The sequence below is a fragment of the Pogonomyrmex barbatus genome, unplaced genomic scaffold (genome assembly GCF_055798465.1).
Source record: "Pogonomyrmex barbatus isolate J1 unplaced genomic scaffold, ASM5579846v1 scaffold9, whole genome shotgun sequence".
Lineage (NCBI taxonomy): Eukaryota > Metazoa > Arthropoda > Insecta > Hymenoptera > Formicidae > Pogonomyrmex > Pogonomyrmex barbatus.
In genome coordinates this window covers 5,367,993-5,512,171 of record NW_028297193.1, presented here as the reverse complement: position 1 = coordinate 5,512,171, position 144,179 = coordinate 5,367,993, and the positions used below count along the sequence as shown (strand labels likewise).

The following is a 144,179-nucleotide window of genomic DNA, read 5'->3' as shown; positions in this document are numbered from 1 at the left end:
AAAAAATGAACAAGATACGATAAAGAAACGTTAATGTTACACTATTCGGAAATAACTGAAACTGCGTAAACGACTCGGCAATTTAAGATACCTAAATCCTGAAGTTGCGGACGTGTCCTCGTCGAAAAGAGAACAGTGTCCTTCGTCAGACCGAGAGATAGTTCCCAATTTCTTCCACGTGGCAGAGCGGTGGATCAGCGGGGAAAGGGGTTGACTTTTTACTTGACAGTCTTGAAATTTACGAGTCTTACGATATATTCTCTCACTTCGCGCGCTCGTCCTCCGAGAACGACCGGGGGGAGGGAGGGGGGGTTTGAACAACGACGCCAGGTATCCACCCCCGAACTCCCTTCAGTGAGTCCTCGTGGTAGTTTTCTCTTCTCCCATTTTGTCTTCAGTATCTCTTCGTCGAAACCTCGTCCTCCTTCTTGAAAAAATAGCGTAAAATCAAGATCCTTTGGCGGCACGTAACGACTATGATCTCTTATTTTCGCTCGTCCTTCGAATAACGTTGACGTTTTAGTAAGTCCTTTTTCACGAGTCTTCTCCATAAATACATGGAAACACATTCTCGATCGTTAATACGTGATTCATTTTAGCGCGTTTAGATATTTATTAATAATCGATAATTATATCTTTTATAATTTATTTTTAAAATATATAATTGATAAAATATATAATTTATTTAGACGATTATAATTTGATAATTTATTTAAGCAATTATTAACAACTAATAGTTTTTTCATGAGGGTTGATATATGAAATATTGCGCGATATAATGAACAAACTTGACTTATGAATTCTTCATGTAATTTAGAGATTTATTTTTTTAAGAAAAATTATTGAAATGAAACAAAAATTATTTAAAAACATTATGCGCGCGTTTCATTAAGCAACATGTTCGAATAAAATTTATTATTTAAATTTTTATAAAATCTAGATTATTTTTAGATTTTATAAAACTTAAATTATTGTTACATCTCTCAGAGAGTGTATATATATATATATATATATATATATATATATATATACAGATCATTCGCGACAGCTTAATGAATATTCTTTTCGATATTGCTTTTCATTGTAACCACTAATGGTAGCGCTATTGACACAAGGATATTTTCGCAAAAGGTAAATTTCAAATTTAATTAAATTGAAAGAAAGGAATCGATCATTAGCGAATCGGTTTTGGTTTAACCACGCGCTCTGATTTCCACGTGATTACAAACGAGCCGTTAGCAACCCCTAAAGGGAAACCTTCCGTTCACGATTAACCGACTTTCTTACACGCTCACGCGAGAGATACGCCTCTCGTGTTCTCCTTTTCGCGTCTGACTGACAAGGGCGAGATGTAGGAAGCGCATCGAATCTCGTATATTGTATTATACAATGAATGGTGACTGATGGTGTGACGAATGCGCGCGTTCCACGTGGAGGCACGTCAATCTCTCTCGCGCGAAAATCCGGCAGGGTGACACGACATATCCGTCCAAAAACACGACGAGCGTATGAAACCGATAGCTTTCACCCCCCCCCCCCCCCTCGTATCCTCTATTCGACATAATGCGAAAAAATGTAGATAATAAAGAACCAATATTGATCGCGCCGTTACTTTCGAGGGTTATCACATCGGCTACATTAATCCCGTCGTCTCCGTTAATGATTTACCCGAAACGTGACAGCTGCGAATGATCGACGAACGTCGTGAGGGTGAGACGTCTCCCTTAAAATTCGGTGACAGCTGCGCGATAAGAAATAATCTCGAAACGTCTTAAAACTATATTTTTTTTTTTTTTTTTGGATTCAAGATGATGCTGAACGGACGAGCGAACTCTGACGAAATGTTCACACATCTAAATATGTATAGATATATTTATAAATACATACATTCATACATAGATTTCTGCACTCACATGAACAAATTTTCGTGTCGACTTTTTGTGTCACATTTTTTATTCAGCTTAATTCTAAGAACTCAATCTTGTTTCTTTATATAATCTTCTAGTCTAACAATATCAGTTTTGTAAATGCAGACTGTAAAATTTTATATTAAAATTTTATATAAAGCAAATATTGATGCGACTTGATAGTGGCTTTGGACGCCATATTAAAGTACCAAATGTAACAAAGATCTAAATTAAATAAAAATTTTTCTTGTTTTTTGTTTATACGAAATTCATATGCTAGACACGTATTGATGCATAAACTTTAATTGTGGAAAGAAATTTCCAAATCTATAAAATTAATATAAAATTAAACCGATTCAAAGATTATTATATGCTGCTCGATATAGACGAGTTCAGCATCCCTTTAATAATACATGTGACGAATAATGATTGAATAACAAATTGTCTCAAGAATACTCGTTATTTATATATATAAAATATAATTGTCAAAGATAAAAATTGGTATTCAAAAGTACCTGCACTAACATTCTTTTCTTATTATATTTGTTGCATCTTTTTTTATAAGTGGGTGACCTTTGGCTGTTGTGCTGAGTCTATTTTTCTCGATTTTCCTCGGCTTTTTACGCGCGTTTCCATGAGAAATTATAAATCAATCGGAACGCGCAAATGTCAAGACATCGCTTTTCAGAAGCGGCGGAAAAGACGAGCGGGCGATAGTTATGAATGATTTATTCTCAGATCCATCTTATCATGCTTGATTATTATTCAACAATCGTTCTATTGTTCGTATTGTTATTCCTTGATTTCCTCCTTTATTAAATATATTCAATCGTAATAACGAACGCTTCGTGTCTAAAATCTCCGAAGGGAACAGGCGCACCTGTAGCGATGCTTCAATGGATCGTATCAGGTCAATCCATAACTTCATGCATATTTATTGCATATATCACGACTAACGTTCGACGTTAATGGCAATATCAGAATCGATAAGATATCGAAAGTAATTGACAGCGGAAGTGTATACACACACATACACCCCCCCCCCACACACACACACACACACACACACACACACCGATGTGTCGAAGAAAAAAGGGATAATCGTAGTTCTAGTCTAGTTTCACAGTTTCTCAAAAATATTGTGAATTCGCGGGCCGATCTGACGGTGCTTTGCGCCGTCGCATTCCCAATCCCAGGGGGAATGCGGGACGGAGGGGGCGTAAAATCGGAGCGATTTTCGTGCTTTCCCGGATTGGGCGCGCGCTCGCACGCGCCTCGCTCGAGAAAACGCGCTGACTGACGTCGATGCAATTCCCGCCGGTGCAATTTCGTTTCCTCCTTTGTTTAATACGCCACGTACATACATACGTACACACACACACACACACACACATACACACATACACACACATGGCGATGCTTTGTCGCAACGTTAAGGTAACCTGGATCGAGGGAGATTACACTATCGCCCCGTTCGCAGCACGCCTGCGAACATCCCGCCACGGCTTTCCGTCACGTGCGCGAGCAAAAGCCCCGATAATCGTAGTTTCCAGTAGCGAATAATGTAGATGTGCTGAGAAATAATGCGAGAGAAAGAGAGAGAGGGCAAGGGGGTGGAGGAGGAGAGGTGAAGGAATACTGAGCGTATAAAATATGCAGGAATGTCTTTTACATTTTTACAGAGGAACTCGGTGTTCCGTTTCCTCTGTCTCTCTCTCTCTTTCTCTCTCTCTCTCTCTCTCTCTCTCTCTCTCTCTCTCTCTCTCTCTTTCTGCCAGATGATTTTCTCGTTTCCTTTCACTTCTTCGACGCTGCAACGGAAATTATGACTGGTACCAAGTACGCGCGGACAGCCATTGTCAGCCTTTTTTTCTCATTGCGCTTTTCGAGTTTGCATCAGCCGGAAGCTCGTTGACGCGTTGAAAAATATGTCGGGTGAAAAAAACCCTGATAAGTAAAATCATCTCAAAGATGCTCGAATTATCGAGTGCGTAATATAATTTTGAAAATTAAAGACTGGTTGGAGAACGCTTAAAAGAAAAAAAAGATCAACGTTTTGCGCAAATTGTACAGAATTCGTATCATTTTTTATATCACATATCGATATCTCGATATAAAATTTTCGATACGAGATTCAGGACATTCAACAATTATTGTGTGCCTCTTTCGCCTCGTTAACCGAGAGAGAGAAAGAGAGAGAGAGAGAGAGCGACGGTTAACGAATGACGCGCTTAATGAGATCGCCATTCGCTTATTACATCTCGCTCGACACGCAAAAGTAGATCCACTTTAAGAAGAAAGAGAGAAGCTCGGTTTCTCTCTCTCTCTCTCTCTCTCTCTCTCTCTCTCGTTTACCTTCACTCCCGTAGAAATACGCAATTCCGTCGCCGGTGGGTACCACGTTGCGAGTTTATTACGTTTCACGGATCTTTCGACGAGAGAGAGAGGGAGAGAGAGAGAGAAAGACAAAGACTCGAAGGTGCTCGCCTCGAGTTTCCCGCCGTGTTAATCCGGCGCTAAGCGTTATCCGTAATAGATTGGGAGATTGGGACTGTTAGAGGGGTCGTTACAGTTTATACAAGATTCTTTCGTGGCAAAGTTACAGCGGCACGAAAAAAACAGCGCGGCTACGCAACAGCCCGACCGATCGCTTTGTTTCGGAGATGTAATAACGATAAAACAGCTTGCAAAAGTGACCCCATTAAATGGTGAGAGTCACTCACGTCACAATTTCTCGGGAATATGATTTATTCTTCGTTGTATTTAACGAAATTCAAGCGCTGTTTTCTAATTAATAAATAGTTTATTTTCTAAATTGTATAAATCGAATAAAACCATAATATTGAAATATTATCAATAATATCTATTTCGTTTAATGTCAATTTACATAATCATCGTTAATTTTACATGTTATTAAATATTTTTAAAATAAAAGTTATGAGACGCTCATTTAAGTAAGTATCAATAGCAGAAAATAGAAATAGAAATATGAACATAATATTTATTTATTATTATATCTTAAAAAAATGATAAATTAAAGAAAGTTTGAATTAAAAATATATAAATTAATATTTTTCATTATAAATTTATTGTATTTTTATTTATTACATCAAATATATATTACTTTATACTTCGTGTCCATTCGTGTTTGCTCCATTTGACAAATATTTTTGTTTTTCTTCATCGAAGAATATAAATTTCCATTAAACTGTACAGTTATTAATTAAAATCGATGAAGCTTTACCAAAATGAAACATTTACTTTGTAATTACAATTTTTAAATTTCTGTTTTATATGTAAGCGTCTCAAATTAAGAGAAAATATAAGCATAGGTGTGAACCTAGAATTTTTTTTTGAGAAAAGGCTTCACCAATTTGTTAATTTTTTGCGATAATAAATTATTTTTTTAAATATTTTAGAGCTTAGAATATCTCCTCGTTCCTGATTTTGAATGAAAAAAATATTATAATTAAAAAAATATTTTATAAATCATAACTTTAACTTTTTTTTAAATTTCGGGAGAAGTTTGAATCTCCCAACCCTTCCCCATGGAGATAAGATTATGCACTTATAATGTAAAATTTTGTATTTTTAAAATTAAATATCTTCGAAACGTTATAAAAGTCAATGAAAGTTTCTTTAGATGTTATTGATCTATTAATTAATTTCCATATCATATATATATATATATATATATATATATATATATATATATATATATAAAACAATCTTGTTTTATATTTCATCAAACACGAGGATCTCCTTAGAGAAAATTAAAGATATTGTGAACATCAGATGCGTTTTCCTGTAATTTTTATGTAAAATATGTTAAATGCAATTTCACTCGCTAAATAAGATTTTAATTGAGTTTTATTGTCGATTTTTAAGCAGTTTTGTTATTTGATTTGAATTTAAAAGTTCTTATTCTTGAAAATCGTTTCGTATTTTAAAAAAAAATAGGGATTATCTGCATATAAATACATTATATTATAAATATATTTAAAATTTAGATATTTAAGTATATTTATTACATTTCCAAACGCATTCAGATTCGACAGAAGTTAAATGTTATCACGGGTAACAATGTATGTCAATATCAACCCACTAATTTGAAACATAAAACTCACTAATTTGAAACATAAAACCGGAACAGAATGTTTGGCGTACATTTATTATAAAAGGGATGTTACATTTCGGTGTAACGTTAGATATTCAGACTCACGCATGATGATTGTGTATACAAAATTACCGCACTACCGATACATACACGAGGTCAATGTGCTGTTTGCTTCGCATTTCCACCATGATGTTTGAGATGCGAGATGTTTCGCATATTGTGACATTGTTATCCTTAGAAATGTCATCTATTATTAATTAGCGATTACTATTCCGTGTGGCTTAAATTAAATATCGCTCCGTCTGTTGTCGTTTTATTATCTAATACGTGTTTTATAAGAAACTTATTCATTTACTTAAGTACTTTAATATGTAAAATGATAAATATGCACTCATCACATTTTATGTGTAAATTCAATAATCGTACGTGCTTTTACAGGAAGAAATTGTTCGTAAAATCATAAACTTAAAAATAAAATAGAATAAATAAAAATTATATAAATTTTTATAAAATAAAAAAAAAATAAATAAATGCACAGACATTTACAAATAGCTATCTTGAAGTTATTGTTAAAAAATAATTGCACAACGTTGGATAAGAGTTTTTCTGTTTAAATTATTATTTCTTAAAATTTGTTATTTTCTCTAAGATATTTAGTACTTTTTCGTTTATTTTCGTTTACTTTGGTTATTGAAAAGCGTGAATCGAATCGACTGTGTATGTCGCGCGAGGTTCGTGCGAAATCACGGCTCACCCCTCGATTTTATTACGTTCTTGAAATACGTTTGACTTAGTCCTGAGAGCTAAAGAGGCAACTCGTAGGGTGGCGGAGGCGGGAATTCTCAGCACGAAATCACGTCATAGGGTGGTGCAGATTTGCCAGAAACGGTTGCGAGCTTGCTTGCGAGTTCGTTCGAGGCCTAACGCTCTTTCCACGCGATGGTGGATTCCATCGTCGAGGGAGAGGGGGAGGGGAAGGGAGTAAAGTCCTCCAGTGTCGATTCAAAGATACGGACACGAAACCGGGTCAGGGGTCCTCGACGAGGCCACCCCGCGGACATAAATGAGGTTCCTCCTTCCCGATGTGCCCGACGACGGAACTTTGGCGGCCGATTTTGCACGTCGTGTCTGCCACATCAAAGTTTTAATCGGGAGAACAAATTTGCGCGTCGCACGGTAACGCTTTGAAAAAAAAGGTGAGGTTGAACTTCAAAATAGAAACTTCAGCAGCATCTTTCGATATTGATTATGCGATAAAAAGTGACCCTGTATACATAAGTATTATGCATAAAAGAAGTTCGACGTTTTTCTAATACGTGTTAAAGGGAATAGGGTGATGCAACAACTTATTATTATTTAGTATTCGGATCCATATGTAACATTTATATTCGAATATTGGTAATCTTTATTTATGCATTAAGGATTTGTTTATCGAATAATTGGATAATACGTATTCCGATAATCAACACGCACATAATGTATTTAAAAACCTACATTTTTTTCAATTTTCTTAGTTTATTTCTCATTTTTCTTAGACGTTTACGATGATCGCAGCTAAAGAACGAAATGTTTAATTATAACTCGTGAGGGGTAGATGTAATTAAGCGTACGGAAAAAAAGATGGTCAAAGGATAAAAATAATATGCTGACCGGTCTTTGCGACGCCGTATTATATTTCGATTATGATTGCTCCACGGGAAAGTTTAGCAGCTGGTTGGTACTCGAAAAAGAGTGTTAGGCAAACCCCTCTGTGTGAAGGGTCGAGTGGATCTCGACCTGAAGGCTTTTTAAAGCCGCTCGATAACAATTTTTCGCTGTCGGACGATTGCCAGAAGCGCGCTCTCGAAATGTATTTCCTAGAAATGTAGTAGGTTTTAATTTTTAACTATTTTACAATTCTCGCTCGACGTTAATTGAACGTGATATGAAAGAATGAAAACAAATATCTACCTGGAAAAACCTGGGAAACCTGGAATTCTTAGAGATTCTTAAAATTTATTCATATCTCGAAAAATCGGGAAATTTTATTGAATTTTACTGAAAATCAGGGAATTTTTTTTGAACTTGCTTGTTTTAATATTTTGTCTTTGTATTATAATCGAGAGTTTACCGATTGAATTGTTAATGATAACAGTGGATTTATCCACTTTAAATATCGAAACATTTTACGATTAATCCAATATTTAGTATCGATAACGATTTCGTGTTGCATGCATTTTGTTTAATGAAGACGGATATTTATTTTAACAGCTTCATAAAAGTTGAATTTTGTTCAGATTATGCATTATAATTTTTTGTTTGTGATTTTTGAAAATAAAACTTGAAAACTGTAATATAAAATATGCAATATAAAATATTTATTTTTTAGAATCTTTATAATTTCTTTCAAAATTTTGAAATTTAGTTACTGAAACTCGAGTGATTCTTAATTTTACTTCATGATTTATAAACTTTTATAAATGAAAAATATTAAGGATTTTGCACAATAAATATATACTTATTTGTAAGATATATTTAAAAATACTTGTTTCATCTGGAATTTTTAACAAATTGCCTTAAAAATCCTGAGAATTTTCAGGGAATCTTTTTTTCGCGTTTGAGTAGACATCCTGAAGGAAAAAAAGCAGCATATAGAAAGAAGAAAATCAAAATCGGAAGAAGAGATAAAAAATAAATTACAGAGGCTAACGACGTAACGTATCTGTTATTCTCGTAAAGTTACACAATCACGGTAAACTACGTGGTGAACGACAGGCGGAAAGTACAAGCGGTTTTTATTTTATTTAGAGGAAGTACACTTCTGTTGATGAAAATACCGCGTTTAGAACAACACGGTAGAATAAACGTATGAAAAGTGATGTGGCGCGGGATATAACAGTTCCTATAAAATACACCGCGAAGTTGTCGTCGGCATATCCGCCATCTATTCTCGTCCGCGGGGGTTGGGGGGAGGATATCAAGCCGTTTTATCTCGTCGCGGCCAGAGAGAAGAAATGCGCGCGACAGTTACCTTATTATTTATTATTACATAAAAGGTCGCGTGTGCGCCGACAAGCGTGGTGTATTTCACCTCAGATAAAAAAATTTTATTTCTAAACGCGAGAGGAGGAAGAGAGAGAGAGATTTTGTATTCCTATAGTGATTTTCTAGGGTTTCTAGGGTTTTACATTTTGCAATTTAAATTTATTTAGACGTATTGTCATTTAATTTTTTGTTGCCCCCCCCCCCATTTTTTATTCATTTCATTTCTGTTTTTTTTTCTTTTTTTTTTTTAGACATATAATTCGATATTCGTTACATCGAAACGAAGTATCGGAGAGGCTTTCTATTATTGATAGATTATTATTTTCACCTTTTAATTCTTTTATTCGAAGTGAAAGGAAGAAAATTTATGGCTCTCGCAATCTAGCAACATCTTTGCATTTGCCGATTTCGAACAGTTGTAGGATTCGTTGTAAGCTTCAGTGGGAACACGGTTATGTAAATTATATTGGATTACAAAATCGCCATGTGCGCGTAAGCAACTAACGGCAAATCTTTTTTCGATCACCATTTGCGAATAATCGACACAGGTCTTCGCCTCTGATACTTCAATTCGCTCATACGTCCAATCGCAAAAATTTTATTTTCGCAATTCTCATCGTTTTCTGTCAAATATACTTGCGTCAATTAAAATGAAATATTTGTTCCTGTCTCGATAAGGATTATTCGACTCTTTGCACAAAAGAAATTTTTTCTTTTATTGAATTAGACAAAGATAACAAGCTAGCAAATTTTAAATAAAACAGCAATAAAAAGAGTTTGTAAAAAGCATGTAAATAAAACTGCTTATAAAAAGAGTTGATTTTCGAATAGATTAGAAATAAATATCAATTTGCATTAATAAAAGAATTATTTTCATAACTATGAGTATATGCATTATATTTATCTAGGCAATATTTTTTTATAAATTACATAATTAGATAATTTTTTTTTAGAATTTTAAGTAGATAGATGTCGCAGAATAAATTAAATATTTAGTAATTTACTTGAATGGATAAGTAATGAATATTTTAAAGAATCGAATGCAACTTCTATCGTTATAATTTCACATTTTATTCGCGAAGTTTCGCGAGCTAGATTGCTTTACACTTGAGATGAAAAAGGATATGCATTCAAGAAGCGTGGAGTCAAAGATCTTGTCGAAACGCGAGCGTTTCAGGTTGATTCGCTTTCAACAAGTGGTTCGGGCCATTAGTCACTCTGAGAGCTTGCGAATATCGATAGCTCGCGAATATCGATAGCTCGCATTCCGCCGAGAAGCGAACATTTCGTTTGAACCAAGTTACCGCCATTGTTTCTTATATTCGGGGAAACAATTCGCAGATTTTAACTTTTACAGTTACACATGATTTCTTGAAGGGATCCTTTTTCATAAATTACAAGTTGATTTTCTTGCCATGAAAACTTGATTATTTAACTTGAATTTCAAGACTCCAGAGAAACAAATATCTTAATATCTTAAAATTACATTAAATTTATATGAAAGGAAGATTCAATTAACGAAAGGAAAGATTTTATCCATCTGAGTCTTGTTATATTCGTTTATACTTGGCATTTAATTTCCCAACTTGATTCTTACGGATAAATAATTCAGAGATATTGCCGTCCAGTCCTTGAAATAGAGAGATATATCCTTTTTTAATTTTTCTTTTTTGTTGATTAAAAGAATATCCAACGAATCTCGGGCATTTTGCACGGTAGTCTCGACATATATTGCGAGGATTTCCTTGATAAATGCCGCATATCTGCCGGTAGGGCGGGAAAGGGCGTTCCGAGGAAAAAAGAAAAGGGAAAAATAGTATCTGTTTATACATCGCTGATAATAAAACAGTTACCGAAAGCTATTTTATAGTTCGGGGCTCCTTCGACAACTCTAAAAACGCGGGCTTTGACGGAAGCTATCGATCGGCACCGCACGCGCGCAACTCGTTCTCGAGTTTAATTATTTTCACGCGCACGCGAGTCGCACAACTACCTGTTCATTTGTGTTCGGGCGCGCGATGTCAATAGCGATCGCCGTCAGCCTTCGTGGTTGAAAACCATTAATTTTAAAGCCACGTCGGAATTCTTATCGGACGAGCAAGCAAGCAAGCAAGCAAGCAAGCAAGCAAGCAAGCAAGCAAGCAAGCAAGCAAGCAAGCAAGCAAGCAAGCAAGCAAGCAAGCAAGCAAGCGAGCGAGCGAGCCAGCCGCCATCGCTGCCGGGAAGGAGAGTTGGACAAGTATGAAACGAGCAAAACCGGTAGCGTCATTCACAGCCGCGATGCGAACGAACGGCTCGGTTTAGAAGCAGCAGTTACACAATTGTCGGAAAACGAAGCGGCGATTCCGTTTAATAATAGAGGCGCGGAGCCGCCGTGTGCCACTCAATCTTTTCACGTCGCCTGGCTAACTGAAATTATTGCGGAGATACGCTCGGATCAAACAAAGGGACAAAACCTCCGGTAACGAATCCTGTCGAGAGTTTGACGTTTTATTTTTTCTCTTTCGGGAAGTAACCGTTATCGGCGACTATTGTCCGTTTCCAGGACAATCTTAAAGGACGGATAGGAGGACGTGACGTCGAGACGCGACGTCCGATTCCGACCGCGCGTTGCGTAGGAAATAATCGTGAGGTGAAAAATTATCATAAAATGAAATACGATAAAAGAGTACGTCTGTCCATCGAACTTGATGGAAACGGCGCAGTCGCGAGCAAATTTTTCTAAATTGAAATCTCGGAACACGCTCGACGGCGTCCCGAGACAGCATATCCTGGTGCATGTCCTATGCGCATCCGTCACGGTCCGTCGCGTCTCGGTTCGTGATCAACGTGATGCGTGATCGTCGCGTGAGAATTTTTCTCTTCGTAATTCGAATTCGAAATTGCGAGAAATTCGCGCGCGAATCGGCCGATCAGCTAATCTCGCGTTGCGCGCGCGAGGACGGCACATTTGTGATTTAATCCCGAAGGCGCTGCCTTATGGTACGCGTCCTACTGTGCGAAAGAGATATATACCGGTCGACCCCTTCGTGTTTACCGAGTAAACTTGAGCAAAAGCTATCGACAAGCTCGATTACTTAGTTGCATACGAGGTAACGAACGGCGTGATTGCCTTTGCGAAAGTGTATTCGGTGGCGATAAAGTCTTCTCGAAATGAAACGCCGAGTCAACGTCATAAACTTTGATGGAGACTCCAGCCACGTGGAAAAAAGAGTAAATGTAGACAGAAAAAGGAATTCGCGCAGCGAATTGCGAATAATGTGGAATGTACAATGTGATTTTTTTATAAAGATTGATTGAAAGTAAGAATTATGTTATGCGAGAATTAATTTTGCAATTAATTGCTTGTTTAAAAAAAAAGTGTCCTGAATTATTTTAGTTTGTGTAAATTCCCAATTTGAATTTATCTAATTCATTGTTTTAGAATTTTTTTTAAGTCATCTCGAAACTTACCTTTAAATTACGCAGAATATTCCATCCAAGAAAGTTGATTCTGTAAATAAAAGAAAATGAATTATTAGAATATGTTGGAAAAGTATATTAAAAATTATATATTTATTATGAGATTATACGCTATGCATTTATCCTTTTTAGTTCATGTTGTTAAAAAGTTAAATGTTAAAAAAGAAATAAAAAAATTATATTGCATTTCTTCTAAAAGCTTTTGTTTAAACATTCGAATTTTTATATTTTTGCGATAGACATAATTTACAGGGATAAATAAAGAGGCAAATGTCTCATCATTTTGCACTGTGAATCAATAATACTTCATTCAGCAGTAACAAATTATAAAAGAAGAATACCAGTGCTAAAGATAAGAGTAAAGAAAGAGAGAAAGATGTTGCATGAGATCTATATTACATAGTGGGATTACATCTTGGCATCTTGTGGGACTGGACCGTTCATAAAAAAAGCCGGAAAGAAGCGACATTCTTCTAAGCTTCTAAATGAGCTCATGGATCAAGTGGAGAAAGAAACCTCCCCTCCGATTTGCTGGTAAACCAACGTCCTGCTTTATATCTCCGAGAAGAGACAGAAGCGACATTGCGCAGGTTAATTTTCGTGAGTAGCTTCTTCAAAAATGTCTTCAAAACAAATCGAGCGTGAAACGTTGCTTTTTCAGAATTGCACGAAAACGAAATTGAGTACATTGCCATTGTCAGGTGTTATTGTCATGAAATAAATTATTTCTATAGGAATTTACCTTTTTTTGTTTTTTTTTTTCCATTTTTATATATGAATTTTTGTTACTTTTTATTGTTGTGACCCTCAATGCAGGATAGATTTTTTTGCTCGTGTTTTGAATTACGTTTTTTAACAAATTTAAGAGTGATATTTTAAACGAATATTTAATGGATATTATCATTTTCACAATTTTCTAATTAATATAGAATATTAAATATCTTGATAATGAAGCGTTAAATTAAAATTTCAATTAATCGTTTAAATAAATATTGTGTTTCGTTAATTAGCTTGGAATTGTCAGGTCTGTCGCACAATTTATTCTCGAGAAATCTTTTATTAACGATTTATAACAATTATAACAATCTCACGTATATATTTCTGCGTTTTATTATATATTTCTTTTTTTTAATAAGTTTTACGGAAAAAAAATATTTCATGGTTATTTTACAAACGGTATATAAAAAAAACAAATATAAAAATATTTTATATTTGTTTTTTTTTTACATACCGTTTGTAAAAATTTAAGAGGTATGAAATGTATCATAAATTTCGGTATCATAAATCAATAAGTATATAAGAAAATCTCATCAAGTATATATGACGACGTTAATTCGTAATTATGAGCAATCATAGCGGCGTTAATGAAAATGTCTTGCACGAGTAATCTGAAATTTCACAACAGTTTTACGCGAAGGGAGAAACTCGTTTTGAATTGCTCGCTGGGCAAGATCTTATAATTGCGTCCTCGACAATTCAATCTAAATTAGCAGACGTCATAAACATTCCGGGAATCGTTACTGGTAGCTTTGCGTTTACCGGCGAAAATGAGATAAAAACTCTTTCGCCGATAAGAAAAACAGGTAAAAATCTAATAAACAATGTAATTGATATGATATTCCCCTTTGACAGAATAAATTCCGTCGGAAGACTATAAATTATTGTTACATCGAAATCAGTTGCGATATTTCTTCTTCGCAGATCGTACAAATATTTTTCGAGTTGAGAGCACAAGCACGTACTTCTAGTCAAGAGATTCTGATACGAGAGCCCTTTATCCCTTGATGGATAAATCCGCAGAATAGGTCTGCATATCGATATATATACGATTATTAAATCTATATTTATTTCTGAATTTCTATATTTAGTGACACATGTATATTTCTATTGAAATTACACTTTTACGTAGGAGACAAAAAATAAAAAAATAAATATAAAAATATAATAAAAATAAATATATATATATAATAATAATATATATAATAATAATATATATAATAATATATATAAAAATAAAAAAAATATTGTTTATACGATATTTTATAGATGTGTGTAAATATCTTTTTTTATTTATATATATAGTTGAAGTTATATTTTGAATATACGGGCGGAATAGTCGATATTTATCGCAATTCCTGCTCTCCGATGTGTATCATAATTCCATCGTGTATACATATTCCTGAATGCCATCGATTAATCAGCGATAACGTTCAATTAACGCCACACCCTCGCTTCCTCATCACGGTTTTCTCACATCGATTAGTATAGCGACCCTACCTATCAAGTTAACAGAGCGTTAACCTTACATCTCGCTTAAATTATGCTTTTATTTATACTGCATATTATTGCACTGCATATTATTGTTGACGCGAAAAGGTGACACGTGACACACTTGGCCGCTGTCATCAAGCGAAGGACGAGCCATTTTCCAAATATCCCATGTTTGTGCATAAATGTAATCTCTGCTACTTAATACGGTATTTAGTGCGACATGCAGAGTGATCTTATCTTAATCTCTTTTATTACGTGCTTATCACAATCTCTCGCCTTTCCCCGATAACATTGTTAAATTGCCTCTCGCGAGTCAAAGGATTAAGATTATCATCTCTTTGTTTCTCTACTGTGTTATTATATGCAATTTATTAGAAGAATTATAAACGAACGATTTAAGAAGTTTAAGAAATAGTAATTTAAGAAAATTAAAAAATAATAATAAAGTGTTATTAGTGTAAGAATGAGTAAATTTAAACTAATTTTTTATATTAATATTTTTATTATACTAATATTTTTTATGTACTGAGGCTGCGGGGAAAGTTTGGAAGAAATCGCCTCGGTTACTCGATAGTGAAAACTTCATTAATTGTTCGATATTTTTTTTTGTAGAGGAATTCTATTGTGCTTTCACGCTTGATACGTGGAACGAATGTAAATCAATAAGCTTCGTTTATATACATGATTACTAGTGCCATTCTCTTTAACACGCGAGAGAGCGTAGCGCGCATCCCTTTGATTAAAAAAATCCTAACAATTAACCGATAAACAATAAACGACGAAACTCGATTCGGGCACTTGTCCGCGGTGATTTTTTTTTTTTCCCCATGGAAGCTCTCACAGAGGAGAGGGTTAAAAGGCCCCATTGATTTTCTCTCGTGGTCGCTGTTGCCAAGTTCGTACTATAAGTTCGCATCGCGCGAGTTTTCCGTCATTGTGTATTGCACGGCTGACCGACATGTGTCGCGTAAAAGCGAGATGGAGGAAGAGAGAGAGAGAGAGAGAGAGGGGGGGGGATTGAGAACGACGATTCGGAAAAAAAAAAGAGAAAGAGATGTGCGGGGGCTTTCGCGACGATCATCATCAAAGAGGGAGACGGGAATCGTGCGACTTGACGAGGACGACACTTAACGAGGATGATATAGGTGTGGCATTCGACGTATTTCTCGGCTCGTGGCTCGTGTAATTATGTCCTCGACGATGCGAGGCACGCATACTCCATATACCATAGACTGGTAATACGAAAATTTAATGGACCACAGATTGTCACGCCGATTGCGTCGCCGGCGCTTATTCGCGGCGCTCCATAGCGAGCGTGTTTCTGGTTCACTCTCAAAGGCCTTCGATCGGAGCGTCTTATCCGCTTCGATCAAGATCGAGATCCCACTTGGTCAGCGAGGTGCCGCCTTGCTTGTACCGACTATTTGCCCGGCCCGTAATTCAAGGCGGACCAATCCCGCTGATTGCGCTGATGAACATTCGACCCCGACGTCCGACTAATTGAATTCCGCGATCCGAGTTAAAAATCCGTACTGCGCGCTTTACTGCGGAAAAATTTGAAAAGTCGAAGCACACTTTGCGATCTGTAAACTTAAATACGTCGGAACGAAGACTCGCGACTTTGGAAAGGTGCACACGAAAAAAATTAGTCTTAAATCAAGATGAATATTCTCATGTATAAGTAAGAGTATTAGAATCTTTTTATTAAATGTTAGACTGATCGAATTGAATTTGTATTAATGCAAGTATTATTTTTGCTCAACTCAAGATTATATATTTAATAAATATTTTTTATAAGATTATAATAGTCTTCTTGCATATATGTATAATGTATAATCTTGATTTAAGACTAATTTTTTTTTCCGTGCATAATTAAAATACTGTATAATTGTCGATCTTTTGATTAGCAATATTAAAAAAAAAAAAATAACAATTTTAATAAATTGTTATTCTTTTAGAAAAATATTCTTTGTGTACACAATGAAATCATGCATTCTTTTGTTTATATAAACTCTTTTATTAAATTATACGTTATTTATTTTTTTTACAAACAAAAACTTTACAAGATTAATCTTCAAACGTGCAAAAAACAAAACTTCATTTTTTCTTAAACTTCTGACACATTTATAGAGATGTTTAAATAAAAATTAAAAAATTTTGCAAGAATATCCAAACAAATTTCTATTTTAAATATATAGCTTCTTAATTAATAAAAAAATTGTATAAACATGAGAAAATACACACAGCAATTTTTTTAAATAATTCAGCCATGTGTTATAAATAACAGTAAAGAATAGGAAGATTAATATAAAAATATAAAAAAAATATTGTATTTGAATAGCAATTTCTAAACTAAACATTCTGACTTCAAATTGATGATATATCCTTTGGAAACTTTGGCAGGAAAAAAAGCATAAGCAGGAAATCATCGAAATTTTTCCCGGAAGGAGAAGAGTACGCAAGAATCGATATCATCAATTTCGCATGTTTTTTTTTCTCTTTTGAAAAAGAACTTTCTTCATGTATTCAAAGAACGTTACGCCACGTAAGGTCGATACAGGTCTCTTGGAGAATATGTAACGTCTATCTATTTCAATATTCATCCATTCACTTGAGGATTAAAACTTTATAATTACAACTCGGAGCAAGTTTCTGTATGAGAGTAAATTAAAAAGATTTCTAGGAACTAAAGATACATATTGCTCTAATGATCTTATACACAAAAATTTATAATTAACCGCCACAACAAAGCCACAACATTAATGGATATTCCATCTATCTAATGGATCTATCTAATGGATATTCCATCTATCTTGTGATTTCTAAAACAAATATTGTTTTTAAAATTTATTTAAAAAATTCATTTAACATAGATTTCATATCCTGAATAAGATCGGAAAATATAGACATTTCATAACTTTATTTTTTTAATTTTTATTTATTCTTTATTATCTTTTTAATAGCTTAACTTTAATTTTTTAATTGAATTTTTCTGTCAGATATACAATATATTATTTTTTTAATTCACAATATAATATTAATAATACTAATGACAGTATTAGTAATATCAATTAATTGTGTTTCTAATTGTTAGAGTCATTTTAATATTAAGAAATTAAATCTGTTCTATAATAATCGGACTCTCTAATAATCGAACAACAGCGTTATTTACTGTCAAAATAATTTACTGTCAAATAAATAATTAACCACGCGATACTTGAACTTTGACTTTTTCACATCAGATTACTGTTAAAAGTCACTGAGCGATGTTTCTCGATGTCTATTACTAGAAGTCTTACAAGTCTCTGTACAAAAAGATTTATTAAATTAAACGCTGTTTTTTCATTTTAGCGGTTTTTCGATAATTATTAAATCTAATGAAATGTCATATAATACATATTTGATACTTTTTTAAGAAAAATATAAATTATTTAACGAAATTATGGAGTTTTTCATAAAATCGTAGTAAACACGTATTGCGGAAAATATGGAAATGAAATTTACGCAAAGAGTAGGATGAGAATTTAATAGCTTAACTTTAATATAAAATTATTATATATAACTGATAACTCTATATATAAAACTGATTAATACTCCATATATAATAATTATATTTATATATACAATTGTTTACGCAATCACGCAGAATATGGAAATATTAATGACAAATAAATATATTTCGAAAATGTTGATTCTATATGAAATCAAGATGATTACGAGGAACTATTGTTGATATTCCTTTGTCATTTGTTCAAATTGCAGTATATCTTATCTTCTGTATCATGAATTTAACTTTTATTTATCGCACTATTATTCATTTAATTTAAAATTAACTTCTTCTGATAACAGCCTTTTGTTTTATTTTTATTGATGACTCATTTTGTTTTGTTTTTATTATTTTTAACTTTTCATGATATCGCTTATATTAATTGCTCAATTAGCAAATAAATTAAACTTTTGCATAGAAAATGGAAACATATTTTGAAAACTTTATTCATTCACACAAGCTAAATGATATCAAATCACTGTTATGATGATATCATGTTTTGTGTATAATTTGATAATCATTCGCACGTGATTTTGTGTGATAATATTATTCACTTATGTAATGTTAATCATCTAGATCTTTTCGACATTAATTATCTAGATCTTTTTGATCTTTTAGTAAACAAAATCAAATTGTCATCATTATGTACATACTTATTTTTCGGCAAAAAAAGCAATGCAAGTATACACGAAACTTTTCAACAAATTTCCTTTCCTTGAAAAATTTATATTATTGATATATAAACGTAATAAACGCATTTTCTTGATAAAAATGTATTTAATAAAAATACATCAAGTTATAACGATGTTAAATTTTATAACCTACCATATATAAAACCCATCATATATAAATATGTCACAAGTTAAGATTGACGAATTATTTAAATATTACACTAAATATTAATACATTAAGTATTATTAAAATTATTATTATATTATATATAAATTAAATTATTTAATAATATTATTAGAAGATTAATCTGTCATCTGCTTAAAATAATAATTTGCACCGCAATCGTGCTCCATGACAGCAATTGCTCGAAGGCCGGAAATGATGTAAGAAGATTAAATCGCAACGGTGGATTATTTACGAAAACAAATGCTCGTTTTTCCACAAAGGGGGAACAAATGCTCGTTTTTCCTTTTTAATTGATAACGAGACAGTAGGTGCCGCTTCTGCGTGAAAATTAAATTAAATTATTAAATCATATTACAAGTGGGCTGAAAGTGGGAAGAGATACTAAGCGAGAGAAAATTATCCTTACGCTGTCTTGCTTATACGCGGTCCGAAATAAATGCGCTCGTTCTCACGGCAGTAGCCCGCGTAGTTCATAAATGCGAAACAATTCGCGCATTTGGTGGCCAAATACTTTGTCTCGTTTCTCACAGCATCGGCATACCATTCCGCCGCTTTAATGTGGCTGCATCCTAGCGCAGAAGAATACGCTATGTGGAATCGCGCGATAAGCATTAACAGTATGTCCTACTTTATATTCCGCGGTCCGTATTCGCACCATTGTAACGAGCAAATATGTCCGTTTGAATTCCGATTTTAGCGCAAACGCGTCATACGCGTCATCTTACACAAAAATCTAAATTAACGCGTTTTAAAAATAGAAGCATCTCGACACTGGAAAACGCTTTACGCAGATCAACAGTGTTTAATTAACGATAGATATATTTGTAATTATTTTTATATTTTGTATACAATTTTATATATTATATTTATATTATTATATTTACACTTGGTAGTAGTAGATAAAGAAAAAATGAAGAGAGTGAAAAGAAGGAAAAGAAGCAAAAAAAGATGTTAAAAAATAAATAAAATTGAAAACAGAATTTAAAAAAGTACCATCTCGACACTGGAAAACGCTTTACAGATCGTGTTTAATAACGATAGATATATTTGTAATTATTTTTATATTTTGTATACAATTTTATATATATTTTATATATTATATTTATATTATTATATTTACACTTGGTAGTAGTAGATAAAAAAAAAATGAAGAGAGTGAAAAGAAGGAAAAGAAGGAAAAGAGATGTTAAAAAATAAATAAAATTGAAAACAGAATTTAAAAAAGTACCATTTATGCCATATTGCGAATGACAGCAGGCAGGCTGTGGTGCCGATCCAGTATTGGCGTAAATGTTAACAGTGCCTACTTCTTTCATCGTGCCGTATCCACCGCTATCCGTGTAAAAAACTTCCGTGAATTGCGCGACGTTCGAATTAATTTGACAACCGTCGTACAGGTCAGAATAAAAAAAAAGTTCCGCAGGATCTAAACCTATACTCAGATCGATATATGTAATGTATTATGTAAATATTTTATTATATATTTCTATAATAAGTTAGTAGATTAATCCTCCTCGATAATAAAGATTTGATGAAACTTTACCTTTAAACATTTATTCAGCAATAACATTTACACATATGATATTCTTTTTTTATTAGAGTACTGAGAATAATAATTATGAGTAGAGTACTGAGAATAATAATATTAACATTTTTTTCATTCGTATTTAAATATAAATCTCAATTGAAATGTTTATAGATTTAGTTTATTTTATATAGAGATAGAGATAATTCGATAAAATCGTAATTATAAAATAATTGTTTAGACTAAGCAAAACATTTTTCTCTTGCAAATTTTGTGTGAAATGAGCCACAATTTGTTAAGTAGTCTATTAAAATTTGCAGAGAATAAATTTCGAAGAGATTATGACGGTCTTCAAAGAATGATTGAATGAAAAGTAAAATGTTAATATAAGTAAAATCAAAATTGATGTGATAATATTGTTTTATATCATACCTGTGATATGTGAAAAATTAAAATAAGTGTATGTTCCGACGCAACCTACAATGTGAGCACCCATAGAATGCCCAATCAAATGCCAATTTTCTAGTTCGTATCCTCTTCTTTTTAAGATATCAAAACTAGACGCGACTATCTTTCCGATCTCAGGTATTCGATTAGAAACCATTAACATATCTCCTCGTGCTAATCGAGACCAGTCGAGCAATATAATAGCAGAGGTATTTCGCGAACAATAGGCTGAAGAATGTAAAATATTATATCAATCAGTAAAATTTCTTTGTTAATAAAATTAATATGTAATTTATTTTTTCTTCCACATATACAAGTGTGTATATATATATATATATATAGGAATATTTTATTTAAATTACTTTTATAGAGGGATCTTAAAAAGGAATTTATTTAAATTATTTAAATTATTTCAGTACTTATTAACTTTTAACTTTATTATTTATAAAGTAATATACTCCCGCAGGGCTGTCTGATTCTCAGGGATCGAGTTTAGCAAACCTATGAACTTGATATTTATATAAATTATATATTTATATACTTATATACTTATATATTTACGTATAGGTATATGTTTTTGCGAGGGATAAATTCGGTCGCTGAATTCAAGAAATTATTAAATAATGTTATATGTGTAAGAGAATTTATTATTACCTGATATGACGTACGGCGTCGGCAGAGTATTTCTTCCTCCTAAATATCCGTGAGCCAAGACAGTAATACTTTTATTTTTTCTGATTTGATTATGTGCATATTCTATGCAATTCGTATCATGTATGTTGCACTCGTTTGATACTCTGTCCGTGTTATTACTAAAATATTATACAAATCTAATGAAACATTTATTCTATTATCAAAATGTAAAGCATTAATGAATAAAATAAATAATTTTGATTATTGTTGCATATAATTTAGCTTACTTTTTTTTTTTAAATTATATTATTTTCTTAATATTCCGATAACAGTTTTTATTAAAATGTTTTTTTATTTTGCAAACATAGACATACAATATTAAAGCAATATTAAAGTATAAGAAACTCATATCATACATCCTTCAATAATTAAAACAATTCTTAAATGATAAAATCATAAATACCAGTTATGAAAAAGCAGTTGAATTTTCTCCGGATCGACAATTTCTTCGACTAAAAAATTATTAAATTAGACTTATTATTTTATTCTACATTTCTAAAATACTTGTAACATTTATACAAAACATTTTTTGTATACATTATCTATAGTCTTTAAAATTCCAAATGTTTTCTATATCACAAACTTTTTTTAAATTTAATTTCGTAAATATATTATTAATTAAAAGAAGCACACTGTTCGTAATATTGAAAAAAATTACGCTTGACTGAAAGCGTACAACGTTATATTGTGTAAAGGATACTTAAAATAGTGTCGTAGATGTTTAAAAGATGTAAATGATTAGGATGTAAAATAATATTGATTTTTCTATAATTACTTTTTGCTGATGCTCTAAAGAAAAAGACGTAAAGTAGAAGGAATATATATCCAGATATATTCCTGGTCATCTTGCAGCCCCGATAATTGTCAAAAATCAAATAGATAGAGCACGCATTTACTTTCGTATCACTTTTTTCTAACCAAGTACTAAGTAATCGCGACTACAACGCGATGTGTATTCGACTGTACAAGAACGCAGAATATTAGTAAAAGTTTTCTACTGAGACTCGTCGAGTGATAAGATCAAAACGGACATATTTAAAAGCGATGTGACTCTGTTATATATGTTTTGCCTATCGTAATCTAATGTATATATAAGTCGTGTAAGTATATTGATTTATTAATTTCAGCTATCACACGTAACGTCTAATAGTATCTAAGTCCACAGTTTATGCTTTTTATTACGATAAAAATATCTTTATCAGATAATGACAGATTAAAATGATCCGTAAGAGGAATCCATCAAGAAGAAGAAAATATAATGTAAATAATATGTCGATGAGATAACGAAACAGACAAAGTATTTTCGAGACATTTTATTTGACTTCAATTTGAAATCATTTTCACACAGCATGTATACATAATTGTATCTCATAAATTACAATAAAAATGCGGATACCTCGAGATACAGCTTAATAATTTTCAATATTTTGGGATCTCCGAACCTGAAATGAAATATGAGAGATTTGACGGATTTGATCTCATAAAAAAATAATTTATAACTTTTGATATTCTGCTTGTTAGATCGCTGATTTTTCTAATATCAATTCTTCTCTTTCCTTTTTCTCTTTTTCCTTCATTTTCTACAAATCCCATTTTTAATATTACAACTTTCCAGAAGTTTGATATACAGATTGATAAATAAGGTGTTTTACTGTGCATCTCTCTAAGCAATAAATTGTTTCATCTCATCTTGAGAATATCTCGTAAAAGCGCGTCCAGCGTCAAACTCTTTCTAAAACTCACAATTAGCTAATGCGTTTTCAAACAAAATTCCGTTCTCCGGAGACGCGAGGAAAGCCGTCTGTTAATTTAATTCAGACTAGTTACGGTTCGTTAGCAAAAATACGCCAAGCTAAAATAGCAAGAATAAGTCGGCAATATTGGTTAAAGTAATTTCATTTACGACTACTTTAGATTATCAGAGAACTCAATTGCGCTCGGGAAATAAAAGTCCTTATAAACATAAATGTAATAAAACGAATAGACTTTCCCAGACTTTCTGCTTTCGAGAGCTCTAGTTTCTGAGTTCTCGTGTATGCGTACAGGTGTTTCAAATAATACTAGACAGTATAGTTAATTACATGTTACAAAATGTTAATGAAAATTCATATACAGTATGTCCCAGGTTTAAGGTGCCAAAGTTTGTCAGTTTCATTCATCACATTCTATGGGATATTAGACAAGAAAAAAAATGTTATATGAACATAGGTTGTTTAATGCTTTATTAAAAAGTTATAAAATACGAAATTCCAAAGAAACAATTAAGAATAGAATGATATGTATTTTTATGCGAGTTGTGTTTACTATCAGCATTTATCAAATATAATAATATAATAATATTAATTTTTGCTAAATACTAATCATTACAATTAATTATTTAATACTAATTATTATTACTAATTTTTATCTAAATTTGTAGATGCAACTGATGTCCCATTTTAAAATGGCCACCATTATTAGAAAAACAAAATTGATAGCGATTGATAATGGAATTTATCATTGTACAAAATTCATCTGTATTTTGTTTCATCTCTGTAAATGAATCATTAATTTTTTTTTATTAGTTCATCATGCGTATTTATTATTCTTGTAACTTTTTAATAAAGCATTAAACTATGTTCACATAACATTTTTTTCTTATCTAGATCTACAGAGTGTACTAACAAAGTTTGGCACCTTAAATCTGGGACACTCTGTATATATATTTTAATAATATAAAAAACTGACGTGTATATCAAAGAGACTTGCAATTTCAAAATAAGAGTGCTGAGAAAAGAATATAAAAGTTTTCGTGTAAAAGAAAAAGAGTGTATCGCGAAACAAATGCAATTTTGCGAAAATATGTTTTTGCAACACAATCTCGTGCATCCATCACAAAGTAACTCAGACAATAATCAAGAATGCTTAATAATACCAAGCGAAGAATATGAAGTGACAGATCACTAAATCACGCGTGAATAAATGGCTGGCGTGTCTATCAAAGCGGTATGCCGAGAATAAGAAATGCCTAAGGGAATTTTTTTTTTTTTATATTCCATTGCTTTCTCTTCTGCCTTCACTGCAGAATTTTAAAGCTTTTCTACGTTATAAAAGACGTATGTGCTTTGATTACCAATCTCGAGAGGAAGGAATAGCGAGACGAGTAAGAAAATATCGTCTGCATAATAAAAGTTTTCAGGTATCTCATTAGTATCGGAAGGAAATCTGAGTTCTTTGGACATATGCAAGAACTTAAAAACTTTCATCTGTGACGCATATCTAAAGGTTATTATATTATAATACGGTATTTAATTATGTCTTAATGAAATTTTATAAACTTGATGATATATATTACATTAAAAAATAGAAATTATCCTTCGATAATTAACCAATATTTAATAAGGAAACGAAACGAATAATTTCAGTTGTTACAAATTTATTTTAAAATCAATTTTTTTCTCACCTTGTACTATTTTATTTATCAAATTTGAATTATCGCTCAGCAATAATACAGATTGTTTATCATGAAAAACAATACTTTTTAATAGCTTTCACAAGAATTTAATTTTTCAAATATGACGATTTCCTAGTGTAGTTTTTCTTTTACTACGTAGATTTTCTTTTACTATATTCGGTGAACAATCGGTGAGATTGTCAACAGTACAAGCTCTAAACGTGTTTGCTCCCCGATAAGATCGTCACGACGCGACGAGCAAACTTCATTTGCCACGCGGGATTTTCTCTAATCTTCTTCTCTCAAGCCCGACCGGCCATAATCCAGCAAGGTTTATCGCGACCGGCCGTTGCAAGAAGAAGTCGAACACTTTCCAGTATTCGTATTCCTTTCCTTTCGTAAAGAGTAGATAGCCTTGCTGCACGCTGTTGCTCGCCTTGTCCTCTGTTCTTCTCTCTGGGAAATCGCGGGGCTCTTCTTTTGTCGCATTTATGTGGAGTGGAGTCGTATATATTCCCTCTTCTCTCGTGTTACTCTCGCTTATCTTAATACCGTCAAAAAAGGAAGGCGCGAGCGAGCGCTATCTTTATAATTCTTCTCCCGTCTTATAAAATAGATCTATATTATTGGTATGATGAAAGATTCAAGTCTCCTCTTTTTTTCTTCCTGTTCCTCATCTTTCTCTTTCTCTTTCTATTGTCTAGAACTTCTAAATGTATATATGCATATTTTATAAATTGATTATTTATTATTATTTATTTTGTGCATAAAAATACTTTGTATAACAAATGTTGTATACAATGCAAAAAGCGAGATATGATGCGCGAGGTGAAAAGATCAAGGATCGAAAAGTTGGCTTTAAGCACCGATTTGTCATCCAAACAAAAATCTATCGGGACGATTAAAAAGTGAGAGACACAATACACCGCGTATTGATTTCATTCCGTAAATGCATGGCGTTTTAATACGGGGATCTCTCGAGTTGCCAGATGTTCTCCAATACAGTTGACAGCTTCCTTCTTCCTCCTATCTGAGTATTTTGTCGACCACATTATCGATGTTTTCATTTTTATCGGGGAAAATCTCGACCATCAGAGGAGTTTGAGGAAACCAGTAACGGCCATTAATCACTTGTACTACTTTGCGAATTTTTTTTGTGCATAAAATATCGACTTAATAAGTAGCGCGCAACAGCTTGTTTAAAAGTAGCCAGGCTCTCTTTCAAGAGGAATCTTGTGATCTCTAATAAAATATTATAAATGTAAATATAAACACAGGGAGGATTAATCGATTTCAAATTTGATTATCGATTTATTAAAAACTTGCTTTGAATTGTTGCATTAACAATAATGGCACGTAGTTTGCGATATAAGCAATCAATTTCGAATTTATATATATATATAAATTCAATAAAAGAAAAATGATCACGCCCCTAAGATCGAGTTGGCCAGGTGTTACCTTCTCTATTCTATTCTAGTTATTACAAATATTTTTTGAAAGAAGCACATCTAATTTCTAAAATTTTACATTTATTTTATTAACGTGTAATTATTAATAAGAGGAGTCACAAAAATATTTTTAAAACAAACAAAGCGAAATTTATTAATATATCTCTCGTTATTCGTATGATGATTTTTTTTTTATTTTTTAACTTCGCGTTAGTTTTTATATATCTCCGCTTATTTTTCACATATTTTGTGGTCTAAACTGCGCTCTACACAGGAATCATCAAAGAAGTAACAGAGGATACCGTTTTCCTTGAAAACCTCGGATCCGCGTAATCAGCTCTTCATGTTCGCGCGCGAGTTTCCCTCTCGAGAAATTCTAGATTTTCGCAGAGTTTTTCCTTCGTGCGGGCTGTCTTTTAAAATTAAGAGCGGATTTACAAAAGAGCGCTGTGCGGTACAGAGTTTACGGGTTTATCGGACAACGTACGCATCGCCCTTTGTTATCATTTTTTTTTTTTACCGTGGAATATCTAGCTTCGTTTCTCTCTTTTTTTCATTTTTTTTTTGCACGAGCCAGACACACGCAGCATTGTGTCGACACGTTCTCATTACCCGTCTACGAGCGGTAATCTCGGAAAAATTGCGTACGGATGAGTCGTTTCATGGATCACAACGTTTTCGTGACTGCCTGAGTCAATTTTTGATCAAGAAAACGTAAAGCAAACGTACGGAAATTATGGCTGCCGTTTCCCGTCCAAACGCTCGTCGTCGTTTTCAAACAGTATCAGTTGGTATCCGCGTAATAAAAATCCGTCGCGCAATGATACACGAGATTAAGCCCCATAAACGGATGACATAGCAATGAAATCGTTCCGGGTATGTCCGTGGATGTACGAACGAGTGTGGAAAAGCAAATATAGATATAAAAATCTCAACATTCAATATATGCGAAAATCAATATTCCAAGAAACCAATATATATATATATATATATATATATATATATATATATATATATATATAATACGTTCAATATGCAGATTTTTGCGCGTACTTTAAGCAGAAATTTACGTCGCGAAGCGATGAAAAATGATAGATGCTAATGTCGCCAGATAGAAATTTTGCCGGAATGCTCGAATTTCGCGGCATAAATTGCACGAAATGATTAACTTTATCTCGTCGTTTTCTCGCAAATCGAAGCGCTTATTATTACACGTATGAAAGAGCGATGCATAATTTTTTTATATATAATTTTGTGTACCTGTCAATTCGTATATTTTTAACGTTATTAAATTTTTATTGAGATAATTTTATCAATTGGAAATAAATTAAAATTCGACTCGGCGAATATTTTTTTCTATTTCGCGCTGCTGAATTCGTTGACGAAAGATGCATATCGGGCGATTCACGCGCGAATTCGTTATTAAGTCAAAACAGGCAACGCGGCGGAGCTACACGTGGCGATGCGCGTTTAATTAATTAAAAGCGTTTGAGTGTGGACGGCGTTTTACGAAAGTCGGCACGAAAGAATCGCTCGCATCAATAAGGCTTTTCACTCAGCTTAGCGAAGCGGATGAAAAACTTTTTCATTGATCTGTTTCACGTGCACTGACGCACGGCGGAATGTCTAATCGGACGAAACCGGACAATTTCGAAACATGTATATTTAGAATACGTACGTGTCAAACAATATTGAACGACAACGAAGCGCGCAAAAGTTGCTTGTGCTAATGGAATAATGGATAATAATATTTGTAATTAAAAAGTGCAGTGTAAGGATAATTAAATTTAATAGTTTTTTTGGGGGGGGAAAATATGAAGCGATTAAATCGCTTTGAAAATATTTTTTTTAATTTCTCTTTTTTTATTGGTCTCATCTTATCAATTTGTTAAAAAAAAAAATCGATTGAGAAATCATAACGAGGATTAATTTAAATTGATCAAGTTACAAGTACAAGTTTAATTGAAAGATTGTAAAATTTGACTTTCAAAAATTCCCTTTTCGTGCATTATTGTGTAGCGCCGGTGTCAGGTTTTTATTCACAGAGAGGTAGTTTGACCCACCCTCGGGAGAACCGGCTTTTGGCAGCCGGTTTTTTTTTTCACTCTCCTTTAATCATCCTCCGGGACAGCTGTTGAATAATTTTCGCATTCCAAGCCGCCGCACGTGCTCTCGATTCGTCTCGAAACAATTTCAAAGATTCAACACCTCACTTTTCAGAATGATATGAAAAAGCTAACAACGTTGCTTCATGACGCGAGTATGCAATAAATTCTTTAAATAAAGATATGGAATGGGTTGATTTAAAAGGATTCCGTAACGAGCGTCATGTTTCACATTGTTGCAAGCATCAATTCACAAAGAAAAATAGTTTTTTTTTTTTTTTTCGAAATGAATGTAACTTTTATTGTGTATTTTATTACATATTTTTACTATACAGTTTTATTATATACAAATTTTAATTTTTTGATTGAATCCTACGTTTAGATATTACAGTAATAAATATAATAAAATTAAGTTAAATTAAATTAATAAATATAATAAATTAAAATATAATAAAATAATACATTTATGGAAAATAAGTAATAATCAAATATATATAAAATATAATAAAATAATACAGATAAAAATAATATATAAAATAAAATAATATGAATAAAATTATATGAAATAAATAATTGAATTATACATTTTTAGAAACTTTCGTATTTAATTAAGTGAATACTATATATCGATAATTATTATACAAATTTTATTTTTATATCAATAGGAAAGTCAATAAACGTTTATCGAGTATCGATGTTACTTTATTACTTTCTCAGAGATTTTGACGAAATCGATGACGTAGTAAAATGCGGTCGAGTTCAATGAATCATGGATAAGGAAATTTATTTTGCTGTGGGCTCTCTTTTATGAAGATTCTCTCGCGATTCTCGATTAGTTGCAGTCAGTCTGAAAAATTCTGCGTACATGACCATGACCGTTAGCGCGCGCGCATGTGTGTGTGTATGTGTGTGTGTGTGTGTGTGTGTGTGTATCCTCGGAGAATTGTTGGAATTTCAATATACCTCAACATTCGAATAACTCGGTCGAATAATTCGAACGTTTTCATATTCGAATTATACTCGAGTGGATCCCCGCGTAATCGTTTGCCGCGAATAAACTGTGTAATGCCGGTTTTTCATCTATGTTATTCGCATTTCCGCCGGCAGCTTTAATTAGCAATTAGCTATTTGCAATAATTACGCGACGCGAGGTATTGTACGTATTACTTACTTTTAATAGCGCGATATCGTGAAAACATTATAAAACAGTATTATTATCTTTTTTTTATGTTTATAACATTTATGAATAAGTAATATAGCAATGGTGTGAATAAATAAACATTAAATCTTCCATTGTTTTTTATTCCATTCCGTTTTTTGTTCCATTGTTTTACTCTTGCCTGCGTTTACGCAAAATTCTGTGATTATTATACAAGAATTACGTATCCCCGTTTTTTATTATTATGAGAGATGAAATATTCTCTTTTGTAAAAAAATAACATCATAAAGAGAAAGTTTTTCAAGAGTAATGCAAATGACGTCACAAGCAGAAATTGCGACACGTGTACATGTTTTTTTGGCGCATCTTCTACATTTCTCTTTAAAAATGTTGAATTAATCTCTAAATTAAATGACATCCTAATTTTTCTAACTGTCCCATGTGGCATAGTTCGCTAGATGATGTCCATCTCTTTGAACGTGTATGTCAATAAGCACTGTTTATCGAGTGTGTTTTCGATGATTGTCCGTGTCAATAATTGGTTATAAATATTGTTTACATAAGCTTTCTTCAATTTCTCGTGAATAGATCGTCAACGAAGTATATTCTCTCTCGTCGCGATATTTCATTAACTACTAATATCTGATGTGAATTGAAAAAAGTACATATATATATATATATATATATATATTGCAAATAGCTAATATATATATATATGTGTGTGTGTGTGTGTGTGTGTGTGTGTGTGTGTGTGTGTGTGTGTGTGTGTGTGTGTGTGTGTGTGTGTGTGTGTGTGTGTGTGTGTGTGTGTGTGTGTGTGTGTGTGTGTGTGTGTGTGTGTATATAACTCACATCGAGGGATCCTGAAATAAAATTCCACCCCCGAGTCTTCTGGAGGTGGATGAAAAATATTGTAATTGTTTAAATGTGCAAAAGCTTTATGGCTAAAATGAATTCAGTGGGCGCGCAATAAAGCCGTTCACGTAATATGCTAAAATCGTATCAGAACAAATATGGACGTCCCATTTAGAACCATCTTTGTTAATTGATAAATTTGAATTGGAAAACAGAAATGGTTGGTACTCGGTTTTTCGTCTGCAATTGAAATTTTTGTTCAACTAACCCATTCATTATTTTAACTTGTCATGATACGTGATATTTGTAGCATTTCGTGTTAAAAAAATTGCAAAAATATTTCAAAGAACAGACCACTAAATCTGTTAATATATGGATATTTTTTCATATACAAGCCTTATAAATTATTATTTTACACAATAGAAAGAGAGCCCTCGTAATTTGACATTTTTATATATTGTATTGTTCTTATAAGGGAAAAAATTATTATCTATAATAATATAAATAATTATTAGATAATTATTAATATATAATATAAATAATTATCTAAATTTTCTAGAAAGATCTTTATTTTCGATGAAACTAGTAAAATACGCAAAACTAGAAATAAAATGGAAGATTTGAGGGTTTTGGCCCTTAAAAATGATTGTCCGTTCTATAAAATTGGCTGTTCGTTTGTCACGACAAGCTCATTTGTCGTGAAGGGGAAGAAGTCCGTTTCCTCGTAATGAGCGGTAATAGTTTCAGACAACGCATCAAACTTTTTTACTGGTTCTTTTTTCAAATATTAAGCTAAAGCAGATGTACTTAAAACTATATTTGAAATAATATAATATATTATTGAACGTAATTTTTAGCAAAACTTCGGTGCAAAAGCACTGAAGAATCTATAAGTATTTTTCCATACAAAATTAAAGATTTATTATATTTATACATTATTTTTACATTATTGGATTTTTTATTCACTATAAATATTTGGTACCTAGTATTGGTACCAAAACTGGTTGTTCCTTTTTAAAAAGACAAAAGCTGTCATCGGCAATAAATGTTATGACTGTCGATGGCCTAGAATCACGAAGGTTTAAAACCCCAACGATGAAGAAGCGAATTATTCATTTCACAAAGAAGTATTTATTTATAATATTGTCCCTATTGAGTTGTTTAATAGCTCTTACGTGACAAAACGTATACGCATTCGGATCGCGCGTTTTCACGGACAAGTTGGAGTTGAAAATGGTCCAGAGGATGTAAAAATTTAACGGGAAAGAGTAATTCCAACTCAGCAATGCCATGAATAATTCAATGATTCTTACGTGATTCTTTCAAATCGTCATCGATTCATTGCATCCGGAATGTTAAATTCAAAAGTACTGCAAAAGATATCTGTTAATTAATAATCTGTGCCTATGACAAAAAATAATAAATGATAAAAAAAATCACACGTTTAAAAAAAAAAAGAGTACCGCTTAGAATCAGTATCCGATTCCGAGAAGGCCATCTATATTTACTAGAATACAATTTTAATTGAAACATAAAATAAGAACTAACATTTAAGTTATAATTAAAAAGATGCAAAATCAATTTTATTAATAATAATAATAATAATGATGATAATTGCAATGATATTCGGTAAAAATGGAATAATTTTATAAAGATAAAATTGCTTATTATATTTTCCCAACGATGTTATTTAATTTTTTTTATTATAATACAAAATGTTTTTATATGTATAGCATCTATCATCTACATTTTATGAAAATAGCATTCGACTCTAATTCTTTTATTCTATTAATTATTTCAACGGAATGTTAGTGTAATTTGTTCTTATAAAAATGCAAAATGTTCATCAGTTACTGATGTTTCCCTCATTTTGAAGGGGAGAAATCGGATATCCCTAAACGAGACTAGGGGAGAATTTCTGGATCTCGTAAAGAAAGTTCGGATGACAAAAGGGCAAAAGTTACAATAAGAAGACCTGCTCTTAAAACTCAGTTTATAACTTCAGAATGTCGTTGCTAGAATGCCGGTGATCTTTACAACATCTTTAGAAGTGCATTATCTCGAATATTTGTCTTCCCCTAAACAGATCACACTAAAATAATCTTCATGTCACACTTGATTGTAACTGTCAATATTTAATAAATAAAACTTGTTACCTTCGTATATTAATTGATCCATCTGCAATTTCAAACAAAAATCAGATCAATCATTTTTTGTTATTAAATTATTTAAATAATTTTATTATTTAAGTACTTTATTTGTTTATTAGTATTATGTTGCTACATATGTAACTTTTTATCAAATTTAGAAGACTTTTTTTAATTTTTTTTGTCTATTGTCTAAGGTCTCCAAACTATAATGATAAAGATACATGCAAAGTTTAATAAAATAATTTTACATTAAATATTTAAGTTATTAAACGCTAAGAGAAACTAGAAGAAATGTTAATATATTATTCTTTGGAACATGTTTTATTTACTGGTCAGTAACTGGCTAAAATTTATTGAGCAGAGTTAGTTTCTGGTTAACCTAATTAGTTTCTGGTTAATTATTAGCTAAAGAATGCTAGTCAGGATATTCCGTGTTTTGCTAATTACTGACTACTGTTTCGTTATCAGATTTTCTGTTCTATTTTCAGTTCTACTTTACATCCAGTAAAACTAACATAGTAACTGGGTAATTTCTGACTTGTAACCAGTTTTTTTGAGATATTCCTTTACTTGGGTAGTTATAATTTTTATTTCTACACAAATATATTACTAAATCATGACTTTCTTTGTTTTGTTAAACTACCTTTAAATACTGTACAATATTTTTTTTTAAATATTGCGTAGAATTTTCTCTTCTTTCTACGCGATATTAAGATATAAGAAAAATAAGATTTTTTTTTATATCTTATTCCATACGTAAGTCATTAAATTTTCGTTCTGGAATTCATTCATATCATGGCGCACACATTTTATTAAACCGTAAATATTTTTAGTAGAATTAAATTCCCAGTTATTTTACTATATGTAACATGTACACGATGACAACTCAAAGATAATTTGTTGTTCTTTTATTTTAATTTATTAAAACATCGATACATGTATAATTTAAAGAAATATTCTAACAATCGCAGATAAATAAGATAACTTTATTTACCTAAGATTTCTTTGGAAAAGATTATCTGTCATTATTTATCTTTGTTATATTATCTGTGCGATGCTTTGTACGTGTATTCTGTATTAATGGAATTTGAAATGTATGACATTGTCACAGAAAGGAAATATGCCGAGTGTTTCCAAAGGAGCATCGAATTACAAAGCTTTCGTTCAATTTACTAAACAAAGAAAATCATGAAATATCCCGAAAAAGCGTTTCTCTAAGTTGCTGACTGCGTTCGAATCAGCCAGGAGGAAGAAACAAATAACCAATAAAGAATGGCGCACTTTCATTATTTCGCGAATAATTACGCATGACTTTTTAATACTCTGAGCATTGAAAGCGATAAAATTTTAGCAGTATTTAAATGGAGTGAAATATCTTGCGAAACGTTCACGAAATTTATTATCGTAGAACGCGATACAGTAATTCTGCGGAAAATCATTTTCAGATTGCAGTAAATCCGTCAAAGTCCGCCACATATATGACAGCATAATTTTTTTTTCAATTAATTTTTTGCATGTAATTATAATAATTAAAAAAGTGAGATAGAATTATTTAAAATGAAACGTGGTGCGCAGCGGACAGTTTTAAAAATGCACGATAGTGTGCCGAACGTATTAAGAGAGTTTCTTTGAGATAATCAGCCTTATAAAGGTCACAGCTATCGGCGGACTCCCTTTTTCATTACGAGACAAAACCCTCTTTACAGAGTTCAGATAATTCCGCAAAGTCAACTGTCTATAGATCTGTAGGTCAGAGTGCCTATAACTTTCCCCACTGTTGCAAAAAAAGGGCTATTATTACAACTATCCCATTTGCACGATAAACCATGAAATGTATAACCCTTTATTATCACGGATATTAATCTTTAACTGAGTTTGCTCGTTGTTTTTCTATTAAAAGAGAAACTTCTTTCATTTATAACATAATTTTTTTAGGTCAGGAATTATTTTACGTGTAAAATTAATTTGAAAATAATAATGTTATCTTTAAAAATAATTTTTAATAAGAATTTATTTGAAATACATTAAATAAATTTAATTTCAAAATTATCTAATTAATCTATTTATATAACAAAATATTTAATGAATATGTAAATTCATATATAGAATTGTTTCAAAATGATGTATCTTTAATATGAGCCATAAAGTTCCCCCGAAAATTTTACGATAAGCCATCAATTATTGCAACTTCTTAGTCATTCAAGGTTAAATTCAAGCTTAGCGATTAAACCTTTAATTAAAATTAAGCTTATTAGAAGCATTAAATGAATAAGATCTTTTGTCATTTAATTACTTCACAGAAGTTTAATTCACAAAGTTGCTTTCGTTTTCTACCATAACTCGAAAATCATTAGTATCTGGACATTTTAATTAGAGAAAAATCGAAACTAAAATATTTGAAATATCTGCCAGTAGGATTTTAAAGTCTTAGGAATGTTGATATAAATGAAGAAAATAATATATTTAATTTAATTCAACGCTTAATTGCTAATTCTCTCTCTCTCTCTTTCTCCGCTTATCTATCCGGCTATTCTTTTTATTCTTCCCAAGGTTTCATTCTCATCTTCGATATAGAAATTCGGACCTTGATTGACCGGGTAAGGCTAACGCAATCAATCGCGCGGCATCTCTCTTTATCGCTTCTTATTGACATTACCATCGATATCCGGACCGCTAATAATTCGCCGAGGAATGTCGACAGCTGATACAGCCATCGGCCGTTCCCTCGGGAGAGGATGAAAGTAAAGAGGAGCGCAACGCGGGGCGTCCCGCGAGATGCGCCGCAATAAACCGAGGGGTGAAGTCGCTCTTGGAAGTCGATTACTCGCTTCCTACCTCGGAGAGAGGAAAGTAGACGATGGCGGATCGCGAGGAGGTTCACCTTAATCCGATTAAATACGTCATTCTTGGTTCGAGCTCTGGCCATAATAGGCCGCCACCATCTCGGAGGAGGAGAAGCGCGAAGCGCCGGCGTTTATCGACCTCGGATCGACGCGCTCGTTCCACTTTGTGACGGCTGAGTTACGTCTCTTCCGTCGATGACGATCGATTTGTCGACGGCAATAAACCCCCCCCCCTCTCCCTCCGCGATACACACGACAATGTCGATGACCGGGATAAAAAATATAATATCGCGCTCTTTGCGAGAGAGAATGGACGATCATCGCGTTACGCGACGCGTCGATAAACCGGCGAGTAAAAAAGATAGGACGTCAAGAGACGTTTAATAGAATGTCGTCTGGGATAAAGGTCGGAATCGTAAATTACGACTTAGCGGAAAACTTGGTGAAATTTTATCGCGTCCAAAAAAAAAAAAATTTATCGCGATCGGTTTGACGGTTTCATAAAGCTCATCAAGCGAAGGAACGATCGTTGCTCGTCTTAAAATATTAGTGCAAAGTTATGAGAAAAATAAAGTGAATAAAAAATAAAATAAGTAATAATAATAATAAAAATAGTGAGCGTATTGTGTATACACAGCTACGCAATATATGTAAATGCGTGTCACAAGAATATACGGGAGGTACATTAAAAATATTTAGTTTTAATACATACTCCTTTTTTTAAACAATGGAATATTTTAAATGAAGTAACGTTATTTCCTGAAAAAAATTGACAATACAAGATGTATTAATGTATTAAATGTTGACGGAAAAATGAATAGAAAACGGAATCTAAAATCTTAATCTCCCATAACCCCGATATTCCTGTTTGTATTTTTATTAAAAGTAAAATTTGTATTTGGCTTTTAATTACGATAGACAAAATCGATGCCCGTGGGCAATAAGGGAGAGGGTGAGAAACATTTTGGGCAAAGGCTCTATTAAATCACGAGGAACCATTATCGATCATTATGATTTACACTCGGAGGTACACAGGATCCGCACAATACGCTTCCTCCGCACAGATTTCGCCACACATAATTCCATTCGCACGCCCGTCAAATCGCGAAGATTGCATTAGAGCGGAAATTGCATTAGCCAAAGACCGCACTTCGTGCGGTATGTTAAAAATATTATCCTCCTTTTTTTTTGCGCAATCTTCGCCTCATTAACATGTCTGTATGTTCGTATCACGAGATCAGATGAAAGTTTATTCTAATGTAACACGCCAGACTTTAGGAGAGTAATATCGTTTTTTATGAACAACTTTATCTGAGGCACTTTCTCTGGACTTTACACTGCAGGTACGCATTTATTAAAAAAGCATACAATTATTTGTTGTATAAAAAATCTTTCGGAAGTGTGCAGCACCTTCTTGAATCACGCTCGAAAGCTATCCCTCTTTCTCTAAACTTCAATCAGATTTCATTTTCCTTCTTCCTGATTTTTTTTTTTTATTTCTACTATCAAAGCTCTGTTATATCTTTAAAAAGCTTTAAATTAAGATGCTATTAAAGTAGAATTCATTGAAGAAAAGAATTCATATGAAGCGAACATTGGTATATTTTCTTACCTAAAATTTAATTTATAACAAACCCTTTGTTTTTAATTCAGAATTGTAATTTAGAGTGGTGTCTGTTTAATATTCGTGTTTTAATTTGTAAGGAGAAACGCGCGATAAATATCGCGATAAATACCATTATCGAACACGAACACTTTATAATCCCATTTAATTTAAAGTAGCACATTTCCCTCCTCGTGCTGACGTTTTAAATCGTTTCTTCGTTCATCAACCTTCACTTTTCTTCCAAGAATATATCGGTTGAAAACGGAAGTTAAATCAGCAGAAACTTCCTGTTCGCGTTTCCAAGAAACGGGGCGGTCGATTATGATCTCGCGTCACGAACATTTGTAATTAGCCAAGACCAGCACCAGCAAATTACGAGCGATATTTCGCCAGCGATCGACAATTCGCTTTCCACGATTTTCTCCTTATCTCTCGAGAGATATCGATTATTAACGTGTACTCAGGAATTAATACTATCTACAAGAAGGACAAGCTGAAGGACTTCTCGGGAAATCGTTAATTTCGCCATTTTCGGATATAGAAATTTTAACGTTTAAATCTTCATTTCACTTTGTCCTCTTATTTTTTATATCATTGATTTAATAAATATTAAAAAACATTGGATACATGCAAAATATAAACGATATATATTACAGAGACTTTTAAAATATTCAATATATTTACATTTAATATAAATACGTAGAATTGTGAGATTTATTAATTAATTCTTCTGATAAAAATTCGTTATTTAGAAAAAGTCTTTCTGAGGAGTTGTTTAATTTGACGGAAAAAGAATTAATTAATTTCTTCTGCTAAAAAGAATTTCTTATTTATCATTTATCTTTCTTCTTGACTTTTCGCTGTTTCTGTTTCGTTGTTTTACTATCCAAAAAGTCAGATTGCGAAATTATCTTTCATATTGCTGTAAGACGTTTCGTAATTTTATATACTTCTTCTATGTCATTTACAAGAAATAGTTGCTTTCGATGTAATACATTTACTATTGTCAATTGTGGAAGTCCGTAATGATATCACTTGCTCGTCGCTCAATGAATACAGAAGCGGGAATTTAGAGTCACGCGCATACAATTCGACGCACGAACTTTCGAACTTGGTAATTACTTTTACAATGCTCCTTCTATTATTTATATTATTACACCAAAATATAGTTAATGTAAATTGAGATAAATAAGCAAATGCGTCACATCTCTTCATAGTTTTATAAAGAAAAAATTTTACGTTAATACAGATCTAAATATAATATTTAATGCACATATTAATATTATTTTCAAAAAGCTAGTATTGTTTTCGTTAATTACATTTATTAATCTGAATTAAATAATACATAATTTTGTGACGCGTCGAAATATGTTGTCATGAGCCAAAATGTATAATTAAATATATAATTAATTTTGTTTATTCCTCATATTAAAATTTTATTTCTTATCTGTTTTCAAATTATTTATAAAATTCAAATTAGAACTTACATTAAAAAAAAAAGTATAGAAGAAAATTCCTTAATTCTAATTCAATTATTGAATTACTGAAATTTGTATTTAATTATATTTTTAAAAATGCAATTCTACATATTATTACCATATTCAAATTATTTTATTGCGTAAAAAAATGGCTTAAAAGAATAATAGGGCATATATTCGTTAATACATTTAAAAATACAAATGTTATTTGTTTTTTTCATTTCGACACTATGATTTTTTTCACAGAACATCCAAAGAGAAAAAACTGATGAACAAATTGAAAGTTTCTTCAGAACGTAACAAAATACACCGTCGAATCTAATCAAAGTAGCTTATGTTACTTTTGAAATTAAAGTTTCGGGAGGCTCTTTGAGACAGTTTGGAAAAGCGTGTATTCGGAGGAACGTGATAAAACTCACCGTGAAGGAAGGAACGTTCGTTCGTTACGGAGCCCCCTCGAAATGCAATTGCCGAAAACGTGGTGCGACCGCGACAGAGGGAAAACGCGGAGAGGGACGTCGTTGAGCCGACGACGGAACGGCACTGACCGTGTCGGATCAAGTGCTTGACGCGAACTACTGCGAGTCTGACCGAGTCACTTGCGAGGAGTCTGCGCGGCATCGTTCGTTACTACTTGACGCCCGCGGGCTCTCTATACAACTCTTTTTCCTACTTCTCTTTTCACTTTCTTTCCTGGTGATTCCTTTTTTCTCCCTTTCTCTTCAAATTCGAAAGATACAGAATGTTCGATAATTAAGAGATATACTCCTGAGTAATAGGGTTGCCATATTAAATTTTCAAAAGGGCTAGGACTTACAAGTTAAAAACATTTCGGCTGCAACTCCGGACGTATATAAAAAAAATGCGCTCAAATTAATAAAATTGATTAGAGACCAGTAAATGAATCATTATTTTACATCTAATTGTTCATTAGTTCATTTAGAGCAGAGAGAAATTTGAATTAAAAAATAAATAAATACAGACTATTTTGATTAAAAATAAGTTTTATTATAGGTACAGTTTAAGTTTTATTGGGTATTAAAATTAAACAAAAATTTTAACTCTTTGTGATACCTGTGCTATTTGTGCTACAATACAAAGTAATGCGAGAGGAATCAAAACAAAATATTTAGAAGCTTTTTTGAAACCTCGGACGTTTTCAAAAAATCCCCCGGGATATCTTAAAAAAGAGGACAGTGTTCGGGGGAAAAGAGGATGGATGGCAATCCTATTGAGTACCATATTGGAATCGTAACGTCATAGGCGAGAAGTGACACAGTAAAGTTTATTGCACTAATTTTGCAAATAAAGAGATATTTGATTAAAATAATACCTGGCTTTAAGACACTTGCAAAAATGGGTGGCTGCTATCCTTTCTCTTCCCGATAGTCAATAAATAGCTATAAAGGGCACGTGAAATGAAGCCTATTCGGACAGAAAACACACGATTTGACAGCTGTTGAAAGAAGTGGAAGAAATGTTTTTACATGTGATGTCCAAAGATAATTTTAGCTATGCTAAAATAAATTTTTTTTGAAAAATGAAATTTTCTTGATTTTCTGCGGTGTAAAACAAGCGACATTTTAATGCCGCACTCTTTACTTCGGTGTGCATTATCAATGATAATTTAATGATATTAGATTTCCTGATGAGAATATATTTATTTATATTTATATATTAATTGTAGCTTTGATATTTATATTTCGGCGGATTTCGATATCTTTTTCGTTCGTAAAAATACATTATTATTTTACGCGTTCAATCTCGCTTCATATTAACGTAATTTGTCGTGGCGTGTAATCGTGTAAATAGTTTTGTAAATAGTATTTGAAGATACTGACAAAGACTCTTCTCATGCGACTCAGTCGATGCATTATGCAAAAGCTCGGAATTACTTCCCAGAATTCCAGGCACGAGAATATTATTTCCGGATGATCATCTTTCAACGCAATTATCAACTTCTCGTTGCAGATTTCGGATTCTGTGCTGAAGCGAGGCATGTTGGGAAACGAGTTAAAGTCGTTCAAAGCGAACTTTCTGAATGCAAGTTTCCTCCTGCTGAAGAAATCGAGAAGCTTTTCATACATCTGCCAAGATATAAGCATGCCCACGTGCATGCAACAAGCTGTTCAACAAAATTATACATGCAGTGTTCTTGAAAGTTGCGCAATATATAGAAAATTTCTATCACAAATACACGAATTTTAAACTTATACAAGAATCCGCGAATTAAATATTATAATTAAAAGTCGCAAATCTCAAGTGGTTCCTTCAATTGAAAACAATGCATCTATAACATTTTATTTATTTAATTAATTTTCTTATCTTCATTATTTGCAAATTATTTACAATATTAACCATAATTACAAGGAAATTACATATTATATCCTCATAATTACAAAATTGAGATATGAATAACTTTATTATTATAGCTTCCGTGATTTCTATTTTTTTTTTCTTTTTTCCATTTTTTTCTACATTTAAATGATCGTTACGTGGCTTTCTTCAGCCAATTAATCGATATTTAATAATCAGAGCCGTAGTAATGCACGAATGCTCCTTTCTTCTCGTGGTTTACTTACGTAATGGCTCACCGTTACACGCTGCAACAATCTGCAACTTTGTTAACGATGTTGTTACCAGTGTCTACGTCCGGTGGTTTCAACGAGTTGATCCTATAGAATCGCGTGCTATTCGCGAGCATATCGCGATTAGATTGGCCGCGAAGAATCATTTATCATGGAAATCACGAGAGATCGGTTGCGGCTGTCATCTCAAGCATCCAACCTTATGCGATATTGCAAAATAATGTACACGGTGTTGCTTTAGTCTATCATCGTTTATTTGCGTATAAATATATCACCAAATAATATTATGTAGTAAGATTGCGTTTGCACAACGCGAAAAAGAACGCGATAAAGATCGAAACCGAACGGCTATCGCGGAAGGAACGGGAGGAAAGGGGGGGAGGGAGGGGGGAGAAGGTTTGGGGCGGGAAAAGCGAAGATAATACGAAGGACTTAAAAACAATGAGAGAAAAAAATATATATGTAACTTGTATTGCTGCACCGGGAAGTTTTCATGACGCAAGCAAGAAAAGCCGTATATTTTCCTGGCAGAAGCAACAAAGTAAGCGGTAAATCACCCGCTACACTTTCTCTATTCGCGTAGATCGAAGGGAAGGAAAAGTAGGTCGCAAGTTCGATCCTGAGAGCTTCATCGTCACGCGCGAGTGCATTCGCTCTTTTTTTCTTTTTTTCTTTTTTTTTTTTTTTTTTTACGTAATATAGTAAAAATATATCTCTTCGATTTCTAGGACATCATCTCAATCCTCAGTAGTATCATTACGATCATTATCATTCATTATTATTAATATCAACCTCAATCAGCTTACGTATCACTAGAACAATGGAAAATCGTGAACGCACCCTTCCATTACTACTCCGAGGCTTCGAGGCCATAACTTTAAATTTTTCTCCTCGCTTGGAGTACCTTAAAAGAACACATACATTCTCATCGTATATTCACCCCAAAAGGGATAAGAATATTTAATGATAATTGTTAAAGTATTGAATTTCTGAATTCTTTCGTGAAAATTGTATTCAAGCTTTGAGATATGAGATAATCCTTTGACTGATAATCCTGGCTACTTTAGAGTTATGCTCTCGAACGCTATCCGGAGGGTGATTTACCTTTCTTAATCGATGAATCCACAGGTAAGGGAAGGAAGGCCTCGTTATTTTGATTCTTCGATCGCGATCGCACGCTCATACTTTCTAACAACGAACAGCAAAATCTATATCGGATGTTTCAAACCGCCGACGTGACCAAATTGTAGCATCCTATGTATGCATTTGTGTATTATATAATCTCGACAAATTTCTGCTCGCATCGATCTCGCGCGTTTAAATCATTTGAAGATGCAACGAGAAATGTTATTCCTTGAATATCTATCCTACATTATAAATCATAATTAAACGCGATCGCCCAAATATCCCGCGAGCGTTCCAAAGAATTAAAAGAGACATCTTTTTTTCGATATGTACTTTGATACGTACGTTTAGTACACCAAATATAATTCTTTACGCTCGAGTTAGTTATCTAATATGATTGTACGTAAAGATGAAGTACACACGATTCTCGCGAGACATCAAATGGCTTATACACAATCAATTAATTTTCGCATGGATTTTCGGAGGGATTCAGTTAGTTTCGCATTTCCTCGCGGAACTAACTGCATCGAGGCAAAGGAACTTTCCCTCACCCGAAAGACTCGGGCACAACCCTGAAAATATTATATACATCATCTTTCCTACTTCGCCTCTATCTCTCATCTAACTTTTTTTCTTTCATTATGGCAAGTACGGAATTATTCGTTGCTCGAACTTTCGCAATCCAGCTGAAAAAAAAAAAACAAAACAGAAAGGAAAAAGAAGAAGGACAAGTGTTCCTCGTGTAATCTTACGCTCGTGTGTATAGAACCGTGCTTTGGTCGCGCGTTTAGCACCAAATGTAATTCTTTACGATTGAGTTAGTTATCTAATATATGATTGCACGTAATGTAAAGATGAAAATGAGTTGTATTTAGTGCTAAATGCGCGATATTACTTTCTCGCTCTAGGCTAGAGAAGAAAATTAATACGGAGAGAACATTTAATGATCGAATAACGATCACGTACGACTAACAACAACTTATAGTAATGATTAAAATTCAACTGTTGTATATAGTAATAAAAGCATCTAGATAAAGATAAATTTCAAGAATGCCAATATATTCAGCATGTATAGGCCTATTCACAACTGAAGTTGTCGTGCGCTGCATGCTAATATACGTATATGCGTTTTATTTTTTAAATATATTCAGAATGTATATGAAATGTATATGAAATAGAGAAAAAAAAGTATTTGTATGTGCGTGTTTTATAAAATAATATTCTCTTTTTTATACAATTTTTCAATGTAGTATAAAATATAGTTTTTAAATCATAAAAGAAGAGTTACTGGCAAGCGAAGATCGAAGTTCGATTGCTAGTTCAATCATTTAGGCTATAACATTTTTTTATTTATGGAATTTTTAATGATAATTCATAGATAGTAAAAAAAATTTAGATATTTAATGTCTTTAAAAGACTATTTAAGCATCAATATCTGGCTTGTATTGTTATTAAATGTTTTTTTAAAGATTCTTATTTTCACTTCTTAATTGAAAATCAAATTGGATCTTAATTTCTTGCTTTGTAAAAATTTATATAAAGCAATTTCAATAAAATCATCTAAAATTTTCTGCAATTTTCTGCACGACAAAAAAAATTGTTTTAACTATTATGTTATAAAAACGTTGAATATATATAAAACGTAAAATATGCATTATATCTGCATTTAAATACAGATTAATACATATTAAAATTTTCAGAAAATTGTCAAAAAATTATTTTTATTTTGCTTTCTCCATAGCTTATTCTATTATCATAAAATGTATACTTTAATAATAATAGAGTAAACTACATTATTTTATTTTATTTGTAAATATTACAAATCGCATTCGGTAATGCATATTCAAATATTAATCCGCATCTCGGCTTCAATACTCGCGAGACGTCTTCCAGTGTGAGCAGGCCTTAAGGCATCAACCAGCATTTTGATTACGACCACTTCCAATCAATACTCGATACCACGGCTTCCTCCCGATCATCCCAAACATCCTTTTCTGGTCGATCATAGATAATTGCCACCCGACGAAGGTTGCAATTATTGCACGCCGACTTCCGCTATTTGCTCGCCAATCGTAAATGCGAGTCGATCTTTTTCAAATGGACTCATTAGAGCTTAAACGTCTCGAAGACATCGCGATTTTCAAAAGATGCAGTACCAAATTCGATTAATTGATTTAAATTCCTAATTAATCGTCCTGCTCCATATCTTTTGTCAATCCGTGATTTAATATTATACTTCATATCGCTTGAAAATTTTGCGAACAACCATTAGGCAAGCCCTAACCGAATCTGCGGTTTATAGAAGCTTTAGTATCGCACTGGCTGCCATAAACCGGAAGTTTCGTCCCGACCATAATAGTGCGGTCTATTATCACGAAAGACCGTGACGGCTGGAAATTGATTATCCTGGATGTATTTGAGCGTTGCCCGCACCTAAAACAGAAATTTCGTCGCTGTTTAATAATGCGAGAGGTAATTGAATTTATCGCTTAATTTAATTTTTTTCTCATGGTCTCTCCGAGGATCTAATAACAATAATAAATCGCACGGAATTTTAAATAACATTACCTGCTGCACGAAATGTGGTTGCTCCACTTCCGGTGACGTAGACAGATGCTGCAAGATGAACTGATCGGATTGCGCCAGCCAGAGATCCACGCCACGCAGAGGATCGTAATTAAACGGACCGATTCTAAGTAATCCCAGATTGCAATCGTATATATCCAGAACCTGTAGCAAATAATTGGGATATAACACGTATCAAATCACTTGACAAAAGGCGCAAATAAAATTCGACGTCGCGTTTGATCGATTAATAACTTGATTTACAAATTGAGATCAAGCAGCAATTCGATGTCGTACGAGCAGCTCCTTTTTGTTTTACGTATAAAAGCCATTAGTCTCTCACAGTTAAAACAGGTACAAATAAAATATCGCTAATGCAAGCGTTGCATACACGCACCTGTTGACCCCCGGTCAATTGTCTGGCGCTCCTCAGTGCCTGATCTGGGCCTTTGTCGGGGAAAGTCGCGGGAAAGATCTCGCCCGTCTTTATGTTCAGCCCGATACCGTAGATCAACGGCCAATGAATCCCACCTCTCACGGTGGTATTCAGCTCGCCCACGCAGCATAGAGTTAGGTCGATCTCCACCGGTTGCTTGTGAAACGCGGCTGGAAGACGATCGTTCGGGATAAGTAAGATAAACGATAGACAATGATTCCAGTTTATATATAAAAATACACCAAATTTATATATAAAAGTAAAATAAAGTTTATATATAAAGGTAAAATTCTGCACTTTTTTTTTTCTCCACAATAACAATGTTGTATTGAACGTAGATTTTTCACGTACAAAGTATATTGTAGAATAATTCCTCGGAGTAATTTCTCGGGTCGGAGTAGCCGCCGACCAGTTGCAATTCTAGGCGACCTCCGATAAATTCGCCGGCAAGTTCCGTTACCCTCTGGATCATTGCGGCCGCAGCATCTTCCGTTCCAGATCCGTCCAGATGCGCTAATGCGGTGGCGCCCGAGCCTAAAATTCAACATTTGAAATTCTCATGGTACTAAATACAAATTAATTATTTATCATAACAAACAAAATTATTATTTAATTAAATTAAATTGTATTAAATTATAATAATTGTATAGTACCAAAATAATTATAATTATAATATAGTAGTAATAGTATAGTAGTAAAAGTAAATTGCAAAAATTATATATTAATAAATTATACAAAAATTATATTATAAAAAAAGTTAAACTATGCGTAAAACATATACTAAGCATCGTTTGTATTAAAGTTATGTTTGAGTATAAAAAATGTATATATTATTTTTAACATAACAATTTTTACTCAAATGGAAAACAAACTAGAAACTGAAGAAAGTCTGGAATTGTAGTTACTAGCTAGTTGACTAGATTCTGATTAGTTTGGACGATGCTTTTGACTAATTGGATAGTTTTAATCAGTTTTTAATTAGTTTTCTGTCCGGTTTAATCAGTTTCGGGCCAAAGTTAGTCTCAATGCAACAGAACTTTGTATTATTTTTATTAATTTTTCATTACTATTACTATTTATATTTTATTGATCAGAATAAGTTTAATGACTGAAGTGAAGAGAAAAATATTAAAATGGGAGATTCTTGTTATTTTGTGCAATTATCTTTTTGTAGCTGCTCATTACGCCTTTCCCGGAAAGAATATACCATTAAAAGGGAAATTAATGTTTTCATATCGTTACCGGTAATTACTGCAGCCTGATAATTACCGCAAGTTAACATTTCGGTTCTCTCACCGTTCATTACGTCGTCGTATCAACGGACAGCGACTAAAAGCATTCACGATGCACTGAAATTCAGCGTGAAATATATCTCTAAGAGTTTCTAGGGTCGATCACGGTTCGTTAGATGCGACTTAGCGTCGTCTTGGCGATAAGATTGAAGTGGAACAGTAACGATTGGAGACGTTTCTTAAAATGTTAGAACGAACGAATTCTCGGAAATGTAATTAACATACCAACAAAAGTATCTCTAGCTTGTATATTTTTATTTAATTAATTGCAACGATAATAATAATAATAATTAATTTTGATAAGAATTAATTCTAGGCCAATTGTCATCTAGGCGCGAATGCGAGACAACGGACGAGGCGAACTTGCGATAAAAGATCTTTTTATATCGCGAACTGTTACTTAATTACGTACTTTCGCAGTCGCTTTCTACCGCGGCCATCATTCACGTGCAACCTCAAGACGATCGGAGACACCCAATCTTGCGTCGTGATGCACTCGCGTTAGCGAAGAGAAAGCTAAGGGGAACTTCGATAGTCCCATTGAGAAATATAATACAACGCGATAGAGGTTTTCCTTCATGCGCGATAAAATGCAGCATCCATTCAAAAAATTTAAGAAGTACACATCCATTAAAGGTAACAATCTATGAAAAGGTCACGTCGTTCGTCATTTATCAAAAAATAATGTTTTATAATAATTGTAATAAGTCCTTTTAATGCAATGACATGTATAATTATAGTTAATATAATTTTGTTTGCCCTTTAATAATATTGACAATGAAATGGAAAATAGTGTGTCGTTTCATAAGCCATAAATCGCATTTATTTGCTCGACGCTCTTTAAAGCTGATATCGTAGGATTAGCAAGGCATTTAAATGACTTCGTGATATGAGCATGAATCGTAAGCTGAATCAGCACTTTTTCCTTCGAGCTCGAGTGGCGGAACTGGTTCTATTAAGTGGCTCGTCTTTTTGAAAGAAGTGATGTTTCGTATTTTGCGCGTTACGTTAATCGTTATATTATGAAGGAGTCAACGATCGTGCGAACGAGAAATCTAGTGTATGCCTGCACAAAAGAAATAAAAAGCGGTATAACGGAGAGCCTAGAAATGATCACGAGCGTCACAGTTCTCGACTTTATTGATATTTTTCGCAAGTTTTTGCTCGTTAGCCTCGCTAATTTTCGAGACAGGCAGATTGCGATTAGATCCAGTCTCTTTTTTCTTCGACGATTCTTCGCTTATTTTTTTTCTGCTCGTAAAATTTTATACTGAAGTTTTTTAATATCTTTCTCGCAATATTACTTCCAAATTATAATTTCCTAGATATTTTGGAGATATACATTAGTTTATTATCTTAAATTAATTTAAAACTCATTTTTTTATATCTAAAATTGTACAGAACAATAATTTTGTTCAATAAAATTGATTAGATATAAAAAATGAAAATCTATATATCAATAAATCTCCTAATGTTTATTAAATAAACTTGAATATTAATTAATTTTTCCAAATTTAATTAACTTTCTCAAAAATTCAATCCAATTCGTTTCGTTATATGGTGTGTAATATAAAAATATAAGAAAAAAAACTTTCCACATATTCTTCCCTTTACTACAAAGAAATTTCACTTTTAACATTGCTTAATAATCTGACGTATATATCGAGAAATAAAAGAATATCGTGAATTTCATATATTTCAAATATTCAATATTTTTTAACGACGATCTGATATCAGTCAGATAATCATGCTTCATCTCCGACCTCTTTTTTTTTTTTTTTTTTCTTCATTGTCGTGCCACGAGCGATCATTTATATGCAACCGACGACTATTTTATAATAAGCACGATTGTACTTTCAAATATACTCACCAGAATGCCTGACGATAACGATTATGCATGTGGTCATGTCGTCCGAACCAAGGATGCTCACGTTCTCTGTGAAAGGAAAAAAGAATAATCGGTATAACAACGAGCGAATACGAGGGGGTTTCGAAAGGCCATGGATTGTTAGGATTATTCCTCGATACGGCGGGAACTTTCCATAATTATATAAGGTAAATTTTTGTTTATTCCACCAACGCGCGCGTACTTCCACCGACCGTTATTTCACAAAAGCTATCAGGTTTTCTCATTAGTTGAAAAAGCAATCCTTTTATTTCATATTCTTATTATTCTTAAATTAGATTGAACTTGCTTCATTTCATCAAATAGTATTTATTACACGATCTCAAAAAAAAAAAAGAAAAAAAAACTGTAAAATTAGAACAAGTAATTTTTTTTTTCAAGAAAATGGATAACATATGTAATTCACTTTAAATACGATTATACACACGACAATATCGATCGCTTTTCAATGATTTACAATAATATTAATTTCTTATTTGTTGGTAAAATCGTTAATAAAGATTTAATATTCCAAGAAAAAGATAAAAAACATTGTGAAATATTATCAGGTTCCTCTTGTGATTTAACGAAACAACGTGACAAGATTATGGTTCATTACAAAATTTATCGTTGTCGTCACGGTTACAATAATGAGCCTTCTTTATTTTTTGAGCGTGACATCCGAAAAATTGAATCGTAATTTACAGTTATCCGATAACACGCATAGTAATGCTCAGCATCTGTCGACTTATCGCTCGTATGATTATATTTTTATTTTCATAATTAAGTGTAATCGCAACGGATAGACTTGCGTCAATCCCGTGATATTGCAGCAGAATTAGCCGGTAACGTTTGATATCTCTTTTAAGAGATAACATGGAGATCGTCTGACTATTGCATCATTAACATATTCTCTCGATAGATATAGACCACAAGACATTGTTTTTCAAAAAGATTGTGCTTCGTACGAGATGACTGATCTCGATCAATTGGATCACTTGGCGAACTCACAGATTGGAGCTCGTTATATTCACACACGTAATGCATCAATTTTTTTGTGTCTAATAAATATAAAGATAATAAATATTTGAAAAGAAGTAAATTGTGAGATATAATTTAATTTAAGAAAAAAAAAATAGACACGCTCAATATATGAACGGCGAAAAACTAAAATTTATTTTTTATTTATATTCTTTAACTATATAAAAATTATAACTTCAAAATGTCTATCCTATTAATTAATATTGTAACTTCAAAATATTATATCGTATTAATTACTATTTCTTTTATTCTCAAGTCATTAGGGAACGTGTACATCTTGATAAGATAATTAACAGAGAAACATATAATTAAGAAAAAATCATCTTGATCAATAATGTAATTATCTCAACATAAAATTTATTTTTATTAAGAGTATAAACGAAATGAGTGGTGATACAAGTAAAATAATTTTTATTTCCAGAACAATCAATCTCTGCATCGCAGTGAAACTTTACAAAAATAATGTGAAATACTTGAAATATTTATATAAAAAAAATGAGATTTTTTCATTATTTCTTAATTATATCTCCATTAGAGCACGCTTCTACTTATTTATATTTAAATAATTTTAATCCGGGTTCTAAATCGCCGTAAAATTTTGTATTATCTTTACACGCAATCTAGAATAATCTGAATAATTTTTTTCATAATTTTTTCATAATTATAGATATAAAAATTGGCGTAATACATTCTCAGAGAACAAATGCGAACAAATGCGAATGAATTTGATTGTGCGCCGATGGCGCCATTTGAATTCATTTCGGAGTAAGTCGTATACGTTCGTTTGCATTCGTTTTCTCGAATTTGAGCTCGAGAGAGAGAGACGCTCGAGATACTTACTGTCATGTGGCAAAGTCGCAGCCATTTCTCGTTGTTGAACGTAGAGAAGACCCGCCGGGCCCACGAGTTTCGCCGGTATCGAGTGTAGCTGAGCCGCGCTCTCGCGGTATATCGGATGCGTCGCGTATAAGGACCTGCTGTCCACGGGAATCTCTTCCTGCAGGACCACCCCGCCCACCACCAGCACCATCCTGCAAAGGCGAAACGAAAGAGGCGATTAAGCGACGGGCTGAAAAAAAGACTTCCTCCTCGCCGAGGTGTTACGAGTAAAAGGCGGTGCACGCGCGGCGGTGCAACACGTGTTTCTACACGCATGAAATTAATTCCGCGGAATAATACGCTCGCGAGCGACCGATAATTTATGCCAGCGACGGCCATTCTTCGCCGTTTATTTTCCATTTTATTTCTCCACTGACGCACGCGCTCTCAGAAATCGAGATGCCACGCGAGATTTTTCATATCGAACAAAGTGCAAATTCGTCCAGGAGGTCTATTAAAAAAAAAAAAAAAAAAAAAGAAAAAAAAACGTATCCGGCAGGCAGGCGGAAAAAGGCGCGTTTGAAAAGCGTGTTTGAATTGATCTCTTTTGCAATTGGCTTACGCATTTTCTCGTTCACGTTTTCTTTTTTTATCTCGTCGTAAGAAAAACGTCCATTGACGCAACGTTCATTGAGCGCAGCTCGAGTCTTTACAATGCTGCGATTATCGACGACTGCATGCGAATTTGCAATATATTTTTTTTTTGGTAAATTGCGTTCGCTTCTCTTAAAAAATTAAGATAAACGTTTCCGATCGGAATCGCGATTATTCGGACGTGCACCACTTTCATTCGTGATGTGACCGGCTTGGCGTGAAAATTAATTTACGGCAACCGTAAAGGGAAGTTGCGCGCGACGCAACAGGCGGATGTTCGACGCAGTCATGCGCAGTTGACTTATCGGATGTGAATTCGTTCGTGCGAAAGAGAATTCGCTGTTTTTCGATCTTAACGATGAAGTCTTCAGATGTATCTCGCACGCACGATCGAGAGTTGCATTGTACGACGAAATCGATTAGAATATAGACCCGAAATCGCGTATCGTCGGCATTACGCATATCTCATCTGATGGTGTTACGCTTATTTTCATCATTGTAGATTAGCTTTAATCTCGATTTAACTTACTCTTAACTTTTTCTAGTTTTTTTTTTTTTTTTGGAATAAATTAAACCAAGATCAAAATTAATTTATGTTGAGAAAATAAATAAATTTGCTAAATTATCAAATGAGCCTTATTATCTATCCGCAAATAACTTTCAATGTTGTAACACTGATATTATTTATTGTAATCTTAACGTTATGTCTAAAAAGTACAAAAAAAATCTTTAATGAAATAACTATTCGATTACTGAGCGCGACATAAATCATTGGATAACAAGTTTTTTTTTTCTAGAAACTTAAATTATACACCTCCCCCTCCATCTTATGATAGACCGCTAAGTTGTGTTATTAATCGGAAAATCGATGCCTTGCTGATTAACAAAGCATCAATGATCCTCCTTACATTCTCGATTGGCAAGAGAGTCTGAAAGAATGACGCGACAAGAAAACGAGTTCTCTTTTATTATTTAAATAGGAAAAAAAAAATGGGACGAGTTCTGGGAGGTGTGTGCGCGCGCTATGCGTTTAAATGCAGAGTGATCGCCAGTTGTGTCGACGGCGCTCGCGGAATGAAAGGAGCACCGCGAGAAATATGAGGTTTTCGCAAAAACTCGTCGCAGCTCGTCCTCGTGTGCGACGTGATTCTTGCGGCAAGGATTAAAATAGATCCCCTGTGCGTTGTGCCTGGCAGCTGCTTCTACGAACGCAGAAACACGCGACGACACAGCTGCGCCTCTCGTATTCTTTCTCAACAACTTTTAATTTTCTTTTTTTTTTTTCCACGACTATTAATTATGTAGAAAACCTGATTGTAATAGAGAAAGAACATTTAATTACGACACGCTGCGATTATATTTATTTATCAACATTTGCGGCTGCAGTTGCAATTGATTTTTCAGGTTGCTGCGATGGGATATAATGTGAATAAAGAATCACTGAGAAAAAACTTCTTTTAGATCTCTCGCGATTCTATTTGCTTGAGTTGAATTTATTTAATTTAATAACCATATAATTTTATAATCATTTTGTTGAATTAAGAATTTTCTTGTTTCGTTAGAGTATACCATGTTGGCTAGACTAGAAAGAACACTATTATTTAAAGGAAAGAAAATTTATCTCTGAAATACTAAATAATACTTTGTTTCATCATAACGCTTTGACTAGATTAAATATTGTTTCAATGAAAGAAAGAGATTTTTTTTTTAATATTGAAGCGTTATAATAAAGAGCGTTATTTTTTTCAAACAATTTATTAAACAACATACTTTAAAATACGGCTATTTATTATTTGAAAAACGATCGGATTTTGTTGAATCAATAAACATGCGAGAAACATGGTTTGCTCGCATCATTTCAAAAGATAAATTTCTTTGAATCTATAAAATGGAATTTCTTCGTTCTCTCTGCGGAGCGTTAATTAAGAGACGCGTCTCGGACACGGAGTTTCGTACTTGCGTGCTTGAAATAAGTCCTCAACTACGCACGTATTTTGCATTCACGGCGCTAGCGGTTAACTCAACTTCAATGGCTGCATCCGTAATTATATCTCGTGCATATCCCCTTCGCTCCGTCTTCTAGAAACTAAGGAACAGAAAATTGCAGCGACCAGCCGGGCGGTATCTTACTCGCGAGCCGCCATACAATGTACGTAGGTTTCGGTATCAGGGAGCGCGGTACTGTAATCCAGATGAGATAATTGCATGTTTTGTATTCGGTGGAAATATCGCGGCTTAATTATACGGCGCGCGACATGCGATGCATATCGCATTCTCTTCGTTTTGCTCGCTCGCGAAGGAACAATTTTGCGTTTACACTTCGTTCCACGAGCGAAAAATGTGCGCCGCGTGAAAACGGCCCTTCCGTCCGAGTTCCATGCCGAGTAGCAAAGTAATTAGAATTTTTCAGAGATTTACGCAAAGCCCCCCCCACCGACTCCTCTCATCACCATCAAATCTGAGTTTATCTGTCTTTTCATTTTTGGATACAGACATTTCCATGAAAAATTCTCTTCGCGTGGCGTAAACAAATTGTAGAATCTATCTAAAATAAAATCTCTTGAAATAAATCTTCTGCTGTGTAAACTGCCTAAAGGAAAAATGTAAAATTTTCAAAAATAGGAAATAAAAGAAGTAATTTGACAATAGTTTCTCTCTCTCGAAATGTTAGCAAAAATCTTATTTTAGAATGATATGCCCCTCGCAAATCAGTGAGAGGCCAATATCGCTTTGGAGTACCGGTCGTGAGGATTCGAGAATCATAAATGCATATATGTATATATGTGTATGACATTTAATTGTGTTGTTCTAAACGCGATTATTGCGATAAATATCATGCCTCTGTAATCGAAAGGATAATATGCCTGCCCGGTAAGCGGGAGATCCAGGTTCGATTCCTGGCTGAGGTGATATTTTTCGGAAAAATAATAATTGCGAATTTTCACAACTGATTCGTGATCGGACCTCGCCGTGACGTCTCTCTTCTTATTTGGAATATTAATGGAGAAAATACCATCGAAAAGCATACTAAAATACACACACACACACACACACACACACACACACACACACACACACACACATAATATGTATATATTCTCGAATCCTCACGACCTCTAGAGCGATGTTGGCCTCTCACTCGAAACTTTCCGATTACGCGATGATTATCACCTTTCTAGCATTTTTCGCGAAATGTTGAATGAATTATTGAAAAAGTAGCACATTCTCTTTTGCATAATACTAAATGAACGTAAAATGTACATGTTATATTGCAAAACTCTCGTAATCGTTGCACGTGGCAGAGAAAACGGCTTACGTGTAATTAGTTTCTATCACGTGCAGCTGTTCATCTAATAATGAGATGAACGAGTAGCTGCCGCTCGCGATTTCCATCGCGAATAATCACGTGGAAGCCGTGGTGATGCTGACGTGCAATTCTCGTGAAACCGATATTATCGCGCGACATCCGCACTTTCGATACAGCTATTTGATGTCGTCTATATTATTCAGGGAAAAATCACGCGCGAGTTTAGTCGCGACATTATTATATCAATTTCTTGCGATATCACATCAATAACATATGCATTGCGACACGCGTTGTTTACACGTACTATTATCACATGATTATCGCAGAAATTGCGTCAAAACGTGGCGATTTATATTGAGCTTACAGCAAACAATGCTTGACATTTCTGGATTGCACGATCAAGATTAAACATAGAAATTCATTTAAATTATCTTTGCAATTTCAATTTCAAGTTTAGATATGTCATTCGCATTTTATATATTGCTTACTAGCAACTTACCTTACTCTTTACAGTTGTTTTTTTTTTTCTAATAAAATTTATCCGTAAATAATAATTGCACTTAAACGCGATGAAATAGCATGTAGAGCACTTGATGTATGTTTTACGCAGGAATTTGTGCGTCTCGTAATTCAAATTTTTAATTCTTATATTAAACTATTGAATCGTTTCGTTACGAAAATTCTAGCACAGAAAAAAATCAAGCTTTTTGTCGCATTATTGTCAGCTAGTATATATTTTTCTCCTGATTTAGAATATGTTATTAAATATCCGTCACGCGATTTCTTAAATTCATTCACTAATATTCTGTGTTGCGCGTTGCTTGAACATTGTCATTTTCGAAAAACATCTTGACAGATTGATTTGTCGTCGTAATTTCAGGCCACGCTACTCTCTCGATAATATTAAGATTAAATATTAAGATTAAAAATCAAAGTTATTCGATCGCAGTGTCTCAATGCGATTTACACTGTCCGTAAATCGGTCGCGACGCTTCGTGACAAGGGCAAGTCCCGAAATTTCAAAATTTCTGCCGGATATATTCCGAACACGCGATCACTTCCGGTTTATGTAGCCGAACGAACAGGATAATCCCGCGAGCAGCCGCCGATTCAGGATCTAGCCGAGCCGCGACTAAATTTGTCCGCGCAGTTTTCATTCAATCGTCGCCGACTGTCCCGGCGCTCATTAACAAATCGCGTTAATTATGGCCTCTCTTATCAGCTGACGCGGCGATTGGACGGCTTCGTAGATGCGGTGGGACGGGTTAAAATCCAAGAGGGACCAATCGGGGCCGACTGGTCGATCGGATATCGGGGCACCGCGAACGAGAAAATAACATGTTTGGCTCTGTCGGCAGGGCTTAGGAATCGAAATCGCCTCGGTTTTACTTTTTTTACCTTTCCCCTCCCCCGGTTTTTTTTTTTACTTTTTTGTGCTTGCACCGGCGGCCGGCCGACTGGCGCTGGCTATTTCGTGGGAGCGATCGTTTACGGGATAGCACCGAACAGTTCAGATTATCGCAAATCAAATTCACGAAGAGGACGATTTATCCGTCGGTCTTGAATAAAAATGTTACGCGATGTTACATTTGTAATAACATCGATTTGTATATTTATGAAGACAAGCAAAAAAAAGATACTCGAAAAATTAAAGCATAACTATGACAATTAAAAAAATATGCATAGCTATATAATATATAAAAAAAAAATAAAAATATGTTACAAGACGTTCAAGCACAAATTGACAAATCAGATTGGTTTTTGCAAATTTAAATTGCTGATTTAAGCCTTGAAGTAAGAAGTTCAATAGTAAAGTGGAATCCCAATTGTCTCACAATGCTGAATGAACGGATGTGCATTGGAAGCTTTTCAAGTATATAATTATGAATAACAGTGTATTGGGAATTTTTTTTTCCCATGAAAAAGCGACACCGATTCAGTTGAAAAGCGAGCGACATATGATAGCATCTGAATGTATGTAGATACATGGACAGAGGTCAAACTTACATACTTTTTTAAAATGAAAAGCAGAAGGTAGCCTGAACATCTCAAATACGCAGCTGCATTTAATCTGGATTGTAGATCATGCATAGAATAAAAGTAAAAATGCATATAAATATTAACTTCTCAGATAGAATAAAATTCTCGAGTGAAACTTGCGATCTGAAGAGAAGAAGAAAATTATCCTCTGATTGAACATTTAGGATCAATTTCACAGGCATCGTTTAATCTTAGCTCATTATTTGTTCTTATCCTCCTTTTTATATCGGTATCGTAAAGACGAGGTCTAAAAAAGTTTTAAAAAAAAGTTAACTTCAATTAGCTAACTCTAATCTTCTTAGATTCTTGGAATAATGCGAAAGGTGAATTTAATTCGATGATTATTGCTGCAAATTGTTGTAATTTTACTTTTGCATTGATAAAATTGTACAAACCTAATACAATTATAAAAGTAAGTAAAGATGATGTACTAATAATTCGATTGTAATTCAATTTACGCATCCAATTTTATTGAACTTTAAAACTTTAATGAAATTTCTTTTTTTATATTAGTTCACCTTTAAAGCGTTGACTTATGCTCTCTCCAGAATAATCGATTCAAATATATACAAAGTCACGTTCTCCTTCTTAGTTATCTGAATGGTGGCATCGCACTGTTCAAGTCATTAGTCTACCTAAGCTTATGTTAATTTTCTTCCCCTTTTAAACTTATCCCGTGTTTGTTCGATTCGAGCCGCACGATAAAATCACCTCGGAATACGCGACACACCTTTTAACATCAATGAGAGACTGAAAAATAGCCACGTGAATCCACAAGAAGAATTTAAGCGGTGCAATAAACATAAGAATACTAAGATTATTAAGATAAATTTATCCCGCTAGGGGAGGCGTGCTTCTCAAATAAACGCTCTCATCACCGAGGGGTTAAAAAGATTCACCCTTCGGAAGACCGGCTGTCACGTGAGGAGTCGTCGTACAAACGAGTGTCGTGACAGCGTGAACGACAATCTTCCGAGTATAATGGCGACTGATCGAAGGATCAGAGATCTTTACCCCGAGGGCATCAACAGCCACCCTCGAGGGAGCCGTGGGCGAGAAAGGTGGAGGGGGGGGGGGGCGACTTCGTGGACCGTCGCGATACCATCTGGACACAGCGGGATTAGGCGCGTAGGAAAGGCGTTATCGACGAGATCTTACGGATGGATCGAGACAGGCGGACCGGCGGGTTTCAGGAGAGAGAGAAAAAAAAAAAGATGCCCTTACATCAGATTAAGACGCGGATCTCGGGCGCGGATCTTCCGCGATCCCCCGCCGGAACGAATCGCGGCGGTGCCGTGCGATACCGGGCGGAGAAGCGGAGCACACTCCTTCGCCGGAACCCTCACACGCCCCCTCGTTCCCCGGATCGATCCCGGACGATTTACGGCGGGGTTCGATTTTTGATCAACGATCAAGAGGACCACGCGCGCGCGAGCGCTCTCTCTCTCTCTCTTTCTCTCTCTCTCTCTCTCTCTCTCTCTCTGTCTCGCCTCGCCTCGCGATGTCGAGCAGTATTTCTTCGGCCGCGAGAGAGGGAGATATTAACCCTCTTGGACGGCTTTTAACACTTGGTACTCGCTGATTAATGCCGGCCGTACTTTTCCGTGTAAAACGCGCGAACTGAATTTATCGCGTTCGGAGCGAGGCTCGGATTGTACGGGACGACGCTCGGGTCGATTCGAAACGCGAGCGGCAAGCAAATCTGCTCGATTCTGTTCGTGCCGATTTATTTTTAGCTCCGAAGAAGAAATTGTGTGTCTTTGTTTTAATTTATCGCACTTCAGTATTTGCGAATACTAATAAAAAGTATGCAAAAACTGAATAACGTTAAACAATTTTATAGTTGAGTCAGATTAATATGTCTTAACGACATAATATCGTTAATTAAAGTTATAAATTAATGCACGCGGAATTATAGTTATGTTATATAATAATTTTATTAGGAAAAGTGCAAAAAATATTACAAAAAAGTTATTTGCTCTCGGTCAACGTCGAGATATCTCGGGCAAAAAGTCTATTAAATATTAAATTTATTATCTTCTACTTCAAGCATTCTATAACAATCAAGTAATTGCGATTCGCGCGTCATCTTATGACGTGTGAAATCACAATTATTCATTATCGTGAATGTTTCTTACAACATACGAATAATCTCGTTGTAATCGCGCTGTTTTATGTGCAGAACTGAATTGGAATGGCGATTAGGAACGAGGTTTCGCAGCTTGCTGAAATTTTCTGAAATTGCGAGAATTTGTGGTCTTTCGATCGCGACGGGGACGAGAGAGACCTCGAGCACTTTGCCGAGCCGCGACAGCGAGAATTCCCATGACGCGCGGAAAATTAGAACCGCGCGCGCGGACGATGAGATTATACGGCGCGGTAGATAGGTAGGCATTGGCCATTGTTGTGTGCCGACGAAAATTACACTCTTCAAAATCCATTGTATCAGATTGCCGGCCACGCCGGTAGATTTTTTCTGCGTCGTCCTCGTCGTCGCAGTCGTTCCCCTCGTATATTGTTCCTCCTTCAGACATCCGTTTTTTTTATACATGTGGCCACTTCATGTGACGTCACGTTGTATCCTCCGGTTATATCGCAATTTTTTTATATGACGAGACATTTGTTCTCTCCAGTTTTTTTTTTTTTTAAATTCTTTCTAGTTTGTATTTCTTTAAATGGGGAAGACAAGAGACCAAATGTGTGTGTGTGTGTGTGTGTGTAAATTTATATATATAATATATAAACAATATATTACATGTATAAATATTATATATATATATATATATATAAAACAAAAATTCAAAAATTGGAGGATTCCTAAAGAAAAAATTTATTAAATCTTTGTTTCTTAATTTCGTTACACATAGCGAAAAGAAAACATATTTCTGTGAAAATAGCAAATAAAATTCAACAATATAACTCAAAAATACCAAAATACCAAATGCATATGCATATATGCATTTCAAGTTATATTGTTAAATTTGATTTGATTTTTTTCACAGAAGCATAGTTTCTTTTCGCTATGTATAACAAAATTAAAAAGCAAAACTTTAATAAATCTCTTCTTCAAGAATCTTCCCATTTTTTTTAATTTTCTGGTATCAAATATATTAGTTTAGCGAGCGGAAAGTAAAAAAGGAAAGTAAAAAACTCTGAGTTGCCAATGAGAGCGCTCTTATTTTGAACGTCTTGACTGATTTAATGTCGGGTTTTTACTTCGCGCCCATCGGACGATAATACAGATACGTATGCGTGTAAACGAGGGCGATATAAAAATCGAGAAAGCAAAGTCATTGAGATAGTGTCGGGCATAAATGTCTTCTTGCGAGTATCTGGAGCAGAGATAAGCACCGCGGAGCCTAGAGATGGGATATACAGTTCCGTTAAGACGGCTCACTGGCTCCATCGGCTATCCGGTTCGATAAATCGACTTTGCGGTAAAAAATTCGCGTAAACACCGATTTCGCGAATGGCGAGCTTGCAATAATGCCGGCCAGAACGCTAACTTCCATTATCAAATTTCGTCTCTCTCTCTCTCTCTCTCGCCTTCTCGTTCAAACCGGAGAATTTTATCTCCGTGATACGCAAGTAGCAATTATTCTGAAAACGAACTTATACTCACTCTACGAGCACTCAAAAACAATTTATAATCTGCCTGTAATCCGCTCTCTCGGCCATTTATCTAAATTCCTAAAATACCGCGTCGCAAAATACCGTCGAAATCCGTATCGATTGTATTAATAATTCAGTAAAGCAACACGTAGCTTCCTTTCGCTAAATATTTAAATTGCATTTAAAGAGAATTAACATTTTTTTTTTTTTACATATTTTTGTTATCTTTTTTAATTCTTTATTTAAGAAGCTACAAACAAAATGACATAAAACATAAATTGATATTTCAACTTTCTACAAATGTTTATCCACCTTAAAATAATCTCCCTTAGATTATCTCATCCATGTCGAATATAATTTAATCGTGATTTAAAATCGTCGGCGCGACAGAAGGGCGGATGAAATTACGGCGATATTCATCGATCGAAAATCAGCGATGAGTATACACAATTATCGAGGGAGGTGGACAGAGAAGAGTTAGACGAGAGGAAGCGATTCCCGTCTCGGGTAGAATAAAGAAGATAAAGAACGGAGGGAAAGGGGTCTGAGAAAGCGAGAGGGAGGCAAAATGGCGGGGACCTTCGTGACCGTAATCGGCCGACCGGGAGGAGGCCGCTCAGTTCGAGCCACACGGAAATCCACTTGAAAAGTAGCCATTACCTTAATTATTGGTCTTTCTAAGAGGCCGAGGCTCGGGATACGCGGGGACTCCGCGTATTCGGTACCAGTCATCGAGGATCCCTCAGGATTACCTGCCCGACGTTTATTTCCCGCCGAGGAGTCGAAATACGGAGACATAGCTTCGACTTGCATTCGTTTAGAAAAGTTGTGCCTAAACCGTTCCCAAACCCGTCTTATTTATCTCTAAACAAACTGCGGGAAAATAACGACGATCGCACGAAGCAATCCGTGACGTTTTTGAGTCGAGGAAAACTTCGCGATCACGTCCTCTTGCAATTTTGGCTCGTTCGAAGGGAAGTAAAGAAGTTCGTAAAAAATTCCGTTTATCAATCGAAGATATATCGATGTCGCGGATGTTGAGGGGAAAAGAACGGAGGAGGTTGAGGCCAATTAAATCGACGGAAATGAGGGGAGTCACGGCGAGGAATAAATCGCGACGAAGTTGTACATTCGCGCGAATTAATTGCAATCGACTGCGGGTATCCCTTCGATCGGGAACGGGAAAGCGAGGTAATTAAAACCAAAGTGGAATTCGTATAAATCGACAGCGTCTCGGGTCGTAGTAAGGAGGAAGGAGGAAAAGAAGAGGAGGAGGAGGAGGGGGAGGGGGAGGGGGAGGGGGGAGGGAGATCGATGAGCCGGGAGTAGATCGATCTTTAATAACCGCGTATCGGAGCGTTCACGGAGCCGGCTCTTCGAGAGCGGAGACTCTCCAAAACGATCAACGAAAAAGCCCCGATCGAGCAAGGCATCGCTCACTTAAGGAATTAGCGGTAATGGCGGTGCAGCGCCGCGCAAGTTTGTTGCACGCTATTTCATAATGTAACGCTATCGAAAGCAGGAAGGAGGGAGAGAGTGGATCCACGGGGGTAAGTTGGTGCGCACCGCTGGTAATTCATGATGCTTTTGATGCACGGGTCGATCAGCCGGGCCGGAAGATGGAGAACCGATGCGAGTTCCGAGCGAACTCTCATTTTTTTTTCACCGTTGAATTTTGTTCAGTGCCGCCCTCCCATCTGTTTTTAGTGTCGCGAAGTTTAGCGAAGCTCTATGCGCGATTGAGATATAATCTACCACAGAAGGAATAATTTCGCTTAATTCATTTTAGTTAATTTTTCGTATCTAGTTAATTTTCACTGCGACGGTAAAACTTTGTTTTTTTTTTTTTTTTAGTGTAGCAATTCTAATAAATCCAATCTGTCAAATTTTTTCTACTTTTATCCGCTGACACGCGCACACGCATGAGTGCGCGTGTCTTATGAGGAAGGTACACGCGAGAGGCGTAAACGGCGTGCGATTCCGCAACTGACAGCGAACAAACGCCGATTTATCCACGATCCTCGTCCTTTTCAGGCTATAATTTTACGGACCTGGGCATACCAGAAAGCTTTCTTATCCGTTTCTTCGTCCCTCTATCTCCTTCGCGCGACGATTACTCGCAGAATGCACCCTAGGCACGTACACGCACGCGTGCACGCATGGCACGCACCGCTCATACATTTATACATACACGAGCGTAATTATGTTTGCGCGATCCTGGCGCAGTTATTTATTTAAGCGTGCAAAAGAGCCGTGGCCATTAAACGGATGCCTCGCGAATCACCCTCTTTCCACGCAATGTCGGCATTCTAATGGCCGGCAATCCCGCCGGCGGTCTCGAAGATAGAGCAGACTTCGTATCGCGGAAACGGCGAGGGTATCTCTTCTGGATGCTGTTCTATTCTATTAGTTTTAGAGACTTATAAATATTTCAAGTGCACAGAAAAAAGTCTTAAATCGAGATAAATATTCTCATATATAAATAAGAATATTATAATTTTTTTTTAAGAATTTTAATCTTGATTTCATTGAATTTGTATTGATGCAAGTATTATTTTTAAAATTTTTTCTAAGAAGATCATAGCATTTTTGCTTATATATGAGAATATTTATTTATCTTAATTTAAGATTAATTTTTTTTTCTGTACATGCACATTCGTTTTACTAAACTACTAAAATCATTTACGCAATCTTCCGGGATCTGCATTTGATGCATCTTCGAAATTAAAATCGCGAATTATGACACAACTTAATACATATATCGGTATCTATTAATAAATATTAGGCTGAAAAAAAGAGATATCGTTCCGAAAGGATTAAAGATTGCTCCAATTTAAATGCTCTTTTTTTCGCGAGTGAGGCTGGTGGCAGCGCGAAGATTTCCACGTTCATTAGCATGATGAATGATGGCCGCGCGGGAGAACGTTGCGGAAACTCTAATGCGCGTTAAAATGGAGTCTACTCCAGTGTCTCGAAACACGAGGATGTTACCGCGGACGGATGTAACCGAGATGCCCGGTATCGGGCATCGCTATACCGTATATAATACATACACGTCGTCTCGCGGTCGCGGTCTCCTCCAGCCTGATTATCCCGATGGAGATCCGTATCTGGTGGTAATTAGGCGTCTAATTAAACCGGTTAATTAATCACTAAACGCGCGTCTGCGGGACGCAGACACGACGTATGGCCTCCGCGATCCGATCGCCGGCATTTAGAGATCGTCGTGCAAAAAACACATACGCGGTAGAGATCATCCATTAGATCGTATTTCTGTGTGTGCCGCGTAATTAATTAATAAGCTCACTCGCGCTCTCGACGGTGAAGACGACCGAGTATCGTTCGACTAAACGGAAATCGCTCGCGTTGCATTCGTGGAATTACCACCGAGCTACTGTGAAAGAACAATCGACAATAATGCCTTTATCCATTCGACCTGGCGTCGGTCCCGCAAACTCTCTTTTTCGTCGATGGGCGCGTCGATGTCCCAGCATCAATGGGCCCCTGTCTCTCCTACATCATTTATCGATCTTTCGCGTTTCTTCTCATGGAAGGGCTTTTCTGCGGAGAAACGACAGAATCGCCTCGTGGTTGATCTGATTCGGATAAATCGATCAAAAACACGAATATACAGATCTTAATAACACTGATAATTAATTATTCGTGTATTCGACACGGTACGCTTAATATATATATAATTAATAATAATAATATACATACTTTCATTCAATTACATTACATTCAATTAAATTAAAATTAAAATCACATTTAATTTTATTTCAATAAAAATTGCAATTTAAACCTTAAATTGAAACCTTTCCGACATTTTCGTCTTTACAAGTAACATAGAGCTTGCACTTGTAGAGGAATTCAAGGCCGTTCACGTTATTCGTTTAATTCACCTGGCAAATCGTTTGCGCCACCCGGACGGAAAAAGACGATGGGCGGCAATGAAGCAAGTTCGAGCTGACGGCGATTAGGGCGATTCGAGTACAGATAATTAGAAAAACGCACGTGTTCATTACCGGTGCATGTGGGCGATGTCAGTTAATCAGTACGGCCGCCACGGTTTTATTGGTCACTCAGCATCGATTTATGACATGCAATACGTGACTTGGCAAAAAGACTGTCTCGTTCTTGTATCTTGTATCTCCGGTATCTTATCTACTATACAAAATATTCTGTATACATCGCAGTATTTCTCATTGGTGAAGCCTCCGATCGATTTATTTTTAGCTTTTAACTTATTAACATTCGATTTAAAATAATGGCCTACCCTTTGAATATTTTTGAATACATTTTTTTATGTTTTTCTTAAAGCAAAGCGCATTTAAAAGTGAAAAAAAAACTGTATATTTACAGATAGAAAATTTTGCGCCATTAATTTGGACTAAAAATTTTTATATAGAAATATGAGCGAGAAAAGGAATGCTTGGTACATTTATAATAAATAATATAAACGTGTTTTTCATTTCATTTTTGAGATTTTATAATAATGTCAAATTAATCTGAAATTAGATTATTTTAAAACATTTAATATTAACACTTTTTCAAATTGTTAGTAATAATCTTTCAATCAAACAATTTCTATAAAGTCAATTCTAATTCTATTCATATAAAAAATCTATGATAGTAAGAAAATGAGTAAGAAAATGAGTAAGAAAATGTCTAGAATGTTGCAAATAAATTAAGATATATAGCGACAATATATAAATATATTTAAATATATTTAGTCTTGTGATAAATAAATTGTGTCGAAATAAAATATAATAAAACGTCACATAAAAACAATATCAAAGGGTTGGGAAATCGCGATTGGATGCCGGAAGCATCCAAGCAATGAAAAATTGATCGTCGTATCATTTACAGCAGTCGGGAATTCTGTCGATGATAAGAGTGTCCGACTGATGACGTCGGGCTCGTTGCCCGGCACATCGTCGTTATCGCGACGGACGATTTGATTTCTCGGTCGATTTCTTATTTTGCTTCCTCGTAAACATAACGTCGCTGTCGCTCGCAACAATTTATCTGTTTTCCTTTCCGCGATACGAGTCGCGATCGGCGCGAAATTTTCCACTGTCCGACGGAGGCTGAACTGCTCCCCTGTTGCAAATAATGGGGCACGATAACTATAGCTGTGCCGACAAACCGTCAAACATATACTTATACACACGCATATACATATTGCAGCTTAAAACATCTTCGTTTATCGTGAAAAATTATTTTCAACGCAATGATAATTCTTAACGGCCAGCAAATTGATCGAGATAATTAAATAATATATTTAAGCAAAAAATTGATACTCTTCACGATCGAAAATATTGTCAGATAAGATAAAATAAAAAATTAAGAGGGGCATAAAAATCTCTGACTAATCAAATATATGGACTCAAATTTTTTTTTTTTTTCAAGATACCATACATATATTGTAAGCTGTTAATATTGACAGTCACACGGTAGGTGTGTACTGTAAAATATATTATGAAATTCGAGAAACGAGAACAGAGCCGGGAGTCGAGTCCCGGAGGGTCGATTCGGATTTTCATGCCGAAGGAGGAGGATTCCTCCGCACACCGGGGACTATTAAATTTATGGCTCTCCCCTCGTCGAAGGGAGAGACGATAACATGCATAATAAGCGCGCCCAGATAACGGGTGACGCATAAGTTACGGCCTCGCGATAAACGAGGCCCATGCATACTCTGGAAGGTTACCCATAGTCGATGGTTTAAGGACCACGGGCCACTTACACCATCTTATATTACACCCAGGAAATTCTTTTGAAATATTATATGGTGGATTTCAATGGATCTCTCAAACAGGTAGACAACACGCGCACATCATCAATTCAGTTATTCAGATTAATGCTTGCTTGATAGTAATAATTTAATTAATTATATATTAATAGCAATTTTTAATTATAACATGTGCTAAACTAAAATAAAAAACGAATCAATCTCGAATAGAAATATATATATGTATATATTTTCGAGATTGATTTGTTTTTAATTTTAATTAATATTATATTATATATATATATATATATATATATATATATATATATATATAGACTGTATTGTATTGTTACGTTACGTCCACGAAGAGATGCAATTGTATAAACATAAACGAATGATATTTATAGATTATATTTAAATTATATGTTGTATTTTCTTTATAATTGATGCCATCCGCTTTTAAGCAAGAATATTGACATTTACTTTATTTGGTCGAATACAACTTCCTGAAGCGTATCTGAGAAAAATATTCCCTCGCTTAATTTAACATGTAAATTATCAGCAGCACTCGTGTTTTCAGCGAATGCAACAAAGGACTGCTCCGCGACGTAATCTGTCATACTGCGTGCGAATGTCAAGATACTCAATAATCAATTATTATATATTGACGATCATGCATTGCATTGATCATGCTGCATTCTGACAGATCTGCAACTTTGTGATATAAATATAGAATAAGCTTTCATCAATTTTTAATTACGAATTTGCATTCGCTGATCATCAATTAATTATTCGAAGTATTGCACATCAGGTTACTTATATGTAATAAAATTGCAAACTTTCATCATAAAGAGATGCTTACGAGGTGTTCTTATATATACCAGCGAAGTGGTATGCGATTGCAATAATTAAACACGATGTCTCTTATATCACATCTTCATCGAACGTCGGATTTAGAAATGCAAGCAGTAGAACGTTCATTATCGATAATGAACCTGCTCGATTAACACGATGCGTCTTTATTATTCGCTCTGTAAATAATAACCGATCATTATCTATCCGAGCAATCCTACTCTCATTCGTATTTTTTTTTTTTTTTTTTTGTGAAGAAGACTGAAGGACTTACATGCGTGAGACCTTTTTCATCTTTCCTTATAAAAAAAAAAAAAAAAAAAAAAAAAAAAAAAAAAAATAATAATAATTGTTAAATTCTCAAACCTCTTTGAAGAATGTGAAAAAAGAAAGAAAAAGAGGATAATGTTGTATTTGTGGATATTTTTTCGATTCGAATATATTTGGGATTTAACGTCTCCATTCGACGCGTGAAAAAAGAGAAAATAGATTATCGACGGTGACAATGCCGAATTAGATATGTATCTGGGCGGAATTCACGAGTTGCCTCGTCGCACATCTTAATCGCGGAAGTTCTTTCTCTTTCTCTCGCTCTCTTTCTCTCTCGGTGTCTTCGCGAAGCTGCGGCTTATCCGTTGCGCTTATCTTTGTTCGCCATTGGAAACTATCGGCTGGTACAGAGACTGAGACTCCGGGCGATCTCTGAAAAACGCGGTCTGCTTTCCCGCTTCCCCTTTATCCCTCATAGGTCTTCGTCTTCCGCCATTCGATTTATCACGGAGCTCGCCACACCGGTTTCCGCCCAGTTTATCCGCTTAATTTATTTTCCGTATCTCTTGAAATCTTAATAACGCGCGGCCCGAGCTCGGAAGCACAGGAAAACCGGAGAGAAAGAGAGAGAGAGAGAGAGAGAGAGAGAGAGAGAGAGAGAGAGAGAGAAAGAGAGGACTTACCTTGCGGATTTCTGCGGATAATACTGTCCCCTCAGGCGAACTGACACGTTCCCGCCGCCATGGTCAACGGGTACTTCCGCCTCTTTGGCCGCGCATCCGACGCGCTTCTATCGCGTGCCTCGCGGGATGCTGCTGAAAGAGTAAATGCAGGAGGATGGTTAAGAGAAATCCGATTTAAGAAAAATCGCATGCACTGAGAAAAAAAACTTTCTTTAGATTTCTAGAAGTTCTATTTGTTTGCCTTGAATTTAATTAACTTAAAACAATAAATATAATTTATTTATGTTAAAATTCATTTTGTTGAATTCATATAAGAGATTCATTTTGTTGTTTTATCAGAATATACCATGTTGTTTAATAGAAAAAAATATTATTATTTAAAAGAAATAAAATTTATCTTTGAACTAAATAATACTTTGTTTGGCTAGATTAAATATTGTTTCAGTGAAAGAAAGAGATTTTTTTAATATTGTTAATGCATATAATAAAAAGCGTTATTTTTTCAAATAATTTATTAAACAAATATTTTATTTGAAATAAAGCTATTTATTATTTGAAAAACCAAACAATCGAATTTGTTGTGAATTAATAATTGGTGTGTTTGGACTATTTCAAAAAATAAACTTTAAATCTAATAAAATTTATTAAATCCAAAGTAATGGATCCAAAATAAGTCCACGTTTTTTCTGTGTGTGTGTGTGTGTGTGTGTGTGTGTGTGTGTGTGTGTGTGTGTGTGTGTGTGTGTGTGTGTGTATAAATTTTCGCAATAATAACATCGAAAGTATAGAAAAATACATGCATTTAAGTAAATATTACTTGTTTCAAATATTTCAAAAGTTTATATATTCGCAAATCTGTCATAAGTTCATCATAAATGTTAAAAGTATTCAAAATATATTCTGAATCCTAGCAAGTGTAAGATTTAAATAAAAAATATCAAATTAAACTAAAAAAATCGATTTATTTATCAAATATTCAAATATACTAAATCTAATTGTTCTTCGATAAAATTAATATAATATTCTTTAAAAGAAAATAAATTCTCTTTTTGAGTACATGATAATGAGTTTTTCTAAAATTTGTGATATTATATTTTAAGTATATTTTAAGTATATTTTAAATATATTTTAAGTCTACTATTAGAAAAATATCCTTTTATTAAAGATATTTAAAAAAAGAAAAATAAATTAAGTAATTATTTTTCTTAGCAATAGACTGATATATTTTTCTGTATGAACCCCCTATTACTTATTATGCATATCTTTTTGAACAATAAAAAGTTATAATGTATAATAAAATTTGTTATTTTTCGTATATAGCTACATCATTAATAGTGGCTAATATAATATAATATAATATACAAAACGTGACTAAACGTGATAAAAAATGTGACTAATAGCGGTCACGAGTTATGAGGGTCGCGCAAACGAGAGAGCGATAAGCGAGATCATATATCTTTCATTTCAAATCTAGCTATCATGCAATAGTTGAAAAAAAATGTCTGCGATGAATTGTCCCTTTGGTACTTTTAGTTCATGTACACGTATCTATAATATATTTATCACTGATTATAAGCTTAAGAAGATCTTATCGTGACATTTATATATTTCTTACTTATAAGTTTTTGCCGACATTTGACACAATGACTTGAAAAAGTCAACGATCTCGAGGATCTCAAAGAATTGTCAATTTAGTATTTTATATCCTCCCTCTCACTCTTAAAAAAAAAAAAAAAAAAAAAAAAAAAAAAAAAAAAACAATGCAGCTGTTTTAAAACTAAATGTGGAGATCGCGCACCCGAGCACATCGTTTAACAACTTTTTGCTCCATTATCAATCAGGAAACTTAGTAACTTAATTTATGCTCAAGATAAATAAAAATGACATATTTATTTATGATTACAACTGCCTAAACTATTTGGCTTCATTATTTATTATAAAGTAATTATATCAAGTTATTGAATATTCAAGTACGATTACAAGTGTGCAAATAAATATTCCAAATATCAAATCTTCAATGATTTTTTTTTATCATTGATTGAATAATTTTAAATGAACACAATGTAGCTCTGCATAAAATAAGCATACTATTTAATAACAAGATTCCTCGAAATAAAGGAGTGCAAAAAAATTCATGATATAAATATTCAGGAACTAAAAGTTACGATGCAGACTCTCTCTTGAAATGAAAATATGCAAATTAAATTCCTTCCGCTTTGCACATTTTCGAGGAAATCGTAAATTTGCTAAGCCGAAACGCTCGCGTGTCAAAAGTCGCAAGCTGCACCGAACTCATTGCTTATCCCTTTATTTAGCCATCTTTTAACCTCATGTTTACAACCTCTGTGTTTACGGCACAAATCATTGAAATCGTCTTAAATCCGTTACTTTATGCTGATGCTTCTATATTAGTGCACCTGGTAAAGCTCGTTTTTTTCTCTGTTAAATTAACAGTATATGTGATATCCAATTCATGTTAACTCTATATGATTTTATGCGTTATTTCAAGTTGTCGTTTCGATAGATTAACATCCAATCAGAAAAAAACGAAATTTTATTTATTATATTTATAAATTAATTTATATAAATGATAAATTTTTCCGTTCAAAAAAATCACAAAAAAATATACTTGAAATAATAATAAAAGTTGTCGAACAAATTTCATTATGGTGAACAAAGAAGATTGATAATAACAAGTAATGGCGAAAAATAATCACTCTAAAGCCTGAAATATTTCTGTCAATATTTGAAAATATTTAAATAATAAGGCAATATAAGCGTTAATTAGAGAACAATTAAATAAGGATGTAAGCAATTTAAAATCTTGATATATCAAAATAATACTTTTATGATAACTGTAAAATAGCGTGCACTACAAAGTCGGTATAGTTAGTTGAAGAATTGCCTCCACCGAGTGTTCGATTGGAACGTCATGGCAAAACGCATAGGCAATAGAAGCATGCAACGGTCGAATTAGCATACAGTGGCCGCATCTGACTGTCAGACCTCGCCGTCGTAATATTTATGAGATACAACTTCCTTCGATTGTTTGTAAGTAGCTATAAGTAACATCGTCATTCTACGTTTCTTCGACTATAATTTCATGCCGGAATCGTCGGGGAAAATTTTAAAATATGATAAAATTATTTAAAAGTCCCAAAATTATGAGTTAAATAATAAGTAAGCGAAAAACAAGCGTAACTATCGGGCGCTACGATAAGCAAAATTTATTAATGAAATAATGAAAAAACGATATTGGAAATAAAAGCTTTTCCATAACTCGTCATCAGCACACGTGAAAAATTGAAATGATGAGCGTAAAGAAAGAAATACACTACTACTAGTACACTAGTACTACGTATACACTAGTCGACGATTCTTATTGATGCGACAATGATCCTGGTAATGAATCAATTAAAATTTGCGAGACGCATTTGCGCGAGTGCGTTTCACGCACGGGATTCATCGATTACAGCGCTACTCGATACTTCTTGCCCCTTAGCTTGATCGGATGAATAATCGCGTCCTTTATTTAGACACGCTCGAGGACACGTTACTCGGATGATTTACAACTGGAGCATAAGATTTAATTTCCATCGTCGATTACCGGCATCAAGTTAATGTGTCTATTAAGAGAATACTCGTGCGGCGCGGCCGCACGAAAAAAATTCCAGTCGCAAGACAGATTGCGACATTACCCTTGATTAATGCGCGCTAGAAAATTCACGCGAGCATTACGAGCGGGATAATCGAATCGTCGCTCGATGCCGTAATCAGATCGGTTGCGTCGATTTAATAGTGCAAGCAAAGAGATTGGAGTTATGTGTAGTTCTATAAAAAAAAAAAAATCCTCCTCGTAACTCGAGACGACGCTCGCTGTTGTATTTTTCAATTTTTTTTTATCGTGAAACTAAATTTTTCTTTTTTTTCTTATGACGCAAATTTAAATTTATTTCTATAACAATTTTGTTATCAAGTCATATTTTACATTCGTATATGTGCAATGATCTTTATTTATAAAAATTTATAAAAATTCCGAAAGGTATTTTACGTCTGTCAAATTCATTGTAACGGCTTTAAATAATTTTCTACGGCTCTCTTCTAATCCAAACGAATGAACACGAATAAACAATTTGCTTTGATAGCATCGCTCGCACTCGTTGAAGCGAGTTGTTTATTCGTATTTCGCACTGGCTTGCACTGGATCCGGTTTCCAGAAAAATAAAAGAAATTATATTTGATATCTCCAAGGCCTCTAAATGCTTAAAATTTTTATATGAACGATATACACAACGTGATACACAAAAGCGTTCTTAAAAATTTATTATTAATTATTAATTATATATATTAATTTTTATTAATTATTCGTTATTAAAAACTCATTAAATTCTCGCTTTGTCTTATTTTTGGACAATTTCCTCTTTGTACAATTATGTTATTGTAAAGATTATGTAAAGATTATGCATTAACTCTAGTCTAATATTTAAAATATATTTTTCCTATTGACTTAACATTTTATTTCGTTCGTTAAACTTTTTTATCTATCTGTTATCATACTTTTTATTTCGCTAAACATTTCTAGGATATCTTTTTCTAATCGGAAAATTCGCGTTTCCGTCGCGTGCTTTGTCGTTTAGAATTAAGGATCGGCCGCGGCGGCTGGCGATCTGTGTACAGCGGAATTGCAGTTACGCAAAGGTGCATAGGCAATGAAATGCAAACAATGCCTTCTTAACGTGAGTTAGAACCGAACGCCGCGCGTCGTCCGCGCAGAGATGCACCTCTTCTTCGGTCGTAAACAATAATAACAATATTTGCGTCCGCGGCATACATGAAAGATGCACGCGTATCTATCTATCTATCTCCCCCCCTTTCTCTTTCTCTCTCTCTCTCTCTCTCGCTCGCTTGTCTCTGCATGTACCTTCTCGTGCACGCGAGCGCAAATGCAGCAGCGTAATAATCCTCCTGTGTACATCTAGGTGGTTCTGTGATTTGCGTTTCCAATCGCATACATTCGTGATTTGAAAAAAAAAAAAAAAAAAAAAAAAAAACTACCCGGCGCAAAGATCAGCAAAATCATCTTATTCGTAATAAAAAGAATTGTTAAAAAAATGAGACAGTGGTTCTTAAGGTGACTTAAAACAAAGATCGGATGGGTAGTCCGACGCGAGTACCGCGAGAGCGGCTTACAGCACTGTGCATTCGTGTACGTGTGTACATTTGTATATGTGTGCGGGGTGCACACAACGGCGTGGACACGCACACAACGCGCCGGTCCGCATTCCACGAGTGGAACAACCGGTACACCACGATTCAGCGGTTCTCATCCGCCAGGACGGCGCGACGTCGTCGTCGACAGGAGGAACGTTACGCAACGAACGAACGAAGAAGTCAGTGGCCCGGCAAATTCGCGGAAGATGAGGTAGCCTTCCGGGTCTCTTACTTTTCTTTTCTTTCTTTTCCTCGCGTCCCTTCGACGTGCGCGCGCGCGCGCGCCGCCGGTCGAAATCGAAAGCACAAGAAAAAAATTGAGCGATCCCTTCGATGCGGATGACAGACTCGCCTCCAAGACTATCCCGGTCGGATACTGACGGGACTGCATGATTCACTCTTGACTCACTATTACCACTTCCGTTCTCCAGATAAATGCGTTAGACGATCGAACGCTTTGGTGTATCGTCGGAAGTTGCGAGTGCAATCCAATGCAGTTGAGTGAACTTCACTCAAAAAGAAGGTTTCGCCAGAATTGTTGGTGTCCAGAATTCTAAATGTTGTAGTTAAAATGTATCGCTGATTTTTTTTTTGTATTTGTGTACGTAAAATTTATAGCAGCAACATGTAACAATATATAGCAAGAAAATTTAAGTCTCACAACCAAGTCATACAATCACTTTTATACAATCACTTATAGTGTGACTGGATATTATCTGAGTTAGGTGTCGCCGATTTTCTTGCTAAATTTGACAGATTATTCAGATATCAATTCCATGTCTGTTATCTATATTGATTAGATAGAAAACATATGCGATATCGCAGGGCTTGCTATTCATTTCAGCTAATTTTTCGTATTTAAATTCGTATTTAAATAATTTTCGCTGTGACTACAAGACTATTTTTTTCAATGATTGAGGTGTAGATGCTTGGGATATATGCATTTCTTGAAAATAACAAACAAATAAGTGAAAGTAGCTTGAAGGTTGCACAGTTAATAGCGAATGTACTTCGTAATTCCCGTTTTTAACATCCCGTGTTCATACATATCATACTTAATTTTATTAAATTTATTTATGTATAATAAGAAAGACATGAAGAGGAAACAAATATAATAAAAGCTAACATAAAACAATATTAAAATTGACATTTGCTCGATATTTCTTCGCTGAGTGAACCGCATATCACTTAATAATTTCAATTCCGAATCGCAAAACCAATCGCAAAAATTTCCAATAAAGATAAAGATAAACTATTCTCTATTATTGGATACATTTTCTGTTTTGCTTATCGAGGAATTTGCTAATTTGCTAATCGTTTTTTAAAAATAAAAAGAAAAATGAACACGCAGCCAATTCCCAGTGAGTGCACAGAGAGAACAATTTCTTTGGATTTAATAAATTTTATTAAATTCAAAGAAATTTATCTTTTGAAATAATGCAAACAAACCAATTATTGATTCAACAAATTCAATCGTTTGATTTTTTTAAATAATAAATAGCTTTATCTCATGTAAAATATTTGTTTGAAAAAATTGTTTGAAAAAAAATAATTATTTAATTTATTATTTATTAATTTATTACATGCTTAATATTAAAATAATATCAAAAATTTCTTTCTTTCACTGAAACAGTATTTAATCTAGCCAAACAAAGTATCGTTTAATTCAAAGATAAATTTTATTTCCTTTAAATAATAGTAGTCCTTTCTATTAAGCAATATGGTATACTCTAACGAAACAACAAAACTCTTAATTCACAACAAAATAATATTTAATATAAAATTATGTTGTTTAAATTAAAAAAAATTCAAGTCAAACAAATAGAATTCTAAAGCTAAAGCTAAAGAAAGCTTATTCTCAATGTCGATCTTAATCGATCTTGAAGCTGTCCATCGCGGTGTAATGTACATGATGTAACGACGGCTGTAACGCAAGAGGATAAAAATTGTTGCCCGGCAGGCACTCGCCGAATTAACGATACGCGATAGGGCAACGAAGTCACGTGTCGAGACAATTGCATTTATTGGCAATACCGATAATGTTAATGATATTCGCTATCGCGAGAGAGGAGACGGGCGCAGCGGCGCAATCGTGCATTATAGGCAAAAGCAGAATACTGCTCGGTGTGCATCCCGTTTCTTTCGGTATAGATTCCGCGAATGCACGTGTCCGCATTTATCCCTTGGATGTTACGCGTTCGCAGAACTCCGTAGCACCGTAGCGAGATGATATCGTTTGCGCGCGCGAGAGATCAGCTAGGAAATAACCGGTGGCCGGTAATCAATAATACTGCTGAGCTGAAGCTGAAGCTTTTTTTAAATCGAGCAATTCGATCTCACTTTTTCTCCCTCGCGATGAATTTAACTCGATTTTAATGGAGGCCGATCGTCACCAAATCGAACGGTATATCTCTCGTTTTTTTTACAAAAAAAAAAAAAAAAAAAAAAACCGACAACGATCGCTTTTGTTACTTTACATCGTGTAAACGTGTACAAATATCGAATGTATAAAATGTGTCTACAGGACTGGTAAAAATTCGTGCGTGCAGAGTGCAATTAGAATTTATGAATACGTTGGATCTCCGCAAAATCGATATCGCACATCTCGCGTAATGATTATCGCGTAAAAAAGTGTCTTTCGACATGCTCGAAGCGCAGCTTTTCTTTTATTACAGTGTTAAATCCGCAATGTTCATTCTCTCGTTCACCGATCGATGAAATCGAGATGGAGATCGCCGCCGAATCCGAAAAATCTCGATTTGCGGTTAAATCAAAATTAATCGAAACGCCAAGCATAAAACACGGATGAAAAACGAAATCACGTAGGAAGAAGTCGGGAGAAATATGAGAATCAGTTGGACATCAGTTCGAGCAATCTCGTCTGCAGCACGAGCAAAATAAAGATATGTAAAACATCCTAATGCCTAATCCTCGATGCCATTCTCGATCGAGCAACAATTACGCTAATTTACAATAGTAGAATAAAAAAAATTTTTTTTAGAATCTCTTCTTCTTTAATTATTTCTAAATAAAAGAGCTGCTCAGAACTAAAATAAATTGTTTAGGGAAATTAATACTAGAGTACAATAATATATATAACAGCAGAATTATCAACATTATCATTTAAATATTTTTGACATTGAGTTTGCGTAATTTTTCAAAAAATAGAAATCTCCGGAGCTTTTTCATTAAAACAGAATGTTTTGCATATTGCTAGCAATATTCATCGCTAGCACACACAAATAATTATCCGACAAAAAATTAGCACGCGATTCTATCGGGTTGTATCTAAACTCACCGGGCTGATTTACGGCCGGGCGCGACGAGGGCGCGTTGAAATTATCGTACTCCGAAACTCCGCCGCGGGGGATGGGGGCAACGGGGGTGAGACGCGCCACGTCCTAATTCCCAATTCCGTGGACCGCTCACTCTCCTCGCGGGGGGAAATTACTTCGGGGACACCCGGTGCATCTAAATTTCTGGCTTCGCCGTGCTTCGGGCTAGACCTGAACCTGAGTTTCTGATTTATGTGGGCCCCCGGGGGGAGTCCAGTTGCCGCCGAGTCTTCTCCTCCCCAACACAGACGCGCCGCGTTACATACGTGCATACGCCCCAGCGCGCCATGATACCACCGGTATGTGGAGGCACACTTGGCTCGCTTATAACTGTGTGTATATATATATATATATATATATATATATACATGTGTGTGTATATATTGTACATAGTATATAGAGTCCTCCTTTTCCTCCCTCTCCCTCCCCGAGCATCCAGTACGTAGCCACGTTTGAGATCGCGCGTGGGTGCGGATTTCTATACCCCGCGGGATGGATGCACACTCGCGACTTTCGAGCGCGACGGCCACTCGTTTGTCCGCCGTGAGAAATGAAAATCGTTGCCGAGACGTGTCGAAACGCGAAGCGCGTTGATGATCTCCATTGAGTGCTTTGATGTTAGATCGCGATACAACGGCGATGGTTAATTATTGGAATGCCACCTCGTTAGGGGATCCATACGTCGCGAGACAAGACCGGCGCGGTTATAAAAAAAAAAATGAATCGTGTACGCAAAGTACGTAATCTTACGATGGACGTCAATAAATTCCAGAAAGTTTATTAAGATAAGATCACGATTACAGAATTAATGAGATCTTCGTTAATTTTGTTAGAATTTTTTTCATGACATGATTTTTTTTTCTTTTATTTTAATCGACACACTTTTAATCTACATTCGTTTTTATAATGCAAATTAATATGCGAGTGTTATTATATTAAATTGAGAAAAAAACTTCTCTATTGAGATAGATTGAGAAACATATCGTTTAATAGTTAAACGTTGAATGCGAATTTAAAGTTACGTTGCGTTAGCGTTCAAAATCTTAAATATTGAAATATATATATTATACAAATTAAATTGATTGTCATATAAGAATGATGTTTTAGCCGCAATATAATCAAAAAGAAGTGATGTTATCTGTCGTTTTAAAGACAGCATGTACGCGTAAATACATAATGCACACGTTGCCGTATCGCGAAGTACAAGACATGATTATACTTATGCATCTTCACGTAGCAAATTGCAACATGAAATTATAGGTACACGAAGTTTATACAATAAAGATTAATGCACGCGATACGAACTCTTGCGGTAACACCGAGGGAGCCTTACGCTTAAGATAACGTAACGCTTAAACGCGGTTTACTACATGGGGGATGCACTTGCAACTTGTGCATCGCGCAGGTGCATCGCGCCTGCTGAAAAAGTAGTGGCTTAAACGGCGAAATTCACAGGCCAGTGAATAATTAAAGTTGGAATTGCTCTATGTCCTACTTTACGTGCCTGATTACTGCTAGAAACAAGGCCGTGCCGAGTTTCCAATTAAACACTCGAATGCAGTAAGCAAACAATATATTAGACTTTCTATTAAAAATGCATTGAATTTGCATACAATTTGGTACAAATAATCATCGATAAACAAAGATTTTCTGTCACATAACGAGTGATCGCTTAAAGAAAACTTGTCATTTTGAAATAATTTATATTAATTTCACTGTTAAAATTTACGTGAAATTATCTTACAAATTGTTTTAAGGTTATTTAAAGAAACACACAGATCTTTCCAAGGTAACACGATTACAAGTTCTCGCGTGAAAAGTTTAATATCTGATTAATATTTGATTAATTATTTGCAATTCACATCGACTTTGCGAATCATGTAATTTTTACTGACACACATATACGCAGTGTCCAGATGCTGCTTGCATTTTTTAACCTTGATCTGTATTCCGCATGAATTCTCTACACGCGCGTGCAATATAACAATTTTCACGTAATAAACGCACGTGCACATTTACGCGTGCGTTATCTGACAGTTTATACCCATGTTAAAGTCTCGTGTTAAATATCGCCGAGCGAATGAAATCATCATATTATATCTCGTATTAAAGGCATTTAATTAGCGGAGCATGAATCATTTAATTTCGTATCAAATATAAAGTTATTTTATTAATTTATTTTAATGCTTTCAATCTGTAATATTTACAATGCATAAGGCAGGAAAAGATCATAATTGTAAATTTCTGTATTATACATTTTGATCGAGTTAAAAGAACACGTTAAAGAAAAACATGAAATATGGACAAATTTCAGCACTTCAAAGGTGTATATAAAAATAATTAATTAAGTCTACATTAAAAATTAAATGAAGAATTTGAAAATCAATACAAAATTCAAAAGAGATGGTTACAAAAAAATAATCTTAAGCAAATAATTATATGAAATCTTTTGACAAGCGTGATAGCGATTGCAAAATAAATTTTTTTTGACTCGACTGAAAAAATTCAGCAATTAATATTGATACAGGATGTAGTAGGATGTAGTAGGTATAACAACAAGTTTGTTCTGAGTAGTGAAATCTAGAGCTTGAACTCGTACTGTACAGTCCATCCATATACGTTCACTATTCTCGGATCTCGCTAAGAGACACATTTATGTGCGGATTCATGACCGTTCGTTTTGCATGTTCAACACTATCAACACATAGAAGAGAAGCTCTCTCTGTGTATGTCTTTTGGATATATTTCTTCCACCCCCCTCCCTCCCTCTCTCTCTCTCTCTCTCTCTCTCTCTCTCTCTCTCTCTCTCTCTGCGCCTCAATTCTTCGCAGATAACCGGATTAACCTAGTCCGATGTAGAATTCCTTGGTACGCGAAATGCGGAACGTGGAAATCGGCACACGGGATTCCGCGCATTGCGCTTAAAATTCCGCCTATTCAGCCGCGGATAACGTAAATTGTTCGCCGATAGCCGACGGCTCGAAAAATTCCTGCCGATCCTCTCGGGAATACGAAGATCTCGCGTGATTACGTAGGAGATATTAAAATCCGCGATAGATGGCTGAGAATTTCGAGTTGGAAAATGGAAACTGACAATTCTACAAAATACCTCGCGTTAGTCAAAAAATAGATTCATATTCAATATGAAATTTGGAGTCGACCTTTCCGATCGCGAAAGATATCGAAGCGCTAGTAAATCGTACGTTCATCTTTTTTTAAATAAAACCCAAGTTACTCGCCTCTTGTCATATCAATTGCGTGTCTTTTATACGCAACGCGTCGTAAGACGTTTGAAAATTACTCGAAAGTTACTTAAATATAATGGTGTGTCTGCGGTGGGAATCCTTCGGTCGGACGAAAGGGCGATTCCTCGGGCAATGAATCATCGTATTCGTACGACGTATGAAGAGACACACGCGTGCACGTCGGACGTTACTTCGTCAAATTCATCGGAATATCGTCGTTCTCATCGTTGATCGCGGCACGTTAATCGATCTTCGTGCGCGGACGGAGAGCGGAGAGAAACACGGGTCCGTAATGTTATCGAAAGCCTCCATCTAAGAACCTGTCAATTGCCGCAAAGTAGCATGCACACGCGAGCGTGCGCATTCGAATTCCGACGTGCGCATAAAGAGCCAATCATTAGAGACGATTAAAGGGTGGAGGTTCACCTCGCTTCCTCGGATCCGAGGCGGGCGATTGCGAAAAAAAGGCCGTGCGTATGAAACGAACTTGAAATAGCCGCACTTGAAGTAATGAAGTGCCGGACGATCTCAGAAGGTCCACCACGTGGCGGAATGATTTAATTCGGACTTGATAAAACGGGAAGTACGAGGGAAACGAGTCAATTACCTTTCCGCGAAGTATGAGAGAAAGAGCAACCTGAAGTGATATATTCGAGGATATATCTCGAGGATATCGTTACGATTTTACGTTACGATTATATATACATTTATCAAACGGAAAAAAAAAAAGAAAAAAAAAAACTCGCCTCTCCCGACCTGCTCTCGAATCTCGTGACCGCCGCGATCGTGTTGCTGTATCACAGTTGGAGGAATTAATATCCCGCATCTTCCTCTCGTCTCGCGGCGCTTCATCTCTCGCGTCAGATCGCGGCGATGTAACGTCTAGTCAGAGTTGCTCGATCACTCGGCGCGGTAGCTCATCCCACCGCTTCCGAGTACATCGAGTACATCGGGTACTGCGGAAGATACGTCCACTCGCACGCCGATCAAAGTGATCGGGGCGGGGGACGGGGGAGGGAGGGAGGGAGGGAGGGGGGAGGGGGAGGGGAGGGGAGGGAGAAGGGTTCCCATAAAAAATTCAGCGTTTCGCCGCGTGCGCGGAGCGGACAACGAGGAAGCGATGCGGACTCGCGTATCAAATTGAAACGTTACGGAAAATGGGAGGATGGCGTTACCGTTGAGAGATCGACCGGAGTGCATCCGCTATCGCGGATGAACCGGCCGGAGAGAGGAGGTTAACCCACCCTTCTCTTTAGCTAGCCCTGTAATCGCGTCTTTTAGCTCAGTTAGACTCGACTAACTCAGGAGCCTCAGGAGAGTTCAAAGTGCCAGAGAGAAGAGGCGGCTCGTCCCCGCTGATGCGGGAGACCCCCTGATCGAGGGCGTTCCACGTGGCTTAGTCCTCCTTTGGTTTCGTAGCGATTCGCGTGCACGTCTGCAATTCGTAGGGATCCCAATTAGAATTGCGGAAGGAAGAAGAAGAAGAAGAAGAAGAAGAAGAAGAAAAAGAAGAAGAAGAAGAAGAAGACGAAAGGAAAGATAGAACGTTCGCTCGATTTCAATCGTCTAAATTTTTTAATCTTTTCTCTTAAGCAAAGAGCGCCTATTAATAATATATTAATATATAAATAATAATAATAATAAATAGTATTATGTTAATATATTAATATTATTGTGTGTCACAACGTGTTCTGAACAAATCGGCGTTCACCAAGCAAATTCAAATTTGAAATTCGATTTTCCGTGAACTTCTAAGAACTTTAAATTAAAATTGGGGAAGTGGCTGAATTTCTTTAAAATCCCATTACATCCGACAGTTAATAGATAGCTATTATTACTCGAGCTGCGGGATCTAGAGATCGATCGGTCGATTCGCCACGGATGTAAATTACATTGCCGATCGCGGCAGAGCGGAGACAGTGTTTACGACGGTATTCGTAATGACGCCGATATTCGTAATGACTAATCGGCACCGAGATTACTCAAGTATAAGCGAGCAATAACTACGCTACTAGTACAAGTAATAATTACGCAGAGAGCGTTACGACAATGTAATGCTTCATCATTAGAAAGTATCGTCGAAATATCACCTCGATAAGTCACGGCGAAACGCTGTTAGAAGCCTACCCTGCCACTCATTCGCAAAGCTTTTAAAACTCTTAAAAGTAAGAAGTAATAAATGACGAAACCTTAAAAATTTTACAAAACAGAGTCGAAAGTAATAGTTACGGTTTGCGACTCATTCGTTAGTTTCTCTAATTTCGATCATGAATCATAAATTCTTAAATTTCTCATCCTTGAAACCACGAAACCACACGTGGCGACGGATTCTCCATTTCTCAGATGTCTGGGTGATTTTCGATGAAATATCACGGGCTTAAGTAGAAATTGCAAAGGAGATTATCACATCCAAATGGCAAGAGCCGGTGATTTTTTTTTTTTTTGTAAATAGGTTCTCTTGAGTACGAGAGTATATCGTGACAGCGAGTAAATTCGCCGTTGCTCGGTGAAACGCTTACGCTTCCAGCGTCTCGTTGACCGGCTTTAGATAAAATTCGAAAATTCACGTGCCTCTCGCTCGTCCGTTTCTCGTTCAGGAAACACCGAGCAGGAACAGAGACCAAAGTCGTGGGAAACTCTCCAAGCGAGCATCGAGTATGGGAATAGGAGGTATTGGTTATAATTCTATACCGTGGTTCGGTTAAGTACCTTCCGATTAAAGTCGGCGGCCACGTGAAAGTATACGGTCATGGTTGCAGGGGCGTCCATATTCACTGCACACTAGTATAGGCTTACGCCGGGTAAGAGGAGACTGTCGGAATTGAAAGAGTGATATCTTCTCTTGAAATTGAAGCGGAACTGTATATTGAATCGAAGTAATGTAAACCGCGGCAAAGAAAGTAAACCGCAAATTATCACAATTATCGCGGAAATTCAATTCGATCCAAAGGGGGAAAAAAAAAAAAAATTCGAAGAATATAATATATAAGAGACATATATTTTTAAAGTTACATAAAAAAAATTAACATTAGCGCAGATGTTGTTAAAAAATTCTTATTTAAATTTTTTAAATTTAATCATTGATTAAAAAAATTATTCTAATTATGAGAAAGATGGATATTAATAATTTTTAAATTGAGGGTTATATTTTCCCAAATTCGATTCATCCGGTTCCGTCAATTTCCGTCAAATATCGCGTTCGCGACGCGATTTTAGTCGCGATTTTATTCTCGATATGCAATTTTTGGCGAGAACATGCAAGAACATTTGTTGCTCGTTGTGAGAAATGGCTCTACGAGCGTTTCGCCGAAAAACGTTTCATAAGGAGGCAGCGGGATAATGGCTTTCCCGAGGCATCTCGAAATTCTTGCAGCGCACGGCAGCGGCGTGATTTACGCTCGCGCGAATAACGGCGAGTCTCGGCCGAGCTCGAATTCAACAATTACCGGGCCATTTCGGACGAGATAAAGCGGCGCGTTTGCACGTAACACATCATCGGGAATGGATGCACGAGACAATAATGGAACGTCTGCACGGCGCGCCGAGTCCTTTCGCCATTTTCGCGTGGCACACGGCGGTGTGTTTTACCGCTTACAACGTGCAGATTTGTAACGAGCACGACGGTTTCCATAGCGATCGCGAGGGGATACCTGCCGATCTGAGCCTCTTCTAGGCGGCACACCGGAGTTTCGTCGCAAGATTTATGCATAACGGTATAACCGCATCAGCCATTTGTAAAACTGTTTGCGCTGCGCGGAATGTCATTTACTTCGCGCATCTTTATTTACGAGCCGATAGATAGTACACGGAAAAAAGTAAAAGCACATATACACTCGGAGAGAAAAGTTGTACCAGCAACTAGAAATTTGTGCGCAAATAGTGTCTCAATTATGTACAGTAAAGTTGTAATTGAGAACAATCAACAAGTTATACGAGCCAAGAAAATATAGTAATATTAATCATCTATTAATAAATCGATAAGAGATAATCTAATGTATCGTATACCGTTGTTGTCAGTATTTTTTAAATTTATCTCAATGATATTGTGTCTGTCATTACTTGCAGAAATGCTTACTTCGCAGAAATATTTGTCTAAACTGGAAAAATGTAATGTCATATTCTATTTATATGAAGTCTATATAATTATGTAATTATAGTTGAGCCTCTTTCACATCAATTAATAATTTACATATATTGTTATCGTGACTATATTTTTATTGTATTTAATACTACTTTCATACTTATTACTTTAAAAAATTAGTTGCAAGTACTTAAATTTCATAATCGTCAAAAATATATGTATAAAATATATGTATAAAATACTGCTATAAATTGTCAGAACTATTTTGTTTTCTCTCAATGGAAGATATTTCGAGTGATTATAAATTTTGATATCGCATGTCAAAATTGTACGCCTGAAAAAAAAGAAAAAAAAAAACAAAAGAAACTCTTTATTCGAAAAAGTAGATTATTACGTAATTAATTATTATTTCCTTGACCTCTTTTAAATATATTTTACAACACATCTTCCTGAAACTTTCTTAACGAGGGGAGACAACTCTGACAACGAAAACTCTTCCTCCTTCCTCATTTCGAGATACGAGGCGATCGGAAATCTTCTTTGGGATCGAAGAGGAATAGTCACGAACGCTTTCTTCTTACGGTATCTTACGGGCTTGAGAGCCGCTGCTCGCATGAGTTTCATTAATCTGACCGCGCCTGGAGCCTCGTCTTGTATCGCGTCTACGTGTGCACCGTCTCGCACGTGTTTCTCTCGCCGTGCACGTGTATGCACGTCTGTGTGTACACGTGCGCGCGCGCGCGCGCGTGTGTGTATGTGTGTGTGTGTGTGTGTGTGTGTGTGTGTGTGTGTGTGTGTGTGTGTGTGTGTGTGTGTGTGTGTGTGTGTGTGTGTGTGTGTGGTCTTGGTTTACACGACGCTGCGAGCGCGCGCGAGCGGGCTAGCAGCAACCCGGTTCATTACCGTCCCCGGTGTACAAGAGCCCCGTGCACGTGGACCGGCTCTATGTGCAGCACAAATAAAAACATGAGGCGGAAGGTAGAAGTGCGCTCGGAATAAAAAGGACGGATATATACAGGGTGATCGGAAAATAATAGCCGTGATTTGTCCGGCGACGGTAAGAGGATACGTGAGCTCGCGCGAGCCGAGAATCATCGAAGGAAGATTTTCACCCTCTGAGATCCTGCTTTTGCGATTCGGACACGTGCCTCGTTTGTTTGCACAGCGACGAGTGCATACGTGCCGGTTAAAAATTTTTCCAATGGTTGCACTCTTAATCTCTTATCGCATAGTACCTCTAAAGTACCTCGAGGTATTTTTTTTTATTTATTATTATTATTTTTTAATACCTCGAATTTAGAGGTATTATGCGATAAGAGTGCAATCATGAAAAATTTTTAACCAGCATGTACTTACTTGTCGCTGTACAAACAAACGAGGTGAATACCTCTAAAAAAAATTGAAAAAAATATCTTTAAATTTGAGATATTTTTTTTTGTTTTTTTTTGTACTATGCGATACAAGATTAAGAGTGTATGAGCGATTTTTTTCAATTGTGTATCACCGTTAATCTCGCATGTTTCTCTGCGTTTGCTTCCCGATGGCAAACGCGGTAGTGCGCGGCAAAAGATAAATCAAGAAATCGATAATTATTAACTTTCAGGCGGACTAAGTGTTCTTGAGGCCCGAACCGGTTTGGCATACATTCATGAGAACAATCGTAAATCAATTTGAAAGATTGAACTTTTGACAAACGCCTCTGGATGGCCAGCGGGGTTAGGTCAACATTGAATCAAGCGGGAAATAATGACAATTTGTAAATGACCATCAGTTAACGGCTGAGTGGCGAACATTTTATTTTTCATATAGCACACAGTGTGTATCTCCCGATACCATTCGTCACATTAATTATCGTCAGAATTCAATGCTGGATAAATCATTTCCTTTTTAAACTTATCCAGTTTTCATATATATTTTTTTCGAGAATTGCAATCACTCAACACGCATAAAGGTAGCTTAAGAGAATAGACGTAACCATTTATTTCCATGTTGCAGTTTAAAAACCACAATAGTGTTAATTAATTCACGTTTCTTATCTCTTTACGCGAGTTTCATAATTTACTTGTTTAAAAACTCGAAAATGTTATTCTTGAAGAAAATTGAATTAATTTTGTTCTCAAAATAAGATCGAGATTAATGGAGAATATCAATTTAAGAAACATATCGAGTAAATAAATATATTATTCGAATTCTCATCATAATTTCAAGTCAAATCGACGTCAAGTGCAAATCCGCGTCCATTAATCCAAACCGTATCCGAAATCGAATGATACAGGTTTATAATCATCAGATTGCCAACGCTAATCTACGGACTGATGGGTATCATTTGTTAACGTCGATCACGGCGGTGCGCGCGTTTGCCAGGTCGATGAACAAAACAATAAACATGTTTGCCATCGCGGGGATATTAGGATCTTAAAAATCCGATAAATAAATCACGTGTAATTAGCGTCTGAATCATTCTCTTCTTCACAGAATGTTTCAGCCGCATTCCGAGTATCACAGAGATTAAGGCGTAGAGTAAATATGTTTAGCGAGGTATTAAAAAATCGCACGGCGAGAAAGATCCCAATTTTGTAATCGAGCTAGATTTACAATGTTGAATAAGGTCAACGCGAGACGCGAAGGTTAATTAAACGCATCTCGGATTCTGACGTCGTTTCAAACGACGACGATCCATTCTCACACCCCGGGAATTTCTCCGATCAGAAATTCCGATGATCCCAACCGTGATCGCGGCTTTCCCATTGCCGCAGTGCTTTCTTAGAGAAGATGCGCGAGGGACGAGGAAATGGGGGAGGGGGGGCAGGGGAGAGGCGGGGAGGAGGGGAGGAGGGGGAGTAAAACCGCGCACAGAGAGGAGGCGCACACCCACCGGTTGAAACACCGCCGCCGCCGCCGCCGCCGCAGCGTCGTCTTTTATTTATAGAATGGCAGAGTGTAAAACTGCAAAAAGAAAAAAAAAGGCAACGTGGGATTAATCAACGACATTCTTAATACTCGCCGCGGGCGATGACGGAAGTTTTCAGGATTGCCATAACGCGCCGCCGGCCGCGCGGTTTCACGCGGTGTGCGCCGTATCGAAGAAATCTCGCAATCTCGTGTGCATCATCGAGCGAATAAATTTGCCGACGAGCCGGGAGATAAGGTGATTTAACTTTATTAATTAAAAAGTATTAGCCGGGAGGATCCTGTTTATCGAAATAGATGGTATTTCTACGAAAGAAACGAGGATTTATATCGTATTCCTTTCGTAGAAATACCATCTATTTATAAACAGGCGGAAATTATTTCAGCTTGAAATTATCTTAGGAAATAAGTATGAAAAAACCTCTTGAATAAGTTCCCTCGATATAGCTTAGGTTTAATTTTTATGTAACCAAAATCGAAAAACGAGACGCACGATTCCTCGTTAGAGAAATTAGAAGGGTCATCGACGAGTCTTCCACGATGTAAGAATAGCGCTATAAATTTTAAAAGTTTAATTAGAAATAAATTTCACTCCTAAAGCAAAACGCACCGAAGCACCGCGGTGCTTCTCTCTTCGTAATCCGCGAATAAGCCCTGTGTAGACATGACATTAAGCTTTCATCTTTACAACATACTCAGGCCGTCATAGCGGAGCGAAATTAATAGTGAATCGCAAACGGCAAAGTAAACGCAGCGGGCAGCTCTGAGAAAAAAAGGCTAATCGCGGAAGTGCATCGCGGACCGTACGATCGATCCGATCGGCGCTAATTAACTGTCAAATTAACACGAGTTATCGTCCCCTCGAGGGGGCCGAGAAGAGCCCTTCAATCGTACACTATCGCGTATGTTTCACCGTCGCAATTTATTACAGGCGTGCGAATGCCCCTATTTTTCCATTAAATTTTCTCGCTCGCCGTTTTATATAACGAAATAAATAAAAAAATTCAATTCAAAAAAAATTCAATCAAAGACACTCATTAAAAAAAGTATGCAACAACGGACATACGTGTGTATATCTCGGAAAGATTGACTTAGAAATACTTACGTCTTATATTATCTGCGAAAGATATTGACAGTTTCGCGCCCGTATTTATCTGCGTTATCTGTGTAAACAGTATGTAAAAAAAGAAAAAGACAGCACATTAGCCTTTTAAAGAAGGCTAAGAGGAAATTGCACCATGTGGAGCTATGTGTGACGTACAGAAAGGAGCGGAATTACCTTGATACCAACGTGACAGATATCGTAAAAGTGTCAACCGCAATATTATTTTTTATGCAACATCCGCAGCGATCGTGTGATGTTTACATCGTATTTATTCGCGTCGGTCCGGAGCAAATTCATCGGAGCATTTTAATTCATTAGCGCAGGAATGCAGAGAGATCATTGAATCAATGACACGTTGATGTAATTTTGTAATTTTAATTTGACGTTTAAAAATGCAGCGGATTCATGCAGCTGTCACAAAAATAAATGCAAAATAATTTTACTTGAAAATTCTATTTACAACTCGAACTATGAACGATATACTTCTTATCGTGATTATAATATCGTGAACTATTAAGAGTGAACTATTAAGAGTTTAGAAAAAAATTTGCAATTTAAAAGTCGATATGAATTTCTTAGCGTCGCGTGCCATTGATATAGTATCATGACTATTTACATTTTTTGCGCATTTGTAAATCGTTCCATAAATCTCTTTTTACATATAAATTATTTTAAGTAAAAAATTTAAGTAAAAACCTTACGTAAATTATTTTACGTAAAAAAAATATAACAATTGAATATTTTTACAAGAATTTATAAAAAAAAAAAAATTTCCCTACAATAAGGAGATATGATTTAACAGACACATAATAACACATAATAACAGTATTTGTAGAAAAAAAATGAAGGAGCGTAGATTGTAGCGGGGAAGTGTTTTATGTACGGTTTTAAGACAAATGACTACGCAGTTGTAAAATTCTGCGTCACAATTGGGTTGGTCTGCGCCATTCATCGCTGATTCTAATGACGGAGACTTTTTTCTAATCATTCGCCCGGAGAAGCGTTCATTATTTCACAATTTCTTGGTCCTTAAGCACCGGCGTGTACTTAAGTTGCGCACAATTATTGGCACGACACTCGTTCGCGGCGGTTGTATTTTCTCGCGAGGCAAAAAACACGTGGCGTGTACTCGGAGAGGGAGAACGCTGTTTGAGACGCTTCGCATTTGACTCGAGCATAATCATGGAGATCGCATAGATGAACAACACTAATTCCGGCTTTACAGGATGAATCAGGATTACGTGGCAATCAAAATGCAGCAACACGCAAGCCTTGCCTTCCTGGATATCTGCAAACAGTTTCAAATGTTTAGAACCGTTTTTATAGATCTATCTAAAAATCTCGAAATTTACACAAATCATATTCTCTTACAATTTATCTTTGCGAAGTAATTATTCCGTACCGAGGATTGATATATGTAAATGTAGAATACATCGAAATAACTCCGAATACGTATCTCAATTTCTTTAAATATATTAAATCATATATTTAATAATAATTATATAATATCTAACCGCTTCGTATATTTTTCAAAAGTTACTCGAGACATTTCGAAATCCTACAGGCTATGTACTTTATTGCGAAAACATATCGAGCACTGTGTGGTGAGCGTAGAAAATTTTATCTCAGCTCTCCTTCTTCGAGCTCGAACGTAACTCGATGCAACAGGTTCGCGGCAAGGACTGCCGATTGATCGCGATTCCCACGCGAATTCATCGCTGTCAGAAACCGCGGCCGGAGAGAGAGAGAGAAAGAGAGAGAGAGAGAGAGAAAGAGAAAAAGCTGATGGAATCCTCGGCGGATGTGCGGATATAAGCGGCCGGCGCGGAAATTGTCGGTTCCACAATGTTGCGAGCGCGCGAATCAAGCCGCGCGGCCCTCGCTAAAAATGATTAATAAATACGACTCCGGGGACTGTCGATCGCGGGGCCGGGGCCCTGTGCGCGCGCGCGCGCGCGCGCGTATGTGTGTGCGTGCGCGTGCGTGTGCGTAAGCGGGCCCCGGTATTTTGTCAGAGACGTGCACTTATCCCATCATGCACGCCGCCCTTTCGTTTCTGCCTTTTTCCCTTCGGTTTCCTCGCGCTCTATCGTTTCCACCTACCCGCTTTACCGCGCATATACACACGCGTACATACGTGCGCATGCACGCACGCATGCACGCACGCACGCACATGCGTTTTAAGTACACGCAAAAGCTGTGTTTATCATTCCACGGCAGCCCCCTTTCCAACTTCCCCTCCCTCCCTTCTTGCCCATTATCCGCTCGTCCGATGATTCTACCTTATTACCTGCAACGTAACGTGCATCTCTACGGGGCGAGGGTGCAGTCATTGACAAAAAATGACGGGGAAATTAAGGCAACGTTCGCGATCGTAAGTAATTTTTCCACGGTTTTGAAAATTATTTACAAGATAAATATTTCTCGTCTTCATTAAAAAAAATAATCTTGCAGATAACGAAAATTATCTGCATACAAAAAATTAGCAAGTGCTGCGATATAGCATATTATCTAATCAGTATAGATGATAGAATTTATATCTAAATAATTTGTTCAATTTAATAAAAAAATCTTTCTATAGCTCCTAATCAGATAGCCAGTCATACTTTTTACATTGAAAAAAATGATCTTGTAGTCATAGCGAAAAAATTACTAGGTACGAAAAATTATTTAAAATGGATGAATGAAAATGGCAAGAAAATCTCTCTGAGGTCTAATCAGATATAAAAGCCACTTGTTCTTATAAAAGTGACTTGATTATAAAATCAAAATTTTCTTGCACGTATTAGATATTGCTGCTATAAATTCTAAGTACGACAGACAATTTTCTAAAATATAAAATACAAAATTTTCAGATACAAAAAAATGATACATTTTAATTATAACATTTAGAATTCTAGCCGAATCAGCGAAACTTTTTTTGAGTGATTACAATCGCTTTAGAGGCATTAAATAATAAGCAAAATAACGATTAATTCTTTTACGATAAAATCTTTTTTTATTTTATCCATTTATATTCTTAGTCAGTCTACGAAATATAATTTTTCAATTTTACAGTTTATAATACAAATGTGTATTAAAATAACTTGACAGTTTTATATTCAAATACTTGTTTACTCGTCACATCGAATTGAAATCAAACAAGCAAACAAGCGTGAACAAACGCGAATGAACAACTCGCTTCGGCAATGTATGAATATATTCACATCAGAATTTAATTGTATATGAATATGATTTACAATACAACTAATACAATGACAATGAGATTTTCCCCGACAGTGTTGTACGATCGTCAGTGTGTTTGCGCGACGTTAAGAAAATTCAATTTCAACAGATTAAAATGTTTTGAGGAGCGTTAAGGACCTATTAATCACAGATATGCTTTCCTGTAAGCGGTTGATCAAGCATATGGCTTCCTATAAATTTCGCACTGCGAAAAAGGACTAGCTCGAGAGAGTTGAATCATCACACGCACATGCGCGATATCCGAATGATTATAATAAATTCGATCGCAGCATGCGAGCGGTGAGAGATGCTTGCCATAGACGTACACGTTACACTACGAACCGCAACCGACATGCAGTGGGTCAATTCGATTCCGCCTTTAATGACTACTCGAGTGATGGTGGGAGAACAAGGGGGAGAATCTTTTAATAACCCTTTCCCTTGAACCCCGCTCGACCGGAGGTCCGAAAGTCGCGGCAAGGTTAAGTACTTGCAGTACCCCGTTGCTCGAACTCGGGTGCTCTTCCTTCCGGTTTCGAACGGGGCAGCAAATCGCCGCCGATTATATACGATAATTAACGTCTTTCCTCGTTGACAAAAAATTTACGAGACGCGTTTTCCGAATTTTCGGAGAGGAGCTCCGCAAGCTTAAAATATCGATGATATTCGACTCCAAAAATTTCAAAGGGAAGAAAAAAAGACCTCGCGGTAAAAGTTATTTAGATACGAAAAATTAGCTAAAATGGATAAAATGGATGAATGAGCAAACAGATATTGCATATATGTATCTGATCATTATAAATAACAGAGATAGAATTTATACTTGAATAATTTGTCAAATTTAGCAAGAAAGTCTCTCGGTAGCGCCCAGTCACACTTCTTGTAAAAATAACTGTGAGATTTGATTATAAATTTTTTTGCATATTGTTAGATGTTACTATAAATTCAGTATAATTTTCTAGCAGATACAAAAAACAGCGATACATTTTAGTTGTAATATTTAGAATTCTAGCTAGACCAAGCAGCAAAATATTTTTTGAATAAAATCGGGTAAAAATTATTCATTAATTATTAATCATTAAAAATAAAAAAATTGTGAGTTTAATACAATTGATAAGATTCCTCAAGATCAAATATCCTACAATTTTTATAATAATTTCAAAGAAATTATTATTATCGTATATATATATATATATATACACACTTTATTACGAGTTTTTTCTTTATTACGAGATTATATATATATATATAAAACGAGTAGAGTTTAAGATAAGGACGCTTACAAAACAAATTTAACTTTTGATGATTCTCGTAATAAAGTGATAAAAAATCTAAATCCCCAGAGCGCGCATGAAGATTTATAAGACCGGACGAGGGTAATGAAGTTTTTTTCTTTTGTTTCCTCTAAGAAAGATCCCGAAGGGGAAGAAAAGAAAGAGGGGCACGAGAAGGGACAGAGCGAAAGGATGGCCACTGGATAATTTCATGTCGACGAACGTACTGCATATGCAAGTGACACTGCAGTGTCACGACACACAACCACTGGCTACGTTTTTGCTATTGTGTACGTCGGCACGTACAATATCCTCGAAAAGTTTTCCAAAGTATATGCAACAAAAACTCTATGTTGCCAGAAATTATATTCTACAAACTTGCGACAAATATAAAGCTCATAAATACGAATATAAAAGAAGTATGTATGGGAAATGAGAAATCAAAAGATGTGTACTCGTAAAATTTCTTGTTGTTTGGAAATGTCTGCGTCCCACCGACAAAGTCTGAAAACTTTTCGGTGATAGTATACACATCGCCAGTCGGACGATGGTCCGCTTCTTATTCTTTATTTTATTATTTGTACGCGCGCCGCGAGTTTCTTTGCCATTTGAGCGTATGCGTGATTTACGATTAGAATCATCGCAAGCAAAATAACGAAAGATGAAGTGATACCGAAGTGGTACAATAGATCATTATTTTCTTGTCAACTGGATTATTTCCTCGCGATTATCTAGTGCATAATGCATTCTATGATATTTTGAATCTTTTAAATCGCATCTAGCAATTATTATTTTTTATGGTGGCATCATAATGATATAATATAATATTGTATATATAATAAAAATGATAATAGTTTATATATTCTAAATTTCGAAAAGAGAGAAATATCAAATCACATTTAAATTTAATAAAGAAAAAAAAAATCGCGATTGTTAAAAAAACTCTTTACTAAATTTTAGATATAAATCCAAGTTAATTTGCTGTATTGTAACTTAGGATCTTCTATTTTCTTTTTTACATTTATAATTTTTATATTTATCATTTTTAATTTTTAATTTGAAATAGCAGGAATTTCCAAAACTTTTTGTAATATTACTATATATCTCATTTTTTATGATGTCCAGTTTTATTAATGTAGATTAATTTCATGATTAATATGAGCATAGAGTATACAGCAAAGATATGAAAATATTTTCAGTATAACCTGAGACACGAAAAAGATATATCATGTGGATGTTTTGAGTACACGTGAATATATAACTCTGACTACGTAAACGTTATATGAATGTTTTTATTTATTACTATATGTGACATGACACATTTGAAATGAATGTAGAATGTTCGTATATCACATGTTGTCAGGCAAGTTAGATAATAAATATAAAACATAAATAACTTTAGTCTAACCTAATTAATTTTAAACCATTTAATTTTTAACTTTAATATCGGTTTAACTTATTTTTTATCTTATTTCATTAAAAAAAAAAAAAGAGAGAAAATAAATTAAATCGAGATCAAAATTAACATTAGTAGATATTAGTGAATAAATATACAAATATAAATCTCAATCTCAATCCAAGCTATGCAATGCGCATTTATCTCTTTGTGTTAATGTAAAACATACTTTCTGGTATCTCAAATCACTTCGGAGATACTCGTCCGTTATGCTTTCCACGAAATCGGATCCAAGTAACTCCTCCTTAGTCGTGCTCACAAAAACGCGTCTTATAATAACCAGTAGTTCTTTCTTCTCATAAACCCGTCATTACTTCCCCAACACTAACTCACTTTCGACATCATTGTAATTTCGTTGCATATTCAGATGCGCGCGAGTGAACGATATTATTCATACTCAAATGCCGTAAAAACGCTCTGTCATGCGATGCAAATTAAAAAAATATCGAAAAATATCGAAAAATAGCGCAAAACTATATATAGCAATATTTATAAGTCTTAATAAACCAGATTAATGAATAAAACAAGAATCAATTCTATTCTTTTGTTTCGCTTGAGGTCTCTTCTTATTCCTTTTGAAGGATACTTTTCTATTTTAATTAAAAAGACTAAAAAATATGTATGAGCATATGTATGATATGTATTGTCATAAAGGGGATAATATAAAATTTAGAAACTGCTAGAAAGTATAAGCAATGTCGTATTGTGATCGAACTTCGATACAGAATTGTGTGAAATTGTGTTGAGAATTGCAATACAATTACAATTATAATTTCACACAATTCTGTGTACATACACACAACACACACACACACACACACACACACACACACACACACACACACACACACACACACACACACACACAAAACACATACACACAAAACACACACACACCTATGTACACATTCTTGTTTCTCATAACATTTCTCCGATCCGTTTCTAACAAATAGGTACTCAGCAAACAATAACATTAGAAGTAATGTACAGATATAATAATATCAAGAATAAAAACAGATCAACCAAATACACTTATTACATCTTATGTGACAATATATATACCAAAATACAATACAATATCGAAATATTTTCTATAATTTAAATCTTGGATGGCTTTAATTCCCGCGATAATAATTATCTGATTTTCTTGACATTGCCACGCAAGTTTCTAACAACGCAAACAAGAGGTACGTACATCCGAGTAAAATGCGAGACGTTGAACGAGACGCGAAAAGGATCACAGGCGCGTCAAGAGAAGAAAGAAGATGAAAGAGAGCGAAAAGAGATAAGACGACTCACCAAAGTAAAATCGTGCGCTCTCTCCGAAACGTCCAGATTCCAAGGTTTCCGTAAGTGTCAAACTCTTCGGCGGGACGGAAGCGGGACGGGCGCGGGGAGAGACCGGGCCGATGCACCCGCGGGATCGAGAGGCGGGCCGTTGTAAAATGCAGTTACGCAACACGCAACTGGTGGTGCACACGCGACACGGCTGATCGAAGGCAAAAAACGTCAGTGTCGCGACGGACGTCACCGCCGTGTCGTGATCGTCGTCGTTTGTTCGTGAGTGGAGTAAGATTATCGAGCGTATCCCGCGACGGGAAAGAGACGAACACGCGGATCGAGCGCGGAGCGAAGAGAGAGAGAGAGAGAGAGAGAGAGAGAGAGAGAGAGAGAAGGGATGACGGATCGGAGCGCGCGTGCGAGAAAGAGACGGAGAGAAATGGGACTCGCGTCTTTGAAAGAGAGAGCGCGAAAGATAGACGGAGGCAGAGGCGGGCGAAGAGAGATACGTGCGAGGCGTGATCGTCGTGGCTCTAGGGGCGTCACTCACGAAGCACCGCTTTCACGCGCCGGCGAGAGTAGGGCGCTGCTACAGCCGCTTGACAGCCGAGCAAAAATCCAAGCGGAATCTACGAACGAACCCGGCGTAGCAACACTCGCTCAACCGCCGCACTGTCCGCGCACTGTCTGTGCGCGTCTACGTTCACTTCGAACTCGCGAGTTTCACGTTCGCGCGACTTCGGCCGCGCTCGGCTCGTCGTGCACAATCCGTCCGTCTATCCGTCCGTCCGTCCGTCCGTCCGTACGTTCGTTCGTTCGTCCATCCGTCGCTGGTGCTGCGCTCTCGCGCGCCACTATCGAATTATCGATTACGTGAGTATCTCGGTGTCGCTTAATTTCAATTAAGCTCGGTTTAATTTATTCTTTATGTGTTTTTCTAATTAAAAAGGGTATATTAAACCGAAATTAGTGAACATAGACGGTGGCTCATGCTAAGTTTACGTGCAACAAATTTATTTGAGCGAACGACAGTGAGATCGCTCCATACATCCCTGAGCTGTCAAGTTGACCGAAGACAAGATTATAGATCTCAATAATGAATATTTTAATCAATTTTTTGTTAGGCTCGATCGACAGCCGTAGAATTGAAATAGTATTTCATAAGTGTTTTTATCTTCTTTTGTCTGTGCAGTATGAACGGAAATATTTTATCTTATATTTTATCTTATAAGTCCAAATATTTAAACATTTTATCAAGAAAACATCATCATACAACATCCTTTTTTATCTTTCATATAAAAAGGCGCTTGCGATCTCGCCATACAGATATAGCCAACACATACAAAAGATATTAGAGAAATATTTTTAATATATGAGAATATATGACAATATACCACGCGGATGTTCCGAGTATATTTTAAGATTATACGCGAAATGATATATCGTGCTCGAGTATATTTTGAGATTATACGAGAAATCATGGATGTTCTGAGTACATCCTGTGAATATACATCTAATATATCATGCAGATGTTATATGAATGTTTTCAATATATGCGACATGATCACAGTATATTCAGTAGAAGTATAGAATATTCGTAGGATATCACGTGCTGTTAGCAAGCTAGGTAATAGTTTCGAATATAATCAATTAGTTTAAAATAAATTTTCAAATATAATCTGATTTGAAGTAACGGTATAGTGCTGCTATCTCGAGAAGATTCCTTGACTCATAATATTCACAGTAGATACTGCGAATCGCCGATACAGGTTCTTATCTTCGTTCGGTATCGCGATCGACTTATCATAGACAAATTCACGTTCGGACCGGCAGCTTGCGCTAATCTAACGATTATTTCGAGTTCGCGATTTTTCGCAGATCTTTATAAAAATGAAACTTTTCTTTGTAGAACGTAAGAAATACATTCTATTAAATTATTATATACATAGCTCCGACATTGTCATTTATTTATTAGTTTTCAGAAAGTTATTTTTTCAGCTTTTCGAAATATGATCTCGCGCCTTTTCGAATGGAGCGATGGACGATTTTCCTCCATTTTCCCCATTTTCAGCATTTTTTTCATTCGTCTGATATTCGATAGCGTGAAACTCCCAGACGTAAACAAAACTCTCGGATCGCGTTTAGATAGGCTACGAAAATATTGGGGCCCTAAGCATTGAAGTCACCAAACGTGCCGTGAACGACTCGGTGATCTCTCCGAGCGAGGCTTTCGGCGCGGATTTTTGGCGTTCAAATCACTAATCGGTTGTGATCACGCACGAGACTCGTTTATCGCAGTTTCGCGATAAGATACTGTTTATTGCACGAAATCATTTTTCAGATAATCTGATTATGGACCGATTTAACGACTTATCGTTTTAGGGATTTTTGTGATAATTAAACGTTAGAAGCACTACACGCAAATATTTTGCAATAAAGTAATCAAATGTAATTTGATCGTTGGGCCTAAATTTCTTCCTTTCTTCCCGTTCGTTTTACGTTAAATATAAAAAGAATAGTAAAATAAAAAAAAACTAAAAACTTATTCGATAAGACAGAATCTTTAGCGCCTAATAATTTCTCTTTTTATTTTGAATGTATATAAATTCAAGAACATTTTACTTTGACTTAATATACTTTTATTGGTCATTCTTATGTTTAAATACATTCTTAGTCTATATACTTATTTGAAAAAAAAAAAAAAAAAAAAGAAGATTAGTAGAGCTATGAGGATGATAAGATAAGGAGTTTAACGCTGATTAGTAATGGCTTTGACGCTTTTAGTTCCATCTAAAGAAGTAGGTCGGTAAACTCGGGACAAAATAACGCGGGAGTCATTAACGTTGATCACACAGGAACATTATGGTCCCACACGCAATAATAGACATGGCAGCCATTTAAAAGTCCGAGAAAGTGAGTCATTGTAAGCATCAGGCTAATGTGATCAAGCTTGACGACATTTCTTCACTACGTTCACGTTTGTTCACGTTTTGCTTGTATGTGTTCATTTCATCGTGAACTCTTTCCGTTAAAAGCGCAGTGACACGAGTATCCAATGTAAAATTGTAGATCTTTTTCGCACATCGTGAAGTGCCACGATAATTTGATCGAACTTAATCGATAGTTAGCTTATCGAACAATATTTTATCAATATAATGAATGAATATAAAATGAGTGAATAAAATTATCAATACTTGTCGTTCTTTTTATCGACGAGAAAAGATTGATTAAATTAAAAACAGCAAATTATAATTAATTTTATTGGAAATAACTCGAAAGACTTCCTCCAATTTTGATTAACTCTTTCTTAACTGGCGACTAATCTAATAATAAAATGCATCAACGTACAACTTATCATTTCTAATCCCCAATCTGATCTTTCTTTTTATATATCAAAAAAAAATCCTGTCTGCGTCAAAAAAGGAAATATTGAAGATAATAGTTGATAACTTAATCGATAATTAAGTTAATCAAGATTTAGCCAAAGTTATTTAGAATTAGAGATTGATTTTGTTTTCTGATTAACTTAATTGATGATTAACTCGTCAAATAATATGTTTTGGTAGCGTAAACAAAATTATTAATTTTTTATTTTTTATTAGATATTGTATTAGATACAGGAGAAAAGATAGACTAGGAATTAATTAGATTGTTTAATTTGTTCTGGTTTCTATCGAATCATCGATTAAGTTAATAATTTGATTAATAATAATTTTAATGATTTTTTAAACTTTTAATAGCTGATTAGATTAATTGGTTGAAATTATCCGCGTAAAACAGCGAAATAATACGATCGAAGAATATTGTGACTGATAGAAACCTATTGTGTCTGTTGGATGGTGTTTATATATCCCGAAGTAGCCATTGCATCATTCATCCCTTTAGCACCCTGTTCAAAGATGCTCTCACAATTAGAGCTAATAAACGCATTTAAAAAAATTTGATTACAGTATTTTGTTGTCCATTTCAATCATTACATAGAAGATTACAATATCTATGCTCTTTTGCGAAAAATATCTTATATTTTTATTCTTATCTTCTTATTAAGTATATCTGATTCTATATTTGATGATCCAGTAAAAAATGTTTCATATAAAAATATGTATGAAAATATATAAATATATATAATTAAATACGATTCATATGTATTTATATTAGTTTTTTTTCTTTTGTAAAATTTCTGTTTGGTATAAGAAAGTGATGAGAAAAAATAATTAAAAGGATAATTCGCATTGTTTTTTTAAGTTTAAAGATAAAAATTGCCCATATATAATCTAATATATATTTATAATTAAAGGTATATATATATATATATATATATATATATATATATATATATTTATATATATGATTATATAATAGGCAATTTTTTCTCATTTCTTCAAACTTAATTTTTTGTGAAAGAAATAATACAAAAATTATCCTTTTTTTACATTTTCTCTTTACATTATTATTATTATTTTTCTTATACCAAACAGAAATTTTTAATTCATTCCACGGCCACTATAGAAAATTATGGAATTCATTTCTGAAGAATATAAATATTTCTAAAATAAAAAATGCATGTTTACGGACTCCTCACAGTTTTCCTACCTATAATCCCCCGTTTTTCAGGAACAGAATTATCAAAAGTAAGAAGAAACAAAAGAAAGAATTATCAAAATGAGTTTACGGGGTTTTTCTACGCGCTACTTCCGAAACTCGCGAAAATGCCTCATTGCGCCATCGGACGTCACGTGATTGTACTATCGACCATTACCGACGCAACTTCACCCCTCTTGAACTCCGCCGGGCTCGTCGGCACGGCACATCTCGGCCGCGTTCAGCTCGGCTTGTCTCAGCTCAGCTCAGCTCAGCTCGGCTCGGCTCAGCGGAGCTTGAGGCGTATCGAAGATGGCGACCGGAGGGTAGGGTCGGGCCGGAGACGCGCACTGCATCGCAACCTCTTCTCCGGTCGAGACGGTCGTGGAGCATCGGGGCGAGCCACCCGTTCGGGCCGAGTCCGGTGAGTGATCGAATCGCCATGGGCGATTTTTTTTCGAATATCACGTGTGTGCGCCTCGCACCTGTCGACGGCGGCGGCGGCCGCGGGTACTAACTATCGGCGGGCGGCGCGCCAACGAAATCTCGCGCGATCCCCTTCGTGGCTTTCGGTAAGTTCAATGCGCACAGATCCATGTCATGGCGAGAAACGAGAGCGACGTGCGTGCGTGCGTGCGTGTGTGTGCGTGCGTGCGTGCGTGTGTACGTGGTGCGTGCGCGCGCGCGCGTGTATGTCGCACGCGACGCGTACGACGTGACGTAACGCATACACGCGTATGTACGTCGTACACGCTAGAAAAGCCCTGATCTGTATGGGAGAGGAAGAAGATTAGATTGTTTGCGAATTGTGCAGCGAGGAGCAGAGTCGAAAACGAGTCGAGAAGAAAGAATCGAATTAATTGTGATTAATCGTATTAATTGTGAGGATTTAAAGGCCAGGGAACTTCCGCCGATAACGATCGCCGAAGTGTTCGTTTTAGGGTTGGGCTTTGTGTCTTATAAGCCATTGTGTTACAATTTATACTTCGAGATAAATACTGAGAGAAGTGACTTAAGGATTGACTATCAATCTCAATTGAATACAATGAAACATGAAAACACAACATTTTAAACTTCTAACATGCATTTGAATTGTTTTAAAATCATATAGAGATAGAGCAGAGATTCTAGGTGCGATTTAAAATATTTTTGATGATTGTTAATAGTAATATAAAAACTATTCATATATTCGCGAAAAAACATTCTGATTAAAAATGGACAAATCAAAAATACTGATTAAAATTAGCAGATTTCTGTTTAAATCAATCAGAAGTTTGTTGGATTAACAAGAAGTCTTATTTTAAATTTGGATAATTACAACGGGAATTTTTGATTTGTTTATGTTAAAATAGAATTTTGACATAACTATTTTTTCCGTATAATTTTGCTAAAAATAAAAATTTCAGATGTGACTACCCTAATTTTTAATTTAGAAACAATGGTAATCATAAATTTATTATTTATGTAAATAAAATAAATTTAAAAAAATAATTGATGTAAAAAAATTTTGTCACTTTTTTTTACTTTTATTTACTCCTGGAATCTTACAATAACTTAGATTAATTAACTGATTAATATCTTTACAATAAAACAGAAAGTACATGTTTTCTTTTTGCTAATTTATTTTTATAATTTTCAGTAAACGATTTGATATTTATAAAAATCAGTTGTTATTTTTTAATAATTTTTACAATCTTCCATGAATATCTTCTATGAATAAGAACCTATAAGTAATAATGATAACGATAATAATGATAATAACCTTCATAGAACTGAACGTTGAAATTGAATCTGTATATTTGCACATTCAAATTTATTTTCTGAATTAATTTTCTGAATTAATATGTCATAATGTTTATTTTATAATTCAATACAATCTCAGTTATTGCTATATTGTTATGTATGTTGAAAGAATTGAGGATCACGCTACCTGTCTATTTTACTTTGCACATAAATAATTATGTTTAAACGAATAAATATATTTTCATTGTTAAATACCCCAACAAATAAATTGGATATTAAACACATTACAATTTTTGGAAATTTCGCAAGGAATCTGAATCACGAGTTTGGCGAGTTGCATCTTGAATGCGATGCAACTCGTTATTTTTTTTTTGTTAACGAAGCATCATCCGGTGCTTTATATTTCTCGTTAGCCGTTATTACACTCTGCTCCTCAGGTTGCTCCACTTTTCCCCGTAAGCGCCACGCCGCCGTCCGTCGCACATCGTCAGCGATGGTGACAAAAATTGATCGGCGCGGTTAACAGATCGGGTCACGTAAACGCGCGGGCTTTCAATCGCGATGTAAATGCCCTCCGCGATCAATGCCTCGTGTGTACTCGTGGATACAAGGTGTATCCCGTCGGTCAACCGTGTAAAATTTTAATAAACCTTTTACGGGTTCGCACGCTCCGTTTCCCCGCGGTGGAAACTTTGGAAAGAAGTTCGTCCACGAGACACTTGAGATCTAAGAATATTGTTGAAAAGAACCGTCGCGAATTAACGTGTGTAATCGATTGTAATAGCAAAAAAAAATTATCGCATTACAGCATTTAAAAAGAAAGACATATATATTTCGTCGTTACTTACATCGTTTAGAATATTAAATAAATAGATTTAGGTTATAAAGAAGTTAATATAAATATAAATAAAATAATATGGTATTTAATATTTTCGTGAAAAGAATATTAACAAAAAATTGTTTCTCAGGTAATTTTAAATACCGTAAGGAAGATTTCTACACTTTAATTATATTTAATACTTACTTTTATAATACTTTTTTTTAATACTTTGTAATATGAATAGATCAAGAGGCTGCTATTATATTCTTATCGCCTTTAGAGATATATCTTTCTATTATTTAAAAAAAGTACTGCGAAATATTCGATATCATCCCTAATTTTTATTTTCTTCTTATATAATAAATATCTTATATAATAAAATTCTTAAAGCAAGAAATAATAATTGTTTTTCATTTTATATATATATATATATATATATATATATATATACATATATATATAAAATTTATATTTATATTTATTTATATGTATATATTATATTTTATATATATTTTTTATTTATAGCTATTAGCTACACTAATTGATTTACTGTTCGTGCATAATACAATATAATATTAAAAAATATTAATGATTTTTAATATTAATACGAGTCTTATGAAATAAAAAAAAAACTTGATAATCATTAATTTTTTTTAACTCTAATTTTTCTAATATAATAGATATTAATAATTAATAATTAATTGGATATGTATAACTACATCTAACGTCATTCTTAATGCTTGTTTCGCCACATAACATTTCTTATTATTTCCCATTCATAAACGCAGCCATTATTGTAAATGGGCTCTTAACTTAATACCGAATATTGCAATTTCGTATCGAATAATGCCAATTGGAATTAGCGAAGAATTGCCTCCGGTGTCTAATTTCTTTCAGATTTGGTGGCGGGTTCTTCCGGTTTTCCTAATTCAGGATATCGTCGGGGTGCGCAGTGGTTAAAAACACACTAACTCACCTACACATATTTCGCTCGTTCCTCATTTATGTAGCAGTAAATAGCCATTAAACGCGCGCGTAACGTGCCTGTTTGCTCGTCAACATCTAGTCAGAGGGACAGAGGAAGAAAAAAGAGAAAGAAGAAATGAATCGGCGAAAAAGGAAACCATGACGCTCCGATCGAGATAAAGGCCGACACATACGAGAAACCGAAGCCAAGCCAAAGCGTGTAAATATAGAAACAAGATAACTGGGCTGATTCAGAGGGATCTCTCGGCGGTCATCCTCCTCGCGAGACGTGGCGAGACGTCGTACCAAAGAAAAATCGATCCCACACCAAAAGTTCCTTTACGTTCCAACGAAATCGACGTGCGTTCGTTGTAACGGAGTGCAGAAGCGAGCGATCAAAGATTGAATTTCAAGGAGAGAAATAAAAGGATCCACGGTCGCGAAACTTCCGTCAACCTGATGAATTAGATAAGGAATTAGATAAGAATCGAAATATTTAATCCAAGTATCATTCAAGTGCCATCTGAGAGATATTAGAGATTACGTTCAAGTCAAATAGATTAAACGAAAACAGGTCCCATGGGTTTTTCGAGAAACGACCGGTAGAAATATCACGGGATCCAAGGATACCTGCTTCTGGCGAAGGGAATATCGGCGACACGACAGTTCGAAAATTGTGACGAGCTGGTCGAGTTCTCTGGTAACATCGATGCAGTGTTGGACGAGTCAGCGTTTCCAATTCACCGGCCACAGAGAGCGACGTACACGAGAGCACTCCCTTTCGTTGAAAAACCCTTCTGAGATTCATCGTAATCTCCAGACAGATCGATGGTGTAGAGAGAGAAAACGCTTCTGTTTTCTACAGATTCTTCAATCGGCGCTTCGTTAAAAGATAGAAAATGCTGGCATGGTCAGAGAAACAAAGTCTCGAAAGAGTTTTACTGAGAGTGATTTTCTTTTGCACTTACTAAAGCATACAATTTTATATAACGAGGTAATTTGAACGAAGTAAAAGTAAGGTTCTACTATTGGAAAAATTATTGTTAATGATTGATTGATGAGGCATAATTGATTGTCGAAGCTATCGAAAGATTTAATTCAAGTATCATCCAAGTGCAATCCGAAGTGCATTAAAGATTACGTTCAAGTGTGAACAAATTAAATAAAAACACAGGCAAAAGGTGTCTGAAAAACTTTTTAAAAAATTATTGATAGAAATTCTACGGAATGTGAATCCGAGAATATTCTAAATTATACATAGAAGAATATGTAAAAAAAGGACATACAACGCTGTAGTGATTCGACTGCTGTTTACATTTTAAAATTAATGAATACCAAAGATGAGCTTAGTCATAAAGTATGTTCCAAATGCGCGGTCTTATACAAAATCCTTGAAATAAATTAGTATTGAAATAAATAGGCAATGGTAAAAGCTACGTCCAAGCGGATGGTAGGGCGAGAAAGGTGAGAGGTCACAGACGGAAGGAAGGAAGGAAGGAAGGAAGCAAGGGAATAAAAAAGGGTTGGTGATAGTCGCGTGGAAGCAGGCCGAAGACTCGTCTGGAAGAACGCGGAAGGAGCGACAACATTGTGGAAACAAGGGGGTTCAGCGAGCAGGGGGGAGGAAGAGAGGAAGAGGAGCCCCGGTTATCGTCGGGAGGGGTGTACATCGGGGCTGATATCGACCGAGGATTGCGCTTGCGTGGAAAAAGGCGCGAGCGCAATCGCGCGGTTATTCCGAGAGAGCAACGGCGCCCTCCGCGTCGGAAGAGGAAGAGCTCTCCCGGTCCCCGTTTGTCAGTCGATCGTCGCGTCGACGAGGAACGGGCCACCGCCATCGTTCGGGAAAGACTTCCGGTTTTTCCCCTGGCAGAGCCGGCGAAGGAGGCCGGGTGCACGAACACGGTGATTCCAACGCCCGCACTGGACCGCACTTCCGGAAGCGAGTTGCCCAGACGCGGCCCTCGCGGAGAGCTCGATTCCGCTCGGCACCGCGTCGCGAAGATCGTCATCGCCGTGGGGGGACGGAGAAAAACCAGCGCGGGCGGTCCGGGGACGGAAGGGGAGGGGGGCACAGGCGAGGTATATCGAGACGATAAGAGTGCGATAAGCAGACCGCGCTTTATAAACGGCTGTGCGTGTGCGCACCTCTCCTCCTCTCCTCTCTTGCTCTCTTACTCTCTCGGAGCGACCTCGTCGTCGTCATGCCGATAAAAGACGAATCTGAAGTTTTCCTTGAGAAAGACGGGGCCGCTACCAGTTCGGAACTGGCGATGCCCCGTGCCGGTCATTAGGACAGTGCGACGTATAGCGACCTAATATCCGGATCCGGTGGATTTCCTCAAAACCCTTCGCACCCGTCGTTGATAACGATCGGGGTCACGGTCGTGTCCCCGCCGCATCGTCGTGTTCGATCGCGAAATGTGAAGAAGCGACATCGATGCCTGGCGATTTCGTTCGCCTTGATTTGGAGATGTGACTCGTCGTGTGGATAATAAACTTACGTATCCGGACAGTTGTACTCCATAGAAAATCCAGATACTTATTGCACAATGTTGAACGTCTTATTCATCGGCGATATAGTTATTTGAGATAGCGACGTATATGCTCACAAGTTTGATTAGAGGAGGAAGCGATGATCGATGCGAGTTATCTAAAGGCGGGTGATCGACACGTCATACGGTATGCCGAGATAATCGGAGTCGAGCGTCGAAGTCTCTTGAGGCGTTATCAGAATCCGCGCCGCCTGGATGAAAGCACAGCGCGATGATTAGCATGCAACAGCAGACGGTTTTGAATAATGTAACCGGGCCCGAGCAGCCGCAGGAGGAAATTCAGCTGACCGAATTGTTGCCGGTGAAGCAATCGCGCATCAGAGAAAATGTCTTCAAGGACGCCGACGCAACCGATGCTCTGAGGGCGCTTAGGAGTCTCTCAGGCGACTGCGGTGACAGCGAAAATTTCAATCTGCGGGAATTTGACTTTTGCAAGAACGTCGAACAGTCTACACGCCAGAACAACAAGAATCGACGAGCGGAAACCCGTCGGAAAAGAAGAGAAGAGTCCAAGAACAGTGCTAAAGATGTGGACTTTGACGAAGAGAAAAATGACGAGGTGGTAGAGAAGAAGGCGCGTAACGGTAGGAAGATTGTTCGCGGTAAGGCGCCCAAGAGGAAACTAACAAAGTTGAGCAAGAGGAAGGACGACGGTAAGGGAAGTGATTATGAAACGGAAAGGAAATTGATTAGAAAGGATATCATCGAATGCGACGAGGACGACGGCAACGAACAATTGTACTTGGATCTGGAAAAAAGAGATTGCTTTAAAGACGAGGTTTACGTATATAGACGAGAACCGTTGGATCCATGTTCAAGCTCGGAACCAGAGGAATCAGGAGCGATCACTCGCAAGGTCCAGCAGGATCTTTGCGAGAAGGATTATTTTGCGGGTAGAGAATTGTCCGATGGAAAAGAAAATTTTGCCGAAAAGAAAACTTCCGACAAAGACGACGGGAAGGAAGAATGCAAATTCAGTGCGGAGGGCGAGAAAGAAAATTCGTCAGAAAAAGAGCTCAGACTGAAAATCGACGCCATCATTCAAGCAAATTACCTGTTGGAGCGCGAGAATAACAACGTCGTCGCTTCCGACGGACTCAAAATCGCGGAGCACATCGGCACCTCTTCCACTACCGGCTCGGTGAATGCAGACAGTAGCGACGGGTCTTCGTGCAATTTGATCGAGAAGAGGACGAAGAGGAAACGGACCGATCAGACTAGACAGTCGAACGACCAGCAGAATCCTCAGAAGAAGTACTGCTGCGTCGTGTGCGACGCGCGTTTCAAGGGTAGCGGCGGTCTGCGGAATCATTATAAGGTGGTGCACGGCGCCGGGCCGGTGTTCAAGTGCGACGAGTGTGGCAAGGAGTTTCCCCTGAAAGAACGCCTGAAGCTGCATGTGCGCACGCACACCGGCTTCAAGCCGTACAAATGTCCGGAGTGCGATAAGAGCTTCGCCCGAGGGGGTCAACTGGTGCAACATCGTCGTACGCACAGCCAAGTCAGGCCGTTCCACTGCAAGCTGTGCTCCAACACCTTCACGTGCGCTGCCAATCTGTCCCTACACCTGAAACGCCACAACGGCCAGAAGGACCACAAGTGCGACCTGTGCGGGCGCGCCTTCGTGCGCCGCGACGCCCTGAAGAAGCATCTGGAATGCCTGCACCGCGACGTCAAGTCGTTCCTCTGCGCGATCTGCAACAAGACCTTCAAGGGCCACCTGCCGCAACACATGAGGACGCACGCGCGCGATCGTCCCCACGGGTGCGCCACGTGCGGCCAGCGTTTCGCTCAGAAGTCCCAGCTCACCGTGCACCAAAGGACCCACTCCGGCCAGCGACCATTTCGCTGTCTGGTCTGCTGGCAGGCCTTCGCCCATTCGACCGCCCTGAAGCTGCACACCCGACGTCACACCGGGGAACGGCCGTTCAAGTGTTCCGAGTGCAATGCCGGCTTCACTCAACTGCCACATTGGAAGAAGCACATGAAATGCATACATGGTAGGAATGATCCGTATGGTTGCAAACGTTGTAAAAGTTTTTTCAGGATCAAGAGCGATTTGGAGAGCCACGAGAAGACTTGCCATCCAGAAATGGAGACGGAGGACGATGATGGCAGTGTCGCCGGTAGACCGACCGGTAGCTCCGAAGTCATCGAGAAGAGCTCCGTCAATGCCAAATACAAGTTGATGACGGTGGAGAAAATGCGGCTGTTGCTGGCGGTGCTGCTGAAGAGGATCAGTAAGCAGGAACGGTTAGACGAGCTCGGTTTCGGTAAGCGTCTCATCGACGACGTTCTTCAGGACTCATTGGTATCGGCTGGTAAAGAACCGGTCACGGGGAGTGGCTTATCCGAACTCGAGGCTCTCACCCGAAATCTGGAAGCCTTCCTCGAATGGACAGTGCCGAAGGAGCATTGGGAGAATTTCCGTAAAATGAAAAAATCACCTGAGGAAATTCTGGAAACGCTCACAGCTACATAGGAGCGTTCGTCTGTTAAAAATAATTTTATTATCTTTCACCGTAAAGATTGGAAGGAAATCAAATCAATAGTATAATTATCTTGCACATGTTTGTACAAATGACAAGTTTTCCTACATTCAGTCTCAGTTATATCGAAATTTATTTATTCCTTTTTTTTCCCTTTATTCTTTAATAATTCGATTTTTCATCGAATCGTCATACGCTTTTAACCTATAATTTTTATGATTTTTTTTCCTCTTATTCTCGTTTCTAACTCATGATTTATAGCGTAAATCTTTTAGAGAGTGCCGAGAACGCGATCAATTGACACATGATCTCTTCATTCATTATTCTTGATAATGATAAAGTTTATAATCATTATTAAAATAATTAATAATTGATAATGATTTTCACGAGAATTCTAGAAAAAACTATTGATTCATTTATAATTGCATCAATCGATTAAGAATGAAACAATCAATTTTCCGTGTGATATCTAAGCTATGATCTAATCTATGATAACTAACGAAAGTTAACTTTCTGTGGTGCCATGTGACATAATACTTGCCAGTACTAAACCAGTGAACATACCGTGTAATTTAGAAGAGCCGAGAATCTTTTATTTTATTAGTATAAGATGTAAGTCGCGTTGGAACAATGTGTGCACTTGTCGAATAAAATTGATGGAAATCCGGCACGTTTCTCAAACGGTAGAAGCAGATTGTCGCGTTTCTTCGATGACTGAAGGTAAAGTTAGACGGTTTCTTGCCATATTTGTAAAGACACGCGTGCACACTGACACAAAAAATTACGAGATTAAAGATCGTTTTAGCACTTACATTTTACTCTAATCGTAAGCACGATTTGCTCGTATACCAAAAAAAAAAAAAAAAAAAAAGTTAGAAATGAGGCTAGCACGAGTCATTTGCAATTACGTTCTTTCACGCGTCATCGTTATATATTATCCTATATATTTATAAAGATATACATCTATATACATATCTATTATATATATACACACACACACACACACACACACACACACACACACACACACACACACATATATATATATACATACATATACATTTATAAATTAAATATTATGAGATTCTGTTATATATGAATGTGTTCACGGGGCGCGTTGGGAGAAACGGAGATTTAAACACGATCTCGCGCGACGTTCCCGTTGTAGTTGATACTATTATTCGTTATTTATCTTACACGTGCACTTTTGCGCGCAACTAAAAGGCTTGGTTCGCCGCGGACGAGCAAATACGTCGGTGTGCGTAATTGCCGTCATTTTAGATAGTCATAAGTAAATGTGAGCAGACAATAACGAATGAAGGTTGCAAGTTTGGTATATATTAGTCATTGAAAAAAGAAAGATATATATATATATATTATATCCATATACACATACATATGTATATATATATATATTTTATACATATATATATATATATATATATATATATACATATTGATATTAGATGAATATACATTTACTGATGGTTGCGAGAGGAAAGGAATATCTTTTTTTAATCTCGTTTCTAAAGATGCCAGAAAAGTAATCGCGATTCATTTCACATTAATGAACAAAAGTAAGATTGTACAGTAGTAAATTTATCATGAAAATGTATGACGCAAATAATACTTTTTACAAACAAGAACGTTTTCTTGCTAAGGCATAAAATCAAAATTAATTCGACATCCTTAGATTTGGGCAACTCCGGTTCGATGTGTGTAACGTAAAGTTCCTTTCCTCGACGTGCCATTAAGATATTTCTCGATCATGCGTTCGGCTAAAAATAGTCAAAAATACTGTAGTCAGGAGGTGCTATTTTGTGCAACGTAATCGTATGCAATGGAAAACTATTGTTCGGAAAGAGATTTGTTTTCCGATGTTTTTTTTCCTTTCTTTTTTTTTTTTTATACGCAGAGTGATCGAGATGTTATTGAATCCAAAGACTTTATTACTTTCATTGCCAAATATATATTGTGTATGTACCGTTACGTTTTGTATAATTTCATTTTATTATTGCAGGCGTCGAGATATATTTTGCATTGCATGTCCGTAAAATGAAAGGAAGGAAAGGTAGTAGTGCGTATTTATGCGTGACGCACCTCAATGTATTAACATGAGCTCGAATGTATGGCGCATGCAGTGACTTAGCGTTTTCAAATTTATTCGGTAGATCGAAATCTATGCTTCGGTTCAAACCGCGGATGCAAATGCGGGTCGGAGTGCATTTTGAATATAGATCGAGGTCGAGAGAGAGCTGTTTTGAATGGTCGGCGGGAAGCGTTGCTTCCCATATTTCCTCGACGAAGTCTCTTTGATGATTTTAAGTTACGGTGCCAAAGCAAATAAATAGCGCTCGCAAGAATAATCGGCCTGTGTTCTTCGCGAGTTTCATTCCTATTTTTTTTTTTTTTTTTTTTTTGTAAATGATACCGAATCACGATTTTTTTTCTTTTCAGCATCGATGAAGTCCGGATTATTTTTCCGGATATTAATTGTTTTTCTTTAGTGCCATAAACTAAACATAGTCATATTTGTACATTAACATTATTGTGCGATGTATGAGAGAACTTGAATAAACACGTTTCTTTATTCGCTTGTTTTTTTTTCCTTGTGAATTACTATTCTATTAATTCTCTGAATAAAATTAAATAATGTGATTTCTATAAAGTTTTTTAATAATTTCAAATTTATTTAAATCAGCAACAGTTGCTTTGCTTTTTCAGATACTACTTATACAATACAGAAATTGTTCACATTTTATCATTTGGATAAAATATATTTACTCAAATTATACATAAAAAAACATCACTTATCTATAACGAATATCACATATATATATATATATATATATATATAAACCATATTAATTATTAAAATAATAAATATGAGAGTTGCATATCGCAGGAGAAAATTCATATTTAATAATATAAATTAATAATATTGTCTGTCATTGGTTTCTTGAAGTATCCAATAAAATGTAAATGGTTGTCTCATATCCACTTGCAAGCCAGTAATATCTAGAATCTAAAATAATTTTAAATGTTTTAAAACTTCAAATTCAATCTAAATTATTGTTTTGTTTCGTTTTAATTTTTCGATGAAATATTTACCGATGTAAAGACATTGTATTTAAATCCTATTTCATTTTCATTTAGGAATACTCTGGAAACTTGTTGTCGCAATCCCCAAATTTGTACTTCTCCAAGAATTACTTCTTCATTATAAGAACCTTTATTTACTTCTGTGCTTAATAAATTGGATTTGTTTGCAGTGAAAGACAACCACAAATATTCTTTCTTTTTTATAGAATCTAAAGTAACAAATAATTAATAATCAAATAAGTTCAATATATATAGCTGTGTAATGTAAAATGTTTTACCTAAACTATCACCATCGTCCCAATATAGTTCTCCTTTAGCATTCCCAGCCTCATTTAATACTACTATTAATTCAAAATCATTCTTTCTGCTCTCTGTCGTCGTTACACCCGGTTTTTGTGTTGGAAGTATTGAGCCTCCACGAACTAATAATGGTATTCTATCAAGTGGTGCAGGTAATGTATAATGTTTTCCGATAGAGAAAAAGGACCTAATAGTATAATAATCGTACCACATTCCACGTGGTACATAAACAGGTATTTCAATCTTGTTCTGTAAATTGTATCTCATTGATTAATTAAATATTATAGTATCTCATATAGTAATAAAATAAAAAATAGTAATAAAATAAAATAATGATGTACCTCTTCGAGAACTGGATTAATCATAAGTGCATTTCCCCAAAGAAATTGCGTATCAATATCATAAGTCTGCCGGTCATCGGTGAACCTATATAATATTTAATATACGTACATTATTCGCATGCATATATAATATGGATATGAATACAAGATATTGACATACTCGAAAAATAATGGACGTGCTACTGTTTCCCCAAATTTATGTGCTCTGAAAAATAAGGTATACAAATACGGTAGCAACCGGTAACGTATTTTCAGAGCATTTTTTGATGATTTTACGACTAAATCACCCATAGCAACTGGATCTTGTTCCTATATATTTAAATTTGTATATCGTATTAGGTATTAGAATATACGTGAATGATTTTATTATTAATTCATATAAATGAGCACTCACAATTGTAGTATCGGAATTATGATTTCGAGAAAATGGATAAAAGGCACCAAGTTGCATCCAACGATTGCACAAAGCAGCAGTTGTGTTCCCGTCAAAACCGCAAATATCTGCACCCACCATTGGAATTTGATAGAAATTGAGTGATAAAATGGCTGGAATACTCATTTTTAAATCATGCCTGATAGAATGATTCTTCAATTAATAAATGAAGAAACTATAACGAGGTATACATTGAAAAAAATTCTAATTACCATGATGAATAAACATCTCCTGTCCAATGACCCGCATAATGGCCATGTCCTATCCATGTCGAACGCGATATTATAAATGGTCTTTTTAGTCTAATCTTTCTAAGGGCACTACACAATTTAATTTAAGAATAAAATTCTTAAGTTTTTTATAAAAATTAGAATTTTACAGATTTGTACTTTTACTTACTAATTCGTGGCAATCGCTTGGCTCGTTCCGTAAGTATTGTGAAGATCATAATGAGAACCTAAATAATGTTCGGCATTCATACAAAGAGTTTTCGTAGCGAGAAGATTACCAACGACATTGGGTAAATAATCAGGATAATCCAAGTTATTATGTGTACAGCCATCTTTATGACCATTGTAGAAATTAGATGGTTCGTTCATATCCTTGACGTAATTAAAATAATTTGAATAAAAGTCGAGTAGCTGAAAAATATTAAAGTAACTTTTTAAATCTATTAAAACTTACGATCCATGCACCGTCATATGCGAAACTTTTATGCATATTGCTCATCATATCTGCATAATAGATTAGGGTTTTAGGGTTCGTGAAGTCAGGCCATACAGTAGAAACAAAATTCCAGACTTTGCCGATGAAAGGTTTATGGGATATACCATCTTTTATAAATATGTTCTGCTTTATTCCTTCGTCGTAGGGCGGATAGGAACCATTATTTTCGGAAGCGGATATGCCAGCATCTATTAAAGGGATATAATGCATTCCTACCTGTAAAGAAAAAAAGAAAAAATTGCTGATATATGCTGATTCCTATCAATTTTATAATTTTTTATGAATATATCGATATACCGAGTGAATTTCTTCTACAAATTTAGGCAAATCTTTAAACTTTTCTTTATTATATGTAAAATCATTATTTTTTTCCATATAATCCAGATCATTCCACTGAGTATCCTGTAAATGTAATATGATTTATAGCAATTTATATCTCTCTTATATCATCTTTTATAAATAATATAACAATCATTACAAATGGGATTCCAGCGGCTCTTGTTCTGTTCCATACCGCCTTAGTCTTTTCCAATGTTTTATATCCAAATCTGATGAATACAAAATGTTATTATCTGTATTGAATATTATTTTGTACTGTATTGAATATTATTAATACCTGCATAAATGGAAACCAAGTGACCAATAGGGTGGCATAAACGGTTTGTCTACGATATCGGAATATTGTTTTACTACATCGGCTGGAGTTGGTCCGAGAAAGAAATAAATATCAAAGATACCACCGATTGTCCTAAACGTTATAGCTGGTGTAGGTTGTAATATTACATCTAGAATATGCGAAATATTCAAATTATTTTGAATGAAACGATATATATATCGTATATCCATTTTAGAAAAATAACATACCCATGGCATTACTGTTTAAAAATAAAACTCCATGAGCCATTCCAGATTCCTCTATCATCATATAAAACGGATGAGATCCATATAAATTTGCCTAATAAATAAAAAAGATATTTGCAACACGCGATAACAATCCAATCGTTATATAAGATAATGTTAAACAACCTACATTTTCTGTTGGTGGTTGATCTTTATTGAATAGAGTGAATGATTGCCAATTAGTATTCAATTTTAAACTTGATCTATGTTCGCCGATGCCATAAATATTGTTTGTTGGTAGCAATGCGCTTATTTGTAAAAATTGATCAGCAAATATAAAACCTCCAAATCCAAGAGAATTAAATCTGGGCATAGAATATTAAAAAATATTAAAAAATTAATTTAGATAGTGATATTTTCATCATTTTGTTTAGTATTAAAAACTAAGAAACTTAATCCATTAAAATTTTATAGATAATGTTCTGAATATAATATACGAAATAACTTGTACTTACAATGTAGTGCCATCATTAATTCTATTAATCTTAAAGCCAGGTTGTATACCGTCGCTATAAAACTGATATTTTGTGTTAGTAACTTGAGATAAAAATGGTTTCGGATCCGATCTAATCGGCCATGGAGGTTCATATCGTGCTTTCAAAGGATCATATATCTAAGGATTATATTATTTTCTCATTATGGTGCAATATAAAATTAAAATATTTATATAATTTATATAAATATATATATATATATATTCTGAATATTCATTTATACCTTTACTCGCAGAATTGAACTGTCTATGCTCGTGGCTTCCACTTTTACCAGAGGCACATTATTTTTGTACACAGATTCCCTCTTCCGACTGAGAAAACCTGAAAAATTATTACCATCCTGACTATAGTTAGTGTATTTGTACAGATTCCATTCTTCAGGATAGTAACAATAAGGAATATTTAGTGGCACATGTTTTTCTAATTCATTTCTTTTAGGAGGATTCCAACAGCATCCTCTATCTGTACAGGAGAGTTGCGAGGCTCCAGCCTCTGGATGACAATCAAAACGCAATACCTCAGGAATATTGATGCACTATTTTAAACAAATACAAGACAATATAATAATACAATACAATAATGCGAGTATAAATGAATAATATGAATTGAGTTATTTTATTGTAACAAATATATAAGGTTTAAGGTGCCAAACTTTGTCAGTACATCCTATGTCTACATAAAAAAAATATTATATGAACATAGATTGTTTAATATATTATTAAAAAGTTATAAATATACAAAATTCCAAGGAAACAGTTAAGAATAGCAATATGTAGTTTTATGCAAGTTACGTTTACTATTAGCATTCAAATTAATATCAATTTCTGCCAAATACTAATTATTACAATTATTTAATATTAATTATTATACTGATTATACTAATTTTTATTTAAATTTGTAACTAATTGTTCCATTTCAAAATAACCATCATTGTGATAGCTTTGAGATAAATAAATAAAGAAAAATAAATAAATACAGATGGTAAATACAGTTCGCAAACATATTAAACATAAATATTGCTGATATCTATTCCACTATTGCAACACAATAGCCGTGTCTGTTACTGTTTGTATTTTACTCTTTGTATTTTTATTTATTATTTTTATAACTTTTCAATAAAGCATTAAACCATGTTCATATAACATTTTTTAAATCTAAATTTATAGAATATACTGATAAAATTTGGCACCTTAAAACACTCTTTATATTTAGAAAATGTTGGATTTTGCTTACTTGAGCACTGTTTAAGACTGTGTCTTTTTCAGATAGGTCGCTTTCCTTAGTTAAAGGCACTATTTCGTAATCATACTTTTCTTGTATGATGTGCATATCAGGAGTATCCATTAATATATGCTGGTATCTTGTTTCTTCAATAGTATCATTATTTATATCAATCACAAATTCCACTTTCTCATTATAACTCACAGTAGTGCTTGAATTCATAAATCTGTCTAATACCGAAGGACAGAGAAAATATAGAAACGCGAATATAAAGCCAAAAAATAAGATTGTTATTATCCATTTCTGACTGTTATTATCACGACTGAATAGTTTATCAAGCTTCTTTTTTCTTTCATGATTTTCTTTTGTTAGTGGCCTATATGTTTCATTATTTAATTCTCTAACTACAATGGTTTTGAATTTTGCCGCAATATTGTTTGAATTTGATTTTTTAGAAGTATTTTGCTCATTTGGTTCTACATCAGCCATTTCTCAAATTGTTAAATTATTATGGTTCTTAATATAAAACTATCCCTGAAAAAAAGACATTGATAGAATTAACAAATTCATATAAAGTATTTTATTTTTGCAAAACAAATACACCAGTCAACAAAATGGAAGTCTAAAAATTATATATATGATAAAGATTTAGTTTAGGTTCCTCACCTTAAAATTTAATGAATTTGCATTCATTTGATTCGTTTTTACCAAAAAACAAAGATCTGAAAAGAAAAAAAAATAGTAAATATTTAATGTAGCTCTCTATCTTTGAAATATAATAAATTTACATTTATTCGATTCCTTTTTGCTTAAAAACAAAAATCAAAAATTTTAATTATAAGATGACCGAATATAAATATAAATATAAGAATAGGCACAACTTAAAGGAAACCAACTTCTAAAATAACATGATATATTTTCCTTGCCGAACGTATATATAGAGAACATAAGAAGAAATATAAAGACCTCGCGCACACACTCTCTCTCTGACTTCTAACCGAAAAACAAGTCAACCGTTCGCCGGGCACTGTGCTCTCTCCCTTCCCCCTCCTCGCTCCCCCCTCCTACCAGCAATCTCCTACTCCCTCTATTATCATGCCTCTATATTAGCGTCTTATAAAATAGAAAAGATTATCGCTCGCTGTTCCAAATAAAATAGTCAAGTTAAAGTTGATCTTTTGAAGGTTAAGAAATCTGTCATACCGACATATAATATCCGATGCTCGCACACTTTTGCAATCATTTCATCCTTATCGTTCACCTTTTTCTTCTCCTCTTTGAATAATCTTGGCACGCTAAGCCGAAACAGACCAGATACAATCTTCAGTAGCTTCTTATTCATCAAATATTAAACAGGAACAGGAAATCGGTAGGCGTCGCAGTATCGAGAAATAATGGAGGACAAAAGCTCAACAAGCATGCATAACATAAAAGATGAGTCACATACATACAAGATATGAAGACGAAGATAGCGCAGTTTCACGAAGTGTGACCTTGCATCATTTTATTAGTATTATAATTTCGTGTGAATTAGCAGATAAATTTTTAACTTAAAGTCCTTTAAGGACCTTAAAAGCGACTTTAAACAGGAAATATTTGAGAAAATTTATTAGAAATTAAGAAAATAATTGTAAAAGAGCTTTATTTCAAATCCTTATAAAAAAAAGATATTCATATAGTTTTATGGAGTAAATACAATTAAGGGAATTTTGTCACAAACAGTTAACAGATTGAGAGCTAGTTATTACAATCTTAATAAATTTTTACAAAGAAAAGATCATGTTAATGTCAAGTTGACTAAATGTTATGGTAACAAAAAGGAGAAATATAATTTTTTAACAAGACAGGCAGATAAAGATGTGACACAATGAATCGTTTTATCTTTGTGCAAGATGAATTCCCTTTTTGAGAAAAGGGTCATTGTGTCACACCTTTGACACAATGAAAAGGTGTGACACAATGAACATCTTTAAAAATGCTATTTCAGAATAAGCAAAAATTATTTGAAAAACGAAATGAGTTTAAAGATTGGGAAATTTTTTTTGTGAGCATTTAGTGACTTAACATAATCTTTTTCTTTTTGTTGTTGAGAAAATGATGGACAATTATTTGTGAAGTTTTAGAATATGGAAACTTTCTCAAGAAAGTTTTGTTATAAAACATCCCATATCTTTATTAATAAGAGAATTTGTCACAAATTATCATAACAAGATGCATTCAATATTATTATTGAGAATTATTGGGACAATTCTCTTTCTCTTCTTCACACTTTTGGACAATGCCTGAAAGCAAAATTTTTTTAGTTTTAATTCATGAAGAATCAACTATTTTTTTTGTATAATAGAATATGAAAGTATAATAAAATCTTACGTTTGCAAATTCCATTTAAAGTACTAACAGTTGGCGAATTTGGTATTTCTGTCAGAAAATTTTTACCCTCATCACAACATCTGGCTAACAGTGGATCTAAAGGTATTGAGCCTAAGAATTCGACATTTAATTCATTCGACATCGCCCGTGCACCGCCTGTCGAAGCTGGAAATATTTCAGCAGTATTCTGCATACAAAAATGTTTTGTCAATCATAATATACTTTCATCTTTTTATCATTATTATTCAAATCACTGTCCTCACCTTGCACTTAGGACACACAAAGATACTCATGTTCTCGATTACACCCAAGATCGGAACGTTTACTTTTCTGCAGAAGTCTATTTCTTTCCTGACGTCTAAGAGAGCAACTTGTGGTGGAGTAGTGATTATTATAGCACCCGTAATGCCGGCACCCTTGAGATATGATGTAGCTGACAAATGTTCATCCGACGTACCAGGTGGTGTATCCAGAATAAGATAATCTAAGTTCCCCCAGTCAACTTCCGAGAGAAATTGTCTGATCATACCTGAACATAAATTAATAAGTTGATGTACGATAAAATATCATGTACTAATGTAACAAGGATTATAAAAAATAAAATTTAAAGCACACAATACCATTCTTTTTTGGTCCTCTCCAAATGACTGCATCACTTGGACTGCTGAGCAAAAATCCAATTGACATTAGTGACAAATTATCTTCAATATACTAGAACAAAGTAGTAAAGGCAACGTTATATGATGACTTTTTTTACTGACATATTAATTCTTCAAAGAATTTACTTACTACAGGGGACCATCCTGATCCACTCTGGTGAACTTGTTCACCAAGTACTCCTAGTACTCTTGGTTGTGATGGTCCACAAATATCAATATCCAATACTCCCACCTAAATAAGACAAATATAAATGAGATTTAAAATTTGCAATAAAATTTTAAATATTTAATTTCAACATATAACACAGAAAAATTAATTAAATTATACTTGACATTCATAAATTTTTATTGATTTGAGACATCGAAAGAGGATGGGAACACTAAAAGTTTGATAATCAATAACGGACTGGTACAGGTTGATACCACATACATATAGCTATTAGTTGACTATAGATATTTGCTGTCTGAGGTTGTTTTCTACAAACTACTTGCTGGGCATTCGCTATGTCAACATGTATATTGAAAATCACATGGATGTACTTGGAATGGGTAGAAGGGTAAGTTACTATATTAATTTGTTTTTCAAATTTTTCTGTGTCTGTCACATAAGAATGAAGTTACTTAAGCAACAGTAAAATATATAACATTTATATTAGCATAGATGATATAAAGCATAGATATAAGAAAAAATTAAATGCATAAAATCTTTGTATCTTCTACTAAGCAAAATTCCTATCAAGCACATTTCCTTTTTTTTAATGATAGTTATACACTTACATTTCTGTCAGGATTATTTGCTGCGAGACACCTGGATAATAATGATGTTACAGTACTTTTGCCTACTCCTCCTTTGCCTGAAAGTATTAGCAGCTTGTTCTGCACTAAAGAAAGCCTTTCCTTCACAAGCGCAATGCCAGGATCTGGTTGTCTGGCAGCTCCAGATGAGCATAGTGACTGATTCGGACACCCAGCACAAGCTGAAGCTTTGCCAGCATTCTCACTCTGAGTCCCAGGACAGTCTGAAAATGTTTCTTATATGAATGAGTTTCTTTTACTTACACTTTGTAAATATGTATGCATAACAAGAAAAAGATAAAGAATCATTCATATATATCATATATTAGTTTGATAATTTTTATTATCATTATGTATGATAAAAATGACAGATTATTTTCATTATTTTAGCCAAAAACTACTTAGTCAATACTTTTTAAATACAATCTAAAGATTATAAATTTTCTAAATAATATAAGGAAAGATGTTAGTTAAAATATAGCAAAGTTAAAATATATAACTACTATTCTAACCTATCCTTTAACTTTTTGACATCTGACAGATTAAAAGCGCAATACAATATAAATAATACACCAATAAGTATGCAGTCTCAATGAACGTAAAGTTCATATATATCTAATTAATTCAATTTATTTGTTACATTGGTTAAAATTAGTTTGCGTGTATTTACGTTCAGGAGCTTCGCTAGGTACATCTGCCATGTTGAATCGTTAACTCTTTTCTGATATGCACATTGATGATTTGATAATAACATAGAGAACATATATAGAACATATGATAAACTTATATTTCTTTACTTATACTTCTTTCAGCTTGTAATTTTATATTTCTCTATTATTCTTTATCATTATACTTTTGCTTCTTAGCAAAAAGTCATAATCAATTGGTCATAAAGTATAATCAACTGGTTATTTCTGAATATTTCTATTTTTTAAATTAATATTTTTTTCTCATATCAAAGATATGATTTTCCAATTTTTCATCAATTGTTGTCTTTATTGTGCTGAAATATTAAGATTAGAAAATTTTATAAAATTCTATTTTTAAGAGATATAAAAAAAATATTATTAAAAAAAAATAGAAATTGTCAAAAATATCTAGTATTAATATTCTAATTTTAAAAAAAGTAATTTTCATCACAATGATAGAAGCAAATCACATTATATAAATTTTTTATTTAACACAAAAGTTTTAACAAAAAAGTGATTCTATCTTAATTTTTCTCATATCATAAATAGCATCTGATGTATATAATGCATCAGATGCTTTTTAATTACAATAATATTCTTACATTCCATAGGTTTATTTAATATAATAAATAACTATGATGTTTATCGTCTATATTATTTTTAAAGTTCAATAAAATATTATTTTTAGTCGCAAATAATAGTTTTAGAGAAATAGTTTTAGAAACATACTGATGCATTAAATAAATATGATATAAGATATATAATTTAAACTCAATATAAAAGATAAAACAAGAGACAATTACTTTTTTATGTATATGTATTTTTAATTTATTAGCAATTGCAACCATGGAGTATAGCTGGAGGTTCAATGTCTTACACGGATCCAACAGTTCCAATCCGTATAAGTGACTATACTCGTACACACCACTTACTGCCATGGAGACCGAATGTCGGATTTGAGAACACCGAAGTCATCCCCTTGTAAGTAGATTCAATTCTTATTTAGATTAGCTATAACTCGTTCGCTTTATCAGCCCTATAGCAACAATTGTGGAAATGTTGTTCTATGAAGCCTTCATAGAAAGATATTGATCTAACAAACTGATGCTGTTCTATATACTGTATGTTTCTGTCTGTTCTCTGTAGATTTTTACCGTTTTCTTGAGTAAATTTCTAGCTAGTTACAAATACATAATTATTATATTATTTTCTTGCAGGGTTACAAAGTCGATATCAAGTTACGCCCTGGACGCAAATAATAAAATGAGTACACGACCATTAAAATTTCCAAATCTGATTACGGGCTATCAGCGCAATCCTGTTCATGCGTCACAAGCTGCTCTTTATACAAGATACACGCCACACGAATGGTTCCAAAAACAAGTAAAATATTACAACGAGGCAGATTCGCAGAGGCATTACTCTGAGAGGATACGAGGCGATGCTCAGAGGATTATTAGGTACAATAGTTTTTCTTAAGAATTATGATATAAAACTGATATTACATTTAAGATGGAATATTTTTCAGAGATGCCGAAGAAAAGATACAACATGGTCAATACGATACCAATCGAAGACTTGGCGAGAGGATAAATGACATTACTTTTTGGCGTAACGAAGTGGCAGCGGAACTGGAGAGAATGCTTCATGAAATCGAAAGACTTCACGATTGCCGAAGTGTCTTGGAAAAGGCAGTACGAGATATTGAAGGGCCATTACATATCGCAGAGGAGTGCCTTTATCATAGAGAAGCTAGAAAAAGTCTGTAAGATACTACATAAATTATTTTTAATTCATGTTTTGGATATTTTATATGAAGTTATAATTTTATTCTCATATTTTTCTTTAGGTACGGAATTAGTACACGACGAGTCGGAAAAATGTTTGTTGCAAGAAATAGAGAATTTGCGGACAAATCAAAAGAAACTGGAAGCTTGTTTGGACAAATGCAAGGATCAGGTAAAATATTTTAATAATTTTTTTTTTTTTTTTTTTAATAATTCCTACCTAATTAACGTTGTTTTGATTGTAGTTACGAAATTGCAGAGCCTCGCAAAATCAATTAGAACTGGATTTAAAGAATAAGGAGAGTGCCTTAGGCATCGACACTATTTGCCATCAATTAAATAATCATACTCATGGATTACAATATTATTCTGGAATTGAAAAATATGATCCATGGTATTTAAACGTAATATTTTTATGATTTTTAATAAGTATTATATTAATTGTTATTTTGTTAGTGTTTCAGAGCAAGAAACTTGGGCGGACGCGGTGAATAGAATAGTGCAAAGGTCCCAAACGGAGCGGAATAAATCTTGTCAATTACGCACCACTGCCGAAAATCTTATTAATAAAGTTGCTCAAGAAATGTGGAATACTTGGAGTAATACTAACAACGCTTTATCCCACAGATCTTCCGAATTACTCGAGGCGAAGAACAAGCTTCAACAACATTTGCAAAAGGTAAGAAAGGTAACGCACGTGATTTGTCCATTACATTAAACGTGATTGGTGAAATATTATTATAGGTACAACAAGAAATATTCGGTGTTGAGAAAAATTTGGAATTGATGCGCAAAGCCATCGCGGATAAGAGTTACGCAACTAAAGTCGCACACACGAGAATGGAAGCGAGAATGCATCGTCCTGATATGGAATTATGTCGCGATTACGCTTATGCAAGGTGAAATACATACGTTTCTACAATGTGTTAGTAATACAGGTAAACAATTGTTTTAAATTATTATTTTCATTTTACAGCCTTCAGAAAGAAATCGACGAGATAAATCATCAACTTGAGCGAATGCACAAGGCATTGAAGGAACTCGAGAATCAGCATCAAAAATTGCTAAGAACTCGAACTATGCTCGAACACGATCTTGCTCTTAAAATTGATGCGATATACATCGATAAGGAAAAAGTTTGCGGTCTTAGACGCGCGTATCCTGTTAATGCATTGTTTAGATTTTAAAGATATATTCTCTGTTAATGCCACGCTTTACATATGAATACTGCCATTTACATTTACGAAAACGTTCAGTCGTGTCATTTGGAATACACTCCTAGAGAAATTTAGGCTACGTGATATTTCCATCCGAAGAAAATTTGGAAAGAAATATATACAATAATTATTTATTCATCTGTACAATTATAGTAACTATTGGAAATAATTACGCTTTACTTTATTGAATGACTTTTGGCGTAGGTTGGTACAGGCAGCTTGAATCCTGGTTTGGCCTCAAAAAATGTATAAGAGAGAATTATTTCGTCGACAAACTCCATCTTTGGATCTTCCGTGAATTCCGGATCAATATAGAAGAACACTGGCATATCAACCTTAATATACAAAAATTATTGTTTACATTATTTCTGTCTACTTTCACAGATTACACATTTATATAAATATCCAGAATTTTTGTTAAAATAAGAACTGATATTTAAAAGAGAATAACTATAATTATTGTTGAATATACAAAAAAAATAAATTATGTTCATATGATATGTAATAGTAATGGACTTACTTGTTCATGCGGATTAAGCATCTGTTCTTCAAAACAGAAGCATTGAATTTTATTAAAGTATTGTCCTACTTCAAAAGGTAAAACGTTATATGTGGATATCCCTATAATTTGATGATCGGTCGGATTTGTAGCCGTATAAAACGCCAGTGCTGTCTCTCCCGGAATAACTGTGATCTCGTTTTGCTGTGGCTTAAAATTCCACTGCATTGACGCTGCTGTGTCTGCATTAAACTTAATCTTGATCGTTCTGTTCTTAACAGGCAACATTGTAAGTACTTTAGTAGTATCGTGACCGGCTGACACTGTTCCACCATAACTGTAGGACTATATAATAAAAGAAAAAAAACCAATAAAGAAAAATAATACATATATGGATACATTATTGAATAATATTGAATTCATTGAAGCAAGGCAAGATATAATTCAAAAACAAGATATGATAAAGTCTTTGAAAAGACGTTTTTGCACCTGACAAAACATTCTGTACAAAGGCACTGCGGAGTAACTCAATCCAGCTACCAGAACTCCAACTCCAGCCCAATAGAAGGCAGTGGAGCGCAACTTTTTTTGAAACGAGCTGTCAGAATGTTCCTTCCTTAAATTTCGCGACACGCTAGTGTATATCTGTCTCACGCAAGTTCGTGTCAATCGCTGACAGATATTAATGTACATTTCTTTAGAATTTCTTTGCACTATCCTATCAATCTGAGAAAACTAACCGCTAACCTAAACGCACGCTTTTACGAATCACGTTTTTTTTCATAATTAAATTCCAATAATTAAAACGTGATAACATTAGGCGGTGATAGATTAGACCCGAGAAGAGGTTTTTTCAGCACTGCATGCGTGACAGATCGATGTTACAGAGTTCCGATAAAATTTCGGAGATAACAACCACCGTGCGCCACGCATGGCTCCATCATGTTGCCTGCGACATGGCTACCAATCGTCAATTGGCATAAAAAAAAATCTGTTTTTGTAAAGTAATCAGCTGATTCAGTAAATATGCAATAATGCGGTATAGCACTCTTTCCTACGATTTTTTTGTATTTGTTGTAATTTTTTTGTAATTTTTTGTAAATTTATATATTTTCATGCATAAATATATTCTGAAAAAAAAATTATTGCTCAAATCCCAAAAAGATGTTAGATTTGAACTTTAATTCACATAAAAAGAATGAAAAAGATAGAAATTTCGAATCACAAATTATTCTCTGCTATAATTTAAATTAGAAAAATAATTTGCGTTTTTAATTAATTAAAGCGAAGAATGAGCATGCACAGCCATAAATTAAATTATTAAATTATCATTTTCTAACTTATTGATTTTAGACGCTTTGAAATAAAAAAAGAAACGCGACTTGAGTGATAATTTTTCTTTTCAGAATATATTCTACATATGAAAATACACAAATGTACAAAATTATAGGAAAATTGAAGAAAAGAGTCTTATATTGCATATTTCTCTTTGCAAGGTTCAATTCCTAATGCGATAACATGAATAAAACATTTGAAGTAAATGTTTAATTCCAATTTCATTTTTGAGTGCACTAAGTGCAACTGCACACAGAGACATCACATAATATTCGAAAGTATTTTTTCATCATTATAAACCTAAATATTATTTATTCTTTGTTATTTGATATGGGCTATATTTCTTTTTTTAACTTAATTATATATCTTTGTCTATATTTCTTTTTTTAGCTTAATTATATATCTTTGTCAATTCAAATTGATTATGATATTGATCATATAAACTGATTATGAGCGAACAGAAAATGCAGCATTGCGCAGCTATGAGAAACATAATTCTGAGAATAATAATCGTCAAAGTTGGCAGCAGTGCGTTGAGATCTAAATTTTGATTTCCCCGTCACACGCCCGTTCACACGGAAAGAGAATAAATCATTCTTCATATGCAAATAAATCGTCTTTTTCGTTTCGAACAATATTCCGTTAGGTAAGAAACTATTATATAATATCATATTATTATTACGTTCGATGAAAAATTCGTCGCTAAATAATGGAAATTCGTGTTAACAAAGCCAGCGCGCGATAGTTTCAAGTTTTATGCGATCGTAGTTTCGGACGGTGCTTTTATACATCATCATTATATTTTCTATACATTATTGATTATGTAAATAAATTTAGCAACATTATACTTACTCATGTATTAACAACGATCGTGATTATTTTTCACAGCTATACCAAGCTGGACGATCTAAAGAGATCCCGATGGAATCATCATGAAAGGATTTGAGGACAGCGAATTAAATGCAGAAGTCAATTGTTCATAAAAAGTAAATTTATTTTTCATACATGTCTTTGTGCTATGAAATCGATTTATAATTCTTTTCACATTTTACAACGCACAAGTTTACATGAACTGGAGACTTCTCTTGGTCTCGTCAGTATTTCGTTGATGTACAAATAAGACTGATCATAGTTGTGCTAGATAATTATCCATCAATTTTTTTTCATTTCTGGATATATTCATGATTTATGGAAAAGATTAGTAGTTTCATCTTGCACAATTATTTCTCCAATTATGAATTTTACCATATAATATATTATATGTAACTTACTTATATTCGCAGTTTTTTCCTATTTTTATTTAAAGTATTTTCGTAAAGAACATTGCACGATTAAAATAAATCATCTGCTAATTTTTAAATTCTCAAAATAATTTTTTCATTGTATAATAATATAATTAAAATATTGTTGTGATTCGTAAAATTGGAGTAAAAAGTATATTGATTTTAAAATATTGCGTAATTTAAATAAAAAATACTAGTAGGTAAATTTAAATTAGTATTATTGTATGTTAATAATAATTTAAAATTAGTGAATGCGCTTTTTTATTATTAAAAATATATATATTTTTAAAATTCTTTTCTGTTGATCTATTTAAAAGGTTTCACTACTATAAAATTTTATTAAAATTTTGTACAAAAAAATATTAATGAGCAAAAAGATAATTCAGATGTAGATAAGGATAAGTAAGGTTCAGGTATAATTTGTAAGTTATATATAATATTTATAAGTCATTTGTATAATATAAATACAAAAGGCTTTTTTTGCTTTTCAACTTAATTCTAAAACCTGAACAAATTGGAGATGCTATTTATAAATTACATTTGATATTGTAATAGTTGATTTTCTTATAAAAAATCGAGTTTGGGATCGTACAACCTTTAACTAATATAACTATTCTTCAAGAGATAGATTCAAAATTAAGTTTTTAATTAAATTTTGTATTATTAAAATAAATAAATGTGTATCGTAAACATTGAATTTTATTCTTCTCTTTCTGTAATTATTCATAAAAAATAAAACTTATCTTTAATCACGCATTTAAGTTTATAGATAAAAAAATGTCAAATGTAATTTAGGCTTATGTATGTAGAAAATTATAATAAATAATAAATAAAAAATGAAAGATTAGTTGAGAGATAACGATTATTTATATATTCTGCCAGCGGAAAGAATTATAATTTATGTATATTGCAACAGATAATTTCAGTCAATAATAACATATAATTTATAAAGTGTGGCATAAAAATTTAACGCAAAATATTTCTTGATATATATAGCTTGATATTACTTTATAGAATCATAAAAGTACAAACACTATTCTTGATGAGAAAAAAATATTTAAATGTCCCCTTTCTGATTTTTGGTAAATTAAACATTGAGGTACGTTGTTCATTATGTAATCACACAAAGCTTATAATTGTTTAATAGTTCGAGAATACCTAATGAAAAGCTAAATATATCTCTAGGATTATCATAAATATGTATTACACACATATATATATATATATATATATATATATATATTGTGTGTTTCACTTATTTTATTGAAAAACTATAATACTCGAAATCTCAAACGTAGGGACTAGAGCGTATGTTTGGCACGATCAAGAGGTATTTGCAATCGCTTTTTAATATGTACTTCCTGCGTCAATTAGTCTGACTTATTCAAAATTTATGGAAATGCATAACAATATGAGCTTTATTCCTTTTATAAATTCCTAGTTTCTTAACAAAGTAAAAACAAGCAAACTACTTTTCTTTTTTCATAAAAAAGTAACAATGAAATAATAATACAACACTATTATTTAACATAATATTAAATATTAATTAACAAGAAAATATTTAAAAAAATTATATAACATTCTAAAAAAATTATTTAATAGAAACATTCCTGAATTAAGTGCAAGATTGGTAGAATATTTTTTGGTATACGCAAAGAAAATAGGAATAATCAATCATCTTACAACCTTTTCCATGAATTTTGTTTTCCTATATAATAATTTCCTGACGGAAACTATCTACTTTTAATTCTTACACGAAATCTTCTTCCCAAGACGGATTTAATTACGGCCATTTGTTTTTTTATGTATACTCAGTATGATAAATATCTAAATTTACAAATGTACCATGCAGCTCGTTGTTGTATCGGACACTTTGTATCTAGACGTGGCCATTATACAATAAATATTTGCATCCAAGTACCTAGACACTGTACAAAATCCGTTATAACTTACTGCTATCTTCTTTTGGCACGAATTTCGACGACACACGGCACAAACATCGAAAATACAGTAATCTCGAAGCTATTCTTCATTTACGTCTGTGTGTTACATGTTCCGCAATACCTTTCGCGTTTTCACAAAGTCATTGTTCCGTTACTAATAAACTAAGTAATTATCATTAATTCTAATAGCAATGTTTAAGTATACATGCCGTTGAAGTGTCCTTAATGGCGTTTCTTTCTTAACATTATTGGTATTCATGGTGTTTCGCAAATCGAATCTGTGCAATTATATTCGTAATAGATCAACGTTTTCAGTGAATCTCGCATAAAGGGTTTAGGTACTTTTGAAATTCGAGAGATTTTCCTCTATCGACGACAGCTTAAATACACTTGTGTCACTTACGCTTTGCGGCACAACATTTAGAGATAACGCTAACTTCTTTTGCGGTTTTGCGTACTACAATACTACAAAATGCTATGATTTAACAGCCACTCGCTCGGATCAGCGTCCTGAATGAACGTACAATGCCCAACAAAATTACAATTGTATTTGAAGAAGTAATCGTAAGCAAGCCTTGCAAAAATTGCACCGTTCCGTTGGACAAGCTTATGGCGAGGAAGTAAGACGTGTAACTGCTTTCAGTACCTTCCAGGTACTCAAAGGATCACAGATTGCATCGCCTTCGCGAAATTGGCGAATAAATAATTCGGGTAAACGCACGTATAAATAAATAAAAGGAGCGAACAAGGGGGCGTTGGAGGCGCGAGGGAGCAGATTTTTCTGGGTGGGAGGGCGACGTCTCAGTTACGCGACTCGTAGCCGCAGTTCGCGTAGAGGTGAATCCTCTGGTGGTCCCGCAGGTGGTGACGGTGCTTGAATCGCTTCTTGCAATTGCCGCACTGAAATCTGGGCCCGACGCCGCACTCGAGGCGCAAATGCCTCGTCAGATTGCACTTGTGCGAGTAAGTGCGGCCGCATTTCGGGCAAAGAAACGGCGGCCCCTCTTCCGCGTCCTTCAATCGCTTCCAAACTGAAACATTCGTCGGAAAGGAAATAGAATATAAGACACATACTCCGGCACAGCCTCCCCCTTTCTCTTCCCTCCTTTCCTTTCGCGTGCTCTCGCGGACGAGCGTGTGCAAACTAGAGAAGCGTTACAGGCGGCTAAAAACGAGACGCAAAAAAAAACGAGAACACCGAGAGTGTATATAGCGTGTAGCGAGTCATGCCGCAAGTCAGGGCGATCATCACACAGATTTCTTTCTCTCTTATCAACAGGTAGATATTATCTCAGTCTCGTTGCTGCACGTCCACGTGCGCACGCACGTTGCTCCTGAGTCTCCCGCAGCTTCTAGTCTCTAAACTACATGCATTTTGCGAAGCGGGCGGTTTTCTATCGGAATTTGATAATTTTATGTGATAGACTGCATTGCGCTATGCATTGCATATGGCATTTTCACAACGAAAACGGATTTCTTTCTGCAACGGATAATTTTGATACGATTTGAATCGAGGATAGACAAATCGTCGGAACTGTTAACTTAACGGTTAACTATTAACTTAACTCAAATACATCCCGAAATTGTTTTATTTATTGTAATATTTTATTATTACTATTTTGTTTTGTAGTATTTATTAAAAAAAAAAAAAATTTTAATGTCCCTTCATTATATTTTAATATATTCGATTAAATTCAGTTACAAAAATAATACGTAATATATAATAAATATTTCTTAAATATTTTCTTTAACAATCGTGAGTTTTGTCTATCCCCGATTTAAAATGTTATTTAAATATGTCATTGCTGCATGCATTTACCAATTAGCTACATTTCACTTTTGTGGATAATAATAATATTGGAAGAATATTATAAGAGAGATATTTGGTGGTATCGATTGGACTATCATGATCATTTTAGAAAAGTTTTACAAAAAAGATTGCTAATTGGCTAATTTGTGAAAAAAATCAAAGATTGATATTTGAACATTCGCAGATGTAATCCAATGGCACTAAAGCAGGAAGTTAGTGTAGGTATATCTAAATATTAACAAAATTCTATAGGTTACAAAATATGCGTGTTTATTTTTACTGCAGTTACAATGTAAAGATATGTGTACATTTATGTATATTCACATATATACATAAATTTTAAGTCTCTATGTGCATACAGTCTGGCAGAGAGAGAGCTCATTACACGCGAAGACGCGATAATCGCATGTCACGAACTCTTTTCTATGTAAATTTATAGAATATATCTCTCGAATATAATATATATGTATCACAACTGTATACATATGTGTTGTTCAGACTATTCGTTTCGTTGGCACTGCTATTTACTTACATTATAGAAATATAGAACTTACTTTTAATTACCATCTATTTTCGCATTTAACATGCGGTGAAAATACGCATAAATTTTTATATTTGGTGTTTCCAAACAATTTTTCATTTGTATGCATAATATACAATTAACATTTTGCGCGTTTGACAATCACAGTTTATTCCTGATTATAGATAATGACTTTAACTCTTTTGAGTAATTCTTTTCATTATCGGCAAACAGACCAGAAATACATGTGAGCAGATATAACAAGACGCCTCGAGGAAATGCATTCGCCAATTTCATTTGGCAAATTAATTAAATTTAATTTAATTAAATTCTTATATGACACGTATGCAATCATCGCAGATGTCTTATACATAAGGAATTAATATATAAGAAATTATTTACAGTTTATTACTATCGATATTTAATACTATTAAATAGTATTAAAATTTAATAGTATTAAATGATTATTTTATAATAATTATTTAAAACAATTTAATACTAATGGCAAAAAAAAATACAATTTAAGTTTGAATTCATTATTCAATTTGCCGCTATTGGATTTTATTTGCCAATAAAAATCTTTATTTGAAGAAAATTATAATGGCAGTAAATCAGTCTATAAAGGTTAATTTTAAAATTTGCTCCATCATCGCTGATAACAATTTAATAAACATAAAAAAATACATAATTAATTTGATTATCAAACTTAATTGATTAATTTATATAAATCTCATCTATATAAAGTATAAATAATAAGAGTTTAATAAGAATATTTAGTTCTATTATATATATATATATATATATATATAAAGTATATATAAAGTATATATAAAGTATATATATTTATAAAATATAATTTCTAGTGGAGTAAAATTTGTTGAACACATGTTACGTATATAATTCATAAAAATTACTGGCTATAACGATACCAATAATCTTGCTGGTATCGAGTCTTGTATTTATTTATTTGTTAATTATAAAATTATTTCTTAATTATGTTAAAAACCTTTGATTAAATATAATTGCACTCAATTATAAATTTGGTTAATTAGAATAAGTAACGAAAACGACATCTCGTTTAGTAATCTTTAACGGTAACTTCGTTTATTTTTGTAGTAAAGGCTAAATTCTTAAAGATTTCACCTTAATAAGAATTTCTTATATGTAACTATTCTTTGCAACTTAATAGTTGAGATTAAAACTATTTAAAATATATTAAAAAATAATATATTAATATTTTTTTTAATACGTCAGGCGTCTCTTGATCTTTATCTTATTTATTCTTTGGGGGACTTCATAATTACAAAGCTGTTTAATTAGCTGTTTTCTTGTTTATATTATAAATTAGACAGCTTTGCTTTATATAAACAAGTACATTCTTAAAGCAGGCTTGTATGGTAAAATATTATATATTGTAGTTTGTAGTAGATTATATAGCTCTCTTTAATTAATTAGTTAAGATCTATAAAAATAAAGCTTAATCTTGCTGCTTTCTTTGGATTAATATACATCGCTTAAATATCAAATATATCTAGAAATTATCGGTTCAATTTCTAATTGTATATATTTAACATTTAACTTTTTTGAATATTTATTGTCTATGATTAATTACAAAGTGAGGTTCACGCAAAAGAGAAACAAATAAGGAGTTATTGCATATTTCTTAAAAATCCAAAGAAACCAGCAGGATTGTAAGTAACGTGAATTAATCCAGAAAATTAATAATTCATTTGAGGCATAATATTCATAAGTATCCGTGAGTATCAAGAGAAAAGATAACAATATATAGTATTCAACGTAAAAGAATCAGTCTGAATCTCATGGACCTTAACTCTCGATCTGTGTATTGTAAATTTAATTCATTTTTTTTAACAGTTTGTGTTTGATTGTCCCGATTGAATTTATATAAACGCGCATTTCAAATTGTGAAACGCGCGTGGTTTTCAAACTTACTCTTCAAACTTTTCAAATGCGTTCTCCTCGCGTAACGTTGAATGGCACCGAACGGTCTCAAGACTTCTGATGAGTTCTCATATGCAAGAGCAGGTTATGCTTGTGCTTGGACTTCTTGTGGCAGATGGGACATTCGAATTGCGGCTCCACGCCGCACTCGAATCTCATGTGTCTGTTCAGCGAGTGCGGTCTCGTGTAGGCGTTGCCGCAACGTGGACAATAGTAATCGCGATTACTCGCCGTTACCTGATTACTGTTGACTTCCGCCAGCGGTTGGCCGTTTTCAATTTTCTCGATATCGACGTTGTCCGGGCAAAATCCGCTCGTCGGATTTTCGGTTGCCGTCGCTCTCATTGTCGTCCTACCCGTCAACTGGTTCTCCGCCATCATCCGTAGATACATCGTCTGATACTGATAGTACCATTCGATGGCGTCACCTGGTTTCCGCTCTAGAAAACATACAAGAGAGTCAGTAAAGCTTCGCTGGAATCCTCGCGCCCTTTTGCCATGGGGATTGGCGATCACGGTTTAGCCTAGAAAGGATTATTACAGAATCACGACAAAGACACGGACATACACAGCATGAATTGAGTTACACGTAGCCATTCACCATAAAAGCGGCTGTAAACAGATAAAGGCGCTCTTTACTTCTAGGACTTTTTTCAGGTTTATAGGATCCGTTTTTTTTTTCTTATAAGAGAGAAAAATTCTTTTTTGTTGCTCTTTCTCTTGTGGAATATACATTTGATTTTTTGATACATTTAATATATGTAGACGAGATTATATTTTCAGAAATATTTTTGATTATGTACTATATTATTCACACTGAACATGAAAATGTTAATGGAAATTATAAATTTCGTTACGTCGGTCAAGTAATAAAACGTGTAATTAATATTATTAATCTCTATAATTTCGATTACGAGACATCTGCATCTGTTCGATGAGATATAAATGAAATTCATCATATCACAGCTATAATCAAAACATTTAAATTATCTTATTATAATATAAAAAAATATAATAGTAATTGAAAAATATAATAGAGTTTCGATTATTGTTGCTGAAAAGATTGTAGGAAGAAGAATAGAAGAAGAAATTATTTTAAAAATTATATGTAGTGTATTTGTAACTTTATTATTTTAATTATTCAGGTCAACTTTTAATATATAATAATAATAATCAATATATAACAATATTTTTAATATATATAAATGACATAAAACAAAAAAACTCATTTTCTCGCAGTTTTCGAAAACCAAAATCTTACAAGTTATAAAAAAATTTTGATAATGAATAAGATGCAATATTATAAAATTTATTACATAAGTAATCTATATTTATTTAAATACATATATTGACTTTTCTACTTGCGCAATGTAAAAAAACAAGATTAACAAGAGATTAAATAAATATTCTCTAAGTCCTATTTATCATTATTATCTAAGCAATACACAGAAAATTTCTCCGGTAAAGAATATTTTATTAATATAATATTTTCTAAAAATTTGTCAGCATATTGCTGACAAATCATCAACTGTAATCGTAATCACAAATATATTTGAGCGACGTAATCGTATCTCAGGTCACATTTCTTCAATCTACCGACTCGCTTCCTCGAGATCACGAAAGTGAGAGATCAGAAAAGAAGTCACCCGTCGTGATAGGCGGTGATATGATTCCGTAACTCGTATCGGTACTTAAACTTTCGGTCACACGCGTGACAGGAAAATTTCTTCTCCTTGTTACCGCAGTCCACCCTCTGGTGTCTCTTCAGACTGTCCAGCCACTTGTATTTCTTGCCGCAGTCGGTGCAAAGATAGTGGGTCTGCATCATCGGCGTGTAGGAATCCCCGCCGTATACCTGAGTAAGAGAATAATCGCCAGGATTCAAGGTGTCGTGGACCTTCGATTGCGAGTACGACTTGCTCGGGAACGGAAGGGACTCCTGACACTCTTGGCCGATGCTGCGCGCCTTTCGTTCCAGCATCCACAAGGCGTCGTATTCCTCCGGCTGATCCGCTCCTGCGGCAAGAAAGCAAAGAAGTGCCAGAAATTAGGCGACGTCCGGATTGCTTAAAACGAGGTCAAAGTTACAGAGGAAAATCGCGTCGCGTCGCGGACATTTAATTTGAGATCGAGACTATAGAATACAAGTGAATGGCATGCAACGACATCGGAAAGTTCTCAAGACCCTGATAGCCCTCCCAAGAACGATGGCGAAAACGCTTTAGCAATTTGTTCTGTAAACGTGAAATTCGAAATTATGAACTCTCCATATTAATTCGCTGTGCGTGCGATGAAGACGAATGTTCTTACGACTGATGTTACGTGATAACTTCAATTTGTATTAAATGAATTTGAAATAGTTTAGCGTTTTATCTTATAATCGAGTTTCTGTCATGCTTGAGAATCGGAATATACAAAAAGAAAGCGGCATCGTTGCTTTTGACATTTAAATAATCGTGATTTATTTGTTATACAATTATTATTGTCGCGATTATTCCAAAAGAAATTATCTCTTCTATTCACCCGTACATATCTGTGGTATTTTATTTTTGCAAAAAAAAAAGCTTAACTAATAATGTGTAGAGAAGGATATATATAAATAGAATACATAAAATAAATCCATACATATAACTTACATCCATATATATATATATATATATAATTTATTTTATTTTGATCTTTGAATCTTATATTGTGTGACTAAGAAACCTATAATGCTGCTTAAAAGAAGTGTTGTATATACTAGCGATGTTTAATATGAGACACACAATCCATGAAATAAATTAAATTCTAATAATTCTCATTAATTTTCGTTATACAATTCATATAGAATTAATAAAATTCTAATAATTCTCATTAATTTTCGTTACACAATTCATACAAAATAAATGAAATTCTAATAATTTTTATTGATTTGCGTTGCGGCAGTTGCCAAAGATTGGACGAAATTTATATATAAATTTATACAAATACTTCATAAATTTTTTAATAGCACGTGAACAATATAGAGATTTATTTACGCATTACTTTTTGGATCTTGTTGTATACGCTTATCTCATAAATATCATTAGATCTCTAATCGAGTTTGTATAGAATATGAAGCTAAAATTTCTCTGATTTATTTCTCTCATACAATAAAAACACATAGAGCTTTCTGTTTCTTTTTCGTTCTCTCTTTCGAATTATTCACATTTTTAACGAAGCGGGACGTTAATATCGCGCAATTAATAATCTGCTATAATTCGATTTATGAGGAAATCAGTCATTGCTACGTCAGTGTAACGTCACTTTTTTAAAAGCGCTATTTAAACTGTATAATAAATTAGCCGACATTTTTATCGACAGATTTAGCAAGTCAGTTCAGAATTCTGTTCGTAAAATCGTATTACTCATTTCATCACAACGGACTCTCTGTCTTAATTCTCTAAAATTAGATCGACATAACGATTGAACTTCTTCTTATAAACTGGCCTTTTCCACTTTGGAGGAATGATTGCTGTCTTTGTCACCGCACACTTGTCGTTGATGCCGGCGTAGAGTATCCAGCCTCCTGTACGTTTTGCCGCATTGATTGCAATAGTATTCCTGCTGCTGAAGCCTTTCTAGCGTTTCCTGCCGATCCTGGAATGACGCCAGGAATTCGTCGCACTTTTGTTGATGACGTTTCAGGCTGTCTACCCTCGTGTAAGCTCTACCGCAACCGTCGCAACGGAACTGCTGACAGGATTTGGCGTTTTTCTGGACCACATTTGCCTCCACGCTGTTCAGAATCGGCGAGTCGCAGAGCAGGTAATTGAGCTGACCGTGAAAGGGCACCTCACAGACTTCCGGTTCCTCGTCGTTGCTCTTCTCCGCGGTGCACTGTTCGTTCTCATCTGTAAAGACACCATTAATTTGTTAAAAACCAAGAATACGTGTCAAGACATGCAGGACGACTGGCAAACGAGCAGCATAAAGCCAGCAGCATGCATATTTGAATTACCTTCTGATTTCAAATTTGATTACTATAAAGGGAAAAGTTGTAAAATCATAATGGAGTTAAAGAAAAAAGGGATGAGAGAGAGAGAGAGAGAGAGAGAGAGAGAGAGAGAAAGAGAGAGAGAGAGAGAGGAAGAGGAGGAGGAGCAGGAAGAGAGGGAAAAAAATTTTCTTAAAAACGATTGTTAATTAGATATTTTTTTGAAGATTTTTTTTGTTAAAAGAATAACATAATATTACAATAAACATAAACTTTTTCGCATATCTTTATACAAAAATGAGTATGGTTTAAAAGACAGAAAGTTTAGCAAGAAATTTACTTTCTCAAAATTTATAACTATTTATTAATTAGAAAAATAATAATGTGGACATTACATTGTTTTATATCGATATACACACAAATTAATATACCTTTATTGACAACTACAAAATACATGTACATATATATGTTCATCAAATTTTTTATTAACTTCTTATTTTTGGATAATTTGGCGGATATTCCTGAAAAAAATTTATTGCGGATATGAAAATCACTAAAAAGATATTATCATAAGGTTAATATATGAAAATAATATAATATTTATAGAATGTGTATTTTATATATATATATATATATATATATATATATATATATGTGTATGTATGTATATAATATTATATATATATTATATATATATATGTATATAATATTTTATATATATATAATAATTATATTATTATATATATAAAATATAACTTATATAATATTACAGATATAATATATATCTTTAATCTATAAATATTATAAACATTTTTTTATATATTTTTCATTTACTGTACTCGAGAATATAAATTTAATTTCTCTAGAACTATTTAGCGATATTATTAAAAACAATTTCTTTCTTTTTCATTATTTTATATAATTTTCACTAAACTAGAAATTAGTCAATTTTTAATTTGTATATAATAGAAATAAGATAAAAAAAGACAAATAAGTTTGCAGATGCTCCAAAGCGCAAATATGTGAAATATTTAAAAATACCTTAAAAAGAAATATAATACGAATATGAAATTTTTTAAATACAAAAATATGAAATAATAGTAGAAATTAAATATATTTTATGTTAAAAACTTGTACTTTTAAAGTCATACAATAGATTTATCATCAATCCTAAGAAATGCAAAAGCTATTTCAATAAAGTTTCAATAAAGTTTTAATGTTCTTCGGAATTTTGTTCTGTAAAGATTGATTAGTGTATTAGTGCCAAGTTAAATAACATTCGACATTATGTCTGATAGTTTCCCTGAGAAATCTCTTTGCATACTTTGTGAAATGAAATAAAAAAAAAAAACTTAAATAAGATTTATACGCATAATTCACACAACGTTCCTTTCTTTTTGACTAAATAAGACGCATGAGCGTGACGCACTCTTTACGTGTTTGCGCGGAGACAGTAATTTCTTGAACGTTTTGCCGCGAACGGGTCAGCATGTAGGCTTGCCCTTTTTGCAGTACAGTTTTTCGTGTCTTCTGAGACTGTCGATCCTTGAAAAGTTCTTCCCGCATGTCTCGCAGACGAGCGGAAGAATCTGCGACCTTCTCTTACGACCTTCCAAGCGATCCGGGCTCAAGTAATCAGTAGCCACGAATTCGAGGCAGCCCTCATCGAGATCCTGTTTTACGAACGGCTCCATTAGCCAGTCGCACAGCTCGTCGCTACCTATAAAAAAAAGAAAAGGAGAAATGTCTGTTAAATTTATGTTTAGACTGTCTGAAAGTTCGCGAAGCCAAGAGAAAGAATAGAAAGAAAGAGTGAAAGGAATAATCATAAGCGCATGCATTTGGAGAGGTCGCATGTGAACACGTTGTTATCTATGAATTGAAAAGGTATCACAATAAACCTCGGAACAGATGAACATTTTGGTACGCAGATTTACGAGAGAAAAACAAGAAAATAATAGGAATACGTGTGGTCAATAATTATAATTTTTTTTTTTTTAAACAAGATAATTTGATAGCTTCGCGAAGGAGTAAATTACAAAAAATAAATACTTTTATAAATGCCATATATTTTCAATAATATAAATTCAAAAATTGCTAACATTATATAATAATGTTTTATCGCAATATTAACATAATTTAATGATATAATTTAAGATATATAATACGAAATAGATTAAGGGAGGAAATTAGCAAAGTAAGCAGTAATGGAATAAGTTTTATAAACACATTTTCCAGATTGTTTTATTTAGATTGTTTTATTTCAATATATAATATAATATAATACAACATACATACATAAAATTATATTATTAAAATTTTAATAATATAATAGTCGCAATAACAGAAAAATCTAGAGTAATAATTGCGATGAGAAAAAAATAAGAAAAATTTAATACTAACTTGAGAAAAAGTATTTGTTTGGAATTGATGATATTTAATAATATTTAATAATATTTCCTCATTTCATATTAACATATATTATGAATGTCTTATGATGTCATAAAATGTTATATACACATTATGATGTAATTATATAATAAACTCTGTAAAAATTGATTTAACTAGAAAGTGCTAATTGAAAGACAATAAGTCGAAACTCGCACCGAGATCACAAATATACAACAAATTATAAAATAATAATGATGATAAAATAGAAAAAGACTAATTTATATTTTATTTAATGAAACATTGGAGGAAAAATTGATTATTCTTTGTGTTTCATATTCATGTGTTTGGTCAATTCATATCGACGATAGAACATTCTCTTGCAGATTTGACAGTGCCATTTAGGCAATTTGCCGCATTCCAATCTCTGATGCCGTCGTAGATTGTCCATCCATTTATATCCTTTGCCACATTCGCCGCAAAAATAACATTGTTCCTGCGGCGATGTGACTAGACGATTTAGAGAATACCGGGATGCATCGTATAGATTGTTAACGTTTGGCTTAATGTTTGGTTTAAATTCATTAAACTCATTCATCAGGGCAGGGTCTGGAATACGGAAAAAAAATGTGTTATTTTCGCAAAATTTTATATAGTGGCATTAATATCAACATAATTGTATTATATATCTCAATATTTAATATAATTATATCAATATAATTATATTAAATATTGAGATCAAGTTAAATTAATTAATACTCAGTTAAATGTATTGGAATAATTAATTTTTACAATATTAATAAACAGTTTTAAAGGATTCTTGAGATTATTAATTAATAAAACACAGGATAAGTGGGAGTCAAGGGCTGTAGTGCGCATAAATTAGCGAATACAATATTGCATTATATCTAAAATAAAGTACAAAGAAGTTTTATACATCCGTTTCGATGCTCCTTTGAGTCATTTTTTTTCCGCAGAAAAATCGCAATTTAAACGCTTATATAAATTCCAGTCTTTATCACTGGATTCTTACGATTTTTAAATTTTATATTTAGTTTTATTAGTAAATGTTGCTCTTTTTGAACATAGAAAATTAAAAACTAATTATTATTATTATTATTATTATTATATATAATTAATGCTACAGATATATTAAATAAACAATGGAAAAAAGATAAAAAGAAAGACATCATATAATACATTATATAATACGTTACATAATATGCATATAAGACATAATAAAATTTTTTGCCATAATTATATAATGTACTATTCATAATTATATAAATATTTGGCAATAATGTCTTTTAAAATTAAAATTTTAAATTTTAAGAAAAATACAATTTTTCATTCCGTTTGACAAGAAATTTACGATGGAATTGATAATAAAATAAAGTTGAAATCATAAATTTTCTATATAAGTCCATTCCTGATGAAAACAAATTACATTTAAAATTTTAATTAAATATATCAATAAATTTTATTAAATATATCAATACCGTTCCAATTCGAAAAATTTAATAAACTTTAAAAAACATCGAAAAACATTAAAAAATTTAATTATTATTATTAATAATTCTTCGATTACAATTTTAATCACATCAAACTATTATATTCATGAATCATGAAAATGACTACGATGAATTAAAATATAACAAGCTTGTGTTTTAACAATTTTATATTCTTCATATGTTCTTCATATGTTTGATACATGCATATATTACGCGTTAATGCATCGAATTATTACAGAATTCTATATAATATCTTATATAATAAAAAATAGGAAGTATATATTTGTAGCATTCATTCATCAGTACGGGAAAGCATAGACGACATCGTCTGTGTCAAAATAACAATATTTTCGTTTGGTTTGGGTTAACAATCGATTACATATTATATGACTATCATTTTTATGACTAAATTGCACAAATAACAAAAGATTAAATATATTATGGTTGTAATGCCTTCGTCATAAATACAAATTAAAATGTACATATAATATACATATGTATATATAACAAATACTTTTCACAAATCGATTATAAATTCATCATGAGAATTTATATACTTATTCTTATAATGACAATATGTGACAGAGAAGTTTATTACATGGAATAGAAAAAAAAAATTTTTTGCATGCAGAAGAGAAAATATTGAATCTCTTTTTGTAAAAATTTAGAGAGCTTCTTCTTTCATTCGATGCAGTTTTGGTATTTAAACTCACGGATGTTTCAAAATCTGTGATTTATCCCCTAAGTTAAGATAATATTTGCAAGCAGACCCTCTTGGAATATACGTTCACTTTGTATCATTAATATATAACAAGTAGCTATTTTGCACGAAATTGCTTACACTTGTAGTTACAAATATTTTTAAAACGTTACGTCGATCAAAAATATTTCAATGAGTTCCATCTTTTCTTTTACTTTACATAATAATGTCGATTACGATCTTCGCTTGTTTATCAGTCATTCATATTCTCCCTCGTCGTCTGATTATCGCGATCTTTAATCGTAATCCTTCTTCTGTATCGTTTGATTCATTCTCCTCTCGCAGCCGACAATGTGGGCGTTTAGGACGAATCTGTGCTTGAATCTGCGCCCACAAATGGGGCATATCTCACATGGCATAACACCACACTCAAGTCGCTTATGTCGGCTTAAAGATGTCGTAGCCTTGTACGTCTTCCCGCACCTGTTGCATTCGTACTTGGCATCGCTCGTACCTCGTTTCCGGGAAACTCTGGGTATCTTGTACGGCGATTCATTTGCACCACGTTGGCTCCATTCATTGTTGTCCTGCGACATCAGCATTTGTGCCAGCAAACCTGCAACGAGAAGACAATTTGTGGTTAGAAAATTTGTTCGCAATTTGCTCGATACTGTGTATCGTAATCACAAGGCTCTCTTGAACCGAAAGTAGAGATTGAATCTTAATTGAATTGACAGTATCTTAGTTATAAAGTAACCGACTGTGGATAGTCCGATCGAACTGTAATTTCTTTGAGCTTTAACAAATTTTTCGATGATTTAAAGGAAAAAAGAAATTAAAAATACAAGATTATGTGTAGTCTTGATCATTATTTTTTTTCATTGCGGATTAATTAAAAATAATTTTGCAAACCGCATAAGCAATCCGGCAAAATGTTATCAAGAGTACACACATATACATACACATTTATGAAAATTTTATTTTATTATTATTAAGAACATGAAATAGATAAAAGATAAAAAGATTAGAGTATAATTTTTATTAAAATAAAAAATAAGATAAAATAAATTTATAAATATTAAAAATTAAAATTATGAATTATTATCGGTCGTTATTTAATTATGGGCATTTTATGGATGATAACGCGTCAGGAATTTTTTATCAGTTTATCAATTATTATCAGTATCTGGTAAGCATTGCAGTAATCAAATTCGTGCAGTTAGGATTTCAACTTCGATTGGAAATCAAAAGTGTTTTAATCAGAATATTGCTAAAATTTAATGTACATAAGCTGTGAAGGAATATCATATCATTGAAAATATAATGATGCAGAAAAGGTAATTTATGAAAAAAGAAAGGAAAAGAAACTGAGGTGAGATAAAAAAAGAGAAAGACATGCTGACTGTTCATTTTTGTGCATAGTAGAAATTGTCATTTGTTATTAAAACTTTTTCATATTATTTTGACATATAGATGTCAAGGACAGAAATAATCGAATAAATATAATTAACATATGAAATTTTATTACAATATTATCAATAAATAGAACTTTAGTTAATTTATTAATATAAATGTACAGTTAGTTTGATGTTGTGAATTTTATTTTGATTTTCATATAACAAGAAATGAAAATAGCAGCATTCCTTTTTTTCATAGTTACATTGTTTTAAAAATAGTAATATATCATTTACATGCTTACACATAAAGATATTACAAATATGGAATTAAAAACATAATAGTTTTCAACAATTATCTCTCTAAATTCTAAATATTTAAAAACAATTTTGTATACTTACAAAAAAATGTATTCAAGTAGCAAGCATTCAGTATTTAATCCCTTATATATTAATAGATAATGTTAAATTTTGTTTAGTAGATATGCATATCAAGTTTTATGAAAATAAATAAAAATCTGAAATTACCTAAAGAAATATAATTTATTGTATGTATATATGTATATATATATATATATATATATATATATATATATGTAAATATTAATTTATCATATGCATATATAACAAACAAAGTTTATTTATTCTAAGAATCTATTCTTTTCAAAGAAAACTTCAAGTGAATTTTTAAATACATTATCGAGCATTTGCAGTCTAATAATTGTAGCGCAATTGATAGTTGTTTTTTATAATAATAAGAACTAATCTTTTAAGTAACATAAATAAAATCTTTAATTAAATTAGAAATATAGTAAATTAGAAATTTCTTCTCTATTTTTTTAGAAATACAGCATTGTGATATAAATAAATAATATTTGTCACGTATTAAATCTTATTTATCTTATTGATTAATGTAATGTTGCACAGCGTTAGAAAACTGTAATTTCTGCAATCTTAATAATATCTCAAGAATTTGAATTGTAATAAAATATTTGTTTTGAAATATATCTTTTTTATTGATTATTCCGTGATTTGATTATATGGGATTAATTCAAATTTCATTGCATTGAGATGCAATTTTTTATAATATATCATGCTGTAATACATCGAAATTAGATCGTCTATCGATTAGCATAATAACCTTAATAAAGTAATGATTTTACCAATGACAATGACTTAGAAAAAAACAATAAAATAGTATTAACTCATAATTAATTAATTAACACACAATTGCCAATATAATTTTGAATAAATGTTAAATATCTCTCATATGAATTTTCGTATTTTTGTTTGAAATAAAGAAATATTCACATTATTGTAAATCGTAATGCCATTGTTATAATTCGAGAAATTCGATTCATTTATATATTACAAATAATTCTTTCGACGCTCTCTTCCTGCAGGATACTAAATGATTGTTTAGCATAAACTTATATGTGAATTTCTTGTTGCATAACAGACATTCGTGCTTAGGTTCAACACCACACTCCAATCTCTGATGTCTTCGTAAGGATGTTTCCAATTGATAACCCTTCCCGCAAGTCGTACATTTGTAAATTACCGGCTTTTTCAGCTTTTGTATGTCTTTCACAGTGAGTCTTGGGACTGAAAAATATAAGAGAAAAGAGTAAAAAATTAAGTAATCAGCAAAAAAATAAAATAAAAAATTTTTATAGTTTTTATATATCGTATAGTTTTTATAGCTAATTTGTTATGTATCGCAAATAGAAATAA

General features: G+C 34.2%; 9 protein-coding genes and 1 long non-coding RNA gene across 21 annotated transcripts in view; 3 read left to right on the top strand and 7 right to left on the bottom strand.

Moving 5' to 3' along the window:
- The window catches only part of LOC105427852 (GTP-binding protein Di-Ras2), a 95,431-nt gene extending 55,941 nt beyond the window's left edge, over positions 1 to 39,490 (bottom strand). For all 4 annotated transcript variants that reach the window (XM_089084988.1, XM_089084990.1, XM_089084989.1 and 1 more), the window contains exons 1-2: positions 39,348 to 39,490; positions 12,502 to 12,541 (exon numbers count right to left, since the gene is read on the bottom strand). The gene's annotated coding sequence lies outside the window, so the exon portion shown is untranslated. The remainder of the gene's footprint in view (positions 1 to 12,501; positions 12,542 to 39,347) is intronic.
- Positions 19,086 to 39,338, bottom strand: LOC105429025 (pancreatic triacylglycerol lipase-like). Its single transcript, XM_089084997.1, has 7 exons — positions 22,627 to 39,338; positions 22,255 to 22,303; positions 21,813 to 21,970; positions 21,144 to 21,386; positions 20,415 to 20,618; positions 19,593 to 19,755; positions 19,086 to 19,503 (listed from the first exon to the last, which is right to left on the bottom strand). The coding sequence occupies exons 1-7, from the start codon at positions 22,694 to 22,696 to the stop codon at positions 19,473 to 19,475; spliced, it is 918 nt and encodes a 305-aa protein (XP_088941123.1). The 5' UTR covers positions 22,697 to 39,338; the 3' UTR covers positions 19,086 to 19,472.
- Positions 39,491 to 41,748: 2,258 nt separating the features above from the next.
- Positions 41,749 to 95,634, bottom strand: Ntan1 (N-terminal amidohydrolase 1). Of its 4 annotated transcripts, none has more exons than XM_089084992.1 (8): positions 94,973 to 95,634; positions 67,832 to 67,963; positions 50,701 to 50,891; positions 48,805 to 48,870; positions 45,994 to 46,176; positions 45,604 to 45,812; positions 45,210 to 45,371; positions 41,749 to 45,074 (listed from the first exon to the last, which is right to left on the bottom strand). In XM_089084992.1, exons 3-8 carry the CDS (start codon positions 50,888 to 50,890, stop codon positions 44,949 to 44,951), a joined length of 936 nt encoding a protein of 311 aa, XP_088941118.1. In that variant the 5' UTR covers position 50,891; positions 67,832 to 67,963; positions 94,973 to 95,634; the 3' UTR covers positions 41,749 to 44,948. The 4 variants fall into 4 exon arrangements, with proteins under 4 accessions (XP_088941118.1, XP_088941119.1, XP_088941120.1 ...); XM_089084993.1 differs by having other exon boundaries at positions 67,832 to 67,960; XM_089084994.1 differs by lacking the exon at positions 94,973 to 95,634 and adding an exon at positions 76,341 to 76,642.
- A 76-nt stretch (positions 95,635 to 95,710) lies between these two features.
- On the top strand, positions 95,711 to 98,381 carry LOC148934550 (uncharacterized). Its single transcript, XR_016141311.1, has 2 exons — positions 95,711 to 95,827; positions 95,904 to 98,381. It is a non-coding gene; the product is annotated as an uncharacterized LOC148934550 (long non-coding RNA).
- Positions 98,382 to 99,696: 1,315 nt separating this feature from the next.
- LOC105429027 (uncharacterized) lies at positions 99,697 to 110,698 on the top strand. Of its 2 annotated transcripts, none has more exons than XM_011641678.2 (2): positions 99,697 to 99,959; positions 102,996 to 110,698. In XM_011641678.2, exon 2 carries the CDS (start codon positions 105,831 to 105,833, stop codon positions 108,099 to 108,101), a length of 2,271 nt encoding a protein of 756 aa, XP_011639980.2. In that variant the 5' UTR covers positions 99,697 to 99,959; positions 102,996 to 105,830; the 3' UTR covers positions 108,102 to 110,698. The 2 variants fall into 2 exon arrangements, with proteins under 2 accessions (XP_011639980.2, XP_088941088.1); XM_089084962.1 differs by lacking the exon at positions 99,697 to 99,959 and adding an exon at positions 100,085 to 100,107.
- A 166-nt stretch (positions 110,699 to 110,864) lies between these two features.
- On the bottom strand, positions 110,865 to 117,168 carry LOC105429028 (lysosomal alpha-glucosidase). The gene is made up of 19 exons (XM_011641679.2): positions 116,829 to 117,168; positions 116,292 to 116,347; positions 115,638 to 116,159; positions 114,628 to 114,939; positions 114,366 to 114,523; positions 114,041 to 114,215; positions 113,875 to 113,965; positions 113,627 to 113,795; positions 113,489 to 113,558; positions 113,308 to 113,412; positions 112,969 to 113,226; positions 112,684 to 112,886; positions 112,497 to 112,604; positions 112,246 to 112,423; positions 112,012 to 112,160; positions 111,852 to 111,936; positions 111,489 to 111,759; positions 111,220 to 111,419; positions 110,865 to 111,133 (listed from the first exon to the last, which is right to left on the bottom strand). The coding sequence occupies exons 3-19, from the start codon at positions 116,112 to 116,114 to the stop codon at positions 111,041 to 111,043; spliced, it is 3,102 nt and encodes a 1,033-aa protein (XP_011639981.2). The 5' UTR covers positions 116,115 to 116,159; positions 116,292 to 116,347; positions 116,829 to 117,168; the 3' UTR covers positions 110,865 to 111,040.
- A 604-nt stretch (positions 117,169 to 117,772) lies between these two features.
- Nubp1 (NUBP iron-sulfur cluster assembly factor 1) lies at positions 117,773 to 120,428 on the bottom strand. Its single transcript, XM_011641686.3, has 7 exons — positions 120,120 to 120,428; positions 119,432 to 119,673; positions 118,785 to 118,886; positions 118,616 to 118,706; positions 118,259 to 118,524; positions 117,996 to 118,182; positions 117,773 to 117,907 (listed from the first exon to the last, which is right to left on the bottom strand). Exons 1-7 carry the CDS (start codon positions 120,148 to 120,150, stop codon positions 117,852 to 117,854), a joined length of 975 nt encoding a protein of 324 aa, XP_011639988.2. The 5' UTR covers positions 120,151 to 120,428; the 3' UTR covers positions 117,773 to 117,851.
- Positions 119,080 to 123,912, top strand: LOC105429031 (tektin-3). The gene is made up of 9 exons (XM_011641685.3): positions 119,080 to 119,211; positions 120,974 to 121,119; positions 121,356 to 121,598; positions 121,667 to 121,899; positions 121,988 to 122,097; positions 122,171 to 122,319; positions 122,382 to 122,604; positions 122,670 to 122,824; positions 122,902 to 123,912. Exons 1-9 carry the CDS (start codon positions 119,167 to 119,169, stop codon positions 123,110 to 123,112), a joined length of 1,515 nt encoding a protein of 504 aa, XP_011639987.2. The 5' UTR covers positions 119,080 to 119,166; the 3' UTR covers positions 123,113 to 123,912.
- Cox11 (Cytochrome c oxidase copper chaperone COX11) lies at positions 123,258 to 124,584 on the bottom strand. Its single transcript, XM_011641684.3, has 3 exons — positions 124,131 to 124,584; positions 123,663 to 123,986; positions 123,258 to 123,477 (listed from the first exon to the last, which is right to left on the bottom strand). Exons 1-3 carry the CDS (start codon positions 124,332 to 124,334, stop codon positions 123,319 to 123,321), a joined length of 687 nt encoding a protein of 228 aa, XP_011639986.2. The 5' UTR covers positions 124,335 to 124,584; the 3' UTR covers positions 123,258 to 123,318.
- A 9,012-nt stretch (positions 124,585 to 133,596) lies between these two features.
- Positions 133,597 to 144,179, bottom strand: part of LOC105429033 (uncharacterized) — a 222,470-nt gene continuing 211,887 nt past the window's right edge. The window contains exon 7 of one of the 5 annotated variants that reach the window (XM_025218733.2): positions 133,597 to 134,510. In XM_025218733.2, the coding sequence (XP_025074518.1) occupies positions 134,137 to 134,510 (374 nt within the window). In that variant the 3' untranslated portion in view covers positions 133,597 to 134,136. Of the gene's footprint in view, positions 134,511 to 134,850; positions 136,370 to 137,346; positions 138,173 to 138,691; positions 139,450 to 141,255; positions 141,668 to 144,179 lie in introns of those variants that run through there. The other 4 variants (XM_025218732.2, XM_089084974.1, XM_089084969.1 and 1 more) reach the window with 4 other exon arrangements.

Excerpts from the sequence above, each read along its gene's own strand:
- Ntan1 (XM_089084992.1), bottom strand. The coding sequence starts at position 50,890 with ATGGTGCTGGTGGTGGGCGGGGTGGTCCTGCAGGAAGAGATTCCCGTG. Across the intron at positions 48,871-50,700 it reads TGCGACTTTGCCACATGACA|AGAACGTGAGCATCCTTGGT; the intron begins GTAAGTATCTCG and ends TTCCTTTCACAG. Across the intron at positions 46,177-48,804 it reads CGTTATCGTCAGGCATTCTG|GCTCGGGCGCCACCGCATTA; the intron begins GTGAGTATATTT and ends GTTGAATTTTAG.
- LOC105429027 (XM_011641678.2), top strand. The coding sequence starts at position 105,831 with ATGATTAGCATGCAACAGCAGACGGTTTTGAATAATGTAACCGGGCCC.
- Cox11 (XM_011641684.3), bottom strand. The coding sequence starts at position 124,334 with ATGTACATTAATATCTGTCAGCGATTGACACGAACTTGCGTGAGACAG. Across the intron at positions 123,987-124,130 it reads TGTACAGAATGTTTTGTCAG|TCCTACAGTTATGGTGGAAC; the intron begins GTGCAAAAACGT and ends TTTATTATATAG. Across the intron at positions 123,478-123,662 it reads TGCTTAATCCGCATGAACAA|GTTGATATGCCAGTGTTCTT; the intron begins GTAAGTCCATTA and ends TTGTATATTAAG.
- Nubp1 (XM_011641686.3), bottom strand. The coding sequence starts at position 120,150 with ATGGCAGATGTACCTAGCGAAGCTCCTGAAC. Across the intron at positions 118,707-118,784 it reads GATCAGGATGGTCCCCTGTA|TATATTGAAGATAATTTGTC; the intron begins GTAAGTAAATTC and ends ACTTTGTTCTAG. Across the intron at positions 118,525-118,615 it reads GAGAGGACCAAAAAAGAATG|GTATGATCAGACAATTTCTC; the intron begins GTATTGTGTGCT and ends ATTTATGTTCAG.
- LOC105429031 (XM_011641685.3), top strand. The coding sequence starts at position 119,167 with ATGTATATTGAAAATCACATGGATGTACTTGGAATGGGTAGAAGG. Across the intron at positions 121,599-121,666 it reads GATGCTCAGAGGATTATTAG|AGATGCCGAAGAAAAGATAC; the intron begins GTACAATAGTTT and ends AATATTTTTCAG. Across the intron at positions 122,825-122,901 it reads CGCGATTACGCTTATGCAAG|CCTTCAGAAAGAAATCGACG; the intron begins GTGAAATACATA and ends TTCATTTTACAG.
- LOC105429028 (XM_011641679.2), bottom strand. The coding sequence starts at position 116,114 with ATGGCTGATGTAGAACCAAATGAGCAAAATACTTCTAAAAAATCAAAT. Across the intron at positions 112,161-112,245 it reads ATAATTCCGATACTACAATT|GAACAAGATCCAGTTGCTAT; the intron begins GTGAGTGCTCAT and ends TTAAATATATAG. Across the intron at positions 111,937-112,011 it reads GCACGTCCATTATTTTTCGA|GTTCACCGATGACCGGCAGA; the intron begins GTATGTCAATAT and ends AATATTATATAG.
- LOC105429025 (XM_089084997.1), bottom strand. The coding sequence starts at position 22,696 with ATGACCAGGAATATATCTGGATATATATTCCTTCTACTTTACGTCTTT. Across the intron at positions 20,619-21,143 it reads TAATTTTTCACATATCACAG|GTTTAGATCCTGCGGAACTT; the intron begins GTATGATATAAA and ends ATCTGAGTATAG. Across the intron at positions 19,756-20,414 it reads TTCGCAATATGGCATAAATG|GATGCAGCCACATTAAAGCG; the intron begins GTACTTTTTTAA and ends CTTCTGCGCTAG.